Below are 125183 nucleotides of genomic sequence, written 5' to 3'. Positions count from 1 at the left end.
AGTACCTTTGATGGGCTGATGATCTTCCTGGTGCAGTCAATGATTGTCTCAGTTTACGTCCCAGGAACAGACCACAGAGCACAGAGTCCGGCGTCACCGAGCTGCCCAGGACGACCCCCAACAAAAACCACCACGTCTCTCTCCAGACTTCCTTTACAAAGACACATTCCAGCAGGCGATATCCGACAGTCTCTACCTCACCCCACAGCCGCTCTGAGGGCAGTATGCAGAGACAAACGTGAGGATCTCCCAGGGGGTGCCCTTCTCACCTTCAGCCAAGCGATGTCATGGTGCATGTTGGGAAGTTCTGGTGATGAGGCATTCTGCCAAATGACTCTGACACTCTGCTTGGGGGAACCACCCGACAGGATTCCACCCTCTCCTGTTCCCACAGGGTCTCGAGGACACTTCCTGATGGACTGATGGTCAAAGGTGCTTTCCTTTCCAATTTCTCCCACGAGGACCGTTCACCTTTGACCTCCAGAAGACGTGGAAGATGGCTCAGGTGACTGTGAAGGATAGGCCAGACCTGTGCCACGTTCAACAACACTGAGAGGAGCTCCCACCTGATGACCAAGTTTCTACCCACAAGGAAGAGGGAGGGGTACTCCCATTTGCTCAGTCTCTGCCTCATCTTGGGGATGGTCTCCTCAATGTTTGTGCATGCCCTGGACCCTCTGAACTGTATTCCCAGCAACTTCAGCCAATCTTCCCTGACAGTGAAGGGGTTAAAGGTTCAGTTGGCCCAGTTATAGTGCCATAGAGTCATAGAGATGTACAGCACAGAAACAGACCCTTCGGTCCAACCCGTCCATGCCGACCAGATATCCCCAACCCAATCTCATCCCACCTGCCAGCACCTGGCCCATATCCCTCCAAACCCTTCCTATTCATATACCCATCCAGATCCCTTTTAAATGCTGTAATTGTACCAGCCTCTACCACTTCCTCTGGCAGCTCATTCCATACACACACCATCCTCTGTGTGAAAAAGCTGCCCTTTAGGCTCCTTTTATATCTTTCCCCTCTCACCCTAAACCTATGCCCCTCTAGTTCTGGACTCCCCCACCCCAGGGAAGAGACTTGTCTATTTACCCAATCCGTGCCCCTCATGTTTTTATAGACCTCTATAAGATCACCCCTCAGCCTCCGACGCTCCAAGGAAAACAGCCCTATTCTCTCCCTACAGCTCAAACCCTCCAACACTGGCAACATCCTTGTAAATCTTTTCTGAACCCTCTCAAGTTTCGCAACGTGGCACGGTGGCTCAGTGGTTAGCACTGCTGCCTCACAGCGCCAGGGTCCCAGGTTCGTTTCCAGCCTTGGGTGACTGACTGTGTGCACATTCTCCCCGTGTCTGCGTGGGTTTCCTCCAGGTGCTCTGGTTTCCTCCCACAGTCTGAAGGTGTGCAGGTCAGGTGGATTGGCCACGCTAAATTGTCTGGAGTATTAGGTGCATTAGTCAGAGGGAGATGAGTCTGGGTAGATTACTCTTCGGAGGTTCGATGTTGGGTTGAAGGGCCTGTTTCCACACTGTAGGGAATCTACTCTAATAATACTTTCTCTACATACTTAGACACCAGAGCAGGTTGGCTTTGTCTAGTCTTTGCATATAGAGAACAAACAAGCATTAAAGTTTGACTATTCCAACAAACCCAAAGACATTTGTTCCTCACGTAAGATGATAATTACATCAATTGGAGGCACTGGGAGGGTCTGATAATTGAACTGACCCTCCTTATAGTTTAGAAGGAAGATGTTAGAGAAGTCGTCTTTCCCCACTCCACCTTCACCAGCATCTGCTCTGAGCTTCAGTCTGTCCCTCAGCACGTAATCCGGGATCCTGGAATGTGTCGGTCTGCTACACTCGGTCAGGGTCAACTCCTTGCTCCGGAAGACCAACAAGGTTCGGGCAGACCAAAGAGCGACTTTCACCAGATTAACGGTCCTCCGGGCACGGTCGATGTTCGTCTCAGTGTGCGTTCCGGGGAACAGATCGTAGAGCACAGAGTCCTGCATCACGGAGCTGCTCGGGATGAACCTCGCACAAATACCATCGTCTTTCTCTCCAGACTTCCTTTACAAAGGGCACGCTCCAGCAGGAGATGTGTGACAGGTTCGGCTCACCCCACTGGTTTTGGTAGTCTGGCGAACCAAATCGGTTGTCAAACTGCACAATGTCTTCAGCAGCCCTGCGGACACAGTGCAGTGCAGAGAGACCTTGTTGGAGCCTGAAGGAAGAGGATCCTGAGGGTCAGCAAATCCTTTTACACCAGACTGCGTGACATGAAGCACACAGACAGTGCGGCCTCCCAGTCGTTCCTGTCCCCTGTCACAGAGGTCTCAGACGTTGCACAGGAGAGACTGGACCAGCCGTTACCTCTGACCAAGACCCCCCGAGGCCTTAGAAAACAATAAAACTCCGGGAAGTGATGGCTTCCTGGCCAAGTTGCGCTCAGCTCAGTGGGACCTGATCGGCCAGGACCTGCTGGAGGTGTATGACAGCGTGCTTCTGGCAGGGAGCATGTGCTGAGGAAAGGTAGCGCCACCCTCATCTATACTTGGAAGGGGGAGAGGGAGGAATCCAGAAATTGGTGACCAATTTCAATGCTGAATGCAGATTACAAAATCCTGTCCGAGGTCCTGCCATGGAACTGATGATTCACTCCGACCAAACCTGTGCTGTATTGGGCAGGACCATCTCTCAGAGCCTCACTCTCCTCAGGAATGCAATCGCCTACGTGCAGGTCAGGGGGTGGATGCCTGCCTCATTAGCCTGGACCAGGAGTAGGCCTTTGACTGAATATCGCACCCCCCCCATGTGCGATGTGCTCTCCAAGATGAGCTGTGGGGAGGGAATCCAGAATTGGATCCAATTGCTCTACACCAGCATCGTTAGCGCAGTCTCAGTCAGTGGATCGGAATCGGAAAGCTTCCTGATCAGGCCTGGAGTCAGGCAGAGCTGCCCACTCTCTCCTGCCTTTGTTTGTGTGTTGTATGGAGCCTTTAGCTGAGTCCATCAGGAAGGATGTGAGCCTGAGAGGGGGGGGTATTGTTCCAGGCAACAGAGGCCTGCAGGACAGAGCCTTCCTGTACATGGATGATCCCGCTATATTCTGCTTGGATTCGCTGTCAGTGCACAGACTCATGAGCAACGGCGACTGGTTTGAACTGGCATCAGGACCCAAGGGAAACTGAGCCAAGAGTAAAGGGTGTTCTTTAGGAAGTGGACTGACCAATCCTTTATCCCCCTCATCATCAGGACCTTATGGTGTTGGGGAATATGGTTCAGAGGAGCCAGGGCAAAGACCTGGGAGGAGCAGATCGCCGGTCTTTTGGGGGGGAATGTTCCCGGTTCTACTGGTCCGTGGGTGCTGAATTTGTGTAAGGAAGCTGTCGTGTCGTGACAGAAGCTGGGGGACCCTTGTACAATGGATTTCAAGATGCCCTCGACATAGCCAGAGAGTTTCTCATGCAGGGTCTCGTTGGCTGATACAATGCGACGTCCTGGTATCTTGGCTTTGTGTATCTTTGGAAGGCAGTAGATGTCCCCTAAGATGGTAAGGGACCATCTTATACTCCACAGTTTTACCATCTTATTCTCCACAACCACCTGATGAAGGAGTGTCGCTCCAAAAGCTAGTGCTTCCAAATAAACCTGTTGGACGATAACCTGGTGTTGTGTGATTTTTAACTTTGTCCACCCCAGTCCAACACCGGCATCTCCACGTCATGGGTCAGAAGTCTTGATCAATCAGTTCAGTTCACAGGTGTGTCCTGTGGTCAGATCGGCCGGTAGTTGCCTATAGCCTTCCTGGGTCGGTCAGTTGTTGGTATACACTCCCTTGCAGCAGTCTGTTCTGTTCTGCAGGACGATGGTCAAATGAAACCAGCAGAGGGCAGGATGGCTGTAAAACAGGAGCATGGTCTCCCAACACCATCAGGCGCAGTGCCAGCATTTACCTGCTGTTACCAGCAGAGGGCAGAGCTGCACCATCGTGCAATTAAATTTCTAAAAAGCAAAAAAGGGCAGAGATCATTTTTCCTTGCAGGAGCACACACTGGCTATGTGTGGCCAGCCAGCTCAGTGTCAGTCCTCAATGGAGCAGATTCTGATCTCCTGGTTATATATTTTTTCTCATATATATATTATATCCCCTCCCCCAACAGCACTGGTGCTTTATTCCCCCCGGTCCCCATGTCATGTGCGTGTTGGTGACATAGGGAGGAATCATTAAGTGCAAAAAACTTCACTCGTGTTCCATCAGTTGGAAAAAAAAACACCTGAGTGACCAGTGCCCTTCTCTTGAAGGACAATGAATATTTTATTCATTGGTGAGATGGGGGCTGGGCCAGTATTCCTTGCAGGTTGACCTTCAGAAGGTGGTGGTGAGGCTGCCTTTATGAACTGCTGCAGTCTCCATTGGCGTATTTCTGTGGTGCATCCTTTAGATTAGATTAGATTCCCTACAATGTGGAAACAGGCCCTTCGGCCCAACAAGTCCACACCGACCCTCCGAAGAGGAGCCCATCCCCCTCTGACTAATGCACCTAGCACTACGGACAATTTAGCCTGACCAATTCACCTGACCTGCAAATCTTTGGACTGTGGGAGGAAACCGGAGCACCCGGAGGAAACCCACGCAGACACGGGGAGAATGTGCAAACTCCACACACAGACAGTCACCCGAGAATGGAATCGAACCTGGGACCCTGGTGCTGTGAGGCAGCAGTGCTAACCACTGAGCCACCATGCCAGCCCAATAGTACACACTGCTGCTACTGAGCATTGGTGGTGGAGAAATTGGATGATTGTAAATACAGTGCCAATTTACACGGGTAGCTTTGTCCTGGATGGTATTCAATCACACCCCTGACCTGTGCTTTGGAGATGGTGAACAGGCTTTGGGGGAGTCAGGGAGTGAGTTATGCACCACAGTATTCCTAGTCTCTGACCTGCTCTTGAAGTCACTGTGTTTTATGTGGTGAGTCCAGTTGGTCAATGGTAACTCCCAGGATTTTGACGGTGGGGGATTACGTATCCAGAGGGGAAATCCAGTAAAACAACAGCAAAACCTGGAAATGAACTGATTGCTTATACTGGGGCACTGTTCTGGGGGATAGAAAATGTCTCAGACCCGTGTACGCCATTCACCAGTTTTACTGTTGCTTTTAGTTTCTGGATGAGAGCACCATTGAATGTTAAGTGGTGGTGGTTAGATTGTCACTTATCGGTAATGGTTCATTGCCCGGCATTTGTGTGGTCCGAATGTTACTTGCCACCAGTCTGGATATTGTCCAGATCTTGTTGCATTTGAACATGGACTGCTTCAGTATGGGTGGAGTCCCGAATGGTGCTGAACACGGCACAGTCATTGATAGACAGCCCCACTTCTGACCTTATGATGGTGGGAAGGTCATTGATGAAGCAGCTGAGGATAGTTGGGCCTAGAACACTACCTTGAGGAACGACCTGCTTTTGGAGAGCACTGTTGGTGACACCACCAATCACTTCCATTCCAATTGTATTCACACAGTATCCTCCCAAAGCACTCAACAGCCAAAAAAGTGTTTCTTACTTCTGCCAACCAGGAGCAAGATCCCGATCAACCTCCCTGTATGATTATGGCTGATCTGAATGGGCCTTAACTGTGAGATCCCATCGTTCCATGATACATTCTGATTCCTTTGTTAATGTAGAATCTAACTATTTCTACCTGAAAAATACCCACCATCCCAACCCCTCGTACTCTCTGGTTAAGAGAATTTGACAGGCTTTAAAAAGTTATTTCCTCATCTTCGAAATAAGTAGGAGACCATCGCTTCTTAAATTGTGCCCCACATTCTCCCACAAAAGGAAACGTCAGGAGCTAGCCAGTCAAGACCCCTCACAATCTTACAGGATTATCCCTCACTTGTATCAACTATTGTGGTGTATTGGACCAACCTGTTTATCCAACCCCCGCCCCCCAGCAAAATAACCCCTTCCTCCCAGGTATCACGAAGTGAACTTTCCATGACCTGCTTCTTAAGCGAGTTTGCTCTTAGAGTCATAGAGTTCGGCAGGATCTTTCAGCCCATCACATTCACACCAGTCAAAAACACTCACCTGATTATTCGAATCCCATTTTCTAGCACTTGGCCCATAGCCTTGGCTTTGCAAGTGCTCAGCGAAATACTATCGACAAGGTGCAGTGTTAAAGTTCACCAAAGATTCTCAGACAGCACCTTCCAAACCCATGACCACACCACTCACCATCCTGACTTGGAAACACATAACCCGTCCCTTCACTGTCACTGGGTTAAAATCCTGGAATTCCCTCCCTCAGGGCATTATGGGTCTAACTAAACATTTCGCCACCATCTTCTCATCTAGGGATGGGCAATAAAGATTAGCCAAGCCGGCCGTGCCTACGTTTTATGAGTGAATTTTTTTTTAAAAACCACACGCCTCGCTATTTCAGTTATATCCTGATGTGACTATCTGCAAGGAGCTGGAAAAGCAGAGTTTTTAACCTGGTGGATGACATGGAGAATTTGGAAGTTGAAGATGGTGATAATGATCATTCTGAGGGAATTGTATTCGTCATAAGGGAATTGTATTGGTCATGAGGGCACTCATCATGGATTTATTTAATTGTGCTGGACAGTGCTTGTACCTCAACTGGTTGTGGAGTAAGTTGGTTAACTATGAAAGAAACGTTTAGTCAGTTGTACCAAGACAACAGTCTTACTTCCTGAGGACAATCCCCCTGTGGAACAAGCTGTCACAGGAAAACAGTCTCAGCTCCATCGCTGGAAATCCTCAAGACCCATTTTTGATCAGTTCCATTTCAAAGTTTTTATCATCAGGGTTGCCATCACACTGGGTCATGCCCATCTTAGCCAGTGCCATTGACACGTTGGCAGAACACGGATATCTTATGTAACTTATTCAGAAGTTGATGCAGGCTGAGAGGAAATGTTGGTTTATCCGGGAATGATAACAGAGTGATGAATAAGAACATGGGACGGAGAAGAGGGAACACCTGGAAAGAAGGATGTAGGTTTGCTCGCTGAGCCGGAAGGTTCACTTTCAGATGTTTCGTCACCCTACCAGATAACATTATGGTGACGAAACGTCTGAAAATGAACTTTCCAGCTCAGCGAGCAAATCTACATCCAGAACCTCAACCTGAACCACAAATCTTCTCAAAACTCGCTAACTTGGAAAGAAGGCACGGGAGTGCTTTGAATGCAGACTCACTACCAGAAGGAAATCAGCCATCCTTACCTGGTCTGGCCTACATGTGACTCCAGACCCACAGCAATGTGGTTGACTCTGAACCTGCCCTCTGGGATGGGCGATAATTGTAACGCTCTTAACATAGTGATTGGAATGAGGTCAGTCAGGTGGACTCAATAGAATATGAGTTCCCTGATTGGGCTTGTTAGTCTGGGATAATCAGGGAGCCCTGGCTGACATATATAAACAGGAGGGTTTCTGCTCACTCTAGGAGCTGGCTCCGAGCAGGAGCTCCTGGAAATAAAGGGTGATTGGTGCTGGGATTGTGGAGTTATTTCATTGAGAAAGCCATCCAGTTTTTAAGAGGCAAGTAGTGATGCCCCTTCGCAACTTTAAAAAAAAATAAGGTGCCCTCAGGGCCAATGCCAGACCTCTTCTGTGAGGGAAACTCCATTTATAAGCAGCCGCTGTCCCTCGATTTCCAGCTTTTCATCACCAATGGAAATTTGGTAGCCATTATCTGGTCATGAGGTGACTCGGGGCAACTGAACAGGAAATGAGACAACTCTTGGGTTCTTGAATACCCTGCTGGCCAGTCACACAGAACCTTTTCATCTATAGTCACTCGACCCAGAGTCAAGTAATTTTTTTCTCTACTTGTTCCTGGTGTCACAAAGTTGAAAGAGTGTGTGTTCACTTTAAGACAGAAAGTATTTTCTGAATTTTAAAATAAATTTAAAAAGGACATGCTGTTGGGAATCTAATCTAATCTAATCTACAGCTTTAACTGCCGGAACAGAACAGCTAAGAGATGGGTTGTTCCAAAATACTTACATGTGTAATGGAAACCTAATGGTTGCTGTTTTGACAACAATTCAAATTCAACTAATTAATTTAAATTATGCCCAGGACATTAAAACCCAACTGAGTTTGATTTTATTGTATTGACCACATCGGACCAATGAGAGGGAACGATGTTGGGGGATATAAAACCAGGGCATTTTGAAAATTGGTCGGAGCAACTGCCACTGAACAGCAAAATAACAACTGCCTTGGAGCTAACTGCCCGTCTAACATCTTGCCCTCAAAGAAGTAAGAAGGCACTCTCTCTATCAAAAGGTACCTTTTGCTGTAAGAGCAGTTAAAAAGTAAGATGACGACCCAGGGGGGTGAGCAGATGGAGGAGACAGCGGGGGAGACAGAGACTCTGTGGACTCGACATTAAGTTAATGTAACGTTTAATAATTGTATGATTGGAGCAGCATTTTTACAGAGTTGGGGTCAGATAGTAATTAGTTAAGAAAAAAAGGAGCTGAGATAGTTTTCGATTAGTGTTCTGTCAGGAAAATAAATTGCTACTTTTCTTTAAATAGTGGAAATTAGGAGTTCTCTTTCACTCCCTCACACTTTTTAACAGATTATGAGGCAAGGCAAGCTTTTCTGGGTGTTTGGTTTTAATTAACAAAGGGGTCCGACTTTAGTGTCCGAACAGTGGGATGTAGGGCATCACTGGCTGGGCTAATATTTATTGCCTGGTTACTTAGAGGGTTGTGAAAAGTTGAAGCACAACATCACAACCTGGTGAGCTTACTCATTGTCTGCCTTTTAGGTAGTGGTATTGTCACTGGACGAACAATCGAGAACCCCGGGCCAAGATCACACCATGGCAGCCATGTTTGATGAAATCCAGAATAATGAGCTAGCCCGGATATCAATGGTTGTTTTTTTTAAAAAAACAAGAAAACATCTGGTTCCCCAATGGAGGAAAATCCGCTGTCCTTACCTGGTCTGATCTCCATGTGATTCCAAGCGCACAGCACATTGGTCTAAAAGACAGACCATGAGTGGGCTCATCATTGGAAACATTGGCCTGGCATGTCCCATGTGGCCTGTTTTCTTGAGTTTGCCTTGAACCTACAAGCTGCCTTCTCCCCACCTGGCTGAAAAGGATGTGATGTTGTCGGGTCGCATCTTAACATCGAGACATTGAAGTTAGGAGTGGGCCATTCGGAGGAACGTTGGGGGCTGTCCCACCCAAACATAAGGAAATGATGGTCCTGATGCTGCTGTTGACTATTTACCCAGGCAATTAATGACACTTACAGTCCGGCCACTGAACTAAATCTTTTTTCTAAGCGAGTAGCAAAGAACAACACAAACGTTTAGTCGGTGGGGAACTTCATACATTCACAGTTGAATGTGGGAATATGAGCATTAGTCCCTACATCAACACCCAGGGCCACACACAAGAGTGAAGTGCAAATTATGACATTAACCTTGGTGCACTCCCTCACTAACAAAGCTCTCACCCCCAGTCTCCAGTCCATTCATTCACACCACACTGACCCCAGCACGATTTAAATGGTGGAGCAAATACAATGAGCTGATTGGTCTGTTGCCTGCTGGTTAGAATCAAATAGCGCATTCAACCCATCAAGTCTGCACTGACCCTCCAATCCATACCCAACCCCCACCCCCATTTCCATAACTCTACAATGGCTAACTCACAAAGCCCTGGGCAATTTGACATTGCCAACCCACCCAATCTTTGGAATCTGAACGGACAACAGAGCACCCAACAGACAACCCGCAGAGATAAAGTACAGAGAGAGAGAGAGTTGCCCGAGGCTGGAATCGAACCCAAGTCCTTGGCACTGTGAGGTAGCGGTGCTAGCCACTGAGCCACTGTGTCACCCTTTGGTGCTGGCCGGTCCTTAAAGTGACAGTGTTGGACTGAATCTGCGTGGTGCCTACAACTCACACATCGTGGGGCAAAGGAGTTGACTAAAATGGAAGCAAAAACGGCAGGAAGTCCTGGAGAAACTCATCTGGTCTGGCAGCATCTGTGGTGAGAGAAAAACACAGTTAATGTTTCAAGTCTGGTTTGGAAGGAAATCAACCGGGACAAGAAATGTTAACTCTATCTCTTTCTCTCTCTCTCTCTCCCTTCACAGACCCAGCCAGAGTTGCTGAGTTTCTCTATCACATTCCTCTTTACTTGAAGGGAGTTGATTATCTGACGTGGTCAGAGCTGGGGTTAACCTACACACAGAGCTCTGCTAATCGGAACTCACCATTTGAGAGGGTGTGAATTCCATTGTTGCTCACCTTATACGACGACCTTACACCTCCTCTACTTGTGGGTGTGTCGGTGCAGTCTAAACCTTAAAGAGAAACCTCTGGGAAGGACAATTGAATCATCATGCCTTTCTTACCCCCAGCACTGAAAATGCTTTCACCACAAACCTTTTTTTTTAATATTCCACCAGGCACATGGAAATTTTACAATATAAGATGGGGAGAAATGACTTCACCCAGACCGTGGTAGATGGTTGGCATTCTCTGCCACAGAGGGTGGTTGAGACCCATCGTTGAATGTTTTCAAAAAGGTCTCCCTGTGTCTGTGGGGGTTTGCTCCGGTTTCCTCCCACAATACAGAGATGTGCAGGTTAGGTGAATTGGCCGTGTTAAATTGCCCCATAGTGTTCAGGGATGCGTAGGTTAGGGGCATTAGTCAGGGGGAAACGTAGGGTAATAGGGTAGGGGGATGGGTCACTCTTCGGAGGGTCAGTGTGGACTTGTCGGGCTGAAGGGCCCACTGTAGGGATTCTATAATGAGTTAGTTCTGATGACTAAAAGGTATGGAGGCGAAAGCACAAATGGGAGACTGAGTTGCATGATCAGCTAGGATCATGATTAGATTCGATTAGATTCCCTACAGTGTGGAAACAGGCCCTTCGGCCCAACCAGTCCACACCGACCCTCTGAAGAGTAACCCACCCAGACCCATTTCCCTCTGACTAAAGCACCTAACACTATGAGGCAATTTAGCACGGCCAATTCACCTGACCATCACATCTTTGGACTGTGGGAGGAAATTGGAGCACCCGGAGGAAACCCACACAGACACGGGGAGAATGTGCAAACTCCACACAGAGAGTCACCCGAGGCTGGAATCAAACCTGGATCCCTGGCGCTGTGAGGCAGCAGGGCTAACCACTGAGCCACCGTGCTGCCTTATCTTGAATGGTGCAGCAGGCTCGATGGGCCGAATGGAAAAGGAAGCACTGGAATATTGTATTATCCCCAAGTGGGACTATTGGCTCAGCGGTCAGCACTGCTACCTCATGGCATCAGAGACCTGGGTTTGATTCCAGCCTTGGGTAACCTTGTGAAGTTTGCATGTTCTCCCTGTGTCGGCATGGATTTCATCCCACAGTCCAAAGATGTGCAGGTTAGGTGGGGGGTCACAGGATATAGTAGGGGGGGCTGGGATGCCCTTTGGAAGGTCAGTGCAATCTCAATGTGCTGATTAGCTTCTTTCTGCACTACTTGGCTACAGAGCACTTTGTTGCCTCTGTCTGATCTGCAAGATAATGCATGTCCACCCTTTGGTGGACGCTGGGAATCTGTTTCTGTTAGGTGGGGAGACTAGGACCCATGGGTACAGCCTTAGAATTAGAGGGGGTCAATTTAGAATGGAAATGAGGAGACATTTCTTCAGCCAGAGAGAGTGGTGGGCCTGGGGAATTCATTGCCACGGAACGCAGTGGAGGCCGGGACGTTAAAAGTCTTCAAGGCAGAGATTGATAAATTCCTGATCTTCCAAGAAATTAAGGGCTATGGGAAGAGTGCAGGTAAGGGGAGTTGAAATGACCATCAGCCATGATTAAATGGCGGAGTGGACTCAATGGGCCGAATGGCCTTACTTCCACTCCTGTCTTATGGTCCCTTCCTCCACTGCCTCCTGCTGAAACAAACATAAACCGAACAGCAGCACCTGCCCACGACCATATCCCCTATTTGTGGGATCTCACTGTGCACAATTTGGTCATCACATTTCCTGTGTTGCATCAGCCGCCACATTCATTGGCTGGAAAACTGCTTGGGACTGCCCATGACCCAGAAAGGTGCTATACAAATACACGTTCTTCTTTTTTGAAAGAGCCCGTTGATTAACTCCTCTTCTGCAGGAAAACAACACATTCTGACCAAATATTGAACTGCAGAAGCGATCATCCCAACACCCACAAACGAAGCTGCATCAGAACGTTATTTCAACGAGCCAACACACACTGCAGCACAGAGGAACTACGCAGAGGAGGGGAAAATCACCTAAAACATGTATTCAAAAAGAATGGTACCCAATGAACACAGTCCGCCGATTTCTCAGCAACAAACCCAAACAAGCAGATAAAACGTGTCCAGAAACCCTAGTCACTCCCCCCTACATCAAAGACATCTCAGAAATGGCTGCCAGAGTACTCAGACCCCTTGGCATCATGGTAGCCCACAGACCCACCAACACACTAAAACAGCAGCTAATGAACTTGAAAGACACTTTACAGACAACAAGCAAAACTAATGTTATTTACAAAATACCGTGCAAGGACTACAACAAACAGGCAGAAAACTAGCCACCAGGATACATGAACACCAACTCGCCACAAAACAACATGACCCTCTCTCACTAGTATCCTCACACACAGAGGAGGAAGGACACCACTTCGACTGGGACAACACATCCATCCTAGGACAAGCCAAAACAGAGACACGCACGAGAATTCCTAGAAGCATGGCATTCCAACTGGAACCCCATCAAACACATCGAGTTAGACCCCATCTACCACCCCCGAGAAAAAGAACAGGAAATGACATCACCATAGGAAGTGACATCACCATAGGAAATGACAAGTACAACTCAGGAAACCCAAACACATAAATAGAAAGCAGGCCACACCACCAGTGCTTCATCCGGAGGCTCACTGATGATGTTACCTAGTATGGTGATGAAACGTCTGAAAATGAACCTTCCAGCTCAGCGAGCAAACTTACATCCAGCTATTCTCACTTGTGCTTCTAGTCAGTTTAGCGACAGACAGCATTGCTGTCTCCTCCCTCTCTCTCAGGGGGTACCAAGGTTACAATAACTGCCCTGAGAGAGGATTCCCAATACCTGGAATCATGGGCACCTCTTAGTGCCCTGACCAATATTTATTGTTCAACCAAGATAATTGAAACAGATTCCTGATCAACTATTATTAGTGGGATCTCACTGTACACAGATTGACCACCATGTGCCCTTTGTAATGACTTCAAAATGACTTCATTGGCTGCAAAGTGCTTTGGGAGATCCCGAGGCTATGAAAGGTGCTATTTGAATGGATTTTTTCCTTGTTTCCAGTGAGCTATGGTGTATATACCAGTGATGCTGGAATTACAGTTCATTGTGACAGCTCCACATCCTCTGGTTTCTCTAAGTTCCACCTGCTGAACGATAACATAACTTGAGTTTCAGTCCCAAAACGTTCTGAGCCTGAGTTTCGGCTGGCAGAATGGATCGGATTTCCTAATTCAGTTTCAGCAAGGCGACAGGGGTGTCCATGTGTCCTGTTGATCTTTGTCATTTTCTTCTCCCTTCTAGAACAGTTGGCCTTCCCACAGATGCCAGTAATCCCTTGGCACATCACCCAGGTAAATATGGGGCGCACCAAAAGCAAACCTCACCTGGCAGTTCAACAGCAGGGAGCATCAATACCAAGTCTAACCTGATTGTTTCCCAAGAGCCACGTGTATCGCTATCTTGAGAATAGCGTAGCCATTGCTGAAATTTTGAAGGCTAATGAGAGTGTTTTGAATTCATTCTTGGGGGTATGGCTAGACCAGCCATATTTATTGCCCCGGTTTAGATCAGAGTGGTGCTGGAAAAGCACAGCAGGTCAGGCAGCATCCGAGGAGCAGGAAAATCGCCGTTTCGGGCAAAAGCCCTTCATCAGGAATGAAAGGCTCCTCAGATGCTGCCTGACCTGCTGTGCTTTTCCAGCACCACTCTGATCTAAACTCTGGGGTCCAGCATCTGCAGTCCTCACTTTTGCCCAAATTTATTGCCCCGTCCCTAGTTGCCCCTTGAGAAGGTGGGGATGAGTTGCCTTCTTGAATCGCTGCGGGTAGGTCGACCCATAATCCTCTTAGGGAGGGAATTTGGCCCAGTGTCTGTGAAGGAACGGTGATGTGTGTCCAAGTCAGGGTGGTGAGTGGCTTTGAGGGGAACTTGCAAGGGATGGTGTTTCTATGTATGTGCTGCTGTTGTTCTTTGACGTGGAAGTAGTTATGGGTTTGGAAGGTGCTGATGGGTGAGTTGCTGTATATGGTACAGAGTTCTGGCACTGCATTGTTGGTGGAAACAGTGAGTGTTGTAGGTGGTGGCTGGGGTGCTAATCGAGCAGACCGCTTCTAAACGTTTTACAGTACAGGAAGGTGCTAGGCAAAAGGGAGGACTGCAGCTGCTGGAAACCAGAGTCCAGATCAGAGTGGTGCTGGAAAAGCACAGCAGGTCAGGCAGCATCCGAGGAGCAGGAAAATCGACATTTTGGGCAAAAGCCCTTCATCAGGAATAGAGGCAGGAAGCCGCCAGGTTGGAGAGATAATTGAGGGTGGGTTGGGGCTGGGGTGAAGGTATCAAAGTGTACAATAGGTGAATGGGGGTGGGGATGGAGGTGATAGGTCAGAGGGGAGGGCGGGGGAAGGTAGCAAAGTGTACAATAGGTGAATGGGGGTGGGGGTGGAGGTGATAGGTCAGAGGGGAGGGCGGGGTAAGGTAGCAAACTGTACAATAGGTGAATGGGGGTGGGGATGGAGGTGATAGGTCAGAGGGGAGGGTGGGGAAAGGTAGCAAAGTCTAAAATAGGTGAATGGGGGGTTGGGGATGGGGGTGATAGGTCAGAAGGGAGGGCGGGGGAAGGTAGCAAAGTGTACAATAGGTGAATGGGGGGTGGGGATGGAGGTGATAGGTCAGAGGGGAGGGTGGAGTGGATCGGTGGAAAGGGAGATTGGCAGAAAGATGCTGTTCAGTCCATCACGTCTGTACAATTATCAAACACCTCCCTATTCTAATCCCGTTTCACAGCACATGGCCCGTTGTCTTGTTTGCATTTTAGGTGATCGTCTAAAAACTTCTTCAATATCTTGAGGGTTCCCGTCTTGATCGCCATTCCAGGCAGTGAGTTCCAGGTACCCACCACCCACTGGTGAAAGCTTTATTCCTCGTATCCTCTCTAAACCCCCTGCTCCTTACCTTAAACTGTGCTCTCTCATTATTGACCCATCTATTAAAGTTTCACCCTATGACATCGTGCGCCTCAACCAGGTCCCAGTTTATCCAGTCTCTCTTCAGAGCTAAAGCCCTCCAGCTCGGGTAAAACCCTAGTGACTCTCCTCTGCACTGGCTCCAGTGTAATCATATCCTTCTTATAGCACGAGGGTCTGAACTGCACACAGTCCTGCAGCCGTACCTGAACTATCATCGTGCATAGCTTTTCATTGCCTCCCTGCTCTTACTTTCAGTGTCTCGACTAATAAAAACAAACATCTCTGATTTTTCTTAACTACTTTATCGACATGTTCTGCTGCCTCTAAGGATCTAAGGTCCATCTGATTATCTGTACTTCTTAGAGTCCTTCCATTCAATGTGTATTCCCCTGATCTGTGAGTCTTCCAAAATGCATGACCTCACGCTTTTTGGAATTAAAATCCATTTGCCACCATTCAGCTCATCTGACCACCTGGCTACATATAGATCATAGACTCACAGAGATGTTCACCACAGAGACAGCCACTTCAGTCCAACTTGTCCATGCTGACCACATATCCTAAATTAATCTAGTCCCATTTGCCAGCACTTGACCCATATCCCTCCAAACCCTTCCTATTCACAGATCCATCCAGATGCCTTTTAAATGCTGTAATTGTACCAGCCTCTACCACTTCCTCTGGCAACTCATTCCACACACCCACATCACCCTCTGCATGAAAATGTTACCCCTTAGGTCCCTTTTAAATCTCCCCACTCACCTTAAAGCTATGTCCTCTAGATTTGGACTCCCCTACCCAAGGGAAAGTACCTTGACTTCACCCTTTCTATTCTCCTCATGACTTTATAAACCTCTATAAGGTCATCCCTCAGCCTCCAATGCTCCAGGGAAAAGAGTCCCAGCCTGTTCAGCCTCTCCCTCTAGCTCAAACTCTCCAGTCTCTGTATCGTCCTGTAGTCTAAGGCTTTCCTCCACACTATTTACTACATAACCAATTCTTGTGTCACCTTACTGACCATATCCCCTATATTTGTGTCTAGATCATTAATGTACACTACAAACAGCAAAGGGGCCAGCACTAAACCCTGTGATACACTGCTGAAAACAGGTTTCCAGTCACAAAAAAAAACACCCCTTCACCATCATCCTCTGCTTCCTGCCAATTCTGGATCTAATTTTCCAAACTGTCCTGGATCCCATGAGCTTTTAGCCTTGTCCTTATCAAAAGCCTTACTGAAGCCTATGTAGACTACATCCACTGCACTTTCCTCTCTCAAGCTCCGAGACTGCAGTTGGAGCTCGATACATCCAGGGCAGTGGGGAATTTTCCAACACACTCCCGACTTGTCCTGTCGATGTGAACAGGCTTTGAGGGGCCAGGAGGCGAGTTACTGTTGTGGAAGAATCACTCAATGTTCTTTGAAAAAAAATGACCAGGAGACGCAGAAAATCCTTCATGAAATTAAACTTTAATCTTGCAAAATCAAAGCTGTGGCAGCCGGCAAAATGTCTTCCCTGACCCCCCCCCCCCCCTCCCCCCCCCTCCTCCCACAAGCTCTTTGTTCGTCTGCAGTTTATACACTTGTTGTTCCCACGCTTATCGGCTAACATTAGCATCACCAATCATGCTGGCTTCCAAAACTAATCCTTACATTACACTTAACCTATCACATTACCCCACCAACACCTTCAGCCTTAGCTCAGTCATGAGTGATTTAACTGACTTACCACAATGCACTACCATTACCTGTTACTGGAGACCTGTTATATGATTGCGGGGCCGACGTTCCAACACTAAGTGAACTCCATAACTGTCAGAGTAACGTCCATATTACTCACTGCAAAGTTCCCAGCCTGGCACCTGCTCTCGTAACCACTGCACTTTTATAGTTGGGCGAAATTGAGGCCGGCAGGTGCTGGAGATCAGAATCGAGAATGTGGTGTTGGAAAATCACAGCCGGTCAGGCAGCACCTGAGAAGCAGGGGAATCGACATTTCGGGCAAAAAAACCCTTCATCGGTTAATCCAGGTAGTTCAGTCAGTTTGGAGTCAATGGTAACTTTCAGAATATCAAAAGACATTGAATATATAGATCGTTGGGAAATGATGTAAACCACATGACTACTCTGAAACGGTTCTGTCCACTGCTCTGAGACAGAAGTGAAGTCTCAGCATGTAGGTCATTACTATTTTAATGAAAAAGGTACTGCTTAACCCTACACTCTTGTGGTATTTACCACAAAAACTCTTGTGGTATTTACCAGTTTCATCATGGACCCAGACACAATATAAACAGTTGGGAGCATGTTGGCCTGAGGTTCTGAAGGTTGCTGGTCCAATCCCTGGTTTCACCAGTGAATTTAGGACTATTGTGGTTTAGCGGTTGTGTTTGTGCCTCTGCACAAGTCCCACTTGCTTCAGGAGTGCGTCAAAACATCTCTGAGCAGCTTGATTCAAAAATATCTAAGCAGTAACAGACATCTTTCGAGTTCCCGTGATCAGGAGAGAGTGAGGACTGCAGGTGCTGGAGATCAGAGCTGAAAAATGTGTTGCTGGAAAAGCGCAGCAGGGTCAGGCAGCATCCAAGGAGCAGGAGAGTCGACGTTTCGGGCAAGAGCCCTTCTTCTAAACACAACTGCCAATTTACACACAGCAAGCTCCCATGAGTAGATTGGTCAAGCGGGCAGTAGGAGGAGGTGGCCACGAGCTGGCGTTTAGCCTCAGTGGTGTAAAGGTCGGTGCGCCAAACTACACTCCGGGAAGAAGGGCTCTTGCCCGAAACGTCGATTCTCCTGTTCCTTGGATGCTGCCTGACCTGCTGCGCTTTTCCAGCAACACATTTTTCAGTACCCGTGTTCAGCTGAAACCAGGGGTTGGAGCTGAGAAGTGAAACTTTCCTGAGCTTGAACTGTATTCACGCACACACATGAACATCCTCTGTGCTAACCTAATCTGGAAGTGATGTCGCTCTGTGTAGCTTCACTCCACTTGGCAGGTGATTATCTCTTCACTTTCTGACTGCCCTGGTATCTAATCTTCATTGAGCACGCCCATTTTCACAAGTGAGGAGAGCGTACTCAGTGATGTGGCACTCAGCTTGGGGATTATAAAGCCTAACAATGCAGACTGAGGCCATTTGGGCCATCATTCCCCTACTATGTCAATGAGGTCTCTAACTGACTCCTGCCTCCATGTCCTGCCATTTTTCACTCCCTCAAGTCTTTATCGAATTCTTTTTTTGAAAGTTTTGATTGACCTTATTGAAACGTACACTCTTGTGGGAGAGTCTGGGACCAGAGGGCATGATCTCAGAGTGAGGGATAGCACTTTCAGTGGTTAGCACTGCTGCCTCGCAGTGCCAGGGACCCGGGTTCGATTCCTGCCTTGGGCGACAACCTGTGTGGAGTTTGCACGTTCTCCCCTTGTCTGCGTGGGTTTCCTCCGGGTGCGCCGGTTTCCTCCCACAGTCCAAAGATGTGCAGGTCAGGGTGGATTGGCCATGTTGAATTGCCCGTAGTGTTAGTCAGGGGTAAATATAGAGTAGGGGAATGGGTCTGGGTGGGCTACTCTTCGGAGGGTCGGTGTGGACTTGTTGGGCCGAAGGGCCTGTCCCCACACTGTAGGGAATCTAATCTAATCTAAGACATAGCTAAGGAGGACTACTATTGTCTCAGAGGGTAGTGAGTCTGTGGAGGTCTCTACCTCAGACGACTGTCAATGTTGATTCACGAAAAGTATGTTCAAGGCTGGGATCGATAGACCTTTACCCAGAGAGGGAATCGAGAGTTATGGGGGAATGGCAGGAAAGTGAGGCTGAGGACAATCAGACCATATTGAAATGGTGGAGCATATTCAATGGGCCACAAGGCCTACAGCTGCTTCTGAGGATCTGTTTCTGATGGCCTTTCATACAGGACATCCCATAATGTAACTTGCTCCATAAAGCAGCACTCCTTATTTCTCCACTGATTACTTTTTCCGCACTTTGACCTTGCGTTCTGTTCCCTTGGCACTGACCCGCCTGCTTTTAACAGCAACCTCTCGCTGTTCGAGCTGTCTCTACCATTTATAATTTAGAACACATGGATTAAATCTCTCCTTAACCCTCCCGGCTCCATGAACGACCTAGCCACGTCATCTAATCACCAGTTAGTACAAACCCATTGCTCCTGTTTACTCCTGGTAAACACAAAACCTTGTTCTGATATTTCAGGTTGACATGAAAGATTCCACCAGATTATTTCAAAGGAGGAAAATAGTGGGTGCAGGGGTGGGGGGGGGGGGGGGGGGTGGTTGAAGGGAGGGACTGGGGGTGCGATCTGGCACCATTCACCCTACAGCAAGAATCGATCACCGGTGGTCTCACAGGGCTTGTTCTTGTTGGATCTTGCTGTGTATGGTTTGGCCACCTATTGGAAATAACATTTTGTCCAGTGATTCACTGGTTGCGGAGCACCCAGGGCCATCCTGATGTAGTGTCAGGTGATATACAAATGCAGGTAAAGCTTTGGCCCGACACATCGATTTCGCTGCTCTTTGGATGCTGCTTGAACTGCTGTGCGCTTCCAGCACCACTAATCCAGATATATAAATGCAGACAATCTCTTGTGTGTGTGCTTGCACTTTGTCAATGGTTGCTGTTTCTTCCTGAGGGCTCAGGGTGCCACGATCGACGGCACAACATCCCAGGTGTCATTGCAGCACAGGCTCAAGTATGTGAAGTGTCGAAGAGGTTGTTTCGAACATATTTGCAAATTCCGCTAACCAATCCTGCCCAGAAAGATACAGACAGTTCGGAGAACTTGCTTTCGTGTGTTTATCAGGCATCAGCTAGATTCTCCTGTACACAAAAACCAAAACAGAAACTGCTGGAAAAGCTCAGCAGGTCTGGCAGTATCAGTTGCAGAGAAATCAGAGTTGACGCTTCGGGTCAAGTAATCCTTCCTCAGAACTGACCTTAGCTAGGAAATGTCGATTTCTCTCCACAGATGCAGCCAGAATTGCTGAGCTTTTTCAGCAATTTCTACTTTGGTTTCTGATTTACAGCATCTGCAGTGCTTTTGGTTTTCCGGTTTGTACACTAAAGTTGCTGCCATTGAAGATTTTCCCAAACCCATGCTATTGTGCAATACTTCCAGAAACGTTCGATCTCTCAGTGGAGTGTGTGTGTGTGTGTGTGTGTGTGACAGAGGGTGTGTGTGTGTGTGACAGAGGGTGTGTGTGTATGTGTGTAACAGAGGGTGTGTGTGTGTGTCAGAGGGTGTGTGTGTGTGTTTGTGTGACAGAGGGTGTGTGTGTGAGACAGAGGGTGTGTGTGTGTAACAGAGGGTGTGTGTGTGTGACAGAGGGTGTGTGTGTGTGTGACAGAGGGTGTGTGTGTGTATAACAGAGGGTGTGTGTGTGTGACAGAGGGTGTGTGTGTGTGTGACAGAGGGTGTGTGTGTGTGTAACAGAGTGAGTGTGTGTGTGTGACAGAGAGGGTGTGTGTGTGTGACAGAGGGTGTATGTGTGTGTGTGACAGAGGGTGTGTGTTTGTGACAAAGGGTGTGTGTGTGTGTGAGACAGAGGGTGTGTGTGTGTGTGACAGAGGGTGTGTGTTTGTGTAACAGAGGGTGTGTGTGTGCAAGAAAGAGGGTGTGTGTGTGTGTGTGTGACAGAGGGTGTGTGTGCGTGTGTGTGACAGAGGGTGTGTGTGTGACAGAGGGTGTGTGTGTGACAGAGGGTGTGTGTGTGTGACAGAGGGTGTGTGTGTGAGGCAGAGGGTGTGTGTGTGTGTGTGTGTAACAGAGGGTGTGTGTGTGTGTAACAGAGGGTGTGTGTGTGTGTGACAGAGGGTGTGTGTGTGTAACAGACAGTGTGTGTGTGTGTGTGTGTGACAGAGGGTGTGTGTGTGACAGAGGGTGTGTGTGTGTGACAGAGGGTGTGTGTGTGTGTGAGACAGAGGGTGTGTGTGTGTGTGTGTGTAACAGAGGGTGTGTGTGTGTAACAGAGGGTGTGTGTGTGTGTAACAGAGGGTGTGTGTGTGTGACAGAGGGTGTGTGTGTGTGTGTGTAACAGAGGGTGTGTGTGTGTGTAACAGAGGGTGTGTGTGTGTGTGACAGAGGGTGTGTGTGTGTAACAGACGGTGTGTGTGTGTGTGTGTGTGTGACAGAGGGTGTGTGTGTGACAGAGGGTGTGTGTGTGTGTTTGTGTGACAGAGGGTGTGTGTGTGAGACAGAGGGTGTGTGTGTGTAATAGAGGGTGTGTGTGTGTGACAGAGGGTGTGTGTGTGTGTGACAGAGGGTGTGTGTGTGTATAACAGAGAGTGTGTGTGTGTGACAGAGGGTGTGTGTGTGTGTGACAGAGGGTGTGTGTGTGTGTGTAACAGAGTGAGTGTGTGTGTGTGACAGAGAGGGTGTGTGTGTATGACAGAGGGTGTATGTGTGTGTGTGACAGAGGGTGTGTGTTTGTGACAAAGGGTGTGTGTGTGTGTGAGACAGAGGGTGTGTGTGTGTGTGACAGAGGGTGTGTGTGTGTGTGACAGAGGGTGTGTGTTTGTGTAACAGAGGGTGTGTGTGTGCAAGAAAGAGGGTGTGTGTGTGTGTGTGACAGAGGGTGTGTGTGCGTGTGTGTGACAGAGGGTGTGTGTGTGACAGAGGGTGTGTGTGCGTGTGTGTGACAGAGGGTGTGTGTGTGACAGAGGGTGTGTGTGTGTGACAGAGGGTGTGTGTGTGTGTGAGGCAGAGGGTGTGTGTGTGTGTGTGTGTGTGTGTAACAGAGGGTGTGTGTGTGTAACAGAGGGTGTGTGTGTGTGTAACAGAGGGTGTGTGTGTGTGTGACAGAGGGTGTGTGTGTGTAACAGACGGTGTGTGTGTGTGTGTGTGTGTGTGTGACAGAGGGTGTGTGTGTGACAGAGGGTGTGTGTGTGTGACAGAGGGTGTGTGTGTGTGTGAGACAGAGGGTGTGTGTGTGTGTGTGTAACAGAGGGTGTGTGTGTGTAACAGAGGGTGTGTGTGTGTGTAACAGAGGGTGTGTGTGTGTGACAGAGGGTGTGTGTGTGTAACAGACGGTGTGTGTGCGTGTGTGTGTGACAGAGGGTGTGTGTGTGTGACAGAGGGTGTGTGTGTGTGTGACAGAGGGTTTGTGTGTGTGACAGAGGGTGTGTATGTGTGACAGAGGGTGTGTGTGTGTGTGTGACAGAGGGTGTGTGTGTGTGAGACAGAGGGTGTGTGTGTGTGTGTGACAGAGGGTGTGTGTGTGTGCGAGAAAGAGGGTGTGTGTGCGTGTGTGTGACAGAGGGTGTGTGTGTGACAGAGGGTGTGTGTGTAACAGAGAGTGTGTGGGTGTGACAGAGGGTGTGTGTGTGAGACAGAGGGTGTGTGTTTGTATGTGACAGAGGGTGTGCATGAAAGAGGGTGTGTGTGAGTGTAACAGAGGGTGTGTGTGTGTGACAGAGGGTGTGTGTTTGTGTGTGACAGAGGGTGTGTGTGTGTAACAGAGGTTGTGTATGTGTGTGTGTGTGTGTGAGACAGAGGGTGTGTGTGTGTGACAGAGGGTGTGTGTGTAGCAGAGGGTGTGTGTGTGTGACAGAGGGTATGTGCGTGTGCGAGAAAGAGGGTGTGTGTGTATGTGTGTGACAGAGGGTGTGTGTTTGTGTGTGACAGAGGGTGTGTGTGTGTGACAGAGGGTGTGTGTGTGTGTGTAATAGAGGGTGTGTGTGTGTGTGACAGAAGGTATGTGTGTTTGCGAGAAAGAGGGTGTGTGTGTATGTGTGTGACAGAGGGTGTGTGTTTGTGTGTGACAGAGGAGGCGTGTGTGTGTGTGTAACAGAGGGTGTGTGTGTGTAACAGAGGGTATGTGTGTGTGCGAGAAAGAGGGTGTGTGTGTATGTGTGTGACAGAGGGTGTGTGTTTGTGTGTGACAGACGGTGTGTGTGTGTGACAAAGGGTGTGTGTGTGAGAGAGAGAGGGTGTATATGACAGAGGGTGTGTGTGTGTGTGTGTGTGCGTGAAAGAGGGTGTGTGTGTGTGAGACAGAGTATGCATGTGTGTGAGACAGAGGGTGTGTGTGTGTGAGACAGAGTATGCATGTGTGTGAGACAGAGGGTGTGTGTGTGTGAGACAGAGGGTGTGTGTATGTGTGTGTGTAAGAGAGAGGGAGAGAGAGAGGGTGTGTGTATGCCTGTGTGTATGTGGAAGTGTATGTGCACGTGTGTGTGGGAGTGAATGAGGGTGTGTGTGAGACCGAAGGTGTGTGTGAGACCGAAGGTGTGTGTGTGTCCACTTTACTCAAAACCAACAGCCATATACAAATTGGAGACCACTTTTTGGATGTGTGTTGGTGACTAGGAGAGTGAATGGATGAGTAAGTAGGGGAGCACAGGAAATGGGGAGTGGGTGAGAGGTGAAGTGAACTGGATGGTCGACAGGGTCGTTGATGTCATCAGGGCGGGACAATGGAGTAGATGTTGGAATGAATAAGGTGGGGTGAGTCAGGTTGTTGACAGCTAGTTGAGTAATTAGTCAGCTACATCCCAGGTAAGTTCGGTTTTGAATCAGCTTGAATCATAGGGAGATGGTTTCAGGTCGTGGAAGGAGTGTTGTGTCATATTGGATCAAGGGGATCTAATTGGCTCAGGCCAGACTGGGGTAGGAGAGTGGGAGTCAGATTAGGGGAGATAGTCAATCGCTGAGGTGGAGCCTCTGTGTAGCGAGAAAGGGTATAGTTTACTGGGCGAAGTTATTTGAAGATTATGGGGGTGGTGGTAATTGAGACTCAGCTTTAACATTACCGAGGTCATAGAGTCATACAGCATGGAAACAGACCCTTCGGTCCCACTCACGCACGCCGGCCAAGTTTTCCGAACTAAACCAGTTCCATTTGTCTACATTTGGCCCATCTCACTCTAAACATTCCAATCCATGGACCTATCCAAATGTCTTCAATGTTTTAATTGTTTTCACCTCTACTACTTCCTCTGGCAGTTTGTTCCATACCTGCACAATCCTCTGGATGAAAAGAAATTGCCCCTCAGGCCCCTTTTAAATCTTTCCCCTCTCACCTTAAGCCCATTGCCTCTCAGCTTGGAACTCTCCTATCCTAGAGAAAAGACCTTGGCTGTCCACCTATTTTATAGCCCCCCCCCCACACCATGATTTTATAATCTTCTATAAGGTCACCCCTCGGCCTCATCTCAGTCCTAAATGACCTACGCCTTATCCTCATGCTGCATGATCCCTGATTCTGAACTCCCTGGTCATCAGAAACAAGCTTCCTGTCTAGTCCTGTTAGACTTATGTGTGACCCCTCCTCATTCTCCTAAACCCCACTGAATATAATCCAGTCTCTCATCATAGGTCAGGCCTGCCATCCCAGGAATCAGTCTGTTACTCTCCCACCCCGACACATGGTCACCTCAAATGCTCAGTGCAATTTTCAACACACTACATTTTAGATTCTCCCCCGACAGGAAATATTTTTCCACATCTATCTTGTCAAACTGCAACAGAAATTTAAAAGTCCTCCCTCAGGTTAGCCCTCAGCCTTCTCTCTCCCAGAGACAGGTGACCATTCCTGTTCTATTGCCCCTGCAAAATATAGTCTGTGTCATTGAGAAATCCTGGACGGGGGCAATTCGCTTCTCAGCTTTTTGCTTTGTCCCATATTAACTGTGGATTTACAAAACAACTTGCATTTTTTTTTGAGGAAACAACGTCCCAAAAATATCCCACGTCATGAATATCCATTGGAAAGGGAGAGTCTGAGTTGGTATTTGCATCTATTTGGACTAAAAAAAACCACATTAAACCAATCTGACTTATCAATGACGATGCTACACTAATATGTAAATACTGCATCAAAGGAACTACATAAATCATGGCCTCCTTAAGTATGCACATCGTGAATTCAAAAGAATTCAAGTGTATCTGAAATGCTGTCAGTAAAACAGAATTCTGCAGATGTTAGAAATCTGAAATACAAGCAAAAAGTGCTGGAGAAGCTGGGGAAAGACACTGAAGTGGAGTGTGATATCACTTAGTTACCACCCTCGAAATGTCCAGAGGTCATGTAACTGACGACATAAATGCAACTACTTGCTTTCTGAAAATAAGGCTATTTTGGAAAAAAGAGCAAAATCAAATGGGCAACCAATGATCGGGAAATTATAAACTGAATATGAAGATCAAGCAGGACTGGCATCAAGATTTTGGGGTTAATTCTGGGAATTGGTAAGAGGAAATAAATACAGGGCAGAAAATTACTGAGACCAGGGGACTGGCAGTAAAGATTTATGTTAATGAAGAGTATCTTAATTGATGGAAACAGACTTTGATGCCAATAATAAAAAGGATAAAGAGACAGATAGGCATAGTCCAGCTGTAAAAGAAGTTGGAATTAGAGAATGGATACTCAAGTGTGCAAGACATTAATAAGACCTTACACAACGCAGACACAGGGATTAGATTAGATTAGATTACTTACAGTGTGGAAACAGGCCCTTCGGCCCAACAAGTCCACACCGCCCCGCTGAAGCGCAACCCACCCATACCCCTACATTTACCCCTTATCTAACACTATGGGCAATTTAGCATGGCCAATTCACCTAACCTGCACATCTTTGGACTGTGGGAGGAAACCGGAGCACCCGGAGGAAACCCACGCAGACACAGGGAGAACGTGCAAACTCCACACAGTTGCCCAAGGCTGGAATCGAACTCATGTACCTGCAGGTAACCACTGAGCTACCTGCACTGTGGACAGTTTTGGTCCTCTCACTCAAGGAGGGATAGTTATACAGTGTATGGAGGCAATTCGGAGGAGGTTCACCAGATTCATTCTCGAGGTGAAGGGTTTATCTCGTGAAGACAGATTGAGCACTTTACGCCTGTACCTTCTGGAGTTTGAAAGAATGAGCAGAGATGTAATTGAGGTACATAGGATCGTAGAAACTGTACCGAGTAGAAAGAGGCCATTCAGCCCATCATGTCTGCACTAGGACCTTCTTAACAGCATCCAATCCAGATGTAACCCTCTACCCTATACCTGTAACCTCACATTCATCATGGCCAATCCACCCAACTGCACATCTTTGGACTGTGGGAGGAAATTGGAGCACTAGAAGGATACCCACACAGTCAGCTGAGGCTGGGATCGAACCTGGGTCCCTGGGGCTGTGAGACAGCAGTGCTAACCACTGAGCCACTATGTCACCGCTAGATGTGAAAGTGAATTGACAAAGCAGACGTAGAGAAGATGGTTCTTCATTTGGAATAACATAGAACAAGAGGTGATACTTTTAGGATAAAGGGTGACAGATTTTAAAAAAAGAGACGAGAAGAGATTATTTTTCTCAAAGGATCATAAATCTGTGGAATTTGCTGCTCCAGAGTATGGTAGATGCTGGGACACTGAGGAAATTTGAGGAGGTTTTTAATTAGTAATGGGTTGAAGGGTTATGGGCAACAAGCAGAAATGGGAGTTGAGGACAAGATGAGAACAGCCATGATCGTATTAAATGGCAGAGCAGGCTCAAGGGGCTGAATGGCCTTCTCCTGCTCCATGTTTTTATGCTCAAGTCGAATAGAACATTCCAGCAGAAAGGTAAAGCACGTGACATATGAGGAAAATACAATTGGCTAGGCCGATATCGAATGTTCTGAGAGGATTAGTGATCTGCATGCTACAAGCAGGGTAATAGCTCTTACCCTCGGAGGGGCAACGTAAAAGAGATAGAAATATAGCTAGACACTCCTTATTTTAGGATACAGCTAAACTAGTTAGATTTTAGCTAATAATTCATTAGGAATTATTCTCTGGCCATCATGTAACAGCTTCAAATAAATTCGTTGATATTTAAGGGAAATGCACACGAAGAATGAAAACAAACTCAATAATACCGGGAACAGAGAGCAGTGAAAATGTTACTCGTGCAAAGGGAGGTGGATGTGAGGCAAGTTCACTGGGCCAGCCGTGTAGTAACACTGCCTGAGCTCTGACTGCTTTAGCCAACCATCATCGCCCAGCTCAAAGAACAAGGCGATAAGCAAGAGGCTGGAAGAACACACCAAGCCAGGCTGCATCAGGAGGTGGAGAAGGCAACGCTTCGGGTATAACCCTTCTTCTGGTTACACCCGAAATGTCGACTTCTCCACCTCCTGATGCTGCCTGGATTGCTGTGTTCTTCCTGCCTGCTGCTTATCCAACTTCGATTCCAGTATCTGCAGTTTTTGGTTTGTCTCCAGCTCACTGAACAAGACGCACGTGTTTCAAAGACTCCCTCAAGAGAGATAGCAACTGACGAGAGAGACCCTCGTTCAAGAAGAAACGGACTTGGAGCAAACACCTGTCTGAAAGGACATATTCTTGAAGAGGAAGGACGGAAACGAACGCCAATCGTCTGAGGGTCAACGACCACTTTCACCACCTCCATAAACACCTGCCAAATGTGCAGTTGGAGATGTGGCTCGAGGATCAGCCTCATATGGACCCACAGAAACTATAACTAGTGACACGGAATTTCCTGGGTGGTCAATCACCCTCATTTTTTCGATTAGATTCTCCTACAGTGTAGAAACAGGCCCTTCAGCCCAACAATCCACACCGACCATCTGAAGAGTAACCCACCCAGACCCATTTCCCCTCTAAATGATGCAATTTAGCATGGCCAATTCACCCTAACCTGCACATCTTTGGACTGTGGGAAGAAACCTGAGCACCCGGAGGAAACCCACGCAGACACGGGGAGAATGTGCAAACTCCACACAGACAGTTGCCCGAGGGTGGAATCAAACCCAGGTCCCTGGCGCTGTGAGGCAGCAGTGCTAACCACTGAGCCACCGTACCTCATTAGTGAGTGATTGTCGATGACAATTAGTGCCAAGAGAAAAGAAACCAACCATCAGCTGATGAGAGAGCAGGAACTGTGGGAAACTAAATTCAAAACTTAAAAGCATTTTTGCAGAATCCCTGCAATCTCTTGCATGGTAATTTCATGTGATTACAAAACAGAGATTTCTGTGTCATTCCTTACTTTTTATGTTTCAACAGATCACTCTGTTATGAACATACAATTTCCTGGCCAGCCGCATGACTCTTTTTGTTGCTTTGTGACCTGTTAGGAAGTGAAGTCTCTTAAAATTGGACTTTTCCTGATATTTACAATGTAGCATGAGATTTCTTTTAGCAGCTATTACAGCAGCTATTGCCATTCCAAAGTTCTTGTGTGGGAAAGCGAAAGGATTGCAAAAAACAAAACAGAGTCCCGATGCCTGTTGAACTAACATCAGCAGTTTATGCGTGCTAAACACGGGGAGTGCAATGTTTGCAAAAGTAACAAGGTTTGGATTTAAGAAGGAATGAAGACTAACCTTCAAATGGAGGTGGCCAAGGGTACAATGGTCACCCAATGTCAGGAGTCACTATCACATTGCCATCAGCCAAAAGGGTTCAGACTATTAATTGATACAGCAGAGATGGTCTGCTCCCAAAACAGCATACATTAAAAGGGGATTTCCCCCCCAACGCTATTTTGATTTAATCCCTGCCCTCCCCTTCACCTTTTGCTCATGCAGCATTGCCCTTTGTTGAGAAGGGCGCTGCTTGTCACTGGCCACTCGTTTCTTCCTGGTGGTGGAATATAAATAAAGATTCACGCGCTTGTTGTTCTCCACTGTGTCCGACACCTGCACACACAAGTACATCGATAGGGGAGAAAGGGTTAGGAGCAAGAGTGGGGGGAGGGGGAATGGCGGGGGGTGAGACGCCATCTTCTTGAGGGAAGACCAGGGGATTCGCCAATTTCAGCCCAAGTGAAGAACGCAAACAGCTGCCGCCAAAGGCTACCGTGACACTGCATGCTCTGTTATAGGAGTGCTCTGCCTCTACTTGTTCGTTCTACAGAACGGCTTTGGGATCAGTGAAGCATTCTCATCTGGCACAGGTTGTGTACTTCACTATGCTGCCTGATTAGCTGATGTATCATATTGTCATATCTTATGCTTCGTAACCTCAAAAAAAGCATCAGAATATTGCAATATTAGATAACCGAGATTGTGAACCCCACCCCACCACCCAAAGTCAATAGAGCTCTTGGCCCAGTGCTCAAAGGCAGGAATTTTCATAGTGATGCAATACCTGGTCAATTACAATGTACAACGTCAGGTAATCCTGCCTAACCACCCTGCCTCTGACCCTGGCCTGTTTTCCCTTCGACCACTCAAACATCACTACCATCGATCTTGGAAATGTAATGAGGGAATGGGAGGGGGAGGTTGTGGGAAGGCGAGGGGGAAGAGAAAGAAGGAGAAAGGGGCAATGAGAAAAGGTGGGGAATGATTTAGGAGGGAGAGTGGGGAGGGGATATTACATGATGGATCCTCACCACTGCTCATCATGTTGTAACATGAAGTCATGTTCACTCACCACTGGCACCATCTCGTGTGAGTTGGATGCTCAGGCACCAACAGGTAGATTTGTTGCTATCAGCCAATGCTTCAATTGGGATCTACTGGGCCCGGTGGGCCTATAGTGATAATGGAAAACCAGAAGGTGGTCGAACGAGAGGAAGCCATTACCTTAAACAAGATGGCGTTCATTGCACGACAGCAATCAAGTACAAATTACATTTACCTGAAAGCTATTCTAGCTGAGATTATGAGGATACCTCAGTGGATTGTCTGTCTGCTTCAAAGCTTTCATCGCCAGACAAGTCCCATGTCATTGCCATGTTAGCTGGAGATTAATGCACTCCTCAGCTTTAACCCTTTCAGATTGCTTACTAGAGTGATACCTGGAACGAGTGGGTTGTCTGAGGCGGAAAGGTTGGACAGACTGGGTTTGTTTCCACTGGAGTTTAGAAGGGTGAGGGGTGACTTGATCGAAGGGTCTTGACAAGAATGATGTCGAAAGGATGATTCTTCTCGTGAGTGAGTTCAGAGCGAGAAGGATCAGGACAGCGATGAGGAGGACTTTTATCTTCTCTCTCAGAGGGTTATTCAACTTTGGAACTTTGCCTCAGAAGGCGGTGGAGATGGGATCATTGGAAATTTTGAAGACGGAGACGTATATATTCTTGGTAGGGAGGGAAAATCAAAGATTACAGGAGGAAATGGGAATGTGGAAGTTCAAAAGTCAAACTGATCAGCTGAGAACTTCCTGAATGGTCCGCTTCTTCTATTTTGTATGTAGGATCAAACCTCCTGCACAATGGAAGGGGGGAGAACAGTTACAGGTTCAGGGCCTCTCTGTGTCCCTGTGCATCTGTAGGAGCGGTCCATGACCGAAATTGTTTTGCTTTCGGCCCAGACCTAGCCCCTGAAAGAATGGATCAGAATGTTGCCGAATGAAAACTTCTTAAAGATCATGGAGCATGAGGTTTACGGAAAGAGGGAAGTCATTTATAGAGCTAGGTTGAAGGGAATTTTTACAACTCTGTATATATATATATAGAATCTCAGAACAGAAACAAGTGTAAATTATTTCATTCTTATTTAGGCAGGTATCATTTCTTTTTTTCTTAGACAAAGGAAATGACACCACAGTGAGGCAAGAGATACTTTCTTATTCCTTCCTGGGATTTGGACATTATTGGCATGGCTAGTATGTTTTATCCATCTCTAATGAAACTGATTGCTTCATGAGGGCCATTTCAGAGGGAAGCTAAGAGTCAACCACATTGCTGTGGGTCTGGAGTCACATGTAGATCAGACCAGGGAAGGATGGCATTCCTGAGCCGGATGGGTTTTTCCCGAACATTAATCAGATGGTCACCATTACACTAGCTATTTTTTTAATTACGGATTTATTGAATTCAAATTTTGTCATGTGGATTTGGACCCATGTTCCCAGAACATTAGCCTGAGTCTCCATAGTAACAGGCCATACCTTACAGTGCGATCAGGATGGTTGGCTACGCTCAGCCACAGAGTATCGAAAAGTTCAGCATCTGCTTGACGAGATGGCGATTGGCTCAGGGAGAAAGTGAGGACTGCAGATGCTGGAGATCAGAGTCAAAAAGTGTGGTGCTGGAAAAGCACAGCCGGTCAGGCAACATCCGAGGAGCAGGGGAGTCCACGTTTCGGGCATAAGCTCTTCATCAGGAATGTGGGGGGAGGGCAAGGGGGCTGAGAGATAAATGGGAGGGGGTGGGACTGGGGAGAAGGTAGCTAGGAATGCGATAGGTAGATGAAGGTGAGGGGTGATGGTGATAGGTTGGAGTGGAGGATGGAGAGGGTAGGTGGGAAGGGAGATGGATAGGTAGGACAGTTCAAGAGGACGGTGGATCTGGGATAAGGTGGGGAGAGGGGAGTTGAGGAAACTGGTGAAATTGACATTGATCCCGTGTGGTTAGAGGGTCCCAAGACGGAGATGAGCCATTCTTCCTCCAGGTGTTGGGTGGTTCCTCCCCCCCCACCTTACCCCAGATCCAATCCTCCAACCCAGCACTGCCCTATTGAACTGCCCTCCCTGTTTATTTCCCTTCCCACTTATCTGCTCCACCCTCTACTCTGACCTATCCTATCACCGTCACTGTCAACCTTCATCTACTTATCACCTTACCAGCTACCTTCCTCCAGCCCCACCCCTCCCATTTATCTTTCAGTCCCCTTGGGCACCCCCCTCCCCAAATTCCATCATTTATTGCCCATCCCCAGTTATCCTGATAGTGGTGAGTTGCCTTTTTGAACCACAAGTGTCCATGTGGTGCAGGTACACCCACAGCCCTGTTAAGGGAGAATGTGATGTCGTGGCAATGTCACAGGATCTAGTCATCCAGAATCCCAGGATAATGTTCAGGGACAAGGGCTTTAATCCCACCATGGCAAATGGTGGAATTTGAATTCAGTAAATGTCTGGAGTTAAAAATCTAATAACGACCATGAAAACGCTGGTAACTGTCCACAGGAAAGCTCCATCTGATTCACTAACGTCCTTCAAGGAAATTGTATGGTTTGGAGGGGAACTTGCAGGGGGGTGATGTCCCACGTATCTCCTGCCCTGTCATTCTAGATGGTAAACATGGTGGGTTTGTAAGGTGTTGTTGAAGGACCATTGGTGAGTTACTGCAAGGCACATTATAGAGTGGGCACACTGTCACCTTCGCACATTGAGGGTGGAGGGAGTGACTGTGAAAGGTGTAGTTTAGGTGCCAATCAAGCAGGCTGCTTTCTCCTGGATGGTGTTGAGCTCCTTGAGAATTGTTGAATTTTCACTCACTCGTGCAAAAGGGTGGTGGGGTGAGGTTTAAGGCAAGGGCTTCCAAAAGGGATACTGCTGGGAGTGTGGGCATTATAGACCGCTTCCCTGAGAAAGTGTGAATCACCTTCTTTCTTGCATCTGCGAAGACGGAATTCCAGGCTGGAGATTCATCACGTGGCGACTGCACAGGGGAAGGCCATTCAGCCTGCTGTATCCATGATAGCTTTCTGCAAGAACCACTCACATCAATCACTTACCTGCTGAAACAAGACTTACATACCCCTCTCATCCTTTTAGCTAATTGCCTATCCATAGTACACATTATCCCCAACACCAGGAGCTCTTAGTTTGAATCATAACTTTTGATTTACCGCCTTTTCAAAAACATTTTCAAAATTCATGCATCACACATCTATCAGTTCCCATTAGTCCACTTTATCCTCGTTTTTGTGACCTATTTTCCTGTTTATAAAGCTTAGTATCCTGTATGTTTTATTAATTGCTTTCTCACTCTACCCTACCACTTCAACGATTTGTGCATATCTACCCCTCTCTAGGGTTCCTAACCTCCTGGGCCCTCCCTGGGATGGTAGCCCTTGTTTTGCCGTAGTGTTAGGTGCAGGGGTAAATGTAGAGGAATGGGTCTGGGTGGGTGCGCTTCGGCGGGGCGGTGTGGACTTGTTGGGCCGAAGGGCCTGTTTCCACACTGTAAGTAATCTAATCTAATCTAAGATATTCATGGAACTTCCTTGTAATCTGAATTGCTCGGAGCGTCATCACTCTCTTTGATTGGAGGATTGGAGATGCTTATTCTCATCCACTGGCATGATGATTACTCAGCTCCATCTTGAACCTGTCGCAGGTACTTAGCACAGAGGCAGATGACGTCTCTGAGTCGGCACATTATTCTGCCACTGTGCTGCACATTTAGCCACAGCTACTCTCCGGGTCTGAGAGTGATCACAGGGCGAAGGTAGCATCAGACTCAGTGATTGCTGGCTTCTTTAACCTGTGGCCGGCTCTCCCAAATTCTGGGTGGGTGAGTCTGACCTTTCTGCAGGCAGTGCCACACTGCAAGATGGTCCGTACATTCTCTGGCTTCACAATGTTACCGTGAGGAGAGAAATCAAGAACTGGTTACTGAGAAGGATATCACATGGGACACAACTGACCTTTGTGTTCACTGATCATGAGTAGAACAGTGATTGTTCCTATTAATTTCTGATCTGGGGAAAACAGGGCCAGTCATTGTGTGCCTTTTCTTTGACAGTGTAATTACTATTTTCTGTTTCTCCTTTGCACTAAATTGTCTTCTGGAATGTAATGTTTTATTTCAGATCCCTTTTTGAGTGGTACAAAAGCAATTTCTGCTCTAAATATGCAGTATACAGATTAGGGGGCCAAATGGTAACAATGTAATAATGTGACTAAAAGCCACAGCCGAATGATCTGGGGGCTCAAGTTTAAATTCCCCTGACAGCAGTCAGTCGAATTAAAAAATTCAATAAGACAATCTGGAAACTAAATAAAGACGATCATACCGAGGAAGGGAAATGCCCTGGAAATCAAGTTCTGTTATTTCCCAGACTCACTGAAAAGTTAAAGATTTTCAAAAGTACGCAATAATTTCCCCAAGTTAGCTGATCTTCAGAACCGAGTTAACAGAAGGCACAGACCTGGTTTTGGTATCGAACGAGAGTGCCTTTGCTTTTACCAGTAATTAGTCTCTAGCGACAGGCAAAAAGTTATAAACCTTCAGCATCTAACAGTACACATGAAGATCCACTCCCCTTATATTAGATCCCCCATGCAAGGTATGATTCAAGTGATGGAATATTATGTGCTTCATTAATACTCAAGAAGCGTGACACCACCCAGGACAACAACCACCTGATGAAGGAGCAGTGCTCTGAAAGCTAGTGCTTCCAATTCAGCCTGTTGGACTCTCACCTGGTGTTGTGTGATTTTTAACTTTGTCCACCCCAGTCCAACACTGCCATCTCCACATCAGGATAAATCAGTCTTCTTGACCAACGCCCCATTCCCTGCCTTAAATATTCACTCCCTCCACAGGCAAAGCTGAGCAGTAGCAGTGTGTACCACTGATGCACTGCAGAAATTCATCAAGGCTCCTCAGACAACACCTTCCAAACCCAGGAGCTCTACCCTGGAGGAGAATAAGGCAGCACTTACCACACTCCCTGCAGCTGGCCTTCCCAACATCCTATTTTGGAAGTAAATCGCTGTTCCTTTCGTGTCTAAGTCCTGGAATACTCTCCCTAACAGCGCAGTGTGTCTCTATAGAAAGTACTGTACTGTGTACTCATCGGTTCCAGAATATAGCCCACCTACACCTTCTCCAGAATAACTAAGGGACAGAAACAAGAACTGGTTCAGCCAGCCGCATTCACTTCCCAAGGATGAATTTTTAAAGTGATCATTTTACACGCCAATATGAGAAGCACCGCATTGATGATGTATTTCTGTTTGGTAATGTTAGATATTTAACCAGTGACTGTGTCTGTCGTACTCTGTAATCGGATCTCTACATGATTACAGCGTAACTGCTGCACACCCACTATAGTCCCTCCCACTGCAGGGGGTGCAGCTCAGTCTGAAAGGGAAGGGGGGAGCTGAAGAGTGCTCAGTCTGTCAGGGACTTAACACAGAATCCAGAGCCAGACATGTCTCTGCTCGGTCTCTTCCTCTCGCTCCTCCTCAGCAGCGCCTCATCCAGTACCTTACCCCGACTCAAGCTGAATCTGACGGGTAAGTGGGGGCTCCTGACCCCATTTCCATGGGGACGGCAGTGTGTGTGTGTGTGTCTGTGCGTTTGTGGTGGGTGTGTGTAAACTGTGAGCACTCAAGTGAGGGAGGGGATTTAAATTATATCGCTGAATACTCTCCAGTGTCGCCCGGCTATTTTGTCCCCAGTTCTGGGGCAGCCTGGGGTTTGGGACTTGCATTAATCCAACCCTTCACTGAGCTCTGCATCTCTCTGTCAATCTATATCTCCAGCCATTTGCTCCCATTATCGCCCTCAGTGCACCCGGGACGGACAGAAAAGCTGTTTGTTTTTATTTCTAAAAACAAAGAAATGTGGATGCTGGAAATCAGAAACAAAAACAGAAATTGCTGGAGAAACTCTGCAGGATTGGCAGAGAAAGCACTGCACCAACAAGACTAACTCTTAATTTTCTGCTATCCCTTTATTTATCTATCTCCATCTATTTTTCTGTCTCCATGCTGATGCTTATGGTTCAATCAGCATCATTTGATCTTTGGCTCTTATTAATCATTATCTCTAGCATCTGTATCTATTTACACCATCTATTTCTCCCTGTCATTCTCTTTTGTGAATTCTCTCCTCCTGGTGATCCATATCTGTCATTGTGAAGGTTTTGGTACCAGGTGATGCTGGCACTGTCATTGCAGATGTCTCTTTCCTCAGTTATAAATCACACAACACCAGGTTATAGTCTAATAGGTTTAATTGGAAGCACTAGCTTTCGGAGTGTCGCTCCTTCATCAGGTGGTTGTGGAGAATAAGATCGTAAGACACAGAATTTATAGCAAAAGTTTACAGTGTGATGTTATTGAAATTATACGTTGAAAAAGATCTGGATTGTTTGTTAAGTTTCTCATCTTTTAGAATGAGCATATTGGTTTCAGTTCTTTCATATGTAAATCACAGAACTTTTTAAAAGTTACATCCTCAAGGGAACTTTAACAATCGGTCGGCGAAAGTGAGAACTGCAGATGCTGGAGCTTAGAGTCGAGAGTGTGGTGCTGGAAAAGCACAGCAGGTCAGGCAGCATCCGAGGAGCAGGAGAATCGATGTTTCGGGCAAAAACCCTTTGTTGGGAATGATTTCATGTCAGCCCAGATTATGCATTTAAGGTGTGAGGTGCCCTGTGACCGTGAGCCACCTTGAAAGCTAATGTTTCCAAATAAACCTGTTGGACTGTGACTTGGCATTGTGTGCTGTTTAACTTTTTAAAGTGCCATCCACAGAAATATAATCAGCCTCGACGTTTCTCACCAGTTTCTAGAGAACTGGCGTTCACACTTATTCATTTTAATGACAACAGAGTCTTGTTATCAAGTTACACAGTCAGGAAAGATTACACAGTCGTTGGAGAAAGAGCGAAAGATAGAAATTGCCCCACATAAAAATTCTTCTCTGAAACCCGGAACCTTAACTTGTTTAGGGATGCTGTCAGACATGCTGAACTTTGACATCAATTTCTCTGCATGTTGCTGATTTTCAGCACTCGCAGTGTTTTGCATTTTTATTGGAGAAACAGGGGCTGACAGGTCAGGTCTTGGGGAGTTTGACAGGATAAAGACTGAGAGCATACCTTACAGGGGGACAGGATGATCAAATTGCAATGAGGGGATTGCACAATCTCACTGGGCGATAACGAGTGAGTGGTGGGTTAGTCTGTCATCTCATGGCATTGTTCAGGCATCTGTCACTATACCTGTTGGATGATTAGTAGTGATGACATTGCATGAGGATGCATTGATTCATTCATCGTTCACAGGGCGCCAGCAGAGGTTTGTCAAGGTGAATCAAGATTAGTCAACCTGACAAGCAGCTAGCTGGGAGATGAAATGAAATTGCAGCAATCGGCATGGAGGTGTTATCCTAGAATCCCTACAGTGTGCCAAGTCCACACTGACCCTCTGAAAAGCATCCCACCCAGACGCACCCCCTACCCTATCCCTGTAATCCTGCATTCTCCATGGCTAACCCACCTATCCCTGAGCACTACAAACAATTTAGCACGCCCAATCCACCTAACCTGCACATCTTTGGAGTGTGGGAGGAAACCAGAGCACCCGGAGCAAACCCACGCAGAAACAGGGAGAATATGCAATCTCCATACAGGCAGTCACCCGAGGGTGGAATCAAACCTGAGTTCCTGGTGCTGTGAGGCAGCACTACTAACCACTGAGTCACAATACTGCCCGTTGTTGAGGTTTTGTACCAGCTGGTATGAGGTGATGGATAGTACTGAAACTGAGAATCCTGGAGGCTGACTCTGTAAGGTTTCCAATTTCAGGAAATTCTGAACAGCTTCGTTCTCTTTTCTCAGAAGAGGGACAGCTGAGAGATGATAAAGCTTTTAAAATTAGGGACAGGTTTGAGATGGTAGATGTTGACAAAATATTTTAATTGGTGGGGAAATCAAATTGAGTGTTCCAGTAAATTCAGTAGGAAATTCAAGAGGAAGTTGCCGGGAGAACTGTTAGAATGTAGCATGACTGCAATCTTCTCTATCTTATTGATGTAGCTGGCAGTCAAAGCAAGTGCTATTTATGCTTCCATAAGCTTTTATTTTCTTCCCGGAATAAGCTGCTGTAGCGTATAATTTGAGGACTGGCGCTCCACATAATGCATGCAACTCGGTGACCAATCCCACTGTCACTGCCTGCTTTAGGCACACCAGAAATTCTTTACACGCTGTTGGTCTTGGCCAGGGGACAAGCGTACCTTCCTTGGCTATCAAGTCCCAGAGTGGGACTCAAACCCAAAACTTCTGATCGTGATATTATCCGCCGCGCAACAAAATGACTCCTCAGCAGGAACACTTGAGGTAAAAGATAATGATGCCTTGAAAGAGAAGCTACATAAACATGAGAAGGAAAGGGCTGTGAGAACGAGCGGATGGAATGAAGTGAAGATCAACTGGGCTGCAGTTCGCACAGAGAATGAACATTAATATATTATATTACACATTGGAACACAGTTTTCAATCTTAAGCCAATTCGGTTCACTCCACGTGAATTCAAGAAACGGCTAACGGTACTGGATACTGTGAAGACTGTGGCCCCTGTTAGGTTTCAGCAATAGTACTGAAAACATGTGCTCCAGAACATACCTCTCCCCTAGCCAAGCTCTTGCAGTACAGTTGCAACGCTGGCATCTACCTGACAATGTGGAAAATTGGGGCAGCATGGTGGTTGGGGTGGCACGGTGGCTCAGTGGTTGGCACGACTGCCTCACAGCACCAGGGACCCAGGTTCAATTCCAGCCTTGGGCAACTGTCTGTGTGGAGTTTGCACGTTCTCCCCGTGTCCGCATGGGTTTCCACCAGGTGCTGTGGTTTCCTCTCACAGTCCAAAGATGTCCCAGTCAGGTGAATTGGCCATTCTAAATTGCCCATAGTGTTAGGTGCACTAGTTACAGAGAAATAGCTCTGGGTGGGTTACTCTTCAGAGGGTGGGTGTGGACTAGTTGGGCCGAAGGGCCTGTTTCCACACTGGAGGGAATCTAATTGTCCAGGTATGTCCTGTACACGAACAGGACAAATCCAATTCGGTCAATTAAGGCTTCATCAATCTACAGTCTATTATCGTAAAATATTGGAAGGAATTATTATTAGTTTTTATCAAACAGCATTTGCCCAGCTCAGTGACGGCCAGTTTGGGTTCTGTCAGGGCCACTCAACTATTGACCTCATTCCAACCTCAGAGAGAGGAGAAGTGGGAGTGATTGTCCTGAGAACAAGACTACATTCAACTAAGTGTGGCAGCAAGGAGCCTGAGCAAGATAGGAAATAGCATGCATTAGTGGGATATCTCTCCCCTAATTGGAGTCACACTAGACACATAGGAAGGTGGTTGTGGTTGTTGAAGGTCAGTCATCTAAGTTCCAGTCATCTCTGCAGGAGTTCCTCAGGGTAGGGTCCTATACTCAACCATCTTCAGCTGCTTCATCAATGCCCTTCACTCCATCATAAGGTCAGAAGTGGGGGAGTTCCCTGATGATTCCCTGATGATGAGTGTTCAGCATCATTCACCACTTCTCAGATACCGAAACTGTCTATGATCAAATGCAACAAGATCTGAACTATATCCAGACTTGGGCTGACAAGTGGCAAATAACGTTCACACCATACAAATACCAGGCAATGACCATCACTGAGTCCCTCACTATTAACCATCTTGGGGTTACCATTGACCCAAAACTGAATTGGACTGGCCATTATAGCTACAGTGACTACAAGAACAGATCAGAGGCTAGGAATACTGTGGTAAGTAACTCACCTCTTGACTCCCCAAAGCCTGTCCACCATCTACAAGGCACAAGTCAGGAGTGTGATGGAATACTCCGCACTTGCCTAGATGGGTGCAGCTCCAACAACACTCATGAAACTCAACGTCATCCAGGACAAAGCAGCCAGCTTGATTGGCACCACATCCACAAACCTCCGTTCCCTCTATCATGGATGCACAACGTAGCAATGTGCACCAAGTGCAGAAGTTCACCGAAGCGCCTAACACAGCAGCTTCCAAACCCATGACCACTTCCATCTAAAAGGTCAAGGGCAGCAGATACACCTGCAAAGTTCCCTACAAACCACCCAGCATCCTGACTTGGAAATGATCGCCATTCCTTCAGTGTTGCTGGCCGTGATCCTGGAATTCCCTCCTTAACAGCATAGTGGTCTAGCACATGGACTGCAGTGGTTCAAATTGGCAGTGCACCACCACCACCACCTCACTGTAGGCTGGAACCGTTTTCACTGGAGCATATGAGGTGGAGGGGTGACCTTATAGACATTTATAAAATCATGAGGGGTATAGGTAAGATAAATGGCAGGTGCCCTTTTCCTAGGGTTGGAGATTTCAAGACCAAAGAGCATATTTTCAAGATGGGAGGAGAAAGATTTCAAAAAGACAGAAGGGGCAACGTCTGTACATAGGGAGTGGTTTTGGGTGTGGAATGAACTTCCAGAGATGCGGGTACAGTTACAAGACATTGCATAAATTCATGAACAGGAAATGTTTGAGTGGATATGGGCCAAAAGCAGACAGGTGGGACTAGTTTAGTTTGGGATTGTGGTCAGGACGGACTGGTTAGTCTGAAGGGCCTTTGTCTGGGCTCGGTGGCTGTACGACTCTAGGGACTGTCAATAAAGCTTGGCTCAGCCAGCAATGCCCTTGTCCCAAGAATAAACATTAAGAGGAAGAATTTATTTTTCTGTCTTCTAAAATATGTAAAAATGAATAGTGCCAAGGCTTGGTTGGTCAACTGTGATGCAGGCCACATCTCAAACCACTGGAACAGAATGACAATGTAATGTTCCAGAAATACATCAGTGGAACAAAATGCAAAAGGCAAGATGTTGAGAGAGGAAAACAGGATAGAAGAAAAACAGATGATGGTGTTATTGAGGTTTGAAGCTTATGGGTGGACTGATCTGTAAATCATAGTTGAAAACAGCTTTACCATAAAACTCAGTGAATTCTAAACATCGGCAATCATAACAGAAACAGGAGAGAGTGGGTCATGGAGAAACTGTGGAGTGAGTTAGAAGGGTTGATAATCAAAGAGTTGGTGAAACAGTTTCCTGATTTGGTGGATGTTTTGGGTATTTGTTTTTATTTTTATTAAGCAGTTTACAGGTCTTTCAACCCATCAACCCACTCTCAGTGCCAGGAGCATCTGCAGTTCCCAGTCCATTACTGCCAAAGGGTGCAGTGCAATCAAGGGAGATGAATTGGTTTAACACTGCAGCAATCAAGATTCGAGGAGTGTTGGAAAAGCACAGCAGGTCAGGCAGCATCCAAGGAGTAGGAAAATTGATGTTTCGGGCAAAAGTCCTTCATCAGGAATCTCCAGCACCTGCAGTACCCACTTTCACTTACTTAACACTGCAGCAAGAAAGGCCCAAAGATTTGTGTCTAATTAGCGTGAAATTCACTGAAACTTTGTACTTTTTAACAATCTATTCTTGGGATATGGACTTCAGTACAAATACCAAAGTTTAATGCCCACTTTTAATTGCAGTGAGAAGGTGGCGATGATCTGCCTTCTTGAACCACTGCAACCCATTACATTAACCAGAACATTGTGCAGGATGTCAATGATATGGGGCGGTCAGAGAAACGGAAACAAAAACAGAAATGGCTGGAAAAGCTTAGCAGTTCTGGCAGTGTCTGTGAAGAGAAATCAGAGTTAACGTTTCGAGTCCGGTGACTCTTCTCCAGAGGATCTCAGAAAACCTGAGGTTTAAAGCAGGGAAGACAATGGGGAAATGTAAATCAGGCATTCGAAATTGCGACACATTTTTAAAGAGTAAATGAGGGAGAGTTGTCCCTGAGGAAGCAGAGGACACAAAATTGAAAGAACCTAAGGGTCGGTGGAGTGAAACCCCTGATAAATTTGGGAAACAGCGACTGAGGACTGAAAGAGTATTTTCATCCAGTGTGGAGGAGTTTCCCTTCCAAGGTGCAGCACCCCAGAAACAATTGGACAGTGAGTCAATGTTGTTTCTACCAGCACAAAGGCCTCTAATGTTCAGCAATACCAACGCAATTGTAATCCCTTCTCCAGCTAGCCATTTGAGGATGGCTTCAGATTACAATGGGACACGTCCCAAATACAGCCAGAATAGGATTTAAACTCAGTGTGTTGGCACCAACCTCATTCATCCTAGTGCTCCAGCTAATGGTGACAGACACTTTTGAGTCGTGTATATTACAGCTTGGAGAGACAGCTATTAGAGACTCCAATTTCTTCCCATCCTGTGGCCGATTCTCTCACTTTCTAGCATGTAATAGGGTTACAACTTGATGATCTCCCTGTTTTGTAACATTCCAACACAACTTCCTGGACCAGTGATTGCCTGGAGTGAGATTTGAACCTGAATCTCCTGGCTCAGAGGAAGGGGATACCATCCACTGCACTGAGAGACCTCCTTCATTGAATTACATGACTTTGCATTGGCTTTGGATAGACTCAGCAGTCACTCTCCGTGGTGAAGTGAACATGAATATTGATCACACCTGTTCTTTCTGAAGGGGTGTATAAAGCTCACACTGAGAGGGCTGCAGATGCTGGAGATCAGAGTCGAAAGCATGGTACTGGAAAAGCACAGTAGGTCAGGCAGCATCTGCAGAGCAGAGAATCGACATTTCGGGCATAAGCCCCTGCCTGAAACGTCGATTCTCCTGCTCCTCAGAAGCTGCCTGACCTACTGTGCTTTTCCAGCAACACACACTTCACACTGAGAACTGTGATAAATAATGTAACTGTGTGCAATTCTCTCAATGAACTAATGCTGCCTATCCCCTTGCTTTCAGGGGGTACCATAATCAGGGCTTTTTGTGGGATACTGAGCCGGTCTGCATTTGAGAGCCGGTCCAAGGTTGAGATAACCGCTCCCCCATCACTCATTATCCCAGTGGAGAAACTATAATGGGCACGTTCAGAGAGAGAATACTTGTGTTAACCTGGGTTTACATGTCGTGTTTACACGGCATCATCCTCGTTATGGGAAATTGGGCCGTTCTAGTCACTCCTCGAGATCCCATCGCCATGGTTACCATTTCATTCCAATGACAATTTGTTCTTTTCCCTGCCTTTTGCAATAATAATCAATAATCAATAATAATGATCAATAATCAGTCAATCCGTGCCCTTTTCTATCTTTACAGCTGAAATTCACGATCGCTCCGCATTTCGCTCGACTGAGGAATATACAACCACGCTCCGTGAGGGAAGCACTGTTTATGTTGGAGGGAAAGAAGTTATTTACCACATAGATTTGGAAGAAGCTCCCAGCTTGATAAAAACGGTACAGTGGGATCAGCCTGATCCAGTGATGCTAATGTCTTGACCAGTTGCCATGGTTGGTAAAATGACAAACTGTAGACAATCCACAAGAGGAGATGGGTTTGTCAGGTCTTTGATCGACAAGGGGGGTTCAGAACTATGGGGACATGCAGGAGAATGAAGTTCAGGCCCACAGTCAGATCAGCCATGCTGTTATGAAGGGCAGAAAAGTGAAGAGGGGCTGAATGGCCTACTCCTGTGCCCCATGCCTTTGCTGTTGTACATTTCCATGTGGCGTGTTTTGAGTTTTGAGTGTGATTTGCTATTGGGAGGAGGAAAGGGGAAATAATCCACTGAATTTCACAGTTCAAACCTCTGAAGCAATCGGCAATCGTCAGGGACCTCTAATGAAATCCCTCAGCTCTGTGAGCACTGAGTTACATTTAAAATTACTGGAAAAGTTCAGGCAGAAACTGTGAAATGATTAAAAATATAGCATTCCAAGTTGATGACGTTTCAATAAATTTGAGAACCCAGCGTTTCTATTTTCAAATATCAGTGTTCTGCAATTTTTTTGAGCCTCACCCTTTCTCTGCTGTAGAAATAGTGTCATGTGAAATTCCATGTTGCAAATATCACTGGTGAGTGGTGTGATCATAGGTCACGGAATCCCTACAAGTGTGGACTTTCAGGGAACCCACACACATTTGTTATTTTCAGTTTTGTTTCGGCTCTGTACCCGACAGGAAAGAAACAACATTTCTCCAATATTGGGAAATTAGCTTAAAAAGCAGAGGGAGAGTCCACAATGGAAATGCGAAGGGACTGTAAGATTGAGCTGGAAGTTTGACAGATGCGTCAGACGCAGCAACCACACAAAAGCATCTTGAGGAAGTATTGGGCCCCCTCTATCTCTGTCTGGCACACAATTCCCCAATTTCAGCTTCCGTCAGGAATCAAATATGAATTCTTCCAAATGCGTGACCTAGTGGTGACCATGAGCGCTTGTACAGAGGAACCTCGATTATCCAAATACCAATTATCCGAAAAACGGATTATCAGAAAGAGATCTCGAGGTCCCGATAGAAACATTATATCAAAGACGTGTTTCCAACAGTGATCGCGTCTTTTGTTCAGAGTGATTAGACAGGCACCGTCTCCAAATGACTGACCTCCCGCCCTCTCTCTCTCTCCCCACACTTTCCCTGGAGTTCTAGAGGCGTGTACTCTAACCTCCTGCCCCTTCCCCAGACAATCTCGTTAACATTTCCTGTACAGGGCAAAGGTAGAACCTGTTAAAAAGTTGCAGTAGAAAGGTGTGTGTGTGTGTACGCGTGCGCGCTATTTGAAGACTTATCCCGCAATGGCAGCAGCTGTCTTGGTGGTGTCCAGTTCTGCTGCCCCAGAGAGGGGGGTGGGGACGGACTCGGGTGGGGGGGGTGGGGGGCGCTCTGGTGAGTGTTGGACGGGGTCGGGGTCCGGGGCGAGGCAGGGTCTCACGCGCCGTGTGCTGCTGCTGGTCTTCTGAATGGGCAACAGACTTTAAAAACTCCGGGCCCCAGAGGAAAAGCATTTATTCAATTAACCGAATAATCGATTATCCGAACGAACTAGTGCCCACCTACCTCGTCCGGATAATTGAGGTTCCCCTGTATTTATGTTACATCTCCAGGACAATAAGGAATTGGCTTGGGACTGTCTTTGGGGAGACAGTAGCAATGAGATTGTGCTCATAATTCAGAATTGTAAGCCAGTGACCAGTCTATTATTTAAGTGGAGAAAAATGGCAGACTTGGGGGCTGTGGGATCGTGTTCAAATAATGACCGAAGTTGGTGAGTGGTGAAAGTGGCCTCTTTATTCAGCTACCGCAGTAGCACAGTTCAATGCAGCAATGGAATCCCAAAGTACAGTTCTTACAGTTGCCTCTTTATCTACCATTCTTATATACATTAAAATTCCATCACTGTGGTGTTACATTGTTTTATCTATAATACCCAAAGGTTTCAGGAAGCAGGAGATGGCCTACACATTTGCTAAGTGCTGGCTGGTACTCCTGATAAGATTAAGGCGGCACAGTGGCTCAGTGGTTAGCACTGCTGCCTCACAGCACTAGGGTCCCAGGTTTAATTCCAGCCTCGGGCGACTGTCTGTGCGGAGTTTGCACGTTCTCCCTGTGTCTGTGTGGGTTTCCTCTCACAGTCCAAAGGTGTGTAAGTTAGGTGAATTGGCCATGCTAAATTGCCCCTTAGTGGTAGGTCTGTTAGTCAAAGGGAAATAGGTTGAGGTTACTCTTCGGAGGGTCGGTGTGGACTGGTTGGGCCAAAGGGCCTGTTTCCACACTGTAGGGAATCTAATCTAAGAGTTTCTGTCCAGTCTGCTTCCATAATTAAGAGACGTTAATCCTTTTGTCTTTTAAGTTAGTAGTAATACTCGGCCTAGATACTCTAAAGAGGTTAGAAATTTTGCTTGTACTTAATAGAAGAGTAAAGGATGTTAAACTGATTACTGCAGCTGGGTCAAGAGATTTGTTTACTATTTGCTGTTTTGTCAGTTAAGGGCCTAGTGGCCCTGTTTAAAGTTGGTGTTCTGTGTAATGATGCTGCTCCTTTAACAATGTTACAGTGTCCTTGGCTTTTTCTCATAATTCAAACTGTTTCTTTTCCGTTGCCCTTTCCTTTCCTTAACTCAATCTGCTTCATTTTCAGTTGAATTTTAACTCTCTCTAAAGATTCTGGCAGCGTCTCCAGCGAATTTTAATGCTGAGCTGTTGCTGTAATTATCTCTCCTTTCCTCACGGAAGGAGGCAGCTCCGAGCCCAGCCTGTCTGTTAATCTCAGCAGCTTGGCCTTAATCACCTTTTACAAAACCCTCAAGGTCATCCTTTCCATCCCCAGAAAACTCGTGGTGACTGGAAGAGGCATTGATATCCCGAGCACCGTTTAAACCAATCGAATTCAACACCTGGGACAAAAGACACTAACACCCACCACTCGCTGCCTTTGACTCCAACAATCCCAATCCCAATTTGGAACTAGAGAACAAATCCCGCAAAGAGCCCTCAATCTGTTATGGACCAGGCCAGACCCCTTCAAAACGTTTCAAGAAAATAGCCCAGACCCTAACTTTGCTTGTTGTTTTTGATGCAATACGGATATTCCAGGAGGGATGCAGCTGACCCAACTACTTCGTTTTCAACAAAACAAAACTATTAACAAGATTACTGAATAAAACACAAACAAAAGGTACCAAATAACTTAACCGATCTGAAAACCCAACAAATTATGCCAACTTAATGATGCTGTTCCAAATACTTGCAACAATCCCCGTAAACACCTCTTGGCACAAAACACAAGGTCTTACAGGAGCGAGAGAGAGAGATGGCAGAGAGATTCCGCAGGGAACACCTTCTTCCATGGAGCTGTTTCTTGGATCAGCAGCTTCACTGACTGACTGCCTTTCAGTGGACAGCTAGACTGCTAAAACCAAACCAAACCTGAGCTGGGAGAACTGGCCATTCCCCTATCATTGTACAAGTGGGTTTTTTTTAAAACTTAAAAGCCTTTTGCCTGACGCGGTATCTGTTAGCTATAATCAAATTGGCCCTAAATCCCAGACCTTTTGGAGTCTATGTCTTTTATGACCTCTCTGAAAACAAAGCCAAGGACAACATAACCTTGTTAAAGGAGCAGCATTGTCACACCTGTAATTTATTCAGGTTGAGGGGTATGGTATTGTTTATAAAATGGACACTTATTCCAAGGTGGCTTTTGGTGGCCTGATAAGGGTTAAAGGTGTGAAGAGCTGAAAACGTGTTGCTGGAAAAGCGCAGCAGGTCAGGCAGCATCCAAGGAACAGGAGAATTGATGTTTCGGGCAAAAACCCTTCTTCAGGAATGGGCTTATGCCTGAAACGTCGATAATCCTGTTCCTTTGATGCTGCCTGACATGCTGCGCTTTTCCAGCAACACATTTTCAGCTCTGATCTCCAGCATCTGCAGTCCTCACTTTCTCCTTAAAGGTGCGAAGAGGCAATAATCGCTTGAAAGGGATGTTTTCATTTTCGTCAATATTGTAATAGTAAGATATACTGCAAAACCACGGTTTTATGATTGAAAGTAAGGAGTTATGAATGAATCAAATGGGAATGAAATGTTATTAAATATAGACTCTTGGGAGTGGGTTAGAGACCTATAATACAATATCTCACAGGGTACTGTGTACAAAACACAGAAAGATAGCTCACAGGTACAGCAGCAGGAAATCAGGAAGTTTTTTTTATTCATTTGTGGGACTTCGGTGTCGCTGCCTGGCCAGCATTGATAGCCCACCCCTAGTTGCCCCTTGAGAAGGTGGTGGTGAGCTGCCTTCTTGAATTGCTGCAGTCCACTTGTTGTGGGTTGACCTACAATGCCATTAGGGAGGGAATTCCAGGATTTTGACCCAACGACTGTGAAGGAACAGTGGTATATTTCTAAGTTAGGGTGGTGAGTAGCTTGGAGGGGAACTTGCAGGCGGTGGTGTACCCAAGTACCTGCTGCCCTTGCCCTTCTAGGTGGGAGTGGTCATGGGTTTGGAAGGTGCTGTCTAAGGATCTTTGGTGAATTTCTGCAGTGCATCCTGTAGGTAGTATGCACTGCTGCTACTGAGCGTGGTGGTGGTGGAATTGAATGTTTGTAGATGTGGTGCCAGTCAAGCGGGTTGCCTTGTCCTGAATAGCGTCAAGCTTCTGGAGTGTTGTTGGAGCTGCACCCGTCCAGGCAAGTGGGGAATATTCCATCACACTCCTGACTCGTGCCTTGTAGGTGGTGGATAGACTTCAGGATGTCAGGAGGTAAGTTACTTGCCGCTGTATCCATAGTCTCTCACCTGCTCTTGTAGCCATTGGTGTTTATGTGGTGAATCCAGTTGAGTTTTTGGTCAACGGTAACTCCAGGTTTGTTGACAGTGGGGGGATTCAGTGATGGTAATACCAAGGGGCAGTGGTTAGAATGTCTGTTATTGGTGATGGTCTTTGTCTGGCATTTGTGTGGTGTGAATATTACTTGCCATTTGTCGGCCCAAGCCTGGATATTGTTCAGATATTGTTGCATTTGAGCAAGGAGAAGGTTAATGGAATGTTGGCCCTTATTTCAAGGAAGTTGTAGTATAACAGCAGGAAAGTCCTTCTGCAACTCACCAAGGTGCTGATGAGACCACTTCTGGAGCAGTTTTGGTCCCCTTATTTAAGGAAAGATGTCATTTCCTTGGAGACAGTTATGAGAAGGTTTACTAAGCTGATCCCTGGTTTGAAGGGATTGTCTGATGAGCAAAGGCTAAACAGGTTGTGATTCTACTCTCTGGAGTTGAGAAGAATGAGGGGTGATCTCACTGAAACATGTAGGATTCTTGAGGGGCTTGACAGGGTAAATGCTGAGGTAATGTTTCTCCTCATGGGAGAGTCTAGGGCCAAAGGGCATGGCCTCAGAGTAAAGAGGTGCCAATTTAAGGCTGAGATGAGGAGGAATTTTTCTCTGAAAATTTTAGAGTCTTTGGAACTGCTTGCCGCAGAGAGCTGTGGGAGCAGAGTCTTGTGCATATTTAAGACTGAGATAGATAGGTTTGCTAAGGAAGGAAACCTGCCAATTTTACCTATGTTCTTTTAAAAAAACACATTCACAGGACAAGGGCATCACTGGCTAGGTCAGCACTTATCCCTGAAGAGGTGAACAGTTAACCACATTATTGTGGGTCTGGAGTCACATGTAGGCCAGACCAGGTGAGGATGGGCAGTTTCCTTCCCTGAAGGGCATTAGTGAACCAGATGGATTTTTCCAACAATGGTTGCGCAGTTGTCATTAATTCCAGATTTTTGTTGAATTCAAGTTCCGCTGCCTGCCATACCAGGATTTGAATCTGTGCCTCCAGGCTATTTACCTGAATTAACAGTCCAGCAATAATACCACTAGACTATCAACTCCCCTATACATGATGCTAGATTTCCCCAATTACGTGGCCGACTCTGAGCTGCCCTGTGCTATTGTCCTTGGGAGCTACTCAAGGACGGTTACCATTGGGTAAGAAACGCTGTCCTCGGCAGGGGTGCCAACATCGTGGGAAGGGACAAAGGAACAAAAAATGCTTCATTATTCATTGCTGGCTATTATGTTTTCTTGTCAACAACTTTTAAAAGTAAACCAATTTCCAATTCGATTGTCCTTGGATGTGACAGAAGAAGAGATCTTTTCTCTACAGATGCCAGATTATCATTCACTGAATAATGCTTCCTGCGGTTTGAACAGCATTGTGTTCACGCAGCTGAACTCCCTCAATGTAATTGTTAACTTGGAAACAATACCCTGAAATAAATGGCTGATTAAATTTCGATTGAAAACATTTTCCTTTTCTCCCCTCCCTCTCTCTCTCTGGGCACCACTTCCATCGATTCAAATCACGCCTATCCCGATCAGCAACCCAACTCCCACCCTATCCCCCGCTTTCAGTTCTGAAGAAAGGTCACTGGATTCAAAACATTAACTCTGTTTCTGTCTCCACAGAACTTGCCAGATCTGCTGATTTTCTCTAGTACTTTTTGTTTCTGTTTTAGATCCCCACTGTCAGCATTTTTAATGTCATTAGAGTCAGCATGGAAACAGATGATTCGGTCCAATTTGTTCGCACTGACCAGACATCTCAATCTGACCTAGTCCCATTGACCTGCGTTTGGCCCATATCCCTCTAACTCCATCCTCGTCATATACCCATCCAGATGCCTTTTAAATGCTGTAATTGTACCAGCCTCCAGCACTTCCTCTGGCAGATTATTCCATACACGCATCACCCTCTGTGTGAAAAAGTTGCCCCTTAGGTCCCTTTAAAAATCTTATCCCTCTCACCCTAAACCTATGTCTCTAGTTTTGGACTCCCCCACCCTGGGAAAAAAAGACCCTGGTTATTCACCCTATTCATGCCCCTCATGATATTATAAACCTCTGCCAGGCCATCCCTCAGCCTCCAACACTCCAGGGAAAAAAAGTCCATCTGCCACTCCCATGCCTACTGGCCAATCTGATCAGGCTGTAGCCAGTTATGATTTTGTTTTAGATTTGTGGCCAATACAGTGGCTCACTGCTGCCTCACAGCACCAGGGTACTAAGTTCGATTCCACCCTCTGGCGACTGTCTGTGTGGAGTTTGCACATTCTCCCCATGTCTGCGTGGGTTTCCTCCCACAGTCACAAAGATGTGCAGGTCAGGTGAACTGGCCATGCTAAATTGTCTGTAGTGTTAGGTGCATTAGTCAGAGGGAAATGGGACTGGGTGGGTAACTCTTCTGAAGGTCAGTGTGGACTTGTTGGGCCGAAAGGCCTGTTTCCACACTGTAGGGAATCTAATCATTATTGTGAGAGGGGAACAGGGAATTCTTTTTTTACTCTAGCTGGTTCAGCGATGGTTTTACCCAAATGATCCAATTCAAAATGTATTCCAGAAAATTATTGGAGCATCATGAGGTAGGATTAAGATCTGAAATATTAATGTAGGCATGAATTCCAAACACTAGCTGAACCAGACAAACATAACTCAAGGCAATTATCAAAATGAGAAATGCTGAGAGTTTGTAGCCATTGTAGAGAGAATGTTTGACCTTTGACGGAAAAAAAAAGATATCTTTGCAGATACCCTGGTATCATTTGTCAGTCGTGTTTGGCTGCTTTGAAAGGGGAGAAACCTCTGGGGAATGACAACATGATAAGTACCAATCCAAGGCGAGATGTAAAAATTAAATCTGGCCTCTCCAGTGAGGGAGCACTATACTCTCATGGAGATGCTAAACCGAGACTCAGTTGGGATGACTGTAAGCTAAACATAGCACCACTTTGAAGAACAGGGGAAGGCGAATGTGACGGCTCGGACAGTAGGGGTGGGGAAGTGCCTACTTTCTTGATTCCTGCCTGTTTGTCCTTCAAGTATCGTCGCAAAAGTTGTCTGGATAATAACACACTGCGGTTTTTGCAGAAGCTGGCAGTGTATAAATTGGCAACAGTGATGCATATATTACAGCACTTAAAAAGGAATCCATTGGTTGGAAAATGATGTAGCAAGAAAAGGTGCAATGTAAATACAAATATTCCTTTTTAATATCTGCTACCTGCTGAGTCTTTTTTGTTTTGGTTAAGGTGACGGCACATGTATTCTTTGGGGACTTTCTGACCATTTTTGTTGCAGAGTTTATTTTTCAAAGTTTCCTTCAATGGTTATAGTGGAAGAAAATATGTATTTACTTCGTCAAGTTTAAAAATGAAGGCTCTCAGACATGGGGAAATTCAGATTTAAATTTTCCCTAAAACTTCCAAACAACAAACTAGGGCTCCCCAAATATTGTTCAACTGGGATCACAACGTGAGGCGTGAAAATGGTGGCGCTCCCTCAGCGAGGACAGTGTGGAGGGAGTTAGGGGTATAGGTGGGGGGAGGGGCTCTGCCAGAGCCAGGCCCAATTGTTGTAACTTGGTCAGAGCTCCGCAGTGGCCAGCGCTACCCCAGAAAATATGAGCTCAACATTTCAGCTCGTGAGCTCCCTCATATCCCAGCCTCTACTTTGGGACGCCTCTTTTTTTTAACTCGCTCATGGGATGCGGGAGTCACTGCCCGGGGTCCTGTTCCTAGTTGCCCCTTGAGAAGGTGGGGGTGAGCTGCCTTCTTGAACCGCTGTAGTCTGCCTGCTGTGGGTAGACCCACAATGCTATTAGGTGAGGAATTCCAGGATTTTCACCCAGCGAGAGTGAAGGAACGGCGATATGTTTCCAAGTCGGGATGGTGAGTGGCTTGGAGTGGAGCTTGGAGGAGGGTGGTGTTCCCATGTTGCTGCTGCCCTTGTCCTTCTCAATAGAAGTGATCATGGGTTTGAAAGGTGCTGTTTGAGGATCTTTGGTGAATTTCTACCATGCACCTTATAGATATTACACACTGCTTTAACTGAGCATTGGTGGTGGAGGGAGTGAATGTTTGTGGATATGGTAGTTGGCTGTTTTGCCTTGAATAATGTCAAGCTTCTGGAGTGTTGTTGGAGCTGCACCCATCCAGGCAAGTGGGGAGTATTCCATCACACTCTTGACTTGTACCTTATAGATAGTGGACAGGCTTTGTAGAGTTATGAGGTGAGCTATTCACAGGAGTATTCCCTGCTCTTGTAGCCACTGCATTTATATGGCCAGTCCAGTTCAGTCTCTGGTCAGTGGGAACCCTCAGGATTTTGGTAGTGACATTGCATAAGCAATTCCTGTAGTAAGTAACTCCTCACTGAGAAAAGTGCATTGTGATGGACCATTAGACCATGAGATACAGGAGCAGAGTTTGGCCTTTCAACCCATCGAGTTTGAGATGTTTCTCAGACCCATCCTCCTGTCTGTTATCTTTGATCCCTTTACTAAGCAAGAACCTATCTATGTCTGGAGTCTCACAGTCTCCACAGCTCTCAGCGACAATGACTTCCACCGATTAACCACCCTTTGGCTGAAATAAATCCTCCTCATCTCAGTTCTAAGGGATCCTCCCTTCATTCTGAGGCTGTACTCTCAAGTTCTAGTCTGTCCTATGAGTCAAAACATCTTTTCCATGTTCACTCTTTCTAGGCTTCTCAGTATCCTGTAAGTTTCAATCCGATCCTCCCTTATCCTTCTGAATTCCATCAAATACAGACCCAGAATCCTCAGCTGCTCCTCATATGACAAGCCCGTCAACCTTGGGATCATTCCTGTAAACCTCCTCTGCATCCCCTCCCAGGACAGCACATCTTCCTTAGATACGAGGCCCAAAACCGCTCACAATATTCCAAATGCAGTCTGATCAGAGCCTTATACAGCTTCACCAGTACATCCCTGCTGTTGTATTCCAGCCCTCGAAATGAATGCTGACATTATGTTTGTCCTCCTAACTGTCAATTGAACTTGCATGTTAACCTTAAGAGAATCCTGAACTCGGACCCCTATTGTGCTTTGGATTCCGGAGTCCTTTCTCCGTTGAGAAAATATTTATACTTTGAGTCTGCCTAGCAAAGTGCATGAGCTCACACTTTCCCATATTGGATTCCATCTGCCATTTGCTTGCTCACACCCTTAGCCTGTCCACGTCCTTCTGCAGCCTTCTCATTTCCTCAGCACTTCCCTCCACCTATCTTGGTGTCATCTGCAAACTCAGCAACTATGCCCTCAGTTCCTTTGTCCAGATCATCGATGTCTCACATGTTGAAGTATTCTCTGATCCTTCGGGAAGGTCACTTTCTGAAACTTCTGGTTTCTGGCCAGGAAATAAAAGCACATGCTCTGCCACATTTCTCCAACCAAAGAAGTCACAAGGTCACAGCCTTGATTTTAGCCTGAAGCCAAGACGTACACTCGCTGGGAAATATTGACTTCATTGCTTTATACATTTCTTTTAAAGATGTAGATCACAGACTGAGTTAAATCAATCAGAACATATCCATTGCTCTGTCCGTGCAACGTCAGTGAAGCGACATAACAAACTGTTAAATATTGTTTGATAACATCCCTGTAAAATGACTTGGGATCTTTTGCTATGACAAAAATGCTCTTTAATGTTTTTTAAAAGTCCATCATGGGGATGTGGATGTCACTGGCAAAGTCAGCATTTATTGCATTCAGTGTCCATCCTTAGTTGCCCTTGTGAAGGTGGTGGGGAACTGCTTCCTTCAACCACTGCACTCTCTGTGATGCATGTGTCTGTGTGCATGTGTGTCTGTGTGTGGGGGTGTCTGTGTGTGTGGGGGTGTCTGTGTGTGTTAGTATATGTGTCTGTGTGGGTATGTGGGGGTGTCTGTGTGTTTGTTTGTGTGTGTGGGGGGGTGTCTGTGTGTGTGTGGGGGGGTGTCTGTGTGCGTGTGTGTGTGTCTGCATGTGTGCGTCTATGTGTGTGTGAGTGTGTGTGTGTGTGTGTGTGTGTCTGTCTGTCTGTCTGTCTGTGTATGAAATCCCAGGGTTTTGCCCCAGTGACAGTGAAAGAATGGCAGTATGTTTCCAAGTCAGGATGGTGAGGGGCTTGAAGGAGAACCTGCAGAGGCTGGTGTTCCCATGGACCTGCTGCCCTTGTCCTTCTAGTTTTCCTTAGTGCTAGAATGTGGGAGAAGGCCGGATGGCTTGTCTATCGGTATGTGCAGACAATGGAAAATGTGGCCTCTTCCTATGCCATAAATGTTCTATGTTTCTAAGTGTCCATGCAGATAGTTTTTCAACAACCCAGGAATGGGAGCAGGTCATTCAGCCCATTGAGTCTGGATGACCATTCTATAGCATGGCTGAACTTCCAGTTCAACCACTGCCTTCCCATGCTATTTTGAGATGTCTTAACGTCTTTAGTCTTTGGAATCTTATTGGTCTGTGGGGTCTCAAACCTACTCAGCCTACTTGGGTAGAGATTTTCAAAGATCCACCACCCTCTGAGTGAAGGAATTCCTCCTCATCTCATTCTTAAATGGCTAACCCTGAGGTTATATCTCTCGCAAATATTCTCTCCATACCCACCCTTTCACATCCTTTCAGAATTTTGTACATCCCAGTGAGATTCCATTCTTGGAAGTTCTCGAGAATACAGAATATGTCTTTTAATAAGACCATCCAGCCATTCCAGGAAATAATTTGATAAACCTTCTGTTGTACTTCCTCTCTGACAAGTCCATCCATCCTCAAACAAGGAGACTAAAGCTTTACACAATACTCCAGGTGAGGTCTCACCAACTCCATACAGCCGCACGAAGATATCTTGTAGGCAGAAGTGGGTGCTGCAGATTGGAGTCAAGATTAGAGTGGTGCTGGAAAAGCTCAGCAGGTCAGGCAGCATCCGAGGGGCAGGAAAAGTCAATGTTCCATCACCACTCTAATCTTGAATGTAAGTCATCTTGTGCTGAAATCTCCCCCCTTCTGTGATCAAGGCCAACAGATTGTTTGCCTTTCTAACTGCTTGTTGCACCCACAAGCTAGTTTCTAGTGACTCCTGAGAAGGATATCCCTTGGACAACAGCACTTCCCAACTCTCACCATTCACAGAACATTGTGCCTCTCAGGTTTTTTTTCTCTGCTAACCGAATACCTTCAGCGACAGCGGAACAACGTTGGATTCTGAGACATGGGCGGCAGGGAAGTTCACTCTTCATACAAATCACAGAAAAATCAAATGATTGTCATTGCAATTATTGTAACAAGGGCTTATGCCCGAAACGTCGATTCTCCTGCTCCTTGGATGCTGCCTGACCTGCTGCGCTTTTCCAGCAACACATTTTCAGCTTGTAACAAGGTCAGCCAGCCTGACATCATAGGATATGAGCTCCCTGATTGGGGCTGTTAATCTGGTCCAATTAGGTAGCCCTGGTTGACATAAAAATGTGTGGTGCTGGAAAAGCGCAGCCGGTCAGGCAGCATCCGAGGAGCAGGAGAGTCGATGTTTCGGGTATAAGCCCTCCATCAGGAATGTGGTCAGGCCACATTCAAGGATGCTTCTGATGAAGGGCTTATGCCTGAAATGTCGACTCTCCTGCTCCTCAGATGCTGCCTGACCTGCTGTGCTTTTCCAGCGCCACACTTTTCGACGCTGACTCTCCAGCATCTGCCGTCCTCACTGTCTCTCATAAAAGGGTGAATGTCAGAGCTGACACTCTGGTGTCTGACTCTGTATGAGGCAGTATTATAGTCAAAGGCTATTCATGTTTAAATAAAGGGGGACTTGGTGATGAATACCGGCCTCTTACATCAGACACCTCTGGTTTTCTGTAGAGTCCACATCCTGGCCAGATGATATTGGAATAGGGATAGGCAAAGGGATCTCTTGACCCTACAGGGCATTACTGAACCAGATGGGTTTATCACCAACATCGGTTATCATTAGACTAGCTTTTCAGTCTCGATTTTATTGAATACTTCACCATCTGCTAGAGTTGGATCTGAATCCATGTGCCCAGAACACCGGCCTGCAGTTCCTGATTCCTAACCCTGCAACAATACAAGAATACCTTGTCACAACATTGCTGGATCATTTCTTCATATTGTCATTTCCTTTTCAAATGTGGGAAATGGTTATACAATCAGATACCACTCCTGTTCTGAACTTTACCATCTGGATGCTGACACCAACGCTCTCTGGCTTATCTGTACCAGTTGCTGGGTTCTTCCATAGCCAACACGTCCTGGAATGGGGGAATCAACATTGGGAGCTCTAGAGGCAGGAGCATACCCACTGAACCATTTAGTCTCTTGAATGCCCAAAGCCACCTTTCACTCATATTAACTTCAGGCTTTTACAAATCTCCAATCACTGTTCCAGAAGTGATACATGTTTTCACAATATAGTTCTATCAATGGGACATTGTTCATTTTATATCAAGTATGAACATTATCTGATAATAATATAGGTCAGGGAATGGGACATAACAAAGTCTGCAGAACTACTCGAAGCTGTGGGAAGAGGAGTAGTTATTATTTAGACTTCAATGAAGATTTAGTTGTCAAATGTTTTAATAGGAAGGAACGAGTGAAGGTCAGGGTAGGGTACTGATCGTAATTTATAATCAGCCTTGAATAAAAGAGATGAAGGTCATTGGAAAACATATTGAAAATGTGCAAGTCTTAGCTGTGGGTGGTCAGATAGCTCAGCTGGCTGGACAGCTGGTTTGTAATATAGTGTGATGCTGACAGTGCTGGTTCAGTGGCTGGACTGGCTGAAGTGACCTCATAAAAGATCCTGCTTTCTCACCCTAACTCTTCACTTGAGGCCTGGTGACCCACCAGCAGTTGTCTGTCTCTAATGGGAGAGCAGGACCAAGTTAACATTGCTAATTCCATTTGCAGTAAAGGTAGATTAGCTGACACTAATCAGGATAATTACCTCTCTCGGAATTGTCTGCCTGTACGCATCACTGTTTACTTTTAGTTTAATCTGTTTATCTGTTTATCTTTAATGCTCTTCCCTCAGTAGTGACCTCAATTATGTGAAGTGTTCCAACCATCACCAAGCTGTTGCCTTGCACGAGTTCATTATTAGTTATCCATTGGTATTTTACTGAGTCTCTTAAAACTCAAAGAAAGTGCTGGTGCCATTCCATTATTATATTCTCATCTTCCCTGCTTTAACCACAAAATTAAAGGTAATGAAAGATAATAATCTACATCCAAAGCTCTGGGTTTGACTCCCACTCCAGGACTTGATGGCAATCAATAGTGCATTCGTAACAGGTTGGGCCAACAGGTAATTTGTTCAAGTAGCAGACACTGAGAGAAGTTCCTGATGAGAGAGTGAGGACTGCCGATGCTGGAGATCAGAGTTGAGAGTGTGGCGCTGGAAAAGCACAGCCGGGCAGGCAGCATCCGAGGAGCAGGAGAGTCAACATTTCGGGTATAAGCACCACACTTTTAGAGATTCTGATGAATCAGGCTTGCTGCTGGATAGCAACTGTCTCAGATTGAGAAATTACTGAGTAAGATGTTCTGGTTTTCTTTAAATGGGGGAGCAAAAGATATATTTACCTTGAGCAAGATGATGATTCTGCAATTGATTCTTGGAACTGGGTGATATTTAAATCCCAGTCCCAGTACAGGTAACAAACCTGTTGCAATGATTTAGGAAAGGCAACAGGATCTCCTATAATCCAGCAGAGACAAAACGAAACCAATTACATGCAGCTGTGAATAGTGCAGCCAACCATCGGAAACAGCACAATTTGTGATCAAATAAAAAATACTAAATCTAGTTAAAAACTCACAGCTGCAGACGCAGACATAGGCTTGTAGTTTGTCTGCGTTTTTTTACATCTGATTATGTGGAAGCATGTGGGGACGTGTAGTTTCATACTTGTCAATTAGTTCAGCAATGTTTCTGGCACAGAGGTTACTATGTGCTGTTATATAAGAATGAGGTGCAGGATTGAGCAATTCAACCTCTCAAGCCATTTACTACCATCATGATCTCAAGGACTCATAGTCATTGGGTCAGAGAGTCATATGGCATAGAAACAGACCTTTCGGCCCAACTAGTCCACTCTGACCATGTTCCCAAATAGAACCAGTCTAATTTGCCTGCGTTTGGCCCTTATCCCTCCAAACCTTTCCTGTTCAAGTACTTATCCAAATGTCTTTTAAATGTTGCAACTGCATCTGCATTCACCACTTCCTGTGGGAGTTTATTCCATACACCAACCAATCTCTGAGTAAAAAAGCTGTCCTTCATGTTCTTTCTAAACCTTTCGCACCTTAAAAAGATATTCCCTTGTTTTAAACTCCCCCACCTTATCCATGCCCCTCATAATTTTATAAACCTCTCTAAGCTCACTCCTCAATCTCCTCAGCTCCAGTGAAAAAAAGCCCAGCCTATCCAGCCTATTTTTATAACACAAACCCTCCATTCCCAGCAATATCCTTACACATCTTTTCTGAACTCTCTTCAGTTGAATAATATGCTTTCTACAGCAGGGTGACCAGAACTAGACACAGTACTCCAGAAGAGGCCTTACCAATGTCCTGTACAACCTCAACATGACGTCCCAACTCCCATACTCAAAGGTCTGAGCAATGAAAGCAAGCGTGCTAAACACCTTATTAACCACCCTGTCGACCTGTGATGCAAACTTTAAGAATTATGTAGCTGAACCCTTAAGTCTTTCTATTCTACAACACTCCCCAGGACTCTACCATTAATTATATAAGTCCTGTCCTGGTTTGTTTTACCAAAATGCAATGCCTCGCATTTATCCAAATTAAACTTCATCAGCCCATTGAGCCAATTGATCAATGTAATCTTCGATCGCCTTCTTCTCTGTCGACTATGCCACTAATTTCCGTGTCATATGCCAACTTACAAACCATGCCTCCTATAACCTCATCCAAATCGTTTGTATAAATGATAAACAAAACTGGACCCATTGCCGATACCTGCAGAACACTGCTGGTCACAGACCTCCAACACCACCCTCTGTCTCCTACCATCAAGCCAAATTTGTACCCAACTGGCAAACTCACCCTGAATCCTGTGTGACTTTGCTAATTAGTCTACTGTGCAGAACCCCGTCAAAAGCTTTACTAACATCCATGTATACAATGTCTATCACTCTGCCCTCATCAATCCTTTTGGTTACTGTCTCAGAAAACTCAATCAGGCATGTGCGAAATGATTCCCCTCGCAGTTTGCAGACTGTCCCTAATCATTCCTTCTGTCTCCAAATGCATCTTTCAGAATCACCTCCAACGCCTACCCACCACTCTCCAGTCTGTAGTTCCCAGACTTCTCCTTACAGCCTTTCTTACACAAAGGCACAACCTCCCAATCTTCCTGCACCTCACCCAAGGTTATAGATGATACAAATGTTTCTGCTAGTGGCCCCACAATTTTTTCCCTGACTTCCCACAATGTCCTGGAATACACTTGATCAGGTCCTGGAGATTTACCCACCTTTATGTTTTCTAAGATCAACAGCACTTCCTCTTTTGACAATGTGAACTGTTTTCAAAACATCGACATTTATTTTCCCAAATCCTCAAGCCTCTGTTCCTTTCTCCACAGTCAAAACTGAAGGAAAATATTCGTTATGCTTCCAACCACCTGAGGCTCATTGTGTAGACCATCTCGTTGATCTGGAAGGGGACATGTTCTCTCTCTAGTTGCTCTTAATGTACTTCTAGAATCTCTTTGGATTACCCTTAATCCTCAACTCAATTATCCTGCTCGCTCTCCATAACCCTTGACCCAACATTAATCAAACATCTGTCTATCCCCTTCTTCAATCCTGGCAACCACCTCATTCTGGGCGAGCAAATTCCAAAGATTCAGGACCATTTATGAAAATTAGTTTTCAATCTGCCACCCGATACCCTAAAGCTATGACCTCTTGTTCCAGAGTGGCCCCCAATGAACAGTATTTGCTCTGCGCCTATTGCTTCTTCCCATTGGAAAGAAGACTTTCTAAGGCCACGTCTGATCATTTCACCAGTTGTTTAAAGGATAGGTTAATTAACAGGGTGACTGGTATCAATGATGGAGTTTTATTATGTCAGACAAAGGGGACTGTTTGTTGGAGATGTGTTTACCAGAACCTGACAGCACATTAATTATTAAAACACAAAGGCTTCATTATTACTCAGATATTTCAGAGGAAATGTCCATTTAGTCTTCACTTCTCAACCATATTTATAGCATTTGGAAACTCTGAGCTTTTGTTTCCTTGTCATTACACTGATAAGCAGTGATGATATAAATTTCAAAAGAGCTGCTTGAGAACTGTACACCACAGCACGTTTCAGGGAGCTTTCTGAATAGCTCTTTCCACTAATTACTTGAACTTAGTGTGCCAATCTCATGTTTATTATTTGAAAACAGGACAAATGAGGTAATGTTTTCACTTTCTTATCCAGCCAGTGGGTGAGAACAATGATGCTTCATTGAGATTTAACCCTGAGCATTCTGCCTCACTCTGACCTTCTGGGGCTGTGCTGTTGGGTAAAGCTAGTGATGTAGTATATTGTGGGGAGGCGGCTGTGGTGTTCAGCAGGGCACAGTGTCTCTGCCATGTCCTGGTACCCCGTTCGCCCTCTCAGGTGAATGTGAAAAGTGGCATGACATCGTTTAATGTGCTGGTTAATATTTATCCCTTTGCCAATAAAACAGACAATCTACTCAGGGGAGAAAGGGAGGACTGCAGATGCTGGAGATCAGAGCTGAAAATGTGTTGCTGGAAAAGCGCAGCAGGTCAGGCAGCATCCAAGGAGCAGGAGAATCGACGTTTCAGGCATGAGCCCTTCTTCAGGAGTGTAGTTTGGCGCACCGACCTTTACACCGCTGAGGCTAAACGCCAGCTCGCGGCCACCTCCTCCTACTGCCCCTTTGACCAATCTACTCATGGGAGCTTGCTGTGTGTAAATTGGCAGTTGTGTTTCTAAAATTAATGCAGTGACATTTCGTGAATGTTATTGGCCATAAGGGGACTTTAGAACAGCCTGAATGGCACTATATAAATGCACTACAATAATCCGACAATACGACCCACTGTAAGGTGCTACTTTCTCATTAAAACACTGAGTTGATGATATTTGTTGGGGCTGGACTGTCCATAGTGAAACAATGGCATTCAATCAGCTCTCCCAGCAACACACACTCGACGCACATTCAATCAGCTCTGTTACTTTTCAATATGAAAGAACATTACACAGCGTCAATCTCTTACAAGCGTTTCTCTTCACTTTTCAGATTGCAGTGCCTGTGGATAATAAATCCATGACAGAATGCCAAAAGAAGAATGTGGTGAGTTACTCTCTGAAAAAACATTCATATCTGTTTCACTTTGTTGAAACGCAACAGTTAAAAGATATCTCTTGCAAGTTTCTGTGCCTGTTTTATAATTGACTTTTTATACAGTTTCGTTTTCTCGTGTTTGACTGTTATTACAATGGCAAAACCATCCTCCTGTGGGATAGATAAACCCATTCCCCGATCAGAGCTGCCTTTCCTGCACCATTCCTGAATTCTCACTCTGTTCCTCAGTGATTTACCATAACCAGGTGATCACATGGAGCTGTTAGTGAGGGGGCAGCTTGTGAATTGTGAGCAGGGGTTTGAATGATTTGTAAAAGATGGATAAACAGACGACAGAATTACATGAGTTGTGAGCCTGGCACTGACAGTCTCTGACCTCCCAGAGACCCCTCGATGGAGGGCACCTTATTGGGATGAAGTGGGTTAATTATTCCACCAAGTCCCTGAAGCCAAGCGATAGCCTCCTCATTTGCTAACCCCGGAGTCTGGAGAGGAAACAATGGATCAGTTTTTACCCTTCTGAGCCCCTCATACTGGTACCTATGTGCTGTCAAGAAAGGAAATGATCCAACCATCAGACTCAACTCCAAGATAAAATTAAAGGATTCCGAAAGGTTACCCATCCCCTCACCACAACCCCAGCACCCTGCTCCCTTCCCCACTCTCAACACATAGCCCCTGGCCCCCTGCCTTCCTCTCACCCTAAGCCTGCTTTCCCCCCTCTCCCAGCCCCTCTTCCCCCCAGCTCCCAGCAGCACCTGCCCTCAACCCCTGGGCCCTGACCCCTGACCCCAGCTTGTGGAATCCCAGCCTCCCCCTCAGAACTGTCAATGTCAACACTGAACAACCTTCTGGTCAGCTGTCCATATCCTACTTGCTGATGGCCACCGGTTGTCAAGTGATCCCTGATTGGATGTCCGGTGAGCCAATGGAGTTTGGTGCTTGTGAGAAGTTGTGCCTTGGGAAAGGGTTATCCAAAGAAACTGCAGCACTTCATGGTGTGCCTTGGTGCGCATGCACACACATGTGTGTGTGTGGGTGTGTGTGTGTGTGTGTGGGTGTGTGTGTGAGTGTGTGTGTCTGTGTGTCTGTGTGTGTATCTGTGCGTGTGTGTGTGTGTGTCTGTGTGTGTGCACGCGCACACCTGTGTCAAGTGTTGCCACCCCAGCGAGGTTGGAATCGTGCAGTTAGTTTGCTGGGCGTGTTGTGAATTGGCATTGAGACTTTTCACATCATTTATATAGAAGCCTGTAAGAACATATTCCGAACAAATGCGCTCTTGATTAGTTTCTTCAGTTTGCTGTTTCCTTGACGATATTCATGGTCTGCATTTAACTTCAGGGGTACTGTCAGAATGTTATCATGGTCCTGCAAAGATTCAACAGAACCCATCTTCTTCTGTGTGGGACCAATGCCTGGAATCCAAAATGCTGGTCACTCGTAAGTATAGTTTGGCTGACGTTGAATGTCTATTCGTCCAAACTCAGCCTCCCACCTTAATGCTTTGGCCAAAGAGAGACAAGATGGAGGGAGCTGGAGCAGACTGGGCTAAGTGATATATCTGGGTGATAATGTACATAGATGGGATTAGATCTCCTATCTTTTATACAGCCCTCCTGTTGGTCAGGCTAACTATTGAATGGCTATTCTGAGATTCCCCGCAAATCAAAGTTAACCCACTCGCCCAGCCTCCTCCCACACCCCCTGAGTGCTTGATGGGGGAATGAGCTTCTTCAGTTTTTGAGCCAGTGACTACTCACTTTGCCATTTTTCCCGTCTATGGTGTCATTACTGCCAGATGCCAAGTGGTTCCGAACCAGCCAGAGCTGGGAAACGACCCCAGCAGGGCAGTGTGGACAGAGAACTGGGACAGGGCAGGTACTCTGGGGGCTTTTCATCCATGGGATGTGGGCATCGAAGGTTGGGCCAGTGTTTATTTGTCCGTCCCTAGTTGCCCTGGAGACGCTGGTGGTGAGCTGCTGCCTGATTGAACCACTGCAGTGGTGTACGGACACCCACAGAGCTGCTAAGGAGGGAGTTCCAGGATTTCGGATTTGTGCACTTTCAGGGAGATCCAGCAACCGGTAATGAAGAAAATATTCCAAATAATTTCCTTGCTACCATCTTATTCATTTACAAACCAGCACTTTAATAACATCAACTCCATTGAAATATATCCCTGGGCTCTGACATCAATCTGAGGAACATGATATTCCTCCTTTTAAAGAAAACTAATTTCCCACGCTCCCTTTTATATCGCTGTGCGTTTAAAACATTATCTCAAAGACCGCAATCAAATCATGATAAGCCCATCGCTCAACTACTTTGGCAGGTGCACTGTTTCTGAGCACACTTACTTCAATTAAATATTTTGTGAGGCACATTCTCCCTGCTTCTGAGTGGGTTTCCTCTGGATGCTCCGGTTTCCTCCCACAGTTCAAAGATGTGCAACTTATGGAGAATTAGCCAGGCTAACTTGCCCCATAGTGTTCAGGGACGTGCAGACTAGGTGGGTTAGCCAAGGGGGAATGCAGGTTTACAGAGATAGGGGGATAGGTCTGGGAGGGATACTGTTCGGTGTGGTTCTATTGGGCCAAATGGCCTGTTTCATCACCGTTAGGTTGCTAGGCAACCAGGTGAATCCTGGAACAACAACGTGGGAATTGCTAGAGGCATCAAGACAAAGATGCATCGCTCTTCACCCATCCTGTCAACTCTTTCTATTGATGTAAAATTCCTTCCCGCATGATTATTTGCCATGACATGATGTGTGATCAACCTGCTAATTTTTGAAAATAATAATGCTGATGAACTGCAACGGTTTTACAGATTAACGGCACATTGAGTGAAATCATTAATGGAGGAGGACATCCAATTGGACGAGGAGTGTGCCCTTTCAGTCCGAAACACAGCTTCACCTCACTGGTTGAAGGTGGGTCCCCTTGCAATTGACGTTCATTGTCGTTCAGAGATCAGGGACCTACTCACTGAGTGTGTGTGTGTGTTTGACTTCCAATGACAGGAGAAAAACTCTACTCAGCTGCCCCTTTATTTGAGAATGGAAATGTGAACCTTCGAAGGTTTAAGGAACGGAGTCCATCATGGTTACTCTCTGTTGACAAGTGGCTGAGAGGTAAGTGTCAACTCAATACTGAGCAGTGTCCAAATAGAAAGTGGATGAGGTCATTTCCCTGGCCACCCTGATGGATGTCTAAAACTCCCCGTGTCTGCCTGGGTTTCCTCTGGGCGCTCCAGTTTCCTCTCACAGTCCAAAGATGTGCTGATTAGGTGAATTGGCCATGCTAAGTTGCCGGTAGTGTTAGGTGAAGGGGTATATGTAGGGGAATGGGTCTGGGTGGGTTTCTCTTCAGAGGGTCGGTGTGGACTTGCTGGGCCGAAGGGCCTGTTTCCACACTGCAAGTATTCTAATCAGGTAGCAGGGATGTAACACATCGAGGGGAGACGCTGAAAGCTAATTTCTGCTCCTTGAACTGGATTGGACCAGGCACCACCTCAGAATTCTTGACTCTCCTTTGGATTTGAAAGATCTGGAAAAATGACCGGTTTCATACAGTCGGAAAAAAGTGAGGGCATGGAGAAAGTGGGACAGATGGGCAAGGGTGTTCAGATCAAAGTACAAATAGAATGCTAATGGTAGTAGAGGAGTGAAACAGATGAGGAATAAGTGTTAATGGTTGATGTTGAAAGATGCAAATAGGTTTGGCTAAATTTGCACAGCTATTCTCCGGATTGGCTGAGATTGTTCAGCTTGTAATTCTGAGGGAATCTTTTGCAGAACACATCTTACACTTAGGAAACTCAAGGACAACAATCAATTTCCCTCTTATAGACCAACTATTAATAACTGATGTTGGGGTTTTGATGGATAAATATTAAGCTGTGATTTTATGTGTCAGCTTTGTGTGATATGCAGTGAGAGATGCAGTGTAGGTTCCTCAAACAAAACAAACAGAATAACAAGGACAGATCATAGATTGCAATGCGGAACAGCAACTGAGCCTCACTCGTGTGTAATATGAAGGAGCACTGCGTCGATCGTACTGTGAAATAGATTTTCAACATTCCTGTATTGCAAACTATTTCGTGAAGGCCCACAGTTGAAACCGTCAAGTGATAGGATGCCGAAACCAGTGTCTTAGCAAAACGGCCTAGGGAGATATGACACAAGACAGAGTTTCCCACACGAGGAACTACAAGTTCTATCATCTTGCCCAATAGTTTTAATTTTGGACATGGTAGAAACTTGCAGTGAACACTGCACCAACTGTGGCAGGGTGGATAAGCACAGACTCATCAGGGAAAGAGTGTTGAAGGCTTTCACAATCCTATGGGAAGTGTGAGACAATGAGGATGTAGAAAAAGATGGAGTGCCAAACCCAGAAATTGTATGGAATGAAAACATGGCTCCCCTAATTTTCACTGTGTGGGTTCAAGTCACCTCCTAGAGATTTGACCTTACAATCTGGGTTGACACAGCATTACTGAGAGACTGCTGTACTGTCAGAAGTGCCATCTTTTGGCTGGCCTTTTAGATCGAATCAGGTTTGCTTGTATCTGTTTGTGCTTTGTAGGATTGCTATATTTCACCATAAGATGTTCCAGTGCTTGAAGCATTTGTTCCTGCCTCATGTGACGAAACCCATTTCCCAAAGGTCTGACTGTTGCTTCACTGTGACGTGTTACCTTCAGAGCACACCATGTTCCAGTATAGGGAGATGGCAACATACACATCTTCCCTGTGGCAGAAACTGGGCTTATTGCAGGTTTCCAATAAATCACCCAGGAAAGTGGTTCCAACATCAGCGTAAGTTGGAGCAAGAGACAGAAACAAGGACAAGGCTACACTCTAAGAACACACAGCGCCAGAGACCCAGGTTCAATTCCCGCCTCCGGCAACTGTCTGTGAGGAGTTTGCACATTCTCCCCGTGTCTGTGTGGGTTTCCTCCGGGTGCTCCGGTTTCCTCCCACAGTCCAAAGATGTGCAGGTCAGGTGAATTGGCCATGCTAAATTGCCAGTAGTGTTAGGTGAAGGGGCAAATGCAGGGGAATGGGTCTGGGTGGGTTGCGCTTTGGCGGGTCGGTGTGGACTTGTTGGGCTGAATGGCCTGTTTCCACACTGTAAGTAATCTAATCTAAAAAAAAATTAACACTCCATATTAAGAATGCTGATTTTTGCTGATAATTGAATAAAAGTAACTCATCCTTGAACATAAAATATTGAGGTTTATTAAACCATGAGGGGCATGGATAAGATAAATAGACAAAGTCTCTTCCCTGGGCTGGGGGAGTCCAGAACTAGAGGGCATAGGTTTAGGGTTAGAGGGAAAGATATAAAAGAGACCTAAGGGGCAACTTTTTTCACACATAGAGGGTGGTACGTGTATGGAATGAGCTGCCAGAGGAAGTGGTGGAGGCTGGTACAATTGCAACATTTAAAAGGCATCTGGTTAGGTATATGAATAGGAAGGGTTTGGAGGGATATGGGCCGGGTGCTGGCAGGTGGGATTAGATTGGGTTGGGATATCTGGCATGGACAAGTTGGACTGAAGGGTCTGTTTCTGTGCTGTACATCTCTATGACTTTATGATTATTAAAAAATGATGGAATTTTCCTGGAGAGTTTTGATAAGTCACCCTAATCGGTACAAGATTTACCGAAGAGCAGATCGTAGGTCAGAGACAGTTTTAGTCAGGGAGCGAGAGTTAGAGAAGTTGAACTGGTGTTGGTCAGAAATGATCGAACCTTCTTGCAACTGCTGGGCACACAACATCAGAACAAAGGTTCCATTCAGCAAGGGCTCCATTGCCAGCAGTCTCCGTGCAGTTCAGACTTGGTGGAAATTGTGAGGAACTGAGAAGCAACAGAAGGTGGCTGGGGGTTTGAGCTCAGAATAAGCCATGGGAACCTTTGATATTTCAGAGCAGCTGAGAGTTCAGGGTGAGGGAAGCCCGCAGGCAATGTTTGCTTGGTGCAGTAAATATGGGAGCCCAGAGAAGCCAGGGGCAGTGCCAGTTTGGATTATCTGTCTCAGTGTGAAAGAGCTGGAGTTGTGCCCAGGAATGCGTGCTGAAGTGCAACCTTGGGAATCCAGTAGAACACAGCCTCAGGAGTAGAGATTCAACAGGCAGAACATGAGCAATCAGTGGCTCAGTGACTGGTTCTTATGGGAATTCCAAGGATAGGTCCTCAGACATGAAGATTTAGAATCCCTTGTAAAGGAGGCAAAGTTTCAATGAGATTTGGTTACTCGCAATCTTAGGGAGGGTATTGCTTAGATATCCATGGGAACCATCTTGACTGCATTTGCTACTTGGTGTGCTCTGTGGGGCGTTTGACCACAGTTTGTCTATCAGTCCTTTGTTATCCTGTGTTAAAATTGGATGCTAGAATATAAATTGTACACAGGTAGCCCCTACTATCCGAAAGTAGAGCATTCCCAGTAAACCCTTCCTTTGCCAGAAATGGCGTAAAGAAAAGGTGCGTGATTTACTTGGAAAAAGTATCACCGTTTCGCATAAAAGCAAAAATCCTCTTTGGCTTCATGAAAGCAGGTACTAATGTAGGTCTTTTGTAAAAGCAAAACTGCGTAAAGCGAACATTTGCAAAGTGGGGGAAACCTGTAGTTTTATATGTTGTAGGCCTCAAACTTCATCCACTTAAAGCAAAATTGAAGTTCCTGGCTGTAACCAGATTATAACAAATATTTGGTATCATAACAGATTCTCCCCTGTGTCTTGATGGGTATTTCTCTCTCCATCAATGTTATAAAACACAATTTGATCATTTATCCCTTTGTTGTTTTTGGGAGCTCACGTTGAATAAATTGCCTCCTGTGTCGCCTGTTCTACAACAGTAACTAGAATTCTAACATTGGCCACAAAGTGCTTTAGGATAGACTCAGGTAACAAATGGTGCTACAGAAATGCCAGCCTTTGGGTCCAAGGCTTGCATTTCTGTAGACACCAGTCACCTATAGTTTCCCATGTCTCATGTTCCCAATTTAAGATGTATTTCCCTGAGCTGTATCGGACTGTGCCCTTGAGTCTTCATGTTTTGATCTTATTGACCCATGTTCCTGTTCCCTCCCTTCTCCTTCCCATTTAGATCCCAGTTTTGTGGGAATGTCACCAATGGGTGAACACGTTTTGTTCTTTTTCCGGGAAAGGAATTTGGCAGAAAACCTGGACGTTGACCCCTGGATATCACGGGTTGCCCGTGTGTGTAAGGTGGGTGAGTCCGACAGATGAAGTTAATGGTTGATATTTTCAGCTGGATGTTTCATACATGGACTCGAATTTTCATTAAAACCTGTCATTACATTTTTCTGAGCGACGGAGTGTCTGTCCTCAATATTCCATAGAGCTCCTTTAGGGTGCTGTTGGACTGTCCCATCCCAACACTGGGCCAAATGTTCACCTTCCTGACCTGGTGGACAACTGAAGTTTCAGATTGGAACTTGTTAGAGAAACCTCCCCAGTTTCCCCATGTTTACAATGAGTGTATTCTCCTCTTTATTGATGGAAATGTCATGTGTAATTGCATTTAACCCTGTAGCTCTTGTCCTGATTCTGATATGTCTCAATCTCCCGAATCCTGGGGCAGTTGCCATAGCAACATGGAAGCAGACCCTTCATGCCTTCAGTCATGCTCTACCCTTCAGTAAAGCCATGGCTGATCTGGCTATTGTCTTTACTCCACTTTCCCAACTGGCCTTTGTGACCCTTGACTGCCTTGTCTGTCAGCAATCAAACTAACTCATTAAAAATTAGCAAAATTATCTAACACAACCCTGAATAAATACAATGACTTGGAATCTCCACTATCTTTTAGGGAAGAGAATTAAAACCATTTGAGAGTAAAATCTCCTCATCTCCATCTTAAATGGGAAACCTTTTATTCTTAAACTGTGTCCCCTCATATTTGTCTCCCCTCCACTGGAGGAAACATCTTCTTTGAATCCATCTGAACAGGTTCCCTCAGGAGCTCAGTCCCTGGTTCTGGTCTCTCTGTGGGAGATTATGGATCCACTCCAGCTGTCGTGGGTTTGCTGTGTGTTTGAGGGAATACTTCAGGCTGTGATCTCTCTCCTCCACAGAATGACCGAGGTGGCTCCCGGTTCCAACTGCAGAATAAATGGGCAACCTTTCTGAAAGCTCGCCTGCTGTGTAACATTCCGTCCGAAAACGCGCATTTCAACAGGATTCAAGATGTCTTTGTTGCTCAGTGTGGAGACCGCGTTTACGGAATTTTTCAGAGTAACTGGTGAGTCAGCAAGATAGTGACATGTTCAGAACAGAACAAGGAGAGAAACAAAATCCCACACACACAAACACACACGTACAGACACACACACGTACAGACACACACACACATACACACACACGCACAGACACACACGCAAGCACACATGCACACATATACATACACACAGACACACAAACACACAAACACACAAACACACACATACACAAACAAACACACATGCACACACACAAACACACAGACACACATACACGCACACACATGCACACACAGACACACATGCACACAGACACACACAAGCAAGCACACAGACACACACGCACACACAGACACACACATGCACACACAGACACACACACGCAAACAAACACACACATATACACACATACACACACGCACGTGCACACATATACACACACAAACACACGCACATATACACAAGCACACACAAACACACACACACATACACACACATGCAAAACACGCGCACACCCATACACAAACACAAACACAAACACACACACACAAACACAAACACACACGCAAATGCAAAAACACACAAACACACACACATAACAGATTCCACTTTTGGGACAAGATGTCCTTAGAATCCAGTTGAGCGAGATGCCACTCAAGGTGGGATGTGTGTCAGTGAGTTGTGGTCAAAGCAACTGAAGCCAGGGAGATTACTCCATCTGGCAGCTCCTACCAGGTCACACAGTGTGGGCCTCATTACAAGGTTAAAGGGACACAGTCTCTTTGAGAAAACTGTCTTAGAAGCATTTGGAAACGGGAAAGAGGTTATGATAAAATCTCAACACTCCCTGTGTAGCCACCTCAGGATTGATGCTGTAGTGTGGGCAGAGAGAGAGGGTGGGGGTTACAGTTGTTTGTGGTGGCCAGTACATGGAGCCAGCACTGGGAGAGTCTGTCAGAGTGAAGTATCAGTCAGGCTCCCACTGTCCAAGGAGCGGTCTTTAATTTCCATCAGATTCCAATCCTGCTCTCAAATCCAATGCAGCTTCAGTGATGAGAAGTTCAAAACTTTGGAAGCAGTTTTGAAAATCTTCCATTTGGATGGGGAACATTTTATCTAAAAGTAAGCAGGAAATCGGCATTAAAAACAAAATATTGCAGATGTTAGAAATCTGAGTAACACCAGAAATTGCTGGAGAAACTCAGCAGGTCAGGCAGCATTTGTGGAGAGAGAAACAGAGTCAACGTTCCGAGTCCAATAGACTCTTCTTCCAAACACTGAAGACTTTTCCAAAGAAGTGTCACTTTGGACTCGAAATGTTGACTCTGTTTCTCTCTGTACAACAGCTGCCAGACCTGCTGAGTTTCTCCAGCACTTCCCGTTTCTATTTCAGGAAAACCAAGGTCTGGATTTCCACTTTTCTGGTCTTGCATGATAAGTCAGTACAAACTGTTTTATTTCCCTTTCTCACTGAACCTTTCACTCAATAATCTGTCTGTGTTTAGGAACGGGTCAGCAATCTGCACATACTCCATGGAGGACATTAATAATGTGTTCAATACTTCCACGTTTAAAGGATTCACTGAATCTATTCCTGACCCAAGACCTGGGACGGTAAGAAGCTGCTGATTCTTGTTCACTTGGGCACTGGTTTGACCAGATCCAGAAAACGACTGAAATACTTCAGTCTAATTAATGATTTAATTATTATGTGAGGATAGAAGAGTTGGATTTTCTATGGCTTTATTAAATGAGGTATTCAGGCATGGGATTTACACAGGGACAGTGAACACAGTGTGTAAACTTTCAGATAAAGCAGTCTCGGAGGGTGGCGGAGTTCTGTGTCAATTTGAAGTCATCATTTTGTACTTCGTTGATTCTGTTTGAAAATTTATTGTGAAGAAACAAAACCTGCAGCAGTTTGAACAGCAGAGTTGTATGCAGTTTGAGGAACATTACCAGCTGAGGAACTGGGCGATGCTGAACTGAGGCACCCACAATGGCACTCCTGGTGGGAACGTGTCATTGTGAGGTGGACCTTGTTTACGTAGGTCGATCGCATTATAAATGTTCACAGAAGAATCCATAATGGGACGACTGGCATTCAAGTGTGAGATGAGCATACATGGTTTAGTGGCACTTTCTGGCTGTAGTTAACTGGGCAGTATCTCAAAATGGATTGAAGGCAGAGTTAAATGGAATTTATCCCCCAATTAAACTGACTACAATACATTGCTGACAATGTCTACATCAAAGACTGGTCTGTTGCAGCACACACAGTACAAATACCTCACTTTGAGAAATAGCTCTCAGTTAAATCTGATATCCCAGAATTTACTGATGTAACAGGTCCTGGATACTGACCAAGACGGTGTGTTCAATACCGCAGGTCAGATGTTTGATTCTTCTGTTCCATCACTGACTTTAGAGGGTGAAGTTCAGTGTAAATTACTGCACCATTCAATCTCCACGTTACTGAACTGATCAAATCCAATCAAATACAATCCTTTCCTGATTACTTTTCTTCTAAATTTGGTTGACGCTGTGTCTAGGTGTCAAGTTTCTCCTTGTTTTTCTCTTTGCTGATTGGTTGAATCGGTGATTTGTCGACATCTCATTGTTCACCAGTCAATTTACAGAAAATCTTATTCTCCTTGATTTCAATTCCTTTTCCCTACCATTTTCACGTTTTAGTTTCTCCCAGGACAGATCAATCCAAATGAGTTGTTGGCCAAAAAAACAATATCTTAGAGCAAAAGTGCTCAAGCTGTGGGTCATGACCCCTACTGTGATCATGTGCTGAGCAATGGGGGTCCCAAGCTCCAAGGTACAATGGTACGATGGCTGTGGAATAGGGACTGAGATGGGATAGTCCTGTATTCATCTCTGACTCCAATCCTGTCTCCAGTAGAATAATGGGACATTATTTTACCAAAACCTTTGCTCCTTTGAAAGTCATAACTTGTTTTAGTTTTGTCTGTGCCCCTTTGGACTCTGTCACTCCCCACAAATCCCTTGTTTTCACTCTGGGGTCACCCAATTGTCATGTGTGAATTTAGGGTCAGAGTGTGAACAAAGTCAGGATTCAGTAGCTTCGAATGCAAGGCACTGTCTGGTCCCTCAGCTAGAAGAGGAGATCATTTGTCGAGGGAATCCAAAGTGTGTCTCGTCACAAGATAACTTACAGCCTTCTATTCTTCTCACATTGTTGCAGTGTGGGAGTAACACTCAAAGTCTGGAAAGTAAAGTACTGAGAATGGTGGAACACCATCCTGAAATGGAGAGTCCAATCCATCCCATCGGAAAAAGTCCCCTCGTCATCAAGGATGAGGATCATTTCAAGAAAATCGTCGTGGATTCCGTTGTTGGCTTCAATGGAACAGTGTTCTATGTCCTTTTCCTGGCCATGGGTAAGCCTTCCCACCAAACAGTTTGTATAGATGAGAAGATACCTGATTTTACCACTTGTAAATAACTTGATACTTGACATATTAATTCTCCTCTGTGCGAAGGTAAAGCATAATGGGACTCCCCACAGAATTACACAGTGCAGACAGAAGCCATTCTGTCCCTCTCCTCCAATTTACCCCACTTATTTACTATCGCCAGACAACCTTTATCTTCATGCACTTCATGCACTAATCCAATTCTCATTTCAATATGTCACATTGAATCTACTTCCAACACCCATGGGTGTTTTTGACTGCGGGATAACATTTCAGATACTTCTATGAGTGAAGCTGTGAAGAGGCAGGGTCTCCTGGTTTGGTTCTGTGTCTCAGTGGCACGTGCCCTTGCAAATTGAGACAAAATGCTGGAGGAAGTTACAAATAAGCAGAGCCTGATACCCCTCCACTAGAATAATGATCCAAAGCTAATGTCCAGAATGCATCAGGATTTGACAGGAATTTGCTTTGTGGCCTTATGTGAATATGGATTTGATTAAATATAAAGAGAAAGCAATTCTCTTCTGATGCAAATCAACCCACAACCCAGTTAAATGACAGAATGAACTTCATGGGACGAATGGCCTCACATTTTGTTTCTAGGTAAAAACACTGACTGCAGATGCTGGAAACCAGATTCTGGATTAGTGGCGCTGGAAAAGCACAGCAGTTCAGGCAGCATCCGAGGTGCAGTAAAATCGACGTATTCCTGATGAAGGGCTTTTGCCCGAAACGTCGATTTTCCTGCTCCTCGGATGCTGCCTGACCTGCTGTGCTTTTCCAGGACCACTAATCCAGAATCACATTTTGTTTCTAGTTTTGTCAGTCAATAGAAGACTTCTGTTGCTTGTCAAATGTAAAATGTTACATTTGGTGCAAAGTTAAGCCAAGGCCCCAAGTGGCCCAGGGCGAGTTAAAGACCCCACGGCAGTGTTTGGGAGAAGAACACCACAGTTCTTCTGATGTTTTTGCCAATCTTTGATTCTTTCTCATCAAAGCGATTCTCAGGAAACGATCACCATTGGCTCCATTGAGATCATGTGACTTAGTTTTTCATATTAAACGTCTATTTTATGAATAGCAAAGGCCCAGTTTCTCACGCTGGGGCTTTTGACCATCCTAGAGATTGCCGCAGACAGATGTCTAATCATGAGGAATGTGAATTCACCGGGTTTTGACATTATTGAAACGCTGAATCTCTCTTTTCTCCCCACAGGAGATGGCAAAATCCAGAAGGTTCTGGAAATCGGACAGTCAGTCTTCACCATTTCAGAACTTACGATTCTAAAGGAGCCAGGACCAATCTCATCAATGTCCCTGGACTCTGAAGCTGTAAGTACAAAGGTCAAGGGGTCATCCACCTGACCTAAAAATGAAAGGCAGTAGCAGGAATCCTTTAAGAAAAAAAGGCAGTGAAATTAATATTTTTACTTGTCTTTCTAGAAACTTCTGTACATTACCACTGCTAAAGAGGTGGTTCGGATCCCACTGAGGCAGTGTGAAAAATATAATGAAAGCTGTGAAAGCTGCGTTATGGCCAGGGACCCCTACTGTGCTTGGGATGCCAGAGAGAAGAATTGTGTCCCTGTCACATCTCACTCCAGGTACGTATGGGGAACCATTTTCCATATTTCAAACCCCTGTTCTTAATTTTTCCAAAGCCCCATCTTCTGCTCTCCCAAGGGAAACTAATCGAGGCTGACAGTTCAGTGTAGCCCTCAGGCCCTCGGGGTTACCTCCATTATGGCGTGACCTTAAACTGAACTCCTTTCTGCCTCCTCAGGGGGATGCAGAAGATCCTGTGACATTGTTTTGATGACACATGGGATGTGGGTCTCTCCCATCGCCAATACTTACCCCTCAGACAAAGTCACTGAAGTCAGCTTACCACCTCGACATTTCACTGCTGCTGGTGGGAGCTTGCTGTGCACTTCCTACATTAGGAAGATGACAACACTTTCAAAAGTACTTCACTGGCTACAAAGTGGTTTGGGATGTTTTGAAGTTGTCCCTAAAGACAGGACTTTCTTTCAGCATTATCAGCATGTGTAGTTGCACACAATTCCACCAGTGACTCACTGAGGAAGTCTATTCTTGCTCACATGACCGGGCACTGAAGGGGTCACTTGTAACCTAGGGAGCATGTTCCTATTAGTGCAATGCCCATTACAGTTTCCAGTGCAATGCCCACTACAGTGCCCAGTACAATGGCCGTTACAATGCCCAATACAATGATCACTACAGCGCACAGTGCAATACCTTTTACACATCCTTTAGAACGCCAGTTACCCAGTAGCACCCATGTTACCTAGTGTAGTGTCCATTGTTTATTTGAATCCCCATTACCCAGTACAATTCCCATTAAACGGCACCAATCTGGGTTTGAGAGTGCACTGGAAGCCAGTGGAGATCACTGGGCACTGGAACGATCGGTGAAAAGTACTCCGAGTCAGGACATGGGCAGCAGAATCTCCCTCGTCCCGAAAATATTTTGTAAACCAAGGCATGTAAGAGGCAACCGGAAAAGCACTGATTTTCTTTTGAAATGAAGGCTAACGGTGCCCTGCTGATAATCTACCCTTTGGGATGTGAAGGCTGTGAAAGCATTAATGTCCTGTGACTAACCTCACAGAGGGGAGAACTGTAGCACCCAGACTTACCTCAGCATTGTATTTATTTTCACAGCTACCTTATCCAAGACCCTGAAAATGGTGATCTCAAGAAATGTCCTTCAGAAAGAGGTGAGATTCCGCTGAGAGAGAGTACAGCGATTCTCGCTCTTATTGATCTGGCCACAGAATCAGTGCCTCAGTTCATTTCAAAGTTATCGCTCACAACAGCACAGCAGTGATGAAGGTCACTTGTTACAATGAGTGGATGATTTCACTGAGCAGCTCAATCACAAGAGACACAAAATAATCAGAAACGTTTCTGACTAAAACTGCAACAGCTTCCAAAAGATATTGTAATCACATCTTGCTTTAACATTCCAAACTGTTACATTTTTGTTTCAAAGGTATCAAGAGGCACCCAACTTTCTGTCCTTTTTAAATATCTGGAGGCCTCACCTGTGACAAAACTGGGATTGAAATTCACCTGGGGAAGGGAGAATGAAAACATTAACTGCTTTTGCCTGAATTTCAAATCTTTCCCCACTTGGTGAAACATTATAGAATCATCGAATCCCTACAGTGTGGAAACAGGCCGTTCAGCTTAACAAGTCCTCACTGACCCTTCGAAGAGTCTCCCACCAAACCCATTTCCCATTACTCTACATTTACCCCTTGACTAGTGCACCCAGCCTACACATCCCTGAACAATTTCCCATGGCCAATCCTCCTGACCTGCACAATTTTGGACTGTGGGAGGAAACCAGAGCACCCGGAGGAAACCCACACAGACACGGGGAGAATGTGCAAACTCCACACAGACAGTCACCCGAGGCTGGAATCAAACCCAGGTCCCTGGCGCTGTGAGGCAGCAGTGCTAACCACTGAGCTATTGTGCCACCCCAAACATTTCAATGCTTTCTTGGAGCTTCAATCTTGATGTTTTTCTTTGAAGTGAAATGGTGTTCATCAGGATTACAACCATTGACACTGATAATGGAACATGTATCCTGTCTGTTTGCCTTCTTGTATTATTTACTCTTGGGATGTGAGCATGTTGGACAGGTGAACATTTATTACCCCTTGGTGTCTGTTGGTGAGCTGCCATCTTGAGCCATTGTAGTCCTTGAGGTAGATACCTCACAGTGCTGTTAGGGAGGGAGCTCCAGGATTCTGACCCAGCAACAGTGAGGGAATTCTGATGTATTTCCGAGACAGAACATTGAGCAACTTGGAGAGGAACTTGCAAAGTGGTCTTCCCACGTGTCTGTTCCCTCGCCCTTGCGGGTGGTAGAGTTCACGGGTTTGGAAGGTGCTGTCTAAGGAGTCTTGTTGAGTTGCTGCAGTGCATCTTGTCGCTGGTACACCCTGCTGCCCCTATAGGTCAGTGATCTACCCATTACTGATCAAACCATCGTGCTGGCTGCATTGTCCTGATGCTGCACTGAATATTCCATTCCCAACACTGTGACATTCCCATTCCCACTGGGGAACAATCCCGATCAGCCTAGCTCCAGTTTGTTGCTGCTAATTCACACAGGTTTAACCAGCCAGATACTGTTCCCTCCATCCCCAACACCAACATATCCCCCTCTCCCCCTCCACCACGTTGGTCTGTGGGAAACAGTGTAAATAAATCATGCAGCTCCAGCCCTTCACAGAAGCCCACCCCCCCAGTTACAATCCCCTCCGAAGTAGGGTTCAATTTCACATTTCTATCTGGTGGGGGACCTACGTGACTGGGTGGAAGTTCAATTTGTCACCTTTCCTGAATGTTACTGTCCACTGAAGGAGCAGATTTCTATCGGTGACCTCAAGGACTCCGTCAGTGACAGGTTCAGTCAAATTAGTTTCCGCTCACCCTCACCCCCAGCAGCATGTGCAGCTCAGTTTGCACAGAGACTTGACGGCATATGGGATGTTTTACAAATGGTGACTGAAGCAAAGGTCATTGCAGTTTGAAGCTGAGGAACATTCTGAGCCCAGGGCACAGTGCGGGGTCAGTGGGATCAGTCTGGATTGTTCTGTCAAAGAGCATGAACCAGTCAAGGGTAGAGGGGGCAGATCCTTTGGTGATCTGAATGTTTATGGCTCTTTGAAGTGTCTAACTGAACTGAAATGAAGGCAAGAAGTCCTGAAATATGTCAGACCTGTCCTCATACCTGACAATGTTTGAAGGCGGCTTTAACAAGATGGAGCACTAATGGTTCTGTTTTTCTTTTTCCTAGTTGCGTTTTACCGTTCCTCAAAAAGAGAAAATCCTGCTCTTGTCCTGGAGGGCCATGGCTCAGTTTACCTTTCGTGCCCTAAGCAATCCCATCATGCACATTACTCATGGAAGATGCAAGACCAGACAATGGACTGTTCTTCAAATGAAGATGAATGCCTTTTCTTCATAAGCAACCTTGCAGAACATGGAGGTAGCTCATACCAATGTGTTTCAAATGAAAGGGGACATGAACAGTTTCACACGTCGTATTTGATTAAGGACAGTGGGTCTTTGATGTACTTGACCAGATACAGTATTGCTGTCTATTGTATTTTCATGACCACTGTGGCTCTGCTTTTGCACTGAGTTTGAGCAATGACTCTCTCTCTTGTCCTCTTGTCGCCGAGATTGGAAACAACTTGTCAGTGCTTCGAGTCTGTATTGCTGCTGGGATATATTGAGGGTAAACTCACTGAAATATTCTGAATAGCCCTACCTCAATGGCCAAGTGACATGTCAAAGGAAAGTCGAAGGTCTGTATCCATGTGGGAATTGCAATTTAATCTTTGGAACCTCTCTCAATAGAACATTAGGTTCTTATAAAGAGCAAATCTATAACCATTTACAAATTTACAGCTCTGCTCTTCAGAGGGCAGATTTATTCCAAATCTTCATTCCTGTTGTGTTATTGGCTCCTTCAGGAGAAATCAGGTCAGTGATTGTTCAGGCTTCTTTCAATTGGTTCAGGCTTCTTTCAATTTGTGAGAGAGAGGTTTGTTCTTGGAACTCACCTCCCCTTATCCAGCAAGTCCCAGTTCCACGTCACTCTTTTGATGCATGCTCTCTGCTTGCTCAGAATCACACATCATAGATAAACATCAAAAGAGGTTAAATTCTATTTATTAATCCCTAGGATCTTTTAGTGTTTGCTAATCCTGCTGAGAAGTCAGAGGATAGGCAGTGTGAATGTGCAATGTTGGATTCAGTACCACAAATGCTGTCCAAAAGAAGTCCGATCAGACACAAAACATTAACTTTGCTTCTCTCTCTGCATGGATACTGACATAGCTGCTGAATATTTCCAGACTTTGGAGGGGTTGACAGGAGAGATTTTGAGAAGATGTTTCCACTAAGGGGGGAGTCTCAATCTAGGAGACATCATTACAGAATAAGGGACACACATGTAAAACTGTGATCTGCCTGTATCGCTCACAGGGCAAAGCTTTTCACTGTGCCTCGGTACATGTGACAATAAATTCAACTCAATTCAATTCAAACTGTTGCAAAGGAACACAGGGTGGCTCAGTGGTTAGCACTGCTGCCTCACAAAGTCAGGGACCCATGTTTGGTGTGTAAGGACACCCAGGTATTGTTGCATCTCCCCCTTACCCATCATCACTCAGATAATAATTTACCTTCCTGTTTTTAACTCCTCATGGATAACTTTACACTCATCCATATTACACTACATCTTCCATTCGAATCTTCTCAGTGTGAAGCCCAAATACCATTTGCTTTCTTCACCATCTGCTGCACCCTGCAAGCTTACTGGTATCATCTTAAATACCCTGACTAAACTGCCCTCCGTGTAATTTCTTATTCCTGGGAGAAAGTGAGGGCCACAGATGCTGGAGACGGGAGTCAAAAGGTGCGGCGCTGGAAAAGCACAGCTGGTCAAGGCAGCATCTGAGGAGCAGGAGAATCAATGTTTCGAGTGTCGACTCTCCTGCTCCTCAGATGCTGTCTTGACCGGCTGTGCTTTTCCAGCGCCGCACCTTTTGACTCTGTCACTTATCCTGATCATTTTATCCGTTTAGTCAGGAATATTGTTCTGTGAGCTCTCTACCGTCCGAAGGGCTTGTGTTTAAGGAAATATTATTTCTGTCGTTGAAGGAGTGAATCATCAGAGAGACCAAATGTAAACTGCAAACAAGGGAAAGTTTGGACAGTGAGGCCTTCTTAATGATTCATTGATGCTCAGAAGGCTATTTCTGACCCAGGACGACCAAAATAGCTTTCAAAAAGACAAGTGAGCAAACAGAGATAGAGAGTTAAGTGGATAGGTTGCCAGAAATGTGCAACTTCCCTCTTTTAAATAGCTGTCATATTGAACTGTATCAGGGAATCTCCCCTCCTGTCCTTCGGGACCCCATCACCAATTAAAATTCACTGTGAGATTCCCATTTTGCAAACCTCTTTCAAAATGAACTTGTAAAAATGAACGTCGGGAGGGCCCCCGAACCTATTATCCCTTTCAGCCATTAGTACTGGTTCCTTAAATGGTCTCTATTTGACCCAAGATCTTCCCACATCCTGTGATGCACCCACAATTCAATCGTTACTGCAGCTAAAGGAACGTGTGAGCATCATCTTTTTTTTGAGCTGGCTGGTTTTGGAAAATTTGGGAGAACTCACTGCAAGACAACAGAGACTGTGTAACAATACTGAAATGAGGTGGTATCCACATTGGAGTGACTGTTGGTAACCCAGTGCAGCAGCACAGGAGTTGCTGTGATGTTCCTATGACATCCTGAAACAGTCCAGTTTAAATCCCCCCCATTAAAAGTTGGCTCTGAGAACCACTCGTTCAAGAAGCTTGACATGGGAACAAAGATTCTCAGCCACATGAGCCCACGTCCCATTCTGCTATCACTCTGAGAAATACTGTGTCAGTGTGATTGTTAGGTTTGGTGCATAAGCTGGAAGTGAAACTTCAAGTGACTCGGTGGAGCCTGATTAGACTTGTGCAATGTGAGCTGTTTCTGGCTTTGTGTCTGGGTTGTGACCGAGTAAACAGATCACAAAGCTACGGGGCAGTCTGTCTTTGTGCAGTTCCCAGCATTAATCATGGCAGAGGCTCCCAAGTGCTTACAAAGATGGATTGTGATTTTGAGGTGACACCGAACCTTCTCGAGCTGAGTGGTAAGTGTTAGCCACCCACTGCCCATGACGACAGCGACGGGACTCAACCACAGCAATTGGATAAGAAGCCTCATTCTTGTGAACGTCCATTTCAACTTTACGCTTGAAACTTTGTGTGATTGAGTTCTTTGCTCACCTTATGAGAAACAACAGAGATTGCTTGGTATTGTAACCAATGTGCTTTTTGCAGAAACAAGCCATTCATATCCAGGCTGCAAGTACAGAGCTGAATGCAAGCTCAGTCATTTTAACCAGTGTCCTGGTTAACAAGGGCATCCATTGTCACTGAACTAATTAACTGCATCAACCCTATTTTACGAAATCAGCAGCAAAGCTGAAAGTCCTAGATCTTCTTTCATTTTGAGTCCATGCAACTGCAGGAGGGAAGGCAACATTTTAAAATTAGGGCTAGACTCATTTTACAACAACAACTTGCATTTGCACAGCCCCTTCAAGATAGCAATATAGCCCAAAATGCTTCACAGGAGTGTTATCAACTGCATTTTGTCACCAAACATAGAGCACAATCATCCATTTCCTTATTCACATTATTTTTGTCTCTTTCTGTATGACTTTGAAATCAAACTTAATTTTCTTAAAAAGAACTGATTTTAAATAATGTAAAATCAAGCTTATACATATTTATTTGTGTTGTCATGGTGTTTCTATTTATTTGACTGAATGAAGGATTTTAATGTTTCTTATTGAGGATTGCTCAAAAAAAGTCACATGTTATTGTAGCTTTTTGTCTTGCATTCATTTGGACAATTCAGGAGAATAGCAATGTATAGAGGAACATTTCCAAATTAAAGTCATAGCTCATGGAGACATACAGTACGGAAACAAACCCTTTGGTCCAACTCTTCCGTGCTGACCAGATATCCCAACCCAATCTAGTCCCATTTTCCAGCACTTGGTCCATATCCCTCCAAACCCTTCCTATTCATATACCCATCCAGATGCCTCTTAAATGTTGCAAATGTTGCAGCTCCTCTGTCAGCTCATTCCATACACGCACCACCCTCTGCATGAAAAGGTTACCCCTAAGGTCCCTTTTATATCTTTCCCATCTCACCCTAAACCTAGGCCCTCTAGTTCTGGACTCCCCCCACCCCAGAGATAAAGACTTTGTCTATTTACCCTATCCATGCCCCTCATCATTTTATAAACCTCTATAAGGTCACCCCTCAGCCTCTGATGCTCCAGGGAAAACAGCCCCAGCCTATTCAGCCTCTCCCTGTAGCTCAAACCCTCCAACCCTGGCAACATCCTTGTAGTCCATGTGCTTTGGCCTGTCCCTTCTCCATGAAAAGCTTCTGGGGTGTTTTAGCACCGGGTCAGGTTCCTACAACTGATTATCTGACACAGGCAGCGATATTGTATCATTACAGAAATTTACATGGCAGGGCAATTGTTGTAATTTTGGAATTTGCTATTCTTGTCTTAGTTTTGATAAACACAAGGCAAAAAGTTTTGAAAATGTTTCATTTTCTTTTACAATTCTGTGCCACCAAGCGATCAGAAAGCATGGTCGATAAGGAACTGTTCCACCAGATTATAGAGTTGCACATGTCATTGAGAGAAAAAACAGGGAATTGCAGAGCCCAGTTAACCCAGTCTGGTTGGGACATTACACCAGCATGTAAATGATTGAACTTTCTCAAATTTTGTTTTCATGGATCAGAAAGTGCCAGCGTGGATTTGTAAAGGATCCATCTTACTAAAGAAATAAGCGCAGGAGTAGGCCATTCAGCCCCTCAAACCTCTCTGCCATTCAAAATCACAGTTGATGCTCAATGTCCCTTTCTGAAGAGGTGACTACACTAGTGAACAGAGGTCATGAACACAAATTGCTGGAGAAACTCAACAGGCATGGCAGCCTCTGTGGAGAGAAAGCAGTATGAACATTGAGTCCAGTAACTCTTCTTCTGAATAATACTGAAGAAGGCTGACTGGGCTTGAAACATTAACTCTGCTTTCTCTCTCCATATAGACACTGCCTGACCTGCTGAGTTTCTCCAGCAATTTCTGCTTATGTTTGTTTCAGACCACCAGCATCTGCTGTTCTCTTTTTCTTTGTTTTGGTTGTCTGTCCATGTTGTTAATGTGGGCTTTCCAAAAAAACATTTGATAAGTCTCAATCAGCGATTCTGAAATTGGAAGCACATTGTTGGCTTGATCCCAAGACTGACTGAGGGGCAGGAGCCACAAAATTGAAAATCTGGTTGGCAGGATGACATTCAACACAGATCTTTACTGGGGTCTCAGGTTTGGAGTTTGAGATTAATTGATTGATTGATTCATGTTAATCAGTGATATTGTGGGACCAGTGGCAAAAGTTTGACCATGCTCTCAGCGAGTGGCAGGGTGCAGTCTTGGGAGTATCCTTGTCTTGTTATATTAAGTATAAGTTTTAGTTTGGCCAAGTTTACTAGCTTCTATGGTAAAATTTGCACGTAATTCCAGCTCATTCTTCATCCACTGAATTTCTAAGTGAGCTTGCGATTTGTGCTTTGAACAATGAGCCAATGGAACTACCATTTACACCGCAATGTCATTGTTTCAGGTTATCCAATCATGTCGAAAGTAAATCTCAAAGCTAAGTAATCCAACATCAACTGTTCTGATTTGCAACATGTGCTTCATTTAATATGTAGCATGCATCTTGGTGTATCTTCCATCTGTGAGCTTAATGAAACTAAAAATAAATTTACAACTGAGCCCTGGCTGCTTTTGAAGTCTTCCGTTCTGGAGAAGAGTCACGTTGGACTCGAAACATTGACTCTGTTTCCCTCTCCACAGATGCTGCCAGACCTGCTGAGTTTCTCCCGCAATTTTGGTTTCTCTTTCAGATTTCCAGCCCCCTGCAGCATCTTCCTTTCACTTGGTTGAGAAGTGAACTGTTTGTGACGAACTGCTTTGTCCCAGAAAAAAACATGCTTCAGCAAGAAAGACAGTTTTACAGCAAGTCAGGGAAGAATTTGGGACTCCTCCCTGGGTAATGCTGTCAGTCAGATGCTGGTGAGGGAAGTGGGTCAGACAATCAATCTGAAGGCAGGATAAACGTTGGCGAATATTTTGTTCCTTATTCGAGAGATCAGAGACAGAGTTGACATTCATTGCCCAACTCTAATTATGATGAGATTGTGGTGAGCTACCTTCTGGAGTATTACTCAGTGGTATATTCAGAGGCAGTTGTCAATGGGTCAAATTCCCAGAATTCCCTCCCTAAGGGCATTGTGGGTCACCCTACAGCACATGGACTGCAGCGGTTCAAGAAGGAAGCTCACCCCCATCTTCTCAAGGACAATGAGGGACAGGTAATAAATGCTCGCCAAGCCAGTGATGCCCATGTCCCACAAGTGAATCTAAAAGAAAACTAAGAGTGAACTGCTTGTGGCAGCCAGAGGAATGGACTGAGATTATGACCCCAGTGTTGGTCTTAACTCGAGAGTCCTTCCCCAACTGTGGTCCCCAGCACAGCAGCCTCATAACGCGCCCCCCCCCCCCCCCCCCCACAACCCAAACACAGCTGGGACCCTCTAGAGATCCAAGGACTGTTGTGTTGGCCCTGATTTAACCCCACCCTCCCTTCGTGTCTCAGGCCTTGGCTGTGGGACTGGAGTCACATGCAGGCCAGACTGAGGAAGGACACCAGATTTCCTTCCGTTAAGTGAATTAGTGAACCGAGTGGGATTTTACAACAAAAATAGATCCGTGATCACTGATGCCCAAGTTTTCTTTTGAATTAATGAATGGATCAACTTTTAAGTTCCCTCCCTGGCTCCTTTCTCAAACTCAAATGTCCTCATCATTAGCCCAGGTCATGAGATACCTGGTTTTGTAACTTAATCACCAAAATCCCTGTAGTGTGACCAATCCAAATTGAAAATGGATGTGGATTGGTCACTCTTCTAGCACAGTTCAGTATCCAATACAAGTGTAGTGAAGAGAAGAGACTCATTGTGAAGAGGCTCATTGATCCTCCAGTGTGGTCTTGATGTATGGGAAGGGACACCTTCACAGTCTAATATATTCTGAAGAACAATTTACTTACACTCAATGCATTCAACATCACACAACAATATCTAGCACACACAGTATACTTCCTGTGGCTCTGCATACAGAAACTGATGCCACCTGGAACCATAGAAACCTTCAGTACAGGGGAGGCCATTCAGCCCATTGTACACTGGGTCCCTCTTCCCTGCTTTTTTTCTATCACTCTACAATTTTATTCTCTCAATATTTCACTAGTTCCCTTTTGAAAACAATGATGGAATTTGCATCTGCCATCCTACCATGCCGTGGGTACCAGAGACTAATCAATTACAGTGTCTCTGCCATTTAGAAATTTGCCTTAAAGATGTGATCTCTGAATACTGATTGTTAGGGCTGCCCATGACTGAGCAGCTCAAAATGGCTGACGAAGTTCAGCTGACAGTAGCCTGCTTAATGAAGCCTGCATAGGCAGACCAATAGTAGAATATATAGCTGCAGATATTTATGCATAAGACATGGTTAAGAACATTTCACTCCGCGTTTAATTACTGAATCTCTCTAGTTATTTAGTTATTTCTTACTGTTGTGAAGTTGGATGGAGTAATTATGGATTGGGAGGCAGGAAGTTAGAATTTTACATTTGTAAAATTGTAAAATGTTAGGGGGAAAAGCATTGAGTGGCCCCCTTAAAAGATGATGTTTTTTCAATGCTTAGAGATTTGGAATGTAAGTCTGTAAGCAGCGGCTTGGGGGTTTGCAGGCGCATAGAGAGCACACGAACTGAAACATTTGTCTTGAAGGGCCATACAGTTCGCAGGCCAAGCATCAGCTTTTACCAAGACAACTGGTTTTTGGAAGTTAGCCAATCATTTTGAACCAGGCATGTCGATACCAGAAACCTATTCAATCAAAATTTGAAGGTTTTGACAACATCGGACCAATCCTATTGTAGAAAAACAAAGATATGTCATCAAGGGTATAAAGGAAGAGGACAGCTGGACAAAGACCCCATAGTAACAGCTATCCACCAGAACTAATGGCCCTCACCTCTCTAGAGAGAAATTGGCTCTCACAGTGATCTATGTATTAGGGAAAGCATTGTGCAAAAGAAAAGTACCAACAATGGAAAAAGGCTTTCCTTACAGAAGAATCAGAGGAAACGTTCCTGACAGAAGACTCGATAGAAAAAGACATTCCTGACAGAAAACTCGATGGGAGAAGGCACAGAACATTCTGGAAGATACATAACCTGGCTGCAAATTCAAGAGACTAATTTTTTTTTGTATATGAGTGGGACTTACATTTATTGGAACAGCATATCATTATAATCTTGTTTTATTTGGGAATAGTTGGTAGCTAGGAGGGATTTATTTGGTTTGTTAATTTGTTCACTGTTAGAGTGAGATAAATAAATTGTTGCTTGTTGATTTCAAAGTGAGTGTCAGGGATTTATTTGCATTTGACCATAAGAAGTTGCTGAAAAGCAGATTACACCACTTTTCAAAGCCTATTTACAGATTATAGAGTGAGGTGCTCCTTTTTGGGGTGTTTCAGCTTTATTTCTCAGAGGGGGGGGGTCAACCTCCGTCTTATAAGTCATAATATGAATAGTAGGTTTTAGTTGAGGCCCATCAAGTAATCATAGATATAGATTCTGAAATAGTTATAGATTCACCCTTATACAAGAAAATCACTAAAAACATTAGAGGAAAAGATTCAAATAACAATATGAGAGCAAACCAGTGTCAGATGGTAATGTCCTAGGGAGTGTTGCTGAACAAAGAGACCTTGGAGTGCAGGTTCATTGCTCCTTGAAAGTGGAGTCGCAGGTAGATAGGATAGTGAAGAAGGCGTTTGGTATGCTTTCCTTTATTGGTCAGAGTATTGAGCACAGGAGTTGGGAGGTCATGTTGCGGCTGTACAGGGCCAGTGGTTAGGCCACTGTTGGAATATTGTGTGCAGTTCTGGTCTCCTTCCTATTGGAAAGATGTTGCAAAACTTGAAAGGGTTCAGAAAAGATTTACAAGAATGTTGCCAGGGTTAGCGGATTTGAGCTGTAGGGACAAGTTGAATCGGCTGGGGCTGGTTTCCCTGGAGCATCAGAGGCTGAGGGGTGACCTTATAGAGGTTTATAAAATCATGAGGGACATGGATAGGATAAATGGGTAAAGTCTCTCTCCTGTGGTGGGAGAGTCCAGAACTGGAGGGCATAGATTTAGGGTGAGATGGGGAAGATATAAATGATATAAGGGGCGATGTTTTCACTCAGTGGGTGGTACGTGTATGGAATGAGCTGCCAGGGGAAGTGGTGGAGGTGAATACAATTGCAACATTTAAAAGGCATCTGGATGGGTGTATGAATAGGAAGGGTTTGGAGGGATATGGGCCGGGTGCTGGCAGGTGGGACTAGATTGGGTTGGGATATCTGGTCGGCATGGACGGCCAAAGGATCTGTTTCCATGCTGTACATCTCTATGACTTTATGACTGTAAGAGAGGCCCCCAAGTCATGACAGAGAGAATTGGATCATAGGTACAGAAACTAGCAGACATTGGAATGTGGGGTGAATGTACACATTGTAAATCACCCCAGGACAAAGACAGGTCAACATGGTGAGAAAGAAAAATGCTCACAACTCAGAAGCCAAATAATTCTAACATTAGGTGTAGCCATACAACTTTATTGGAACAAATAGTAAAATTAATATCCTTTTGTATATTCTGCAATGAGGTTAATGAACTGTATAATGGAATTAAAAGATTTTTAAGTGATAGGCAAGTATCCAATTAGATTACTTACAGTGTGGAAACAGGCCCTTTGGCCCAACAAGTCCACACCGCCCCGCCGAAGCGCAACCTACCCATACCCCTACATTTACCCCATACCTAACACTACGGGCAATTTAGCATGGCCAATTCACCTGACCTGCACATCTTTGGACTGTGGGAGGAAACTGGAGCACCCGGAGGAAACCCACGCAGACACGGGGAGAATGTGCAAACTCCACACAGTTAGTTGCCTGAGGCAGGGAATTGAACCCAGGTCTCTGGCGCTGTGAGGCAACAGTGCTAACCACTGTGCCACCGTGCCGCCCAGAATTACTTGGCAGTTTGCAAATGTTTGGGAAGGTCTGTACTTGAATACCCGTGTCCATTGTGAAAAGCCCCGAGATGGGAGTGAAGACAATTTGGGAAACATCATGAAACCATGGAGCATCGGGAGTTGACCACAGTCCTGTCCGTTTCTAGCTGTGCAGTTATGTGAGTGTTGTAATTGTAAGCTTGTGTAATTAATTAATAAAATGATTGGTTTATACATGTTAAAGGTGGGATGCAACAAATGTATAAAAATGGACCTCTTTTCTTTGTTTGGAGGGGATCTCTTTGGATTTTCAGAGGGTTTCTTCCCACTGGTGTAATTTCAATGAACTCTTTGATGCAGGGGAACTCCTGGGTTTTGAGTGAATCATTTGGTCATTCCACCCCAACACCGATCGTGCCACCAGTGGAAATAACTCCTCATTACCGAATCCTTCACAACTTCTTAACCCGACCCTCTTCCCCGCTCAGTGGAGAGCAGTCCCAACATTTCCTTATGAAGAGAGCACTCAGTGTTCTTGTAAATGCCATGATTAGAGTGATGCTGGAAAAGCACAGCAGGTCAGGCAGCATCTGAGGATCAGGAAAATCGACATTTTGGGCAAAAGCCCTTCATCACCCGAAGCATCGATTTTCCTGCTCCTCAGATGGTGCCTGACCTGCTGTGCTTTTCCAGCATCACTCTAATCTTGATTTGGAGATGTTGGATTGGGCTGTACAAAGTTAAAAGTCACACAACACCAGGTTATAGTCCAACAGGTTTTATTGGAAGCACAATATCACTGTATTCTAACAGATGAAAGGCTTAACAGACAAGCAATTTTTCAATGTATAATTTCAGTTACATCACATTGTAAATTTTTGCTATAAGTTCTGTGTTAGGATTGAGCCCTCCACTATCACCTGATGAAGGAGCGTCGCTCTGAAAGCTAGTGTGCTTCCAATTAAACCTGTTGGACTATAACCTGGTGTTGTGTGATTTTTAAATTTGTACACTCTAATCTTGTCTCTAATCTCCAGCATCTGCAGTACCCACTTCCACTATTCTTGTAAATGTGCTGTGCCCCCCCCCCCCCGCCCCCCCACTGCTCTTTGTGAGACCGAGTTTACAGTTTGTAGCTTTTCCTGTGTTAATTGTGCAAATTAATATGATTCTCTGGAGCTTGTTACAAATAAACAAAGAACCAAAGACTCCTGAAACCTGAGGGTTGTCTTGGAAGAAATAAATTTGAAGATTGGGTTGATGTTCAAACTTAAGTCTCACTCTGTGCAGTTTGCTGTAGTTTGAGCTATTCTGTTATTTAATTGTAAGACAGGCTAAGATGTTCTCCTGTATTTATGCGATACTATTGCCTTTGACTCATAGTTTTGACTGAAGCACGAGTCACACATGGTATTGCACTTCTAATGTTGGAAGTGAAGCCTGAAGATCTGGTTAACACATGTTTTATCATGTTGTAGCTCAATGTTCGTCAGATCGTCAGAAATAAAGCACCTTGATCTTTTGTGTTGCCTGGTAAGTAATAAAACATGTTCCAAGACAGTGTAGCCAATTTGAAAAGAAAGGCATATGTAGAGTTCTTCATTCAGGCGATTGAGAGCTTGGTCAAAGGGATATGTTTTAAGGAGATTTTAAAGGAGAGAGATGGAGAAGGTAGGATAGCGCTGATCTTTGCAGTTCCCCACTAGGCACTGTCTGCAACTCAGTAAAAGATGCATTTATTCCCATTGTCTGTCAACCAGTACTTGATCCATGCCAATATATTGCCCCTATCCCGTGTGCTTTAACTTTGCCCACTAACCTTTTATGAGGGACCTTATTGAAAACCTTCTGAAAATCCAAATGCACCACATCCACTCATGTCCCCTTATTTTATTCTGCACGTTAACTCTTTAAAACACTCCTGTTGAGCTGTTAACCATGATTCGGCTCTCATTAGCACATGCTGGCTTTGTCCAAACCTGTTCATACTTTCCAAGTGTTCTGTTATCACATTTTTTTTATAATAGACCCATCATTTTCCCCACTACAGATGTTCGGTTCACTGGTCAGTAATTCTGTCTTTTTCTCCTCCTCCCTCCTTTTTAAATAGTGGGGTTATGTTTGCCATCCCCAATCTGTAGCAACTGCTCCAGAGTCTATAGAATTTTGGAAGGTGTCCATTGAGTCATCCAATATTTCCAGGGGTCATATCCTTTAATACTTTGGGATATAGATCACCAGACCCTGGTGATTTGTCAGCCTTTAACCCTATTCATTTAACTGGCACCATTTTCTGACTGAACATAGAAACATAGATGATAGGGGCAGGAGTAAACTATTTTGTCCTTCAAGTCTGCATCTGCTATTCATTATGATTGTGGCTCATGATTTGTTTCAGTACCCTGTTCCCGCCTGCTCCCAATACCCTCCGGTCCCTCAGAACTATACCTAACTCTTTCTTGAAAACATTCAATGATTTTTGCCTCAATCACGTTCTGTGGCAGAGATTTCCACAGTCTCACCACCCCCTGGGTGAAGAAATGTCTCCTCATGCCAGTCTAAAATGGTTTACGCCGTATCCTTAGACTGACCCTACTTATGCTGATTTCCTTCAAGACCACCCTCTCCGTAGATGCTCGGCTCACTAATATTTCTGGCAGAATCTGGGCTAAATGCAATCTATCAGCTGTCAGTTGTTATTAATTGTATTGAAGAACTAAGATTTGCTATTCCAAGCAGTTATCAAGTGACATTACTGCCATTAATTGGTACGAAATGTAATATCGCAACATTTAAACTTATGCAGGATTAGCATCATTTGGCTTCCCTTTTAGCTAGGATGAAGGGCTTTTGCCCGAAACGTCGATTTCGCTGGTCGTTGGATGCTGCCTGAACTGCTGTGCTCTTCCAGCACCGCTAATCCAGTATTTGCTTTCCAGCATCTGCAGTTATTGTTTTTACCTCCTTCCTTTTTAGCTAATTGAATATGAAACTAAGAGAAAATTGGATTAAGTCCCATGCAGTGTGTCACGCATCTTTACCATTTTCTACATCTCACCAACTGAACGTAGGTGTATCGTAAGAATTCCAGTGTATTCTTATTTTCTTGTAGGTCTTTGCGACATTAACTGTGAGTCGGCAACCTTTTAATTCACTTTTATAAAATTTTATAACACTATCATGGATTATATTGTAATTATGTATGTCAGATTCAGGCAATTAAGATAATTACTTTACCTACGTACACTCAGTGTGGGAATAACAGATAACACTCATTTTGCTCCTTCATCTTCATATGTCTCATCTTATGACTGTATAGGTTGTCTTTGTGAATAACGTTCGAGGAACATGCATATAAACTCATTCATGTTTTGCGCATAAAACTTCAAGAATTACTTATCTGACCGCATCAGTGAAGATTTACAAGTATTGAAATACATTCTGGGCTTTTGAAGTTAAACTTATAAACTAATTTGTTTTCAATATTAAGCATCACAAAATGAGTAAAAGGATGATTTTATCACCAGAATACCCCAGGCACGGACTTGAGTATTTTATCTCCACTATTAGTCATGCGATTGGACTGACTCAAGGCAATATCGAAACTGAGTTGTACTGATTGGCCATGGCAAGCACCAACGCACACACATCATACACAGGCACAGATGCATACACACACACACACACAGACAGACACAGACAGACACGCACACACACATACAGACACACACACTGACACACACAGACACACACGCAGACACACACAGACACACATACAGACAGATACACACATACGCACACAGACACACACAGACACAGACACACACACAGACACACATGCACACATACACAGACAAACACGCACACAGACATAGACAGACACACACACACAGACACACGCGTACACACACAGAGACACTCACGCACACATACACAGACACACACACATACAAAGACACACACAGACAGACAGACACACACACCCAGACAGGCGCACGCACAGACACACATACACACAGCCACACACAGCCATACAGACACACATACACACACACACCCAGACAGACACACATGCCCAGACAGACTGACACACACAGCCACACAGACACACACACACAGACAGACAGACACACACAGCCACACAGACACACACACACAGACAGACACACACACACAGACACACATACACAGACACACACACACAGCCACACACACACAGATAGACACATACACAGACACACATACACATGCACAGGCACACACACAACACACACACAGACAGACACACACACCCAGACAGACACACACACAGACACACATACACACACAAAGCCATACAGACACACACACACCCCCAGACAGACACACACACAGCCACACAGACACTGACAGACAGACAGACACACACAGACACACACACACACAGCCATACATGTGCGCACACACACACACATTTCACTGTAGTAAGGGGAGTGGGAACAACAAGAGGGAAATGAAGAGAAACACACAGATTCCCTACACTGATCATTACCTGCTAATCCACTGGAGTCTCTGGCTTGGGAGAAAATCAGGAGACATAGAATCCAGGGCAAGGAGAAATGAGAGGAGAGATGGTTAGATTACAGCTGGGCAGTGAGTAATGATTTGATACCTCAGGTGTTTACTGCCTTTTTAATATCTACTATCACTTGTTTCAAATAAGTGATAGCTGATATTTCCACCAGACCCACATTCCCCTCCTGTTTCATGTCAACATTCTGCAAGGGCTGTTCCACTTGGGGCACCCTAGTACACACCTCCCCAAGCCGTCGTCCCATTCAATCACAGAAGGTTAAAAAATCACACAACACCATGTTATAGTCCAACAGGTTTATTTGGAAGAATTAGCTTTTGGAGTACTGCCCCATCGTCGGGCTACCTGATGAAAGAGCGGCGTTCCGAAAGCTAGTGCTTCCAAATAAATCTGTTGGACTGTAACCTGGTGTTGTGTGTTTTTTTTAAACTTTGTACACCCCAGTCCGACACTGGGTCCTCCACATCTTGGTTATCACAGAAGGTGTAACACCAGCCTGTTTGTGTCCTCCCTCCCCCACTATCCAAGGCCCCAGACACACCTTCCAAGTGAAGCAATGATTTATCTGTACTTCACTCAATCTGGACGGTATGGGTCACAACATTGCCTCCTAGACTTCATGGAGTCGAAACTCAGACTGGGTGACTGCTTGGTATAACACCTACATTCTGTGGGCAAATATGGCCCTGAACTTTCTGTTGTCTGCCACTCCAACACACTGACTTGTTCCCCGGCCAACATCTCTGCCTCGGGCTTGCTGCAGTGCTCCAGTGAAGCTCAGCTCAGGCTGGAAGAACAGCACCTCATTTTCGGTTTAGGGAGCCTGCAGCTTGCAGTACTCAATATCCAGTTCAATAATTTTAGGATCTGAGCACCTTTCCCCCATATCCTTTATCCCTGTCACCACATGGGCTGCTTTAAGCACAGCCAACCCATTCTCACCTACCTATAGTTCCCATTATCAGTCTTTGTTTTCCCTCCCTGATTTCCCTTTATCCATCCTGTTGTCTGCCTAACTGTCCTTATCTCTTTCAGGGCCCCATGTCCTTATATCACGCAATTCTTCAACTTGCCCTGACACCCCCCCCCCCCCCCCCCCAAGCTCTCACCTCCTATATTCAGCATAAATACCACAATTTCCTGGCTACCACACTTCTGAAGCGGGGTCTTTGGACCTGAAACATTGACTCTGCTTTCTCTCCAGAGATGCTGCCAGACCTGCTGAGTTTCTCCCGCAATTTGTTTAAGGAATAGCTTGGCGATTTGCAAAATCGATGGAAAGGAAAATCGAGGGTGAAGTTTTCTGATCGAATCCAAACCCGTTATCTCCGCCAGCTAAACAGACAAATGCACTGAGCACCTGGGAACACCACCATCTGCAAGTTGCCCTCTGAGACACATGCCACGCTGATTTGGAAATATATCGCTGTTCCTTCACTGTCACGGGGTCAAAATCCTGGAACTCCCACCCCCCCCCCCAAAGCATGGTGGGAGTATCTGGAAATGCAATGGTTCAAGAAGACAATTCAGCACAACAATTAATGCTGGACAATCAATGTTGGCCCAACCAGCGCCACCCACATCCTATGAATGAAACCTAAAATTGTTATTAATGGCATTATGAGCAATCATCGAGATTTACCTTTTTTTTTAGATTAGATTACCTACAGTGTGGAAACAGGCCCTTCGGCCCAACAGGTCCACACCGACCCGCCGAAGTGCAACTCACCCATACACTTACCCCTACACCTAACACTATGGGCAATTTAGCATGGCCAATTCACCTGACCTGCACATCTTTGGACTGTGGGAGGAAACCGGAGCACCCGGAGGAAACCCACGCAGACACGGGGAGAATGTGCAAACTCCACACAGTCAGTCGCCTGAGGCGGGATTTGAACCCGGGTCTCTAGCGCTGCGACCCAAATGACTTATTCTGCAACAGGCTGATTGTCTTAACTGAGACAGAAGACCATTTGGTGAATCATAACCAGATTGCTGCTGTTGTCTATTCATAAAGTAATGAAAGAGATTACTCATTTTCTTACTAGGAAAGGGGATGGGGTGTATTGTCATTTTAACACTGATGCAGTAATTGCTTGTGTCTAACTGGTGTTACATTGCACTGCATAGATCATTTCAGTGCTGGTAGTGGGCTGTGAGGGCAGGATATTAAGTGTACTCCTTTATCCCAGAGATTCAAGCGAAAATTCTCCCCGGAATCTGAAACCTGACCTAAGTGGCAGTGTAAAAAGCAGTTCACTACCAACTGTCAGCACAGACTGCCAGTGACCTCTCCGGGAAGTCAGCGCAGTGGAAAACAAGTCCCTGGCCCGCTATCAGAGGGCATGCATTCACCCACAATAAAGAACAGCTTTATTCACGAAACGAAACACAGTGTGTCAATAAAAAGGCAGGAATCAGCAGAAAGATTGTGTGTCCTTCTCATTCCCATTGAGAGAGAAAGGTCAAGATAAAGGTGTGGCACTGTGGCTCGGTGGTCAGCACTGCTGCCTCACAGCACCAGGGTCCCAGGTTAGATTCCAGCCTCGGTTGACTGTCTGTGGAGTTTGCACGTTCTCCCCGTGTCTGTGTGGGTTTCCTCCCACAATCCAAAGATGTGGTCAGGTGAATTGGCCACGCTAAACTGTCTATAGTGCTAGGTGCATTAGTCAGAGGGAAATGGGTCTGGGAGGGTTGCTCTTTGGACGGGCGGTATGGACTTGTTGGGCTGAAGGGCTTGTTTCTGCACTGTAGGGAATGGAATCTAGTCTAAAAAATTACAATATGTAGGCAAATGTAATCTATGGTCAAATTTATTCAGAAAACTATCTCATGGATTTATTAAGACACGTCATAGACAGATCGATGAAATATCATACGTGCTCGTGCTTCGGTGAGAGTTGATCTCATGGAACGCAGTGAAAGGTGAACCTTGTGACTGCATATTTTTGCCGAGCGTATAAATGGATCTCTTTAATGCTCCACACAATCATGACTGAGTCTTTGTGTTTATATCACATCAGCTGCATACTGATCTCACTCTGAACACTGCATGTACTGAGGACCAGGGGATATTTGCAAAAACAAACGTGCACAGGGAAAAGGAGCAGTCGAAAAGGTCGAGAGGTAGAGGAGGCTGCAACTCTCTTCCCCCGAAGAGGAAAAGCCAATGGGTGATCTCGTTTAAAAGGATGAAGGAGATTTATAGGATTTTGTTTGTTTCGCTTTGATGACATTGCATTTTTGTAGATTGATCGACGAGAAGGCAAAGAACTGTCTTCAAAGACTGAGGTCAGGCTTAGACCTCCAGGTAACATGATTGATTACACATTGCCGATATATTCTCATCACCCTGTTTAGAGATGTTATTGCACACCTCAGCGTAGGTGGGACTTGACCTTGGGCTCTCTGGCTCAGAGGTGGGGATGCTACCACTGCACCACAGGACCTCTCCTATCATACATTATACATTCAGCTGGGCAAGGCATCAGTAAGACTGTACCTGGAGTACTGCGTACAATTTTGGCCATATGCTGTGGAAACTCATTCCATTCAGGAGTCTAGTCCAGTCTGGTACAGTGTAGGTTTATTTTCCTCTAACTCCACCCCCACTGTGCTATTTATGCTCAGTGATGTGCAGCATCACGACATCATCACAAGGGTGTTCCAGTGTCCTCAAGCCCTCTCACAGCAAGAAGGAAAGTAGAGAAAGAATTTCCCCTTCTGAGGAATTCCAGAGCTAGAATATCAAAGCCCACTTCTCCAATCCACAGTCTCTCACTTTCAAGTTCTCTGCATCCAACTTCATCTGTCATGTGTGTACCTACTCTACCAGTCCGTCTAAATCCACCTGAATTCTCTGACTAGCCTCCGTGCAGTTCATAACATTTCCAATGTTGGAGCTGCAGCTTTTACAATCTTTCTGTATTTAAAGAATACTAGCTTCTCTATTCTTCCTGCTTAAGTGCATACCTCACATTTACCCAATTTCGATTCTATCTGCCAAGTTTATATCAAATCATTTAACCCTTCCACATCCCTCTGCAGACCTTTCATGCCATCCTCACCACTTGCCTTCCTCACTAGTTTTGTATCATCCAAAAAATTAGCAATAGTACATTCACTTGTATCAAAGTCAGTAATGTATATTACAAATAATTGTGGCTTTAGTACTGATCCCTGTAGCACTATACTAGTTACAGGTTACCCTCAGCCCAACTCTCTGTTTTCTATTGTAACCAATCCTCAATCCATGCTAATATCCTAATGCCACACTGTGGGCTCCTGTCATATTAAGTGGCATACTGTGTGGTACCTTCTCGATGCCTTTGGAAATCTGAATACATTACATCCACTGGTTGCCCTTTATCTATCCTGTTTGTAGCTCCTCAAAGAACTGCACTACATTTCTCAGGCAATATTTTTCCTTCATGAAGCCATGCTGACTCTGCTTCGTTATGTGTTTCCACTCACACTCACACATAGACACACACATAAACACACACACAATCACACATACTTACATCCATTCATACAGACACACACACAAACATGTATGCACTCGCATACAACCTCATGCACACACACAAACACACAGGCACACATGTACACACACACAGGCACAGACTCATAGACAGAGGCTTACATACACACATGCAACATGCACACCCATCGATGCACTCACAGACACACGTACACACACAACATGCACACTGACACACACTCAGACATATACACACACACACACTCACAGACACATATACACACACAATACAAACACACACACTCTCTCTCTGTCTCTCTCTCACACACACACACACTCTCTCTCTGTCTTTCTCTCACACACACAGACTTGCACACACATCATAAGCCAGACTAGTTCCATAAACCAGAAGACATTTCTTTAATAAGCATTTTTATCCTGAAACAGGATGCAGGTGATGACCAGGAAATTGAAGGCTGAGACTTATTTCCTAGTTTCTTCTGCTTTCCAATTTCCTGTTCAACATAGTTAAAAATCACACAACACCAGGTTATGACCCAACAGGTTTAATTGGAAGCACTAGCTTTCGGAGCGACGCTGCTTCAAGTGATAGACCATCACCTGATGAAGGAGCGTCACTCTGAAAGCTAGTGCTTCCAATTAAACCTGTTGGACTATAACCTGGTGTTGTGTGATTTTTAACTTTTTCCACCCCAGTCCAACACCGGCATCTCCAAATCATGACTGTTCAACATAAGCTTCCTGTCTGGTTCCAAAGAATGTTCCACCTTTCCGCCTCCATAATGTTTTGTAACCTAAACAGTTCATTCAGAACATCTATTGCAATGTTTACCAGATCGCTTACCTGCCAATGTACTTATAATTGTGTGTCATGCTTCAAGTGATCTGAGCTAAGATGAAAAAAATTGCCAAAAAACTGCAGATGCTAGAAATTGGAAACAAAACCAGAAATTGTAGGGAAAACTCAGCAGGTCTGGCAGCATCTGTGGAAAGAAGTCAAAGTTCATGTTTCAAGTCCAGTGTCTCTTCATCAGAACTGATTGTATCTGGGAAAAGATTATTATTGATGTTAAAGGAGGGGTGGAGGAGGTGTAAGTGATAGATGGAGGTGGAGCCCAGAGAGAGAGAGAACTAGTTGGACAGACAAAGGGATGGGGAGAGGTCAGCCCGGGAGAATAGAGCCGGAGATTTTTATACCTTCACGTCACACATTATATATCACTCAGAGATGATAACCCTTCAGAGGTATACTGACATACTGATCATGAGGCACAACACAACATTGGATATAGAGCACAGAATGAGGCCATTTGTGCCATCAGGTCTATGATTATCTCAATGGGTTATCCAAGGTGTCAATGAGGAAAACTCAACAACAGATCCATCCCTGCAGAAAGGAACAGAAAATGTCGCTGTGCATGGAGGTAACAGGGTTTATCTGAGAATGTTTTGCAGTGAGGAACAGATGGCAGATTAGTCGCAGGATGCGTTTCTAGAAATGTAGCATGTTCCGACAGTTTCGTCACAGTTTTGATGTTCTGACCACCGACTCTGTTTGTGCAAGGTTGGTTGCCGAGCCCAGTTAGGTCAACAAATTGCCACATCCTTTAATATCAAGAGAGACATCTTGCTCACATCAGAAGGTTAACAAATGTGGGTCATCCTCTCCCACTGCAACTGGGATACAGTGAATGGGTGCTGCAGAGATGCAACACAGACTCAAGTGATGCTGTGGCCATTTGCTCATTCCATTCTGTAAAGCTGCCTGGCTTTCTGCTTCATCCAGATTGGTCTGGGTTACCCCTGAAGAGAGACAGGCCACCATCAGCGTCCAGGTGGGACCTCCTGTTTCAGATTTTAGAGCCTTTGGACTTCTCACACTGCAGGAGAGTGTACTCGAAGCGGTGAGGAAACATGAGGTATCTCGAGCTCAGGTCAAAGAGCCACGGGGCACCTCATTGAGATCATAAGCCCCTAATGTGCATCTGTCTGTTTTAGGGGGCACCTGGCTGCTTTAGGTGGTCACCTCATCCCCATCTGAAGGTCTAAACTCAGCACAGGACTGCCGTCATCTCAGCACCCAGAGGAACAAAGACCAGTAAAACTGGTAAGTCGAACATACTGGCCCGACACATCTTGCGTACTTCAAAACAGAGGGACGTACATATGACCTGTACATCCAATTCCAAGTCACAGGAAGTTGACGTCATGGTCACTGACAGTGCAGTGAGTAAAATCTGGCATAAACGAGAGACCAGAATGGGAGGAGAACACAGAGGAAAGAGAGGATGAGGCAATCGAATGATGCGAAAATAAGAAAGATGATTTTAAAACTGATGAGTTTCTTCAGCAAGGAACTCATGTTGATAAACGATTAGTGGATGATAAATTTTTGATGAAAGCTTATAAACCGGAAGTAAATTTAGATGAATTATTTATTACAAACTAAAGTTATAAATGTGAGGAACGAACTTGAAGTGCATTGCATCGGTAAGGTCCAGAAATCCCACTCCTTTCAACATAGCCAACTCCCTCCCATGCAACACTTAGAGGTTGATATTGATCTTTCGAACTGGTGGCCCTTTGTACTTGAGGGAGGGGAGCTGGATGGACTGAAATGCTGACCACATTCTGCAATGAAAGTGGAGGTCAAAGGTCATGACTGCGGCGGGTCAACAGTTGAGGCCTCCAGGTTAACTGTGGCCCTTGATCTTTTCCTTTTTAGGGTCACTCCCAGGAGAAAGCTCAGTCATCAGAACAATATACAGCACACCAGAATGACCAGCAGTGCTGGCTACAATTTTTAACGATTGTTTACAGAATGTGGGTGTTGCTGGCGAGACCGGTGGTTGTCCCCCATACCTGGTGACCCAGACGCCACTTAAGGGTCAGACATGGGTCTGAAATTGGATATAGGCCAGTTAAGGATGATCGTCAAGAGTGTGGTGCTGGAAAAGCACAGCAGGTCAGGCAGCATCCGAGGAGCAGGAAGAACGACGTTTCAGGCAAAAGCCCTTTATTTCTCCTGCTCCTCGGATGCTGCCTGACCTGCTGTGCTTTTCCAGCACCACACTCTCGACTCTAATCTCCAGCATCTGCAACACTCACTTTCCCCTTGGTAAGGATGTAGATTGCCTTCCGTGATGGCCTGAGATTTTACAAGAATGAACAAAGGTTACATTAGATCAGCTTTTAATTAAAGTTCTTTAAGAAATTAAATTCAACTTTCACCATCTGACATCATGGAATTCAGACCAATGTCCCCAGAACTTTAGCCTTGGATTATGGATAAGTAGCAGTGACATTACCACAACATCACTGCCTTCCCCATCGCATATCACTACAATATGTATCGAGGCCTCAGCCGCAACGATCTTGGATCAAATACAGATAATAGATAACGCAGGACTCGGATTTATAACCAAATGTAATTAAAACTGGAATATTAAATGAAAGCAGGTAGGAAGATAGAAGGGGAGAAGAGTTTTGTAAACATTAGGACGTAAGAACTAGGAGAGAGTTCACTGATTCAAGCTTTCCACCGTTCAACAAGATCCATGTCTGATGTGTCCTTGGTTTCAATGACTTTTTCATGCCAGCTCTCCCACCTGGTTAATTGAGTTAAATCTGGGATCAGCCTCCCCCAAGTCTCCTTTTCTTACCAACTTGCTCAGCAATCTTATTACATGCCTCAATAGTGGGTAGAGATTGAGAAGAAGCCTCCTGGCTCATAGGGAGGGACACTACCAGTGTTCTGCAAGGGCCTTCGTCAGACTCCTGTGCATCAGATTCTGGGGGCAAACCTTGAATGGACTTCTGTGGATTAGTAGGGTTCCCCAGCCATCACCCTGAGGTCCTAACGGCAGGTGTCCAAAGAGCCTGCCTGTTTCAGTCAATGAATTCTGTTTGATATCAGAGCCCTTTGATGCCAATAGACGCCCAATGTTTATTTAGGATAGAACTGAACGGAGGTGCTCTGGACAGGGTAAAGGATACAATGTGGATCCAGGAGTGAGGTGTGGAGGTGCCCAGAGGAGAAGTGGCCCTAAAAAGGAAAAGATCAAGGGCTGCAGCTAACCCTGAGGCCTCAACCATTGACCTTCCACAGTCATGACCTCTGACCTCCACTTTCATTGCAGAGTGGGAGGAGGATATCGGTCCCTCCAGCTCATGTACAAAGGACCACCAGTTCGAAAGATCAATGCCAACCTCTAAGTGTTGCATGGGAGGAAGTTGGCTATATTGAATGGAGTGGAATTGAGTTTGGAATTAAACTTGTTAGAACACACCAACCCAAACCACATGCCTAACATTCCTGCAGCTGGCGTCTACATTACTCCCCAAACACAATGAGTCTTCCTTTCCAGGTAGTGGATGAATTCCTGTTAGTTGCCTCACTGTGGGTAACTTGTCTGCCATGTGGTATTAACCAGACATTCAGGAAATCTAACATGCCTTGACCATGGGCAGTGGTTACCAAATGTTTTCGCACTGTGATCCCATTTTAATGCTGTGATAGCAGAATGGTACCAGACTGGGGCAGGTGAGAGAGTTCACAGGGCAGTGTTTTTCTTCTCTGTTCACCGGATGTGGGGATCGCTGACGAGGTCAGCATTTATTGCCCATCCCTAATTGCCCAGGGGGAGTTGAAGACCAGCCACATTGCTGTGGGCTGGAGTCATGTGTAGGGATAACAAGCAGGAGGCTGGAAGAACACACCAAACCAGGCAGCATCAGGAGGTGGAGAGGTCAACGTTTCAGGTATAACCCTTCTTCAGGATTGGGGGGTGGGGCTAGGAGGAGCTGCAGATAAAGGTTGGGAAGAAGGGTTAGGGGTGGGTTGATGGGGCAGAATGGTGAGGTAGTGATGGGCGAACACAAGTGGTGGGTACGACCTGATTGGTCGAAGGGAGCGATGAATCTGGTTGGTAGCTGGAAGGAAGGGCCAGTAGGTGGAAGGGAGGGGGAGGGGCTGGAGAGGGAGCTGGGGGATGGGTGGGAATGTTATTTGAAATTGGAGAACTCAATGTTGAGTTCTCCGGGCTGTGGGCTGTCCAGGCAGAAGTTAAGGTATTGTTCCTCCAATTTGTGGTCTGACTCACCATGGCAATGGAGGAGGCGGAGGATGGACATGACAGAGAGAGACTGGGAGGGGGAATTGAAAGGCGTGGTGACTGGGAGGTCAGGTTGGCCATGTAAAAAATTGGTTTGAAATTTCATCACCTGCTATGGAAGGATTTGAATCCATGCTCTTAGACGCTAGCCTCATGATCTCACCAGGACACCACTGCCTCTACAAACCCTAATGGATGGTTTTCACAAGAGCAAAGATTGCCAGATGTATAATTTCAGCTGCCTGCTGTTTTGGAGGCTGTGTTGGACACCGTGACCAGCCCTCGGCACTTAATCCTTGATGGCACATACTTTCGAGTCAATAAAGTGTTGAGCTGGAAAAAGCACAGCAGGTCAGGCAGCATCTGAGGAGCAGGAGATTCGACATTTTGGGCAGGAGTGGGGAGGGAGAAGGGGGCTGGGAAATAAATAAGTGGAGGGTGAGTGGGGCTGGGGGACAGGTAGGTGGATTGGCAATTGGTGGATGCAGGTGGGAGGTGATTGTGATAGGTCAGTGGGAAGGCTGGAGCAGATAGATGGGAAGGAAGATAGACAGGGAGGTCAGGTCAAGGGGTCGGCCCTGAGCTGGAGGGTTGGATCTGGGATGGGCTGGGGGGAGGGAAGATTTGGAAACTGGTGAAATCAATGTTGAGGCCGTGTGGTTGTAGGTTCTTGAAGCGGGAGATGAAGAGTTCCTCCTCCAGTTTGCGTGTGGCCTTGATTTGGCAGTGGAGGAGGCCTAGCATGGACGTGTCATCAGGGGAATGGGAGGGTGGTTGAAATTGTTGGGCACTGGACTGTGGGGTTGGGCGGTGCATTTGGACCAGAGATGTTGCTTTGAACCAAAGCAGGAAGAGTCAGACACATGTGACCAGGGGAGCCAAAACCAGGACAGTCCCAGCCTCTGCCTTACAGCCACCATTGCTGCTTTGGATCCTGCGGCCCTGACTGCTTGACCCATGACCCTAATGGACGTCATAACCCACAACACTTGTTGTAGGAAAATGTCCCCAAGATCCTCTTGGCGCTAGTAACACTACAGAATTCAGGGTTTACAGGTTGGTATCGTTGATAATAATAGATATCGCTGATAAACCCACCAGAGCTGCTCAAAATCAACTCATTTACTCAAATAAATTGAGACCAAAAGTTGGTTTCAGTAATGAGGGCCATGGCAGTGCCAGATTGTGACATAAACTCATCTCATCACTAATGCCCTTTGGAGAAGATAAACTTACTATCCATTATTCAGTCTGGCCTAACCCCAGACCCAAGGTACCTTCCCCCAGGCCCACCTCCCTTCCATTTTCTCTCAGCCCCCTTGGGCCACCTCCCATTCCTGATGAAGGGCTTATGCCCGAAACGTTGATTCTCCTGCTCCTCGGATGCTGCCTGAACTGGCATTACACTTTTCGACTCTGACTCTCCAGCATCTGCAGTCCTCACTGTCTCCCAAAGCAATATTTCTTTATTCATTTATCAATGGTTCAGCAAAGCACTTGGTGCACACCCCACTATCTCATGGTTCGTGACAGATGAGTAATACATTCTGGCTCTGAATCTGGTGGATGAGAGAATAAAGAATCATCTCCCATCGAGAGGTCAAGGTCCAAGAGTCGATTACACCAGACGGGCTGGCCACACTTACTACAACCCTCACAAGAGGTCATATCCTGAAGGCGAGGCAGAGTAACTCAATGAATTACCTTGTTAAACTGTTACAATGAATAAACTGCCTGTTCAATCATTTTATAGAGTTGCTGCCTCACAATTCATGACGTAGGGTAAACATTCACCTTCAGTTGGCGAGATAAATTGTTTTACAATATTGCCTTCAACTTCCTTCAGTGAAACACAACAATCGACAATTGTCACCACCACTAGTTTCATATTCCAGAAGCAGGCAGGTGTGGCTGGTTTAGTTTGGGATTATGGTCAGCATGAACTGATTGGATCAAAGGGTGTGTTTCTGTGTTTTCCCATGACTCTGTACAGATTTCGCTGGTGGGATTTGAACCCATGCAAGAGTCTTTGCGTCTGGGTGGGTTTGCTGGTAATTTTCTGTTCTAAAGTAAGAACCTGCATTTGTGTAGCACCTTTCTCAGCCTCAATGTTGTAATATATGAAATATGGCTGTCAATCTATAGGCATCAAGATCCCTCAAACAGTTAAAATGAGGTAAAGAGCCAGATAATCTGTTACACTGATGTTGGTGAAGGGATATACATTGGCCACAATATTGGGAAGAACTCCCTAACCCCTAACCCCTAACTCCCCCATCCTGCCGAGGCAGGGCTTCACTGTCGAGGCCTGTGATTGGCTGAGAAGCTCAACAGTCTGTTTGTACCGAACAGATTAGACCTTGACTCAAAAAAGGGATCATGCTGTAAGGTTGAGTGAAATAGGGGTTGATAGGAAGGGTGAGGGCAGTAACAAATTAAAAATATTATAAATGAATGCATGAAGTATTAGAAATAAATTGGATGAGCTTGAGGCTCTTTTGGAAATTGGCCTCCTGTGATTCATGACTTCTCTGAAATGTGGCCCCTCTGACAGTGCAGCACCCCCTCAGTATAGCATTGGGAGTGTCGGCCTAGCCTCCGTGGGTAACCCTCTGTGGCAGAGTTCTTCCAGCAAGTGATTGTTGTTGGAGTGTCTAACTGCGTAGGGTACAATCTCCCCCTCCCTGGAGGTGGCCAGGGATGTGGTAGGTAATTGGGGTGAATACAATATAACAAAGAACTGCAGATTCTGAAGATCTGAAACAGAAACGGAAATTACTGCAGAAACTCAGCAGGTCTGGCAGCACCTGTGGAGAGAAAAGCAGAGTTAATGTTTCGGGCCCAGTGACCATTCTTCAGAACTGCTTGTAGTTCAGAAAAGGTTGTTATTATGCTGATGACTGTGGGGCTAGGGAGGGAAAGGAGTGAGGGGATGGGTGGAGACAGAGCCCAGATAGGGAGAATGACAGTTTGGCATACAAAGGGTGGGTTGGTATTAAGACAGGGAAGGAGAAAAACTGATAAATGGGGACCATGAGGGGGTGAGAATGGGTTGGCTGTGCTTGAAGCAGCCCAGAGCCTAGGGTGTGTGATGGGTAAAGGATATGGGAGAAGGTGTTCAGGCCCAAATATTATTGAAGTTGATATTGAATCCTGAAGCGGGAGGGACCCCAAGTGGGAAATGAGATTTATCCAGCTTGCTCTGGGCTTCCCTGGAGCACTGCAGCAAGCCCGAGACAGAGATGTTGGCCAGGGAACAGGGTGGGGTGTTGAAGCTGCAGGCAATTGGAAGATAATGAGGCAGGTTGACCCTGGAGAGATACTTGCTCCCCATTTCTTGTCACCTCAGCAATGAGGTGCTGGGGGAGGGTCCACTGAGGATCTGCTCATCTCACCAGTAATAAAGGCCCTTGAGTGGTCAAAAAGAGGCCTCCAATTATCCACTTGTTCCCAGCCCAATTATCCTCTTTCTTCGTTGGCCTGAAAACTGCTTGGTTTCCCAAATGGAAAACCCTGCTGCTGGGTTGGGGCTTCTCCATTTACCCCAATCTGGAGGGGGAGGGGATAGTGATGATCAGAGACACAAGCCCCTTGCCTCCTCTGACACAGACCTAACCTCACTCGATGAGTCCCAAAAGACCAAGAATTACTGCCTGTCCATGTACTCCTGAGGATCAGGATACCCCCCCCAACTCCCCCATCCTGCCGAGGCAGGGCTTCAATGTCGAGGCCTGTGATTGGCTGAGAAGCTCAACAGTCTGTTTGTACCGGACAGATTAGATCTTGACTCAAAAAGGGATCATGCTGTAAGGTTGAGTGAAATAGGGGTTGATGGGAAGGGTGAGGGCAGTAACAAATTAAAAATACTATATATGAATGCACGAAGTATTAGAAATAAGTTGGATGCGCTTGAGGCTCTTTTGGAAATTGGCAGCTACGATATTGTGGGGATAACTGAGACGTGGCTTCAAGTGGACAGGTCCTGGGAAATGAATATTTAAGGCTATATGTGTTATCGTAAGGACAGACTGACGGGCAGAGGGGGTGGGGTGGCCCTGTTGGTAAGGGATGATATTCAGTCCCTTGTGTGGGGGGACCTAGAATCAGGGGATGTAGAGTCAGTATGGATAGAGCTGAGAAATTCTAAGGGTAGAAAGACCCTCTTGGGAGTAACCTACAGGCCTCCAAACAGTAGTATGGATGTAGGATGTAAGTTGGATAAGGAGCTGAAATTGGCCTGTCGCAAAGATGTTACTACAGTTGTTATAGGGGATTTCAACATGCAGGTAGACTGGGAGAATCAGGATGGTATTGGACCTCAAGAAAGAGACTTTGTGGAGTGCCTCCGAGATGGATTCTTAGAACAGCTGGTGCTGGAGCCGACCAGGGAGAAGGCAATTCTGGATCTGGTATTGTGCAACGAACCAGAATTGATCAGGGACCTCGAAGTGAAGGATCCATTAGGAAGTAGTGACCATAATGCAATAAGCTTCAATCTGCAATTTGAGAGGGAGAGGGTACAATCGGAAGTGACCATATTTCAGTTGAATAAAGGGAACTATGGAGCTATGAGGGAGGAGCTGGCCAATGTTCAATGGTGCAATACCTTAGCAGGGATGACAGTGGAAGAACAATGGCGGATATTTCTGTGTATAAGGCAGAAGATGCAGGATCAGTTCATTCCAAAATGGAAGAAAGATCCTAGGAGGAGGCAGGGGTGGCCGTGGCTGACGAGGGAAGTTAAGAAACATATAAGGTCAAAAAAGGAAAAGTATAACATAGCAAAGATAAATGGGAAAACGGAGGACTGGGAAGCTTTTAAAGAACAACAGAGTATTACTAAGAAGGAAATACGCAGAGAAAAAATGAGGTACGAAGGTAAACTGGCCAAAAATATAAACGAGGATAGTAAAAGCTTTTTTAGGTATGTGAAAGGCAAAAAAATGGTTAAGACTAAAATTGGGCCCTTGAAGACAGAAACAGGGGAATATATTACAGGGATCAAAGAAATGGCAGAGGAATTAAATGGGTACTTCAGATCTGTGTTCACTGGGAAGACACAAGCAATCTCCCAGAGGTAACAGTGGCTGAAGGACCTGAACTGAAGGGAATTTATATTTGCCAGGAATTGGTGTTGGAGAGACTGAAGGCTGATAGGTCCCTGGGGCCTGATGGTCTACATCCCAGGTACTGAAGGAGGTGGCTCTAGAAATCGTGGATGCCGTTGGTGATCATTTTCCAGAGTTCGATAGATTCAGGATCAGTTCCTGCGGATTGGAGGGTGGCTAATGTTGTACCACTTTTTAAGAAAGGAGCGAGAGAGAAAACAGGAAATTATAGACCAGTTAGTCTGACCTCAGTGTTGGGAAAGATGCTGGAGTCAATTATAAAGGATGAAATTACGACACATCTGGATAGTAGTAACAGGATAGGACAGAGTCAGCATGGATTTATGAAGGGGAAATAATGCTTGACTAATCTTCTGGAATTTTTTGAGGATGTAACTCTGAAGATGGACAAGAGAGATCCAGTGGATGTAGTGTACCTGAACTTTCAGAAAGCTTTTGATAAAGTCCCACATAGGAGGTTAGTCAACAAAATTAGGTCGCATGATATTGGGGGCAAAGTACTAACTTGGATTGAAAATTGGTTGGCTGACAGGAAACAAAGAGTAGTGATAAACAGCTTCCTTCGGAATGGCAGACGGTGACCAGTGGGGTACCGCAGGGATCAGTGCTGGGACCGCAGCTTTTTACAATATATATTAATGATATAGAAGATGGTATTAATAGTAACATTAGCAAATTTGCTGATGATACAAAGCTGGGTGGCAGGGTGAAATGTGATGAGGATGTTAGGAGATTACAGGGTGACCTGGACAAGTTAGGTGAGTGGACAGATGCATGGCAGATGCAGTTTTATGTGGATAAATGTATGGTTATCCACTTTGGTGGCAAGAACAGGAAGGCAGATTACTACCTCAATGGAGTCAAGTTAGGAAAAGGGGCAGTACAAAGAGATCTGGGTGTTCTTGTACACCAGTCAATGAGGGCAAGCATGCAGGTACAACAGGTAGTGAAGAAGGCTAATAGCATGCTGGCCTTCATAACAAGAGGGATTGAGTATAGAAGCAAAGAGGTTCTTCTGCAGCTGTACAGGGCCCTGGTGAGACCACACGTGGAGTACTGTGTGCAGTTCTGGTCTCCAAATTTGAGGAAAGACATTCTGGCTATTGAGGGAATAGGTTCACGAGGTCAATTCCTGGAATGGCAGGACTACCTTACACTGAAAGACTGAAGCGACTGGACTTGTATACCCTTGAGTTTAGAAGACTGAGAGGGGATCTGATTGAGACATATAAGATTATTAAAGGATTGGACACTCTGGAGGCAGGAAACATGTTTCCGCTGATGGGTGAGTGCCGAACCAGAGGACACAGCTTAAAAATACAGGGTAGACCATTTAGGACAGAGATGAGGAGAAACTTCTTCACCCAGAGAGTGGTGGGTGTGTGGAATGCTCTGCCCCAGAGGGCAGTGGAGGCCCAGTCTCTGGATTCGTTTAAGAAAGAGTTGGATAGAGCTCTCAAGGATAGTGGAATCAAGGGTTATGGAGATAAGGCAGGAACAGGAGACTGATTGAGGATGATCAGCCATGATCATATTGAATGGTGGTGCAGGTTCGAAGGGCAGAATGGCCTACTCCTGTACCTATTGTCTATTGTCTACTGACTCAGCGAGCTTTCTCGGTGCGGAAGGGAAGGTGCCGGAATGTTCTGTTGGCCTCTGCTTTGAAACGCTGCCACATACCGGCACCCCAACCCTGCATGTGGGCTGTTTGTGAATTTCTCTCAGGATGTGGGCATGGTTTCTAATACATTGATTCACTTGATACTTTGCAATGTTTTCCTGCAGCATAAACTGTGGTTTGCTGGCTTTTTGCAGCTTGCTGCTCAGAGTCGGGGGTTATCGAGAGGACTCGATGAGTGGTCGGTCGGTGAGAGGCTACGCCTCCAAACCAGGGACCCGGGTTCGATTCCAGCCTCGGGCAACTGTCTGTGTGGAGTTTGCACATTCTCCCCGTGTCTGCGTGAGTTTCCTCCGGGTGCTCCGGTTTCCTCCCAAAGATGTGCAGGTTAGGGTGGATTGACTAGGCTAAATTGCCCGTAGTGTTCAGGGATTAGTCAGAGGGAAATGGGTTTGGGTGGGTTACTCTTCGGAGGGTCGGTGTGGACTTGTTAGGCCGAAGGGCCTGTTACCACAATGTAGGGAATCTAATCTAAACACAACAGCTGGTGAAATGAAAACTGAATAAAATTGTACTTTGGGCACAAAAATGTTAAACTTTCTTAATACTGATATTGAAGTTACCAGGTCAAGGCCCCTTCTGGGTCAAGACAAGGGAAGGAAATCTACCATCCTTACCTGGTCTGGCCCACACTTGACTCGAGGCCCACATCAATGTAGAAAGGGCAGGAGTTGACTGATCTTTTTGATTGTTCCTTTTGACAGGTTTGTGGAGCTCTCACAGATTTGCCAGTTAATCAGCTTATTTATCCCCACATTCATGTCTAATTTTAATAATTCCAAAGGGGGGCCTGACCTCTCCCAACGGGCCAGCTTACATCTCACATTCGTGCCTTGGAACATATACACAGAATACCTTGAGTATCCACAAGGGTAGTCGGTCTATCCGAACAACAGACCCACAGCAATGTGGGTCACCCTCTGAAATGGTCAAGCAAGACATGCCCTGGTGTCAATCCAAGAGTGGAAAGGAGTGCAGGTGTGACGACACCATCCCTACCCCACAGCTCTCCCTCCTCCCTGCACTGGTTCCCTATGGCAACGCATCGTTGGCTTCTCAAGGGGCAATTAGGGATGGGCAATTAAACACCGGCCTCGCCAATGATACCCCGCCTTCCAAGAATGAAACCTTCAGGGAACACGAAGGCCCATCCCACTTTGTGGGGACCAGAGTCACAAAAACTCTGCCCCCAGTTCCCCAACTAGTGCCCCACTGTATGATTGCTACTTCCATCCACAATTGGCTGGCAGGATCTCCCACGAGGGTGGCTGAAAGGCAAGAGGTGCATTCATCTAGCGCCTTTCATCAACATGAACTTCACAGTCAATAAAGTACAATTGGGCAATAATCAGCAGCAGAGATAATGGCATAGTGCTGTTGCCACGGCACTAGTCGTTCAGGCTGGGGAATAAAAACAGAGAGAATCTGCTGGAGAAACTCAACATCTGTGGAGAGAGAAACACGGTTAACGCTTTGGGTCTGGTATGATGCTCCTTTGGATTGAAAATACATGAGAAAACGGAGTTTACGGGCAAACATCATTGCAGTTTGACCAGGACAGTTTATATTCAGGGATACACCTACCCTACCCATCGACTGGAAAACCCTGCCTCAGACCGCTGGACCAGTTAGTCCTTCTTTCCCCATGTCGGGACAAATGTCCGGAATTGTGCAGGGTAGCTCCAGACTGAGAGTGCTTGTCTGGCTACACAGCTGGATTTTGGGCGCCAAGGATAACGGCCTGTTCCGGGACATCCCGGGTACAGCAAACATTGGGTAAGGGAGGCACTGATCGGGGTGGGGTAGAGAGTTATGAGATGAGTTTGGGAAGATGTGGTGAGATGACTCAGAGACAGGAACATGCCGTCAGTCTTGATAAAAATAACTGTTCTGTTTATTTGTCTCTGCAACACAACAGTAACATGGGAGATGGAGTCGGCCATTCAGCTCTTCAAACCTGCTCGATTAGACCATATTTGAAGGTCTCCCCAACATTACCTTCCTGCACTATCTCCACATCCCTTAGATCTCCAGAAACCGATTGATTTCTGACTTGAGCCAAGCCAGTGACTGAGCTTGGACAGCCCTCTGGGGTAGAGAATAGCAAAGATTCACCTCCCTCTGAATGAAGAAATCCCTCCTTATCTCTGACCGGAATGGCTGGCCTTTACCCTGAGATCAAACCTCCTAGTATTGTAAAGTTCCCCCCTCACCATCTCCCCCTCCCCAGCAGAGGGGAAAACCCTATCTACCTCCACCCAGTCATATCCTCTAAGTTGATTGGTTCCAATGAAAGCACCTCTCAGTCCTTGAAATTCCAGAGAATACAGAGCCAGCTGCCTTAGTCTCACCTCACAAAGCAGTATACCATCACAGCATCAGCCTGGTGGTCCTCCACTCCCTCTCTACAGCAAATACATCTTTCCTTAGATACGGTGATCGAAACTGGACACAATACTCCAGAGGTGGACTCACCAAAAGGGTCTACAAAGTCATAGAACAGTTCATAACAATATAAGCACCCTCCCTCTTCACATCTGTCCATTGACCACTTACAAATACTCTGATGGTCAAGTCAAAATCTATTGCTCTGATTGAGATAAATTCATTTCCAGAAGGTTCTGGATTCAGAACTAAGAAACCCAGGCTGACATTCCCAGTGCTACACCATTGGAAGTGCTGTCTTTTGGATAAATTATTAACTTGAGGCCCTTTCTCCTCCTTGTGAGAGATTGAGAGGTGTAGTGATTGTAATCAGGTCAGTCAGCTGGATATCATTGAGCATGAGTTCCCTGATTGGGGCTGTTAATCTGGTCCAATCAGGGATGGCGGGCTGATGGCTAAAAAGCAGAGCATCAGAGATACTGATAACTGACTGAGTGAGGCAGCACTAAAGTCAAGGACTGTTCGTGTGTAAGTAAAAGAGACTTGGTGATGGGATACCAGCCTCTGTGGAGTTATAGAGTCATGCAGCAGGGAAACAGACCTTTCAGTCCTACCAGTCCACGCTGACCATGTTGCCAAACTAAACTAATCCCACCTGCCTGCACTTGGCCCATATCCCTCCAAACCTTTCCGATCCAAGTACCTATCCAAATGTCTTTTAAACATTGTCATTGTACCCACATCCACTACTTCCTCAGGAAGTTCATTCCACACGCTATTCACCCTCTGTGTAAACGATTTGCCCCCCCCCCCATGTCTTTTTAAAGTCTTGCTCCTTTCACCTTAAAAATGTGTCCCCCTAGTCTTGAACTCCCCCATCCTAGTCGACACCACTCATGACTTTATAAACCTCTCTGAGGTCACCTCTCAATCTCCTACACTCCAGTGAAAAAAATCCCAGCCTATCTGCCTTCCTTTATAACTCAAATCTTCCGGGCAACATACTGGTAAATCTCTACCGAACCCTCTCTTCTGGTCATCTAATGACATCTTTCTTACAACAGGGAGACAAAAAAACTGGGCACAGTATTTGAGAAGAGACCTCACCAATGTCCCGTACAACCTCAACATGTCTCCTCAATTCACATACTCAAAGGATTGAGCAGTGAAGGTACGTGTGTTTAATTACCCAGTCTATATGTGATGCAAACCTCAAAGAATTATGTACCTGAGCCCCTAGATTACTCTGCCTTTCACTGAGGAACAACATTGTGTTTTTCCCTGCTGTTCTCCTAAACAGATTTTATCCCTCACAGAAAACAGTCATAATGTTTAGGAGCTTGCAGTGTACCTCAAGTGGCTGCTGCACTTCTTACTTTTATTTTTAACCAATTTGCAGCCTCGTGTTTCCTTTCTACGCTTCGCAGCGTTTGCTGCAGAAGCAGCAGAGCATTCATTCTGAAGAAGTTGGTCTCTTTAATCACAGTCATCAATAAACACTTCCTTCGGAGACACAGAGCCTTGAAGGCATCTGTGTCCTGTTGACCCTCTGTGCCTGTCCACAGTGCACTTTAAAGTGAGATTGTGTTGCTGATTGTGCGAGGGTGTATGTGACTGAGACCAACTCGGAGATTGCTGCCAAAACTCAACAGGTCTGGCAGCAACACTGGGGAGAAAGCAGAGTTAACATTTAAGAAATGATGCAACTCTACTTCAGTGCGGACAGCAGCAAGGGAAAACCTGGTATTTATGCTGAAGGGAGTGTTGGGGTAGGTAGGGCTGTGAGGTAAAAACAATGACTGCAGATGCTGGAAACCAGATCCTGGATTAGTGGTGCTGGAAGAGCACAGCAGTTCAGGCAGCATCCAAGGAGCTGTGGGCTGGGGGTGTGGTGAGCAGATAAGTGGAAACAGAGTCCATAGACAGAGGGAGAGATGGGAAAGGGATAGTCAGGTAAGGATTATTGACAGGAAACCAGGTCAGAAGGGATGGCGAATAAGGTGCAGAAGGAATTGCAGAGGCCCTTGCAGAGACTTTTGCTTCATCTTTCGCCACTGGTGAAGTTCTGGAAGACTGGAGGTTGTCAAATGTTGTCCCATTGTTTAAGAAAGGTAGCAAAGACCAGCCAGGGAATGACAGGCCAGTGGGCCTGATGTCAGTGGGAGGCAAGTTGTTGGAGAGGAAACTGAGGGACAGGATCAACCAACAGTTGGATAGTCAAGGTCTGACTAGGGATAGTCAGCATGGATTTCTGCGCAGGAAGTCATTTCTGGCAAATGTTTTAGAGATTTTTGAAGAGGTAACCAAGAGGCGAAATGAGGGTAGGGCAGTGGATGTTGTCTTTATGGACTTTAGTAAGGCCTTTGACAAGGTCCCATATGCCAAGGCAAGTTGGGAGGTTTAGGTCGCATGGGATCTGGGGAGGGCTAGCTAATTGGATTCAAAATTGACTCGATGGTAGGAAGCAGAGGGTGATGGTTGAAGGTTGTTTCTTGGACTGGAGACATGTGACAAGCAGTGTGCCTCAAAGATCAGTGCTGGGACCTTTGTTGTTTGTTATTTACATAAGTCATCTGGATGCGAATATACAAGGTATGATTAGTAAGTTTGCGGAAGGTAAATTGGTAGGTGTTACATCTTCAGCGGTTGCAGGGGAAGGTGCCGTGGGTGTGTAGGGAGAGGAGGAGGAGGAGGAGTGGACCAGGTTTCCTGGAGGGAACAATCGCTGTGGAAGGCTGACAAGGGAGGGCAGGGGAATATGTGTCTGGTGGTGATGTCCCACTGGAGGTGGGCTAGTGACCCTCTGGATGTGGATGCTGGTGGGATGGTGGTGAAGGCAAGGAGTGCCTATCACTGTTGTGTTGGGGGGGGTGGGTGGGAAAGAGAGGGGGTGAGGGCTGAAGTGTGAGAGATGCGTTGGACGTGGCTGAGAGTCCTGACAAGCACCGTGCTGGGAAATCCTCAGCTGAGGAAGGTGGCAGACATTTTGGAAGCCCCCTTGTCAAATTTGGCGCCGTCAGAGCAGGTGTGGGTGGAGACGTAGGAACGGGAAGAATGGAACAGAGTCTTTTACAGGGGGCAGGGGTGTGAGGACAGCTGTGGGAGTCAGTAGGTTTGTACTGGACATTAGTGGCCAGCCTATCCCCAGAAATGGAAATAGAGATGTTGAGGAAGGGAAAGGAAGAGGAATCAGAAATGGAGCAGGCGAAGGTAATTGCAGGGCGGAAACTCCAACATCTCTAGTTCCTCCAGTGGATCCCACAAGGAGACACATATTCTGAAGAAAGATCACTGGATCTGATTGATTAATTCTGCTCCCTCTCCAAAGATGCTGCCAGACCAGCTGTGTTTTTCCAGTAATTTCTATTTTTGTTTCACTTATTCTCCTTCCCCTCCCTTGTCAGAAAGCTGGAAAAACAGATGTGTTCCATAACTTTAGAGTCTAATTTTGTATTTCCGTGTTTTTAAAGTCCCACACCATGGTCCTGTCATGACATTGATTGTTTTCAGCAGAGCCTACTCATTCCTTCCTACACTCAGTGCTCTGTTACTTATTCAGCTTCTCTTCTGACCTGGCCTATTATTAATAATCCCTTATCTGCCAGGCCATTTCACATGTCTTTCTCTCTCGCTGGTCTCTATTTCCACCTGTCCACTCTGCACTCTCCCCACCCTTCAACATAAATACCACTTCTATCTAATGGCTATCAGTTCAGATGAAGAGTCACCGGACTCTGTTTCTCTCTCCTCAGTTGCTGCCAGACCTGCTGAGTTTCTCCAGTAATTTCTATTTTTGTCTCAGACCTCCAGCATCCATTGTTCTTTGTTTTATATTATTGTGTGTGTGTGTGTCTGTGTGTGAGTGACAGAGAGTGCGTGTGCGTGAGAGAGAGAGTGTGCGTGTGTGTGAGAGACAGTGTGTGCACGCGCGTGTGAGAGACAGTGTGTGTGCGCGCGTGTGTGTGTGAGGGGCAATGTGTGTGCGTGTCTGTGTGTGAGTGAGAGACAGTGTGTGTGTGCGCGTGTGTGTGAGTGACAGTGTGTGTGTGAGTGACAGTGTGTGTGCGCTTGCATGTGAGTGAGAGACAGTGTGTGCGCGCGTGTGTGTGAGTGAGAGACAGTGTGTGCGCGTGCAAGTGAGTGAGAGACAGTGTGCGCGCGCGCATGTCAGTGAGAGACAGTGTGCGCGCGCGCGTGTGAGTGAGAGACAGTGTGCGCGCGCGCGTGTGTGTGAGTGAGAGACAGTGTGTGCGCGTGCATGTGTGAGTGACAGACAGTGTGTGCGCGTGCATGTGTGAGTGAGAGACAGTATGTGCATGCATGCATGAGTGAGAGGCAGTGTGTGCGCGCACGCGTGTGAGTGAGAGACTGTGTGTGTGAGTGAGTGACAGTGTGTGTGCGCTTGCATGTGAGTGAGAGACAGTGTGCGCGCGTGTGTGTGAGTGAGAGACAGTGTGCGCGCGTGTGTGTGAGTGAGAGACAGTGTGCGCGCGTGTGTGTGAGTGTGAGACAGTGTGCGCGCGTGTGTGTGAGAGACTGTGTGTGCACGCACGTGAGTGAGAGACAGTGTGTGCGCGCGCGCATGTGCGTGAGAGACGTGTGTGCGCGCGCGCATGTGTGTGAGAGACGTGTGTGCGCGCGCATGTGTGTGAGAGACGTGTGTGCGCGCGCGCATGTGTGTGAGAGACATGTGTGCGCACGTGTGTGTGAGTGAGAGACAGTGTGTGCGTGCATGTGTGTGAGTGAGAGACAGTGTGTGCGCACGTGTGTGTGAGTGAGAGACAGTGTGTGCGCACGTGTGTGTGAGTGAGAGACAGTGTGTGCGTGCATGTGTGTGAGTGAGAGACAGTGTGTGTGTGCTTGTGAGTGAGAGACAGTGTGTGTGCATGTGTGAGACAGTGTGTGTGCGTGTGTGTGTGAAACAGTGTGTGTGTGAGTGTGTGTGAGAGAGAAAGAGAGAGTGAGTGTGAGAGAGAGTGAGTGTGTGTGAGAGCGAGAGAGTGAGAGTGAGTATGTGTGTGTGTGTATGTGACAGAGACAGAGCGAGTGTGTGTGTGTGCATGAGAGTGTGCGCGTGAGTGTGTGTCTGTGTGTGTGAGTGAGAGTGTGTGTGTAAATCAGAGCATGTGGGTCTGTGAGTGATTCACACGATGGTGTCTGACTTCCACATGCCAATCCCATGCCTGTGGTCACCTTGCTGTTTGACCACCAGACCATTGACCTACCCTGGGTTAATCCCACCAGAGCACCCTGATTGAGTGACTACTTCTCTATCTCCAGTGCCCATTGGAGACCTGCACATTGTGGTTGTCCACTTGGGGAATATTACACACAGGCAAGCATTCCGAAGATGAGCTTTTAGTTACAGCCAGTGAAAGTGAATACAAACAAAATGAATAGAAGTTGCAGATCACCCCATCAATGCAAATCAAATGCTGGCATCTTGGAACAGTGTCAATTCCATGATGGCCTACTTCACCCTGGTCTCATTGACTGGAGCTAGGTACCAATCAGGTCCTGGATTAAGTGCTCTTCCAGCACCACTAATCCAGAATCTAGTTTCCAGCATCTGCAGTCATTGTTTTTACCAATCAGGTCCTGTCTGGCTTTTAGCGCCCAGCACAATGAGCTCTGTAATGCACAAGGACAGCTCCCTCCTCCCCTGTGTTTTCATCGTCCTCCTCAGAACATTGCTCCCCCTTCCCCAGTTCCTCAACATCCAACACGTCGCTTCATTGCCTGCTGCAATTATGCTGAATCTTCGGCAGCCCAATCAACTGGTCCACGACAGCCCGGTCCAAGCACAGGCCCCAACTTTGTGAAGACAGTGCACCATTGGGTGACCAACACGCCACATTAGAGGGGGAATGTCCACTGTGCTCTGACTGCCTTCCGGTGAGGCTGGTATGTGTCCGGTGTCAGCGTCTTGTGCATGTGGTACACTGCCTGTGGAGTGCACCCTGAGACGTTGCTGCCCAGTGTCCAAGATGGAGATCCAAAGGAGCCAGGGGCAAGCTGGAGTCACTAGGTACCCACTCAGATTTCCACATCGGGAATCCCAGCGGCTGATAGGACAGGGAGCTGCGCATTAAGGTGAAGTAATAATGAGGGTGATAATGAATGTTAATCCCTATTAAGAAGACCTGTGCTGCTGGCTAGTGGGAATCTCATCCCAGAGTCTGGGATTCAGTTGGAAAATGCTACTTATTTACAGACCATGCTGTCAAGAAAGATCTCACTCAACTTCTTTCCTGATACTTCCAGATTTCTCGGCACAGCTCGTACTGTCCATGGCTTCGGAAGGCTCTAACCCTGGCTTCTGACACATTGAGGAGACCAAATGCAGATGGCTTTGTGGGATACTTCCCTTCAGTCTGCAAGCATGAGCCGACCAGCTCTGTAATCTTTGCATCATTTGATTGCTCCTGCTGTTCAACCTTATGTAAACCTCCCCTTTTATTTCCCTTCCCACACTCACTGCCTTGCTGTTGCTCAAGAGCCATGACAATTTCATCTTTTCCCAGTTCATAACCTTGCAGTGTTAACTCTGTTCCTCCCCCCAGTGACAGGCTGTCCGACTTGCTGAGTGCTTCTAGCAGTATCTGCTCCAACACGGGTTTCCAGCAATTGTAGGAGTTTGCTTAGAATAGGATCAAACTGCGTTTCTGTCTCTCACCTATGCTTTCATCTTCACCATAACAGTTCTATGATTCAATCGTTTTTAGTTGTGTCTGGTGTCTCTCTTTGGAATTAAACAGAAAACAACTCTTTCAAGTCAAAATATACAGAAAGGAAACCACAGGTGTATGTTACACAGAGATGATCAGGACTTTGCAGTTCGTCCACACACACAGTTTTTGTAAATAATTAAGATTGCATTACTCTAGGTTTTCCACCTTTAAAAGCTGCCATTCCAAGCAACAAGCTACAGAGAGATTCAAATAAAAGCTCAAGCTATGAGGAAATCAATATTTAATCAACTGGTGTTCATTACTATTGAAGGAGCTGTGAGAAATAGCCTTTGATGTAATGGAAATACACACATTATCCGAAGCAACATTTAATCCTCGTGTAAACATCAGTTCTGGGAAAGTGCAACGGGCAGAATTTTTAAAAAAAGATTACTTACAGTGTGGAAACAGGCCCCTTAGCCCAACAAGTTCACACCTCCGAAGAGCAACCCACCCAGACCCATTCACCTACATCTAACACGGCAGGAAATTTAGCATGGCCACATCATCTCACCTGCACATTTTTGGACTGTGGGAGGAAACCCACACAGACACGGGGAGAATGTGCAAACTCCACACAGGCAGTGTCAAATTTAAAGTCAAGTTTATAATGCGATAAAGCAAATAAAGCAGGCTGCTGGAAATCTTGAAACCGACTGGGCATTAGCTGGAGTCACCTCTTGGCTCAGGCAGTGTCTGATATGGAACCAGGAGCCAATTGTTCCATCACATATTGGCTGCAGCAAAAACAAAAACAAGGCCATTCAGTCCAGCCTATCTCTGCCAACTCTGTGTGAGAGCAACTCTGTAAGTCCCACCATCTCCTCATTCTCTGCAGCCCTGCAATTATTTCTCTCTTCGAGTGGGACAACATGGTGGCTCAGTGCTGTCTCACAGCGCCCAGGACCTGGGCTTGATTCCACCCTCGAGTGACTGTGTGGGGTTTGCACACTCGCCCTCAAAGCAGAGTGGGGTGTAATCACTGTCACATCTTCTGGTTTCCCGTTGGGTGCAAATAATTATACTGTCGGCTTGGAAAAGTAGAGTTTTGCCTTGGGTGGAAGGACCAACGGACCTGGGGGTTTAGACAGAAGGTAAGGGCTGGAGGTTGAGAGGGGATGTGAGGCAAACGTTTTTACTCAGAGGACAGTGGTAATCTGGAACTCACTGTTCATCAAAGTGATACAGGCAGGAACCCTCATAACATTTAGGGAGTATTTAGTTATAAATTTGTGACGCCAAGGCTTCCAGGTATGGGCCAATTGCTGGAAAATGGGATTCGAATTATTATGTGGTTATTTTTGACCAGTCCAGATGCAATGGGACGAAGGGCCTGTTCTATGCTGTAGCCCCTCTATGACTCTATAATTCTCTCAGTTTAACACACTTCTTGGTCAGCAGACTGTCTTAGATTTGATTCATATTCTGACTCTCCCGTGTAGCAGTGAATGTAGTCCTGCTGATATCTTTAGTTATATTTTCCAATCAGCTTTTTCAGAGATGCTACTGCACAGCTTTAGAGCAAGTAGGACTTGTGCCCAGGCCTCCTGGTCCAGGGACACTGCTGCTGCATCACAAGAGCCCTCTCCCTGAAACAGTTACACACACAATCCATACCTGCACAATTAGTTCCTGGCTCTTTGTCAATGGCATTTAACAATTACAGAGCTGGATAACTCCAACTGGCCATGGTTTTAATATACTAACTCCGGTGAGGCTGGTATGTGTCCGGTGTCAGCGTCTTGTGCATGTGGTACACTGCCTGTGGAGTGCACCCTGAGACGTTGCTGCCCAGTGTCCAAGATGGAGATCCAAAGGAGCCAGGGGCAAGCTGGAGTCACTAGGTACCCACTCAGATTTCCACATCGGGAATCCCAGTGGCTGATAGGACAGGGAGCTGCGCATTAAGGTGAAGTAATAATGAGAGTGATAATGAATGTTAATCCCTATTAAGAAGACCTGTGCTGCTGGCTAGTGGGAATCTCATCCCAGAGTCTGGGACTCAGTTGGAAAATGCTACTCATTTACAGATCATGCTGTCAAGAAAGATCTCACTCAACTTCTTTCCTGATACTTCCAGATTTCTCGGCACAGCTCGTACTCCGTTAACCGGACCCTCACTGACAGCCTGATTTGGGTCTTTAAAACTCTTAACTGCTTGAGAATTGGGGCACGTAATAAGAGTAATTTAATCCCCTCTGACTGGAGTGCAATGCCTTCCCCTCCAACATCATTTTGGAACCAAGAAGACAGGAACAAGACCAGGCCATTCAGCCCATCGGGCCTGCTCCACCATTCCATATGATCATGGTTTATCATCCAACTCTGTCTCCTTTTCCCATTTTCACCACCATACCCTTTGACCCCTTCTACCCTAAGAACTGTACCTAACTTCTTCTTGAAACCATCTAGTGCTTTGGTTAGCACTGCTGCCTCACAGCGCCAGAGACCCGGGTTCAATTCCCGCCTCAGGCGACTGACTGTGTGGAGTTTGCACGTTCTCCCCGTGTCTGCGTGGGTTTCCTCCGGGTGCTCCGGTTTCCTCCCACAGTCCAAAGATGTGCAGGTCAGGTGAATTGGCCATGCTAAATTGCCCGTAGTGTTAGGTAAGGGGTAGATGTAGATGTAGGGGTATGGGTGGGTTACGCTTCGGCGGGGCGGTGTGGACTTGTTGGGCCGAAGGGCCTGTTTCCACACTGTAAGTAATCTAATCTAATCTTTCTGTGGCAGAGAATTCCACAGGCTCCTCAGTCTCTGGGCGAAGACATTTCTCCTCATTCCATTTTGATTTAACCCCCTTCCCCTTTACTTCAGTTTTGTCATTGTTGGGTATTGCTTGTGAATTGTTTGTTTTGTTGATTATTTCAGTGACTTGGCGATGAGTTTACAAACACCCCTGCCAATCCCCTCCACAATAAGAGCATTGCCTCGACAGAGCGGTGCTGGAAAAGCACTTCAGGTCAGGCAGCATCCGAGGAGTAAGAGAATCGACGTTTCGGGCAAAAGCCCTTCATCTGCCTCATTCCCGAAACGTCGATTTTTCCCGTTCCTCGGATGCTGCCTGAGCTGCTGTGCTTTTCCAGCGCTGTCAACTCTGATCTCCAGCATCTGCAGTACCCACTTTCACCACGTCACACTGAGTCTGCTTTGATAATGATTCTCCAAATGTTGTGCTATTACTTTCTGAATAATTGCACCCATACTTTTCCAACGATAGATGGTCGGCTAATTGACGTGCTATAAAAGCAAATTACTGCGGATGCTGGAATCTGAAACCAAAAGAGAAAATGCTGGAAAATCTCAGCAGGTCTGGCAGCATCTGTCAGGAGAGAAAAGAGCTGACGCTTCAAGTCTAACTGACCCTTTGTCAAAGCTGAGAAAAAGGGAGGTGTTTATGCTAGGCTGAGAGAAGGTGAGTCATGGCTCCAGAAGCAAAGGTAGAATAAAGAGGTGATAATGACATTGCATCGAGAGATTATCGGGAGGTTAGGAGCTGTGAGTGACCAAGGCTGAAGTCAGTGCTATGAGACAAAATATGTGGGGAATGGGGGGAGCAGAGGCAAAATGGAAAACAAGGGAGAAGGGTAGCAAAGGGGGAAGAGGAGAGGAAAAAGGTGATGAGAGAGTGGGGAGCGAGAGAAAGAGAAAGACAATCAAGAAATAAGAGGTACAGAACAGGGAAAAAAAAATAAATCTCCATACAGATGCTGCCAGACCTGTTGAGATTTTCCAGCATTTTCTCTTTTGGTTATAGCTACATGCTTTTTACCTCTCTCCTATTCTGACTTGAGGAGCCAGAGTGACAGTTTTCCAATCCTCTGGAACTTCTCCAGAATTCAAAGAGCTTAGAAAAATTACAACCACTCCACTCATCAGCTCTGTAATTTAGGATCCTTTGTTGCAAGGCACAGAACCAGGGGATTTACCTGTCTTTAGCTCCATTAATTTGTCTAATACCATCGTTCTAGTGATGGTAATGATACATAATTAACCATGTCTGGCATTCAGAGTCTTTACTCATTTTAGCTCTGTCTCCAGTCACACTGCTACCAGGCATATTGGCACCATTCAACAATTAACACTGCATTTTCAAACAGGATACACCTACCTCCCACAGCTTGGTTTCTCTCAAATTGTGATCTAATCATATTTATCCCATTATGCTTATTTGTTTCTGTAAGAGACTTAAAATGATTCACACGAGTTTAAATTTTGAATGCTCTTTCAGGAAGCTGAAGGGGGAATTAGCTGTGTTTTACACTGCATTTTCCGTAGAAGCATGGACGATAAGAGCAGGATGAGGTCATTCGGCCCCTCCAGCCTGCTCCACCATTCAACATGATCATGGCTGATCATCAGGCTCTATACACTAACCCCATCCTCCCCTCATATCCCATGATCCTTTATCCACAAGAGCTCCTTCTTGGAAACATAATGTCTTGGCCTCAACCACTTTCTGTGGTAGTGAGTCCCACAGGCCCTGGGTGAAGACATTTCTCCTCATCTCAGTTCTCAAAGGTTTACCCCTTATCATAGAACATAGAACATTCCAGCGCAGTACAGGCCCTTCGGCCCTCAATGCTGTGCAGACCTGTGGAACCAAATTGAGGCCTATCTATCCTAGATTATTCCATTTTCATCCATATGTTTATCCGATGACACTTAAACTTGGCAAGTCGACCACTGTTACAGGCAGTCCATTCCATGCCCATACTGTTCCATGAGTATAGAAATTACCTATGACATCTGTCCAATATTTTTCATCCCTCAATTTAAAGCTATGTCCCCTCATGCTAGCCATCACCACCTGAGGAAAAAGACTATCACTGTCCACCCTACTTAAATCTCTGACTATCTTTTATGTCTCAGTTAAGTCACCTCTCAACCTTCTTCTCTCTAACGAAAACATCCTCAAGTCCCTTAGCCTTTCCTCATAAGACCTTCCCTCCATACCAGGGAGCATCCTAGTAAGTATCCTCTGCACCCTTTCCAAAGCTTCCACATCCTTCCCATAATACAGCGACCAGAACTGTACGCAAAACTCCAAGTGCGGCCGCACCAGAGTTTTGTACAGCTGTAGCATGACCTCGTGGCTCCGAAACTCAATCCCTTTACCAATAAAAGCTAGCACACCGTATACCTTCTTAACAACCCTCTCAACCTGGGTGGCAACTTTCAGGGATCGATGTACATGGTCATAGATGTCTCTAATCATCTACACTACAAAGAATCTTACATGAGCCCAGATCTCTGCATTCCTGTTACTCCTTCCGAAGTGAATCACCTCACACTTTTCTGCATTAAACTCCATTTGCCACCTCTCAGCCCAACTCTGCAGCTTATCTATGTCCCTCTGTAACCTGCAGCATCCTTCAGCACTATCCACCACTCCACCGACCTTATTGTCATGCGCAAATTTACTAACCCATCCTTCTACGCCCTCATCATTATAAAAATGACAAACAGCAGTGGCCCCAAAACAGATCCTTGCGGTACACCACTGGTAACTGAACTCCAGGATGAACATTTCTCATCAACCACTGCCCTCTGTCTTCTTCCAGCTAGCTAATTTCTGATCCAAACCGTTCAATCACCCTCAATCCCATGCCTCCGTATTTTGTGCAAAAGCCTACCATGGGGAACCTTATCAAACGCCTTATTCTTAAAGTATGACCCCTGCGTCTAGTCTCTCCCACCACTGGGTCACACTTTTTCATCTGTCTAGAATTGTTATCAGTTTCAATGAGTTTGACACCCTCATTCTTCTGAACTCCAGTGAATATGATCTTAACTGACTCCATCTCTCATACATCAGTGCTGCCATCCCAGGAATCTATTCGGTAAATCTCCCTCTGCAGCAAGAACATCCCTCCACAGATAAGGAGACCAAAACTGCACACAAAACTCCAGGTGTGGCCACACTATTGTCCTGTATAACAGCAGCAAAACATCCTTGTTCCTGTATTCAAATCCTCTTGCCAGGAAAGCCGTCATGCAATTTATCTTCTTTATTGCTTGCTGCACCTGTGTGCTTCCTCTCAGTGACTGGTGCACAAGGACACCCAGGTCTTATTGAACATTCTCCTCCCTCAATCTACAGCCACTCAAATAATAATCTGCCTTCCTCTTTCTACTAACAAAGTGGACAATCTCACATTTATCCACATCATATGGCACGTGCCATGCATTTGCCCACTCACCCGACCTCTCCGATCACACTGCAACACCTCTGCATCCTTTTCGCAGCTCACCCTCCGATCCAGCTTTGTGTCATCTGCAAATTTGAAGATATTACATTTCGTTCCCTCATATCAATCATTGACATATATTGTGAATAGCTGGGGTCCTAGCATCAATCTCTTTGGTAACTCACTAGTTACTTCCTGCATTCAGCAGACCACCAATTCATTACTTTTTTTTAATCAATTTGTGGGGAGTGGGTGTTGCTGACTGGGCCAGCATTAGTTGCCCGTCCCTAGTTGCCCTCGGGTAGGTGGTGATGAACTGCCTTCTTGAACCGCTGCAATCCACCTAGGGAGAGAAGTCTAGGATTTTGACCCAGCGACAGTGGAGGAACAGTGATATATTTCCAAGTCAAGATGGTAAATGACTTAGAGGGGAACTTGTTCCCATGTATCTGTGGTCCCTGTCCTTCTAGGTGGAAGTGGTCGTGGATTTGGAAGGTGCTGTCCGATGATCTTTGGTGAATTTCTGCAGTACATCTTGTAGATAGTATCAGTTTCATTTCTTTAATGAGACTTTGTAGTGATTGATTCAACCAAATGGCTTGCAAGGCCATTTCAGAGGATAGTTAAGAGTCAAAGACATTGCTGTCGGCCTGGTATCACATGCAGGCCTGGTCAGGTAAGGATGGCAGATTTCCTTCGTTAGTGCGATTATTAGGACATCAGTGGACTAGAAGGCAACAAATAGCAATGGTTCTTTGGTTATCAGGAGAGTCTTAATTCCAGATTTTTGAAATTGAATTCAAATTCCACAGTCTGCTGTGGTGGGATTCAAACTGAGGTCCCCAGAACATTCGTTAAGTTTCTGGAATAATGGTCTTGTGACAATACCACTGGGACATCACCTCCTCACAACACCATCAGGACCATTTCGGGAGGCTTTTTTTATCAAGGTGAGTGCAGTGAGCCAGGAAATGGCACTCACTGCCTTGGTAGCAAACATCTAGACCAGAG

At 45.8% G+C, this 125183-nt stretch overlaps 1 protein-coding gene across 1 annotated transcript; it reads left to right on the top strand.

Annotated features, from left to right (window-relative positions):
- The first annotated feature begins 35022 nt into the window (after positions 1–35022).
- LOC140458487 (semaphorin-7A-like) lies at positions 35023–79137 on the top strand. Its single transcript, XM_072553152.1, has 14 exons — positions 35023–35259; positions 42943–43082; positions 61272–61325; positions 62679–62777; positions 64167–64269; positions 64360–64470; positions 68464–68585; positions 69455–69621; positions 71104–71212; positions 72813–73008; positions 74261–74376; positions 74488–74648; positions 75730–75785; positions 77882–79137. Exons 1-14 carry the CDS (start codon positions 35175–35177, stop codon positions 78226–78228), a joined length of 1866 nt encoding a protein of 621 aa, XP_072409253.1. The 5' UTR covers positions 35023–35174; the 3' UTR covers positions 78229–79137.
- The last annotated feature ends 46046 nt before the right edge of the window (positions 79138–125183 follow it).

The sequence above is a fragment of the Chiloscyllium punctatum genome, chromosome 33 (genome assembly GCF_047496795.1).
Source record: "Chiloscyllium punctatum isolate Juve2018m chromosome 33, sChiPun1.3, whole genome shotgun sequence".
Lineage (NCBI taxonomy): Eukaryota > Metazoa > Chordata > Chondrichthyes > Orectolobiformes > Hemiscylliidae > Chiloscyllium > Chiloscyllium punctatum.
This window is presented reverse-complemented; position numbering and strand designations above follow the sequence as displayed.

What these genes read in the sequence shown, in the direction of transcription:
- LOC140458487 (XM_072553152.1), top strand. Translation starts at nt 35,175, where the DNA reads ATGTCTCTGCTCGGTCTCTTCCTCTCGCTCCTCCTCAGCAGCGCCTCA. An exon ending in ACTCAAGCTGAATCTGACGG is followed by an intron (nt 35,260 to 42,942) that starts GTAAGTGGGGGC and finishes CTATCTTTACAG; the next exon opens with CTGAAATTCACGATCGCTCC. An exon ending in AATGCCAAAAGAAGAATGTG is followed by an intron (nt 61,326 to 62,678) that starts GTGAGTTACTCT and finishes ATTTAACTTCAG; the next exon opens with GGGTACTGTCAGAATGTTAT.